Raw genomic sequence first — 144,179 nt, 5'->3', positions numbered from 1 at the left:
GTGGGGATATTTAATGTGTCAATCACGTTCGCCTTACCGTAGCGATTCATTACTGCAGCAGGAGGAGATAGTGCAAGAAAACTCCCAGCAAAAGTGACGGCGCTGGAGGTGGGGTTTGGAAATATTTGCTGTGGAGTTAGGGAGGTTGGATTGTTCCTGTAGCATGTTCTTAATTTCGCCTGCTCGGGGAGGATGGAATCCAAACTGGTTGGGCATGTTTGATGCAAAGATGGAGTGCACTACTACTACTACTACTACTACTACTACTACTACTACTTATAGACCGCTTTTCAACAAACGTTCGCAAACCAGTTTACATAGAAAAATAAATAAATAATAAACAAGAGGATCCCCTGTCCCCGAAGGCTTGCAATCTGAAAAGAAACACAAGGTAGACACCAACAACAGCCACTGGAGGGATGCTGTGCTGGGATTGGAGAGGGCCAATTGCTCTCCCCCTGCTAAATATAAGAGCATCACCACGTTGAAAGGTGCCTCTTTGCTCAGTTAGCAGGAGTAGCAAGTAGCAAGTCCCCATCATACAATCTGTGTTGCCAAATCTTGACCACTGACTGATTCAGACACCACCAGTAGGAACATAGGAAGCGGCCTTATACTGAGTCAGACCTGTGGTCCATCTAGTTCAGTATTATCAGCTCTGATTGGCAGCAGCTCTTCTAGGTTTTAGGCGGGAGTCTTTCTCAGCCCTACCTGGAGATGCCAGGGGTTAAATCTGGGGCCTTCTGTATGCAAGGCAGATTCTCTAGCACTCTATGGCAGGTAGTTACAGGTGCTGGTAACTATCAGGTCTGTTTACAACTCAGGTCATTTACAACTCCCTGGCAGGGGTCTAAATGCAAGCCTGAAGCAGGGTTTCTCATAGTCCAAAGAAAGAGGGCAAACTTAATTAACTAACCCCTGCTAACTTGGCAAAGAGGTACCTTTTAATATGGCGATTCTCTTTATTTAGCAGGGGGAGAATAACTGGCCCTATCCACCCCCAGCACAGTACTTCCAGTGACTGTTGCTGGTGTCTGTCTTATGTTTCTTTTGGATTGTGAGCCCTTTGGGGACAGTGAGCCATGTTATTTCTTTCTTTCTCTGTGTAAACTGTCCTGAGCCATTTTTGGAAGGGCGGTATAGAAATCAAATTAATAAATAAATATAACTGAATCCGAATACAAAAATATAAGCAGAATCAGATTCATATATATTTGGGGCCTGTGCAAAATAACAAGTCCTCCAGTTCTATAAGCAGTAGGGCCAAGTAAGATTTCATTATACCCTTAAAGCAGTAACACTAGACTGCAGAATCCAGAAAATATGAAGATTTATGGCCTCCTCTCTCTGAAAATGTGCTCTGTAGGTAATAATCCGAAGTGTGCCCGCTCCGTGCTAACAAGCTCACCATTCTGATCCTATGAAATCCAAATTCTGCACTAAGAAAAGCTGAATTCTGTGGCCTGTCTCAGTGATGCATAATGCATTGGCATAAGTTATTCTGATGTTGCGTATTTTTATTCTGTTTCTGCAAGTCATTCATGGGGCATTGTGTCAGTAATGGGGAGCTGTGCAGGGCATGGATGTCGCAGCCCCTGCTCCTGCGAATCATATCCAGTCAGCTTATTGGCCTCTGAGTTGAACATCAGCACGCAGCCCTGCTCCAGTGTAAAGTGGCTCAAATGCAGTTGCTCTATACACGAAGCTGCAAGACTGGGTAGAGCAAGATAATTTTCTGGCAGAAGAGCAGGCTGGTTTTAGAGCTGGCCACTCCATCATGGACCATGGGCTAGTTTTACAGCACATGGCGGAGAAGTATATTAGCAAGTCCCAAACCTCCTTATATTCAGCCTTTGTAGATTTTAAATTCGCATCTGACTTCATTTCCAGAGATATCCAATGGAGGAAGATAGAGGCTTTCTCAATCGATAGGCGATTGCTTCTCCTTATCAGGAAGTTATATGATCATGCAGTTGCTCAGCGAGCTGCCCCCTGGAAATAATGGGTGCCCCATTGCTCAACGGTGTTTGTGCAACGTAATCCCAGAGCGGAGCTGCCCTGTGCACAACCCCAGCAAGGGTATTTACATGCATGCAACCGTGCGGGCAGTGCTGCAATCACAGAGGCATTCTGGGCTGCAGTCCCAGGCCTAAGAGACAGCAAGGGAGAAAGAGTACAGTCATTTGAGGGAACAGATGTTTAGGCAGGACAAGAAGTTTGTGCAGGACTCAGGACTGGACAGGAAGCCAATGTAAGGATTTGAGGAGGAGCGTCATGTGATCGGAGTGATGAGAAAGGTGAATAATTTGGGCAATAGTGCTGTATAGAGATGAGGGGCCAAAGTGAGGCAATGGAAGACCAGCGAGGAGAAGTGAGGGGTTTTAAGGTGAAAAAACAACAAGGCCTTGCCATGCCCTGTGTGAGCTGGGTGTGTACTCTAAATCCCCTGCCAGAGCCCTGCTAACAGAGCAAAGAGGTACTCTTTAAAAGTGGTGATTCTCTTTATTGTGCAGGGGGAGAGCAACTAGTCCTATCCGTCCGTAGCACAGCATCCCTCCAGTGGCTGTTGCTGGTGTCTATCTTTGATGTTTCTTTTTTATATTGTGAGTCCTTTGGGAACAGAGAGCCATCTTTACTGATTTTTATTTTTCTATATATGCCGTTTTGGGAACTTTTGTTGAAAAGTGGTATATAAATATTCATCGTATTCACAAATTACTCCCTGAAATCCTGTGTGGCATGAGGGGTTCTGTTCCAGATGGGCTGGCCCTTCCGTGAGGCGAGGTGAGGCTTTTGTCTCAGGCAGTAGACTGGAGCACCAGCAAGGTCGTGAGATGCTGTTCTCCCCTCTGCTTTTTTAAAAAAGGAAGAGAAGGAGGGGAGGAGGGTGCACATGGTGGGGGTGTTTGTGTGGTGCTCTGCCTCAGGTGCACAGCGGTCTTTAGTCACCACTTTAGGCAGGAGTTTGAAAAATACAGCTTTGAACAACAGGCGAAAAACTGGATTCCCCACGTGGCCACATTAAAGTTGGCTTTTTGTCCCCCTCTAGAGAACATCCCTGGCAAGTGCACCATGTGCAGAAAACCATCATTTACATGATGATAAGGTATCAATATATGACAGAGTTTTATCCAGATAAATACAGTTGAAAATGTTGCAGGAGGTACTCATTTAACTCACAGTCTCCTCTGGGATCTTAGTCAGCAGTATGTAAAGGTTCTTTACATTGTAAATCACCTTTAAAGCCTCCTTCAAGAGAGCAGGGAAATTTAAAAGGGCAGTTAGCTCCTGGCATGGAGATGTAGAACTTTATTTGGGTATTTAGTTTCCTCCTTCATTCATAAAATAAACATTTCTGATTTATTCGAATGAGGCTGTATACTCACTCTGTGTTTTCTTAAAGGACTCAATCGCGGCAGACCAGTGTAAAATGCTTTCGAGAACTTGACCCAGGAAAGGACAGCCTTTTAAATTATGCCCATTCAGGAAATGGTTGAATTCAACACTTTAGACGGAAAGGTTAAAATGTTTGTGTTGAATTGTATTAAATCTTTCTACAGTAAATCCTGGAGGAAGCCGGACGTTTGAAGGAGCCCACTTATTCTCGGTGTCTAGAAATGCCTCCTGTACTTTCAAAGGGGAAACGATCATTAATCAGGTGGGACAAGCACAAGCTAATAAGAGCCGCTCTTAAATTGGAACAAGTTTTCCATTTTTAGTTTTATTGTAAAGCCCTCTCTTTTAATATCAGGTAATAGTGGCTCTTTCTTAGCCTCTGTCTTGGAGCGATAGCCAAAGAAACGACTCTGGCTGCATTCACATTTATCCAGGATATTTATGATTCATGACATAACTCCGGGTGAGAAGCTGACAGACTGCACAACAGGCCCTTTGCCTTGTGACAGAATGTGCTCTTGTGCAAATGCAGGAAATTGCACTAATCCTGTTGTGAAGTTAATAGCCATTGGAAATTATGGCCAGCAAGCGCACAACGGTGTTTGCTCAATTTCTCATGCTTGCACGAGAGCACTCTTATGCAATTGTGCACACATTCTGTTTTAAGGCAGATGGAAGATTACCCCGTATGTCAGCCAAAGCATCTAAACTTTGCTGGATCATGCCAGGTCTCTCTTGTCCTGTACTGGATTCCAGCAATGGCCATTGAGCTGTCTAGGAGTGGCTCAAGATACTGTGATGCCTGGGTTGAAGTGCAAAATGTGATCTTGCCCCATGTCCTTGGTAGAGGCCAGCCCCCTTTCAAAACCAACCCTTGCAAACTTTGGAAGTGCATGGGGAGGTGGGGTAGAAGGGAAGATTTCCAGCAGCCTCCTCGTGTGAAACAAGCTGTACATAGGAACATAGGAAGCTTCCTTACACCAAGTCAGATTCTTGGTCCATCTAGCTCAGTACTGTCTACACTGACTGGCAGTGGCTCTCCAAAGATTCAGGCAGAACTCTTTCCCACTCCTACCTGGAGATGCCGGGGATTGAACCTGGGACCTTCTGCATGGAAAGAAGATGCTCTACCCCTGAGCTATGGTGCCATGCCATCTCCTACGGAGAATGTCTTGCAGCAGACAGTGCTCACATGTAGTCACTCATCCCAATGCAAACTAGGGCAGACACTGTTTAGCAAAGGGAACAAAGCATGCTCTCTACTGCAAGACCACCGTCTCTCAAGCTTTGCCAAGAGTGTGATCGGAGGCGCTCCTTACGAAGTTTGCAAGGGTCAGATTGGTCCCAAAGAGCTGCTCTGGGGGGAGGTGGGAGGCATCTTGCCGCCCTCCTTCATCTGCCAACTAAGGCAACTGCCTCAGCTTGCCTCAGGAAAGGGCTATCCCTGGAGTTGTCTCTGGGTGCTCACAAGCAGGGCATGAACATAGGATTTCAACTTGGAAAGTGCCCACAGACAAAAGGCAAGCACACACACACACCCCCGCTGCTACAACTAGTAGCTCCCTCCCATTGCTGGACTCCTGTGGTGACTTGAAGGAAAGGCCCTTTTTACACAGAGTGCTCTTTATAATACATATAAAGAGGAGTTCCCCATGAGTTCACTTCTGCTGTTGTTTGGGATGGGAGTGCTAATGAGGAATGTACTGCATTTACCCGAATCGAAGACGACTCTGAATTTAAGACCCACCCCTTAGAAGAAGACCTACCCCAAGTAGAAGCTGAATACAGGTTATACATGCATTTACTCAAAAGGAACAGGACTCTGAATTTAAGATGACCTCCTGATTTTAACACCACCCCCCAAAAAACCCTAATATGTGGAATAAAGCTTGCTCTGGTAGCAAGCATGAATTGTCCCCTTTGCTAAGCAGGGTCTGCCCTGGTTTCATTTGACTGGGAAAATAAATGTGAGCACTGTATGATATTCCCTTTAGGGGACGGGGCTGCTCTGGGAAGAGCAGAAGGTTCCATGTTCCCTTCCTGGCATCTCCAAGATAGGGCTGAGAGAGGTTCTCAAGTCCTATGAGGAAAGGAATGGTTGAAGGAGCTGAGTACATTTAGCTTGGAGAAGCGGCGTTAGGGAGGCTCTCCACACGAGCAGTGTAGAGAGCCGAAGAGAGTTTGGTGGGGCACACTGCACACGATCACTCCGCCCTCCCTGGGAAGCCAGCTCAGCCACCCACATGATTACCGGCTCCATCATGGAGCCGATAGGGGAGGTGGGGATCGGGGGCCACTTGCTCCCTGGAAGTCCCAGGATACCCCATGCGAGTGTGCAGGGCATTCTAGGGAGACCCCGACATCAGGAGGCTTGTTATTGCTTCCTGGTCAGGGGTCTCCTCATGAGTTGCTGCGGTGCGGAGCTGCGCTGTGGCAACTCACAATCAAGAAAATGGGGTTAGTAGAGTGCTCACTCCGAAAATCTCATTTTAGAGGAGGGGGAATTAAGTGGGCTAGCCTCGGGGCTCCCCGCAAGCCCAGTGGTTCTCACGACTGCTGGAAACAGTGGGGACAAAGATCTGAAGGGCTTTCTATGGGAGAGCCATAGAAGGAGGCGTGGACATTTTCTCTGTTGCTTTTAAGGCAGCACTGAAACTAATGGGTTGAAATTACAAGGAAGCAGGCTGGACATTAGCAGGAGGACTTCCTTAACTGTAAAAGCTGTTTGACAGTGGAACACTCTGGCTGATCTCCTTGGCTGGAAGTTTTCAAACAGAGGCTGGGCAGGCAGCAATAAGGGAGGCTGTAGTAGTTTCATGGAAGATCACTAAGGTCCCCTCTGAAATGCTATGATTCTGTATTACCCAGTTCCCGCCATCTTGTCAGTCTAAAGCACATGTGCCCAGTATTCTCTGTGGTCCAGGTTAGGGCTGCCATATGGAATAGAGGATGTGTCTCCTGTATCTTTCAGAGATGCAGAGAAGTGGGCAGGTGCAGCTTTTCTTCCCCCTGTATGACAGGCTGCACCTGCTGGAATTCCCTCTCATGTACAGGAGACTTGTCCTTAAAGGAACAGGAGACCTGTCCTCCTTTCCTGCCATGTGCTCTCCTCTCTCCCAAATCATGTTCTAGCTGATGCTGTTCCGTTCCCACTCCTTCCTTCACCCTATTGTCCTGCTGCTCCATTTCTAAAATGAGCGTTTCCCAAGCTCAAGCCCTCTTGCAACATACCAGCTGAACTGAAAACCCTCTTGCCCCCTCCAAATCCAGATGTATGGGGCCTGGTGTGGCTATTCAGTAGAGAGGTAAAGGCAGTCTGCATGTGGACGGAGACCCTTCTTTCTCCAGAGTGATCAGGTTTCCCCACCTCCAATCTCGCTACCATGCCATCCACAGAGATTCCTGAGTAACCCACATCTCTGCAGGAAATAGCATGGCTTTGGATTGTCAGTGTGTCATTTCTGCAACTTTCCAAAGGGCAAGTTGAAAGTGTTAAGGGCAAGTTTTTTAAAAAAGGGCAAGTTTAGAGTGTTAAAGTCAACAGCTGCAGGGCAAAGCCTTTGACCATCTCGAAACATTCTGATTAAAACTTGATGCACAGAAATAAATGAGTTATTAATATTGCATGGCCCAAAGTGGCTAAATCCTTTCTAATCATATTTTAATCCCAGGCAAAGTTATAGCATTGAAAAGTGAAGATCACGCTGCTGTCACTCACACCACGTTGAGGTCGGGGACAAAACTTGGAGAGAAGATATGGCGGTGATGGAGGCCGGGGCTAGAGGACGAATCAAGAAGGAAAGGGATCATATGTCAGTCAGTTTTTATTACAGCCGTTGGCCAGCCAAGGGATCATATGGAACACATCCGAGGTGACCAATTGTTTTAGCTTGGGAAGGGGCTGGGTCTTGCCTGGCCAATGTGACCGAAGGCTGGACACCACTGGCCATGATGCCAGGCACTTAGCTAGGGGAGAGTGGGCTCATTTTTGCCCCTCTCCCCAGAGCTCCCTTGTGTGTGCCAGCCTCACTCCAGCACCCAGAGGGCCAGCGTGGCCCTTCAGAGCTCAATTCCAACCTGGCTTTGATGTTGACTGGATACTTCCTTTGTTCTAGAGAACAAAGAAAATACCGAGACACTAATGAAGCTGTCAGGAATGAGGTCAGGCTAAAGCTCAGGGGAGGGGAAGGGGCGAGCCTGGCGGCTCTCAGGAGCTGGGCAGCTCAGGTTCTTTGAACCCAACTGCCCAATCATAGCTCCGCCCCTGCATGATGACTCTGCTGCCCTGTCATGCATCTTGGCCAGGGAGAGTTCTTAGGCTGAAGAACCCTCCCATCACAGAATAGGAGATCATCCCAGAGCCCTCTTCAATAAGGCAGTAAACTCTGGTGCAGCCACTCATTTAGCACTGGGAGGGGAGCTGGCCAGCTGTCAGGGATGTCTGCACTGCCTTGGGCCTGGCTAGCATTTCTCTCCCTCCTGGTAAGAATATTGAAGAAGCAGGAAGTTTTTCACATCTGGCTTTTAGTTCACATCTTCTGCAATGGAAATGTGCATTCACATATCGGCCAAATTTACCCCGAAGTCCCTGGGAGCACTTCACACGCAATTTGGGTTAGAGTGTAGCCCGATTTATATCTGGGGTAAAAATAATCCACTTTTTGCATTGTTTTTTGGGGCAACTTCAAACTCGCAGTAAGGCCCTGCAGAAAACCTGGAGTAAAGCCTGCTCTCTGGGAAAGCTCCTGGAGTTGCCAGAAGCTATTTATAGGAAGCTGCCTTATACTGAGTCAGACTATTGGTCCATCCAGCTCAGTATTGTCTCACTGACTGGCAGTGGCTCTCCAGGTTTCCAGGCAGGAGTCTCTCCCAGCCCTACCCAGAGATGCCAGGGTTTGAACCTGGGGTCTTCGGCATCCAAAACAGATGCTCCTTACCACCACCCAGGGGCATTGCTTGGTGCAATATTAAAAGATCTGGGGGCAGGGCCCACAGCCCCCCTTTTGAAAATTAAACTCAATCATGCCCCTGCCTGCAAGAAAAATTTTCTGACTCCTCCCCAAAGAAAAACTGGAGGAGACAAGTGCTGTGTTGGGTGCTAAAGTGTCTCTTTTGCCTCCAGCACAACACCTTTTAGGGAGGAGACAGAGATGAGAAGCGATCATCGCTACTAGAGAAGCAGCAGGGGTGATCCCTCCATTTGAGAAGGAGGTGTTTGATTAGATTCAGGACTCTGGGCCATTTACTGGGGCCTGAGCCCCATGGACCACCCTGCTAATGATGCCCCTGCTTTCTCCCCAATATTACAGTGCTTAGGGAGAAGAAAGATGCCACCCAAAATGATGGGGCAGGACAAATTCTATCGAAAGGAAGCCTTGCTCAGTGGCATGGCACATTCTTTGCATTTGTAAGGCCAAAGGCCATTGTAAATAGGGGTGATGGAAGTTGTAGCCCCACAATATCTGGGGACGCAAGGCTGGGAATCCCCAGTATATTGTATGGACAAAGAGTCCTGGAGGCTGGAGTGCATTTCTGGGATCCCTGGCTAACATCCAATGCAGAGCACTGCCCATGAGGGAGTGGGGCATGCTCCCTGACTCCGTGTGATTCCAAACTGCGTCCCCGCTGCTATGGAGCTTGTGGGTCTTAAGAATTGCACCACTGCTATAGCAATGCTGCTCCAATCATTCCCAGCATCCAATCATTCAATAACTCCAGTCATTCTCTGTAGCATTGCTACAGAGGTCACACAGTTCTTAGGAGCCACAGAGGCTTTGCAAGCTCTGCAGCAGTCCGGATGTGGTCTGGAATCACATGGAGACAGTGTGAATGCACTGCTCTTCCATGGGTGGTACACTGCAATGTATGTAAGCCTCTGTGCACAAGGACACATAGCATCCTCCGAGGGGCCCTTGTAAGTGAGGCCTGAGCACTCAGGCTCTAGAATGGTGGCTGGGCAGATGTTCCCCTCACTTATCAGTTTTTCCAAGAGCAGTGCTTTCTTTTTCTCCACAGGAATGAATGGGAGCCATTCACTTATGTGGGAGAAAGTAAAGGAATGACCAGCTACTCTAGTGGAGTGAAGGTTTATTTATTTATTTATTTATTTTCACATTTTATATCCCGCTCTTCCTCCAAGGAGCCCAGAGCGGTGTTCTACATACTTGTTTCTCCTCACAACAACCCTGTGAGGTAGGCTAGGCTGTTCCTGGTGACCTCTGCCACTGAGAATCAAGACTCCACCACTTGGTCTCTTTATCCAAATAGTCTCATCTCGCATGAAGTAACATACTACTTTACAATTTAGCCTATCCTCAGAATTATTTCTCTGTTAAGATTTTATGTCCAAAGGCTCCAATTCAGCAGGGCATTCAAGCACATATATAATTTAACCATGATCTTCTAGCCCACTAGCAGGCTGTGTGTACTTAATGCTTCTCACCAAACAAGGGTCTAAGAGGTCAATTGGATCCACCTTAGTACATATGACTATCATCACACTTACAGAAAAAGGAGGGCACACATTTTGGGTGCTCAAGAAAACTTGTCAACAGACTGAGTAAGTAACTTGGAGCTGGAGATTGCCACCCCCAGCCTCAGAAGCAGGATGCCTCTGAGTACCAGTTGCAGGAGAGTAACAGCAGGAGAGAGGGCATGCCCTCAACTCCTGCCTGTAGGCTTCCCAGAGGCATCAGGTGGGCCACTGTGTGAAACAGGATGGTGGGGAGAGCTGGTCTTGTGATAGCAAGCATGACTTGTCCCCTTAGCTAAGCTGAGTCTGCCCTGGTTGCATATGAATCGGAGACTACAAATGTGAGCACTGAAAGATATTCCCCTCAGGGGATGAAGCCGCTCTGGGAAGAGCATCTAGGTTCCAGGTTCTCTCCCTGGCAGCATCTCCAAGATAGGGCTGAGAGAGATTCCTGCCTGCAGCCCTGGAGAAGCCGCAGCCAGTCTGTGAAGACAATACTGAGCTAGATAGACCAATAGTCTGACTCAGTATATGGCAGCTTCCTATGTTCATATGACTAGATGGGCCTTGGGCCTGATCCAGTAGGGCTGTTCTTATGTTCTTATGATGCTTTCTGGTTACACTACCCAGGCCTGCTCAATTTCAGTCATCCTGCAGATGTTGGCCTACAACTCCCCTAATCCCTGGCTATTGGCTACTGTGGTTGGAGATTATGGGAGTTGTAGGGGAAATAACTTGCCTAGCGAGTAAGTAGTTGCTGGTTTGAATCCCTGCTGGTATGTTTCCCAGACTACGGGAAACACCTGTATCAGGCAGCAGCAATATAGGAAGATGCTGAAAGGCATAATCTCATACTGCACAGGAGGCGGCAACGGTAAACCCCTCCTGTATTCTGCCAAAGAAAACCACATTGCTCTGTGGTTGCCAGGAGTCAATACCGCCTCGATGTATATCTTTATCTTTAGTCCAAAAACAGCTGGAGTGCAAAAGTTGAGCAGGCCTGCACCCTTGTGATGAGGGTGTGGTGGAGCTTTGGGAACAAGAGAGAGAGAGAGTGGGGGAGCCTGAGATGAATTATATAACAATGAATTATATTTTGGAGCACCTTTGGTGCTCTCGTGTCAACTGCAGGGGAATTTTCAGCAGGAAGAGGCATAGAGGTAAAGATAGACCCATGAAAATAGGCAAGTGTCCAATTTGGTATTTGGATTCAATATTCAGAGTATGCACCATTTGAATTGGTACAGTTGTTCCTTGCCAACCGTGAGGGTTCCATTCCTGGAAAACCTCGCGGTTGGCGAATTTGTGGTTGGCAGTGCATAGGATTACATTGTAAACAGAGAGTTAGGGGAATCGTGAGTGCTGAAGTGCCTAAAATCCACCAAAAAGAGTTTTAAAAAATCCCCTGATCCCCAGAAAATGTCCCCTGACCCCTGGAAATGACCCAGTGACCCCAAAATGATCCCAAACCCCCCAAATCACCCACCCCCAATCACCCCCAACCCCCCAACCACCTCTGACCCCCCTTAATGACCCTAACCCTTGGATTGACCCAATGACCCCGGAAATGGGCCCCCAAAAGGCTGAAATTTTTTTAAATGGTGCCAACTGCAAATACTCTAGTTGCAGTTGGCAAGGGGAGTGAAAGTTTGCCAGTCATGGATACTCAAATCCATGATTGGCAAACCCACGGTTGGCGAGGGACAACTGTACTTAGGATGTTCTTTAGATACTTCCTGATTCAGATTCAATGTTGTAGTCCCATCTGGATCTCTGCCACTTCAGAGTAAAAATAAGGTTCATACAAGATGATTACTTTTAATTTCCCCTCCCATTTTGCCCAGAGTGACTGGCCTGAAAAGTTTAAAAATCAGGCTTCCAAATTGTCCCATCAGCAGGAAGACTTCAAGTAGCTTTGTGGTCCAAACTGACTCACAATGTATAGCTAATACTCTTTAATCTGGAATGATATAACACATTTTAAATGCTTTCTGACAGCCCCAAAACAAACTTACAGCCTTCTTAGTAAATTCCCATGTAAACTGTCAGGCTAAGAGAAACACTATCATTTATTTTTAAATGTCTAAAAGTATTAACAACAGTCTACCATGGAAATTCTCCCCCTTGTGTTTGTGGTAGGAGAGTTATTAATCAAAAAAGCAAAGATGACAAGGTCAAATATGGACATCTCATTCACATGGTAACCTTGGCATATAAAGAATCACAATTCATATGGATCAAGCAAGAGCAAGATTAGCATGTGTTTTTGTTTTGTTTTGTTTTAAAGAAAATTTTAAGTCAATAGCAAATTAGCAGTCAAAGATGCCCCTGGGGGCATTGGCAGGGAAGAAATTAAGGAAGGAAAAGTGCTCAAAGCTCCTCTCCCTTCCCACACAGAAGCTCAGACTACACATCACATGGAGATCTGCTATTCTTTCCTCTGCATTTTTGATCTAAAGCAATCCAGGGCAGGCTGCATCTGAGTAAAAGAAGGGTGGTGGGAAAAGGCAGCCGGATTCTTCTCCCTTCACCCCCTTTTCCGCTTTGAAGTTTTCTAATTTTTTACCTGCAGGGGGAACGCTACGGGGCTCATGCACCTTTCCTATAGTTTTCTCCTGCATGTGAAAAAGCAGCTTGGAGAGGATAATTTGGAGCTCAAACATGACAAGAAAAGAAAGATTTAAGCATCCTTTCCCCACCTACCTTTCTTCTGCTGATGTAGTCTGCCCCAGGTCACCTTAGCTGGGGATGATGGGAATTGTAATCTAACAACATCTGGGGACCCAGTGTTGAGAACCCTTGGCTTAGGCAATCATTGGTCTCGTTCGGTATAAGTCAGTTCCTTATAGAAAAACTGCAGAAGGCATTTACTGCAGACAGCACTAGAGGGGGCGAGGAGGGCAAGTGCCCCCTTTTCAAGTAGTCCCCACCCACTGCTGAACTTGAAGGAAGGACACTTTTTACATACTCCGAACGCAACCAGTATAGAAACCATCAATATCTGTATCTGTATCCATATCCGTATCCGTATCTGTATCTATATCCGTATCTATCAACAGTAGTTCCTTATGGACTCACTTTCATTTAAGTTTACGATAGGAGTGCTAATGGGAAATATCTGGCTGACGTGCACTGCATTGAGACTGCTGGAGTTGTAAGACAGCCCCGATGCTGTAGAGAATGGGTGGTTGTTCAAGCAACTCTACCACAATTTCTCCCATTCACAACAATGGGGAAAACTGTGGAAGCTCTGCTTCTGCATCCATCCATCCAGTATCAGAACTGCCTTACAGGCCCACTGCAGCCCCGATGTGGTGCACAGCAGTTCCGTACCACTGTGCGTCATATCCACACTGGAACATGGAGCATATTACTTATGTATTTATTTATCATATTTCTATACCAGTGGTGCACCAGCGGGTAACCTCCAGGCTTGACTACTGTAATGCGCTCTACGTGGGGCTGCCTTTGTACGTTGTTCGGAAACTTCAGTTAGTTTAATGCGGCAGCAAGGCTGGTCTCCGGGGCAACCCAGAGAGACCATATTATGCCTGTTTTGAAACACCTGCACTGGCTGCCTATATGTTTCCGAGCAAAATACAAAGTGCTGGTTATTACCTTTAAAGCCCTGAACGGCTTAGGTCCAGCTTACCTTAGAGAGTGCCTTCTTTGGTCTGATCCCCACCGCATGCTAAGATCATCTGAGGAGGTCCGGCTCCAGTTGCCACCAGCTTGTCTGGTGGCGACCCAGAGGCGGGCCTTCTCTGTAGCTGCTCCCAGACTGTGGAATGCGCTCCCTGTAGACATCCATGAAATATTTATTGGAATTTAGGAGAGTCCTAAAGACCTACCTGTTCGGCCTGGACTTCCAGTGCTCTTAAATTGTTTTAAAGGGTCTTTGATGCTTGTGAACCGCCCTGAGCTATTTTGTAAGGGCGGTCTAAAAATCAAATAAATAAATAAATAAATATACCAACTGATATGTACCTTTCTAGGCGCTGTACAAAATTTAAACTATTTAAAGGTTACAGATGAAAATACATGTCAATAAAAACAATATAGTAAAATAGTTATTAAAACAGGATTTTTATAACTGGCCCTATCCACCCCCAGCACAGTACCTCCAGTGACTGTTGCTGGTGTCTATCTTATGTTTCTTTTAGATTGTGAGCCCTTTGGGGACAGGGATCCATCTTATTTATTTTTTATTTCTCTGTGTAAACCACCCTGAGCCATTTTTGGAAGGGAGGCAAAGAAATCGAATAAATAATAAAATAAAATAATAAATAATGAATTTTAGATTATTAAAATATAAAGCTGCCTTATACCGAGTCAGGCCATTGGTCCATCTAGCTCAGGAACATAGGAACATAGGCAGCTGCCACTTACTGAGTCAGACTATTGGTCTATCTAGCTCAGTATTGTCTTCACAGACTGGCAGCGGCTTCTCCAAGGTTGCAGGCAGGAATCTCTCTCAGCCCTATCTTGGAGATGCTGCCAGGGAGGGAACTTGGAACCTTCTGCTTTTCCCAGAGCAGCTCCATCCCCTAAGGGGAATATCTTACAGCGTTCACACTTCCAGTCTCCCATTCATATGCAACCAGAGTGAACCCTGCTTAGCTAAGGGGACAAGTCATGCTTGCTACCACAAGTCATGCTTGCTACCACATCTAGCTCAGTATTGTCTTCACAGACTGGCAGCAGCTTCTCCAAGGTTGCAGGCAGGAATCTCTCTCAGCCCTATCTTGGAGATGCTGCCAGGGAGGGAACTTGGAACCTTCTGCTTTTCCCAGAGCAGCTCCATCCCCTAAGGGGAATATCTTACAGCGTTCACACTTCCAGTCTCCCATTCATATGCAACCAGAGTGAACCCTGCTTAGCTAAGGGGACAAGTCATGCTTGCTACCACAAGTCATGCTTGCTACCACATCTAGCTCAGTATTGTCTCCACTGACTGGCAGCAATTTTCCAAAGTTTCAGACAGGAGACTTTCCCAATCCTACCTGGATATGATGCCAGGGATCCTTCTTCATGCAAAGCAGATGATCCCTTATGGGATGGGCCATAGCTCCTCAGTGGAAGAAGCGATCTGCACGTGTGCATGCTGAAGGTCACAGGTTCAGTCCCTGGCATCTCCAGGTAAGGCTGGAAGAGACTCCTGCCTGTAGTCTTGGAGAGCCGTTACCAGTCAGTGTGCAGTCAATACTGGAACCTTCTTCATGCAAAGCAGACAATCTGCCACTGAGCAATGGCCCAATCCCCACTGTTACTTTTCTTTCAGCCACTGTTATTTTTCTTTCAGAAAGTGAATGCGAGGGACCACCTAGCATTAGCAAGGGGAAAGGGGCCCCGTGTTTGCCCCTCTTCCCGGTGGCCCCTTAGTGAGGGAGATGATGAAGAAAATAGGGAGAGGTGGAGCTGGGGGGTCCTCAGGAGCTGGGGGCCCAGGTTCTTTCAACCCATCTGTCCAATTATAGCTACGACCCTGCGTGGGACAACATTTTTGCCCCTAGAAATGCACTTTGCCCCTTCTCTGCCCTCCCAATATTTTTTCTGGTGCCACTGGCATCTGTTGAAACGTCAGAGAGACAATATTTTCCAAAGTACCAGATGGACCAATGGTCTGAATCAGTGTAAGCCTACTCCTTATGAATTCCAGACCGTTTAGTTGCTGGTTCATTAAGTCTGCACCCATGGCAACCCTATCAGAAAGAAATGTGTATGTGTACATCACAAGTATCCTATGCGTAGTATGCAACCGAGCTTGGAAAAACCAGAACAGTACTTCTGAGGGGAAGCCACCAGAAAGTTCTCCTGTGCAAGATGATCTGCAATGAAAGGCATGCAGCAACTGATCTAGTGCAGCCTTTGTTCATTTCGAAAGCCTATATGCAGAAGAATTTACTTCGGGTTCCACAATTGTGCTGCTCAGTGGCTTGTGCTGCAGCCTTCTGAGTAAGAGCTGCACAGATGACCCTGAAGGTGCAAAGGTACTTGGTGGAACTGAAGCCTGCAACTTTCATTTTTCCAAGTAGAGACATTTTGTTTTTGAAAAATCAGCCTCCCAGGTTAGTGCAAGATTTATTGGACCATTAATGTGACCATAAACAAGAACAACCTGTGTTGATATAGATGCGAGGGCTTCATTACTTTACTTGCTGACTTGGTAAAAAATCCAGAGGCTTCGGTGTAAAGGGCATGGCCGATGGATCACTGCCGTTCTGTTGTGAAGCCATCTGGGCAGGTGGCCGTTGGACAGCAGTAATCGATAGCCCCAAAGTGGGTGTGCAACAACAGCAAAGATAATAATCCACTCATGCAGGTCAATGGGCACAGAGATCTGAAGTGGCACGTGTCGCTCTCACAGAAATATAAGAACACTGGAAGCTGCCTTATACCGAGTCAGACCACTGGTCCATCTAGCTCAGTATTGTCTATACCAGGGATTCTCAATGTTGGGTCCCCAGATGTTATTGGACTTCAACTCCCATAATTCCCAACCAAAGGCCACTGGGGCAGGGGATTATGGGAGCTGAAGTACAATAACATCTGGAGACCCAACATTGAGAACCCCTGGTCTACACTATCTGGCAGCAGCACCCCAAGACTGCAGGCAGGAGTGTTTCCCAGCCCTACCAAGAGATGCTTCCAGGGACTGAACCTGGGACCTTCTGCATGGAAGCATGCAGATGCTTTCCCACTGACCTAAGGCTCCCATCCCCTAAGGGGACTCCTATACAGCACTCACATATAGTCAACCATTGAAATGCAAACCAAGGTGGCCCCTGCTTAGTAAAGGGGTCAATTCATGCTCATGTTTTGATGTTGTGTTGTAAGCTGCCAAGAGAACAATTTGTTGTGGGGCGGCTAACAAATAAAGATGATGAAGATGAAGATGATGATGATGCTTGCTACCCAGAAGACCAGCTCTCCTCCATACATGATGTGGGTGGTAGCTGTTATGGAGATATGGTGGCAGCACAGTTCTGAATGCATCGAGGCAGAACAGGACTGCAGGTGACAGGAACAGAAGGAAGGGTGGTTACAGGCATCAAGGCTCTGGCTAGTCAAACAGATTATTATGCATTAAATGTGTTATTGGACTGCTGAAAAATCACATGTTGGAATGTTCTCTAATATGAAATACTCTGTCATCTTCTCCCAGAAAACTAGATATCAGAGATGAGAGTATCTTGGTTGCCTTGAAAATTTGTTTTCTTAAGTAACTGAGGTTTTTATTCATTCATTCATTTGATTTCTATACCGCTCTTCCAAAAATGGCTCAGGGTGGTTTACACAGAGAAATAACAAATAAATAAGATGGATCCCTGCCCCCAAAGGGCTCACCATCTAAGTTTTAGATTCTTAGAAAGCTCGGCTTTGCACGCAGCTGCCTAACTGCACCGTCTTGCTCTCAAAAGAGTGTGTGCTTCAGTACTTATTACACATCCAAATGTCTGTGCTGGTGTGACTAGAGCTGAATCAGGGTTTATGCCATTTGTTTAATTTTATTACTTTTATTGTATACTGTATCTATTTTATTGTTGCGAGCTGCCTTGAGCAGTAGTGTACTGGTGGGGTGGGATATAAATATTTTAAATAACAACAACCACCACAACAACATGAAAACGGAGTTTGCCGAACCCGCAGTTAATTTTTGTAGCTGTGAATCGCATTGCAGATGTCCGTCCTACTGCAGCCTGGCAACCTCCAGTTTCAGGGCAGGGTATCCACTCCCTGTTCCTTGTCCACAGAGTCTGCCTCCCAGCAAGCTCCGTAGCGCTAGTGTCGCCAGACTATGGACAAGATGTCAGAATGTCAGCAGGGCAGCGACCACTGGCCACGATCCTCAAGGGGGCGCGCCAAGTGTGATCATGCCTTTGCAGAATGAATGGACCGCTCACCCTCTACAGGGAAGGGGCATTTAAATCCCTTTAAATGGCATGCAAGCCTTGCTTCTGACAGCAGTTGCACTGCTGTGTTCACAAGAGCCCTGCACTGAAACAGTCTCGCACAAGCACAATTGTTGGCAATGGGGGGATACCGAGGGGCACTATTATGCCCACTTCCTAAGAGGGAATTGATTGATTGATTGATTGTTAAATTTATATACTGCCTTTCATTAAAGACAATCCCAAGGCGGTTTACAAAAGTTAAAAAACATATAATAAAAATGACATTTAAAAGTATTAAGCTAAAATATGAAAACAAATCTGATTTAAAATATATAATATACAAACACAAAACCCGTACATGGATATATATATATGAGGAAGGGCAAAGGATCCTGGGGTCTGGTCCACTGTGACCAAGGATGCTCTTGTGATGGCCGACCCCGCCTAAGCAGTCCAGAGACACCAAACCTCACTTGGGCCCCCATGCTGGCTTGCTGCCCAGGAATTAGCCCTCTCATGAAAGGAGGCTAGTCCACTGGGGAGGGCCAGAGGCTCAGTGAGCTTTGGACCTCCATCAGACTGTGCTCTCATGAGGTAGGCCAACAAAATAAAGCCCCCCCCCCGCTTGTGTGGGCTCCCATTCTCTCTGTCTAATAATAGAACTTTTACACAGTAACTCCCTCCTCTACAGGCAACCTTTTCATGCATCCAAAGGGAAATTTGCCGTTCCATGTTTCTGGGCGGTCCCAAGTGGGCAGACTAGGGAAACACCAGGACAGGGACTAGATTCTCACTCTCTTTCAAATTTCCTGGGTTCAGACCCACGTTGCGGTGTACGCAGACTGTCCACTGTGGGGAATCGTGGGACGGGGGAGCCCCAGTTATAAGTGATCCCCGGAGAGTAGGGTCACTGTTCTGGGCAAAATTAAAGATATGCTCCAATGGGCGGCCGGACTGGCAGAGGGACTGCATGGGCTGCTTCTTTGCAGTAGTTGCCAAGACAGGGAAAGGTGTTGCTGGGGTATCCAATCCATCGCTGTGGCTTGCTTGTGCCGAACAACCAGGTTGGGTTAGGGTTAGGGTTAGTGCCTGTGTCTCCAAGGCTTAACATTCTCGTGAGAGAGCAGTCCATGGGGAAAGGGCTTTTGTTGCACATTGTTAGCAATTCTGCCCAATCTCCCTGTCCTGCACCCCACCGAGACAGACCTTCTCATGAGTTGTGAATGGGTATCCCTTTGGTCTTCCACTCTCACGAGAGAGTGGTCCACTCCAGAGCAGCATCCATCATAACCACAGAAGAGGAATCTCCCCTGTCACTTGAGGCAATGCTGCTCCTGCTGGATAGTTCTTCTCATGAGTAAGCCTAGGGATCACACACATTAACCCAAGGGGAAGTGGCTGCTCCCCCCTTCCCCAACTTGATTGTACAAAACGTAGAGTTGAGCCATTCAATAATTCCTGGGTAGGACTGCCTTTTAATTCCAACCTTGGTATTGCTGCCTTGCTATCTAATCTATCTATCTATCTATCTATCTATCTATCTATCTATCTATCTATAATTTTTTATTTAACATATTTGTATACCACCCAAAATGCAAGTCCGCAGGCAGTTCACAACAACAAAAAACAAATAAGAAGGCCAAAACACCACAACAATTCAAAATCCAAAATGTTAAAACTATTTAAAAGCATGAAACCATCAAAAACAAAGTAAGCGGGATGCCCAGTTTATGGTGCCATCACAACTCCATGTCCTTGTGAACATACTTCTATATCGATTCATTTTCAGAGAGCAAAGCACATAGTGCCCGTCTTGCCATCTTGTCTGCTTTCTCTCCTGATTGCCAGGAGGAGGGAACAAGGGACACAGTGGGAAGAGGGCATTCCCCCCATGTCAGTTTTCTGTTTGATAGACTTAAAAGCTTGGGATAGGATGTGGCAGCATCCCTGTTGCTGGGCAATGGCTTGAGTAGCTCAGAGACAGGGGGTGGGGCAAGTGCTTGGAGAGGCACCACTGAGTGGGTGGCATCAAGCAGGTGACCATCAAGAGTGGCAGGTGTGGAGTGAGCACATTCCTGGGCAGGTCTGGGCCACCCTCTATATTATTTCGGTTCCAGAAACAGCACAAAACCTTTTGCAGCAAAACTGTGGTTTCATGCATTCAGGTGTACAGGAATTCCAACCTCTGCCCCATTTAATTGCAGTTTCGCATTGCATGCGAATTGGGCCTTTGTCTTCCCTCACTGATGTCACCACGCAGCCGAGTCGGATAGGGGTCTGTAACATAATCACATCCACAGTGTGATCCCTGATTGGTTGGGATCATGGAGTGAAAAAGGATAACTGAGTGAAACTGCCACTCTATCAAGATTTTAAAATGGATGGTTCTCAAACTTGGGTTCCTGGATGTTGTTGGACTACAACTCCCATCTGGGATGATGGGAGTTGTTGCCCAACAACATCTGAGGACCTATGTTTGAGAACCGTGTTTTAGAACATTGACATTGAAGCAGCAGCAGATCCAAGGGACGATGACTGCAGTCAGACATGCAAAAGAAAGTAAGGCAGGTGTTTCACACATCTTTATCCTGAAAATCTTTTAGTAGACAAAAATTTGCTACAGGTCTAGTCTTAACCATTGCATGAGTTGAAACAGCTCCTAATGGAAGAACAACAGACATCCCTCAGAACTTAAGCAAGGGATAGAGTAACTGAAATTTGGTAGAGACAAAACTTAAATTTTGCAGTGCGTGAATGGTGTCATCAAACCAATGAAAGTATGTAAAGGTAATTCAGTTTTGGACACCCTTGTTCGAACAGATTGATTAAAAAATTAGAGCCCTATAGTGTTGGGCCTGCAGATCTCACTACAGCAATTCAGTTTTTGTGGTTGCGGGTGATGGGAGTTGTAGTCCAGTCTGAAGACCCAAACATGAGAACCTCTACACTATAGAGATACATGAAGACCGTGAGGCTATTCACACGCACATGCAAAACCAGGCTAAGGGAGCCCAGCCCGGTTTTGCATGCAGGTGTGAACATCCAGAATTGGGCCCGATTCTGGTGGCTCCACAGCGGCAAACCTGCCTATTTTACTCCCCTGTAAAATGAGGTTAAGGGAGTGAGCACTCCCTTATCTTTGTTTATTTGCTTGTATGTCAGCTGTGGCTTACACACTCGGGGAGGGGAGGGGGGATCTCCATAATACACCACGCACACATGCAGTGCATTATTGGAGCTCCAGGAGGCAGGGCGATATGTAGTGGTGCATCCCAGCACCCCAACCCTTGGAGCTGCTAGGAGCAGCCGCTGGTTGTCTGGGTGGGTGATCCGTCCACCCAGGGAAGGGGAGCCAATCACCTGTGGGAAAGGTAGGTTCAATCCACGTTCCCTGCAGCCCGCCTGCAAGCCCTTCTCACTGCTCATGAGAAGAGGCTCTACATGTATATGAAATTCACTTTTGAGAGCAAAAACTGCTACCCTATACCTCAGGTTTAGAAAATGAACCTTGCGACGAGCAACAAGCTTGCAGCTCATTCAGCAACAGGTCAATTTTGTGTCCCCTCTATATATTTTATCAGTAGATATTTTAGGTTTCTTATATTTGAATATGATGGGTTATAATTCTAGTGCATTTACTGGTATCTGATCATCTTCGAACCTTTGACATTAATTTGGTTTGAATCACCAGATTTTTATGTTTAAGGTATGTGGATATTTTAATAATGGGATTGTCCTTTGATCTCTCTCTCTCTCTCTCTCTCTCTCTCTCTCTCTCTCTCTCTCACACACACACACACACACACACTCTGTATCATGATATATGTGCTTTCTAATATGTATACAGACAGATATTTTTTAATGTTTTCTTATTCATAGATATTCCTTGAAAACGATAATAATAGAAATGGCTTGGAATAAATCCTTCATTCTGCAGCTGCTATTTGTTTCGTTTTTGGAGCAAAAAAATGCTATCCTGTACCTCAGTTGTGGAAAACGAACCTTGCAACCAGAAGTGCACTTGGGTAATTTTGGAGCCTGGACCTAAAGACCTTTGGAGGGCCCCTCCCCCTGCACATTAAGCATCATCATGCTTGCCCAGGTGACCACACCACCCGGGATAGACTAATGAGGATTTGGGGGCCCCCAGGGGCTGTGGAGACTCTGGACTTGGGCCTGGAAGTCTAGGGCTAAGAGCGCCTCTGCTTGCAACCAGCTCTTTTGCAGCTCATTCAGCAACAGGTCAGACTTGCAGAGCAACTGTTTCGTCTCTTTGCATGTTGTCATCGGTTGATGTCCTGTGTATGCTTACAGCCCACACTCACCGCCAGTCCATAAATAACCCTACTGGAGCCATCAGTGTCAGGCTCTTGGCGGAGTTTGGGGCCTCTTTGCCTGCCTTGGAAAATGACTCATGCCATCAGCATCACACACGACGACAAGAAAACGTGGTTATTGAGCACAATTTTGCTGCCATCCCAGCTTGGTAATCGGGTTTAAATGGCTCTCAGAGCACTGTGTATTTAGCCCTTCTCTTTTCAGAGCCTTGCTTTTGCTAGGGTTGGCACTGCAGCATGTACCACGGAGCATCAGCCATCTTCATCACACACACCTCGTGTTTACAGAGATGCACCGTCCTTTCCTATTTGTCATACCTTCTGCCATGTTCTTGTCCCTTATCTTCCGAAACTCACTTAATGTAACTCTTTGCCTACCCTGGGCAGCCCCAGTGAGGATGGAGGGGGACAGAAATAGGAGGCGATAGAAAACAAAGCATATTCCAAGCAACCAGGAAATACACAGGCTGACATGATGCACAGCTTGCGGCCTCTGTAATGCTCTGCCCCAGGACTCAAGCAGATTTTAAAGACATCCCTGATGCTGTTTGGAAGCTGCAGTTGCAGAAGCTGCATTTCTGGAGGTTTCCCTGTTCTCAGTTATGGGGAAACCTGCAGAAATGCAGCTTCCTCAATTGCTGCTTCAAAAGAGTGGCCACCTTAGGTCATAACGGAGAACCTGAGGTTCACTGCATGGTCTGAATGATTGGAACAGCAGTTCCCGGACCCCCCCCCCCTGCAAATTAAACATCATCATGCTTGCCCAGGTGACCACACCAACCGGGATAGGATTTGGGGGCCCCCAAAGCTGATCCTGCCCCCAAAGCTCAGAATGAACCCTTGGTCTGTAGTGAATTTCACTCACCAAACCAACGGTCCGTTGCCACTGCCGTGCCGTCTGAATTGGAACTGAACTCCCAATCTTATTTTATTTTATTTTTTATTTTATTTTTACATTTATATCCTGCTCTTCTTCCAAGGAGTCCAGAGCGGTGTACTACATACTTGAGTTTCTCCTCACAACAACCCTGTGAAGTAGGTTAGGCTGAGAGAGAAGGGACTGGCCCAGAGTCACCCAGCAAGTCTCATGGCTGAATGGGGATTTGAACTCGGGTCTCCCCGGTCCTAGTCCAGCACTCTAACCACTACACCTGCAGGCTACAATGCTATTGGCTGGTGTGGGCTGTCCTTCCAGGGTTGGAGGAAACCCATGCAGCCAGTCCCACCCACTGTGGCTGGCTCCCAGACTGGGATTGTGATCTTCTGGGAGCATGGGAGGTGGGGTGGGGGAGGCAAACTGTGAGTCCATTGGACTCACAGTTTGCTGTTATGTGAGAAGGGGCCCACAACTGTTGGGGCTGCCTTTGAAGTCCACAGCTGCACTGAGGTGGACCATAATGGTCTGCATGTCATGTCAGCCCTTGTGGCAAAAAAGCAGGAGAAACAAGTCCAGGATAGGAATAAGCCTCAGAGAGGAGACAGGTATACAGCATCCCTTTAACCTCCTCTAACATCCACCGCTTCTAGTACAGAAGTGCCTTGGGATGGTTTTTAATGAAAGGCGGTATATAAATTTAACAAAAAATAAATACAGCAGCAGTTGGTCCTACCCTGATCCTTGGTCCGTCCTGCAATGCAGATTCATTGCTCCACCACAGCCCAAAGCACTGGTTTGGACAGAGCAATGGCACTGCCCAAAGCAATGCCTAGACACCATCCATCACCAAGCATGCCCCCAGATGCCACCACCCACGCCTCCGATGCCAGCCATGCTCCTCAAGCTGAGCCAAGCATCAGGGTGGGGTCAGCCCTCCTCCTCCCCCACCTGACACCAGCATGTCTTTTGCACTGCCCCTTCCTCAGCTTCTCCTGACTTGCAGTGTGGGGCAGTGCACCGTGGGGGCAGTGAGAAGCTGGGGAGTGCTGGCATACAATGACACCCGTGAGCAATGCAACCCGCTGCCCCAGGGCGCAGATGCCGCCTAAGGCTCTTGTCTAACCCTGCCTCATGGACGAACTGCCCTGCTCCTGCCGCAGCCACCAGCGCAGCTTTTGGGGGCCAATCTGAACTTTGCAGGCTTTGCAAGGAGCACCTCTCCTTACACTCAGTAATGCTTGCAAGACGTCCGCGGAGAGGAGAAGAGGCCACTGACAACCTTCCATCCTCCATCCTCCTCCTCCTCCCCCCCTCCTCTGGTGTTACTTTCAAAGCTTGTAAAGGTCAGTTTGGAAAGGAGGCTGGCCAACTCCAGGGTTACAGGGCAAGGCAGCATTTGGCACCTTGCCTGAGGCCCCCACCACCATGCCTTGGGCGGCCTGCCCGCCTGCCCACCCTCACTCAGCATCAGTCATGAGCTACCTCGTGCCGCTCGCTAAATGGCACCTTCACGTCACACGCTCTACAATATTCTGTGTGACACCTGCACCTGCTGGGTAAAGTGCAGCTTGGGTCTTAATTTAACCCTGCCTCGATGACTGTTATCAAACCCCACCCACTTCCCGGCTTCATTCAGCCCATGGCTTGTATATGGCTTCCCATAGTGGACTTCAACCCTGCCAGCATGACTCATGGCTTCATAATTCACAAAAGGCATCAGTCTCCTTTCCATAACCCCCTCCACTACCGTGGGACATTTTGCGCATCCTCCATTACAAAAGACATGGCATCATATTTCTCTTTGACAAGGGAAACAACTAGTGCAGGAAGCTCGGTACCAGTTTGTTTCCATATTAATAGGCGATTGCTAGACAACTTCCGGCTTATAAATAGCTAGTGCTATATTGGAGCAAAGTGACCGGACAATTTGTCAAGATGAATTTATGGCAGTCCACCTCTCTCTCTCTCTCTCTCTCTCTCTCTCTCTCCTTTTTAAAAAAGAGGGTTTCAACAATAGTTAACAGTAAACTACGGTGTCTGCATGAACATTGCTGTCAGCCTCTTTTTAATGACCTTGGAAACCCTTGCTGTTTACAGCAGCTGGTGTGGAAAGGAAGTAAAGGTCCATTTATAGTAATACATTTATCCTATGTTTGTGGAAAGCACAGGAGTTTCCATCCTTGGGTTCCCAGATTTTGTTGGACTACAATTCCCATCATCCCCAGCCACAATGCCTTTTGTGGCTGTACATGGTGGGAGTTTTAGCCCGAAAACATCTGGAAACCCCTGAACTAGCAGATTTTAAATTTGCTAGAATTCAGGGAGATAATTTCAGACTGAAGGAATAGGCAAGGCTGAATCAGCAAGCTTTAGACACCTGCCCTTGAATGCATAGATATTAAACTGCAAAATAATACTAATTACAGTAGGTTTGGATGTTATCTACTGTGAGTGGACTTTTTCTTCAGAATGGGACTTTACTGCCTACCCCTTCCTACTGTACCCCAAAAGCCATTCCTGAAAGTTGGGGGACCACTCAGAATGCTGTGGGGGCTGCAACAGGGAAGGGAAATATGGAGAAACCATCACCTCCCTTGAATGAGTTGGAAGTGCTTTCATTCATGCAAGGGCACTGTGGGATCCAAAGCAAGTGTATTTTAAGCACATTTGTTGCCATTTTTTAAAACCTTATGATCACCATAAATATTGCTGCTTCTGGGGAATAATTTGTACTCTGAAGTGCAGAAGGTAATATGACAAGAATCCAAATTTTGTGCACAGAATCAAGTTGTCTCTACCCATCCAGCAGAATGAGATGGCAAAATGTGAGATGGTAGAATGGACCGACTGTATCACTTTCGGCCATGGTCTGGGGGCCATGCTCCTTTATTCCCTAAAGATTCCCTATCTTTCAAAAAACCCCAACAAACAAACAAAAAAACAGCACACCAGAAAGAAAAGTTCTAGACCAGCTGCTCAGAGACGTGCGTTTTGGGCGGTATAAAAATATGTCAAATAAATTTGCCTACTCACTCTGCTGCTTTTCTATTTGCCGGGAGTTTTATTGGGCTAGTCACCTACCTGTATATTGAGCAGCAGCAATCTAGGAAGGTGCTGGAGACAGATGCTCACTTCAGTGACAATGGCAAAGGCATCATCTTATATTGCGTGGGAGGAAGACAATGGGAAACCACTTCTGTATTCTACTAAGAAAACCACATAGCTCTGTGGTCGCCAGGAGCTGACACCAACTCAACGGCACAATCTTTAGTTTATTGGGCCTAGCAAATACAGCTAGGTACACTCCTTAGGTATATTAGAATGGACTGTACTATTTTGGACTTTAGGTGGGGGAATGCCACGTGCATGTATTCCACATGCAAAAACCCAAAACCAAACAAACCAAAAAGAGAGATTCTAGCCTCACATGCTCCAGCTATGGCAGTTTTCTACTGGGAGAGAAGATTTAAAGGTGGGGAAGAGATAGGGGAGCATTCCAAAACAACACCCCCCATCTGCAGTGGTACAGCCCATTCTACCATCTTAGGTCTCTGCTATCTCATTACACCTACATTTGACTGAATAGGTTAGCCAGGTCTTAAGTTACATTGAATATATTTTTTTATGACTGTTTGCTTAATCACATCTGAATGCAAAGGGTTAGGGTGCATGGGCAGAGAGCAGAAATACATGCGTACTATTACTAACACTTCTCTTACAGAGGTTTATATTTAATTCCTCATTATTTTGATTTATTTTCATTGAAAATAACTACCACGGACAGTCTATTATATTGCTCACCATAGATTTTTAAAAAATGATTTCTTTCCACACCATTTTTAAAAACCATTATGTTTATCAACTCTAGATTGACTGTACATTTTCAACACAAAGAAAGGTAAATACAACTTTTCTTCAAAATTAGAATTTTATTGAAAACTGAAACAACAGCAAAAAATATTAAAAATGGCCACCAAACAAAAATGAGGATTATTAATAGTGGGCAACATTAGGTAGAGACACAGAAGACTTTGGTTCAAATGTTCAACTTGGCCATTAAATTCTGAAAAACCACCTCAAAAACATGTTGATCATATAGAGTTAAGGATCATAAAGCTTTTGTACACTGAAGGTGCTACTTTGGGATTTTTCATGGTTTCTATAATAGCATTGTTCAGAATACCGTCATTCAAACATTTGTAATAATATTCATTTCATCCACAAAGGAGGATGAACAAAATAACTGTCTCTGAACAAAATAACTGTCTCTTGTGTTCTGTGTTAGCAAATGTTCCCCGTGAAATGAGGAGCACCTTTTGCAGACACAGATCTGTGCACACAAATATGAGCCTCTTTATTGCACTGGAACTGTTGAACCACAGCACTCATTTATAGAAAGTTCTCCATTGTCACCTGTAAGGTGCTCCTCCACCAACAGGGCTTACCCATAGAGCTATGACTAGAGAGACACACAGAGCTGAACCTTCCAGTACAAATGGAAACCCATCACTGGCCACTGTTTTCTACGGCTTCAGCATATGTATACTCTGTCCCTTGGCATCTCTATGGTGAAAACCATATCTACTTTGCATTAATTGAAAAATCAAGTTTTTGTGCAGAGTGCTTTGCAGAGGAGAGCTAATCTTGTGGTAGCAAGCATGACTTGTCCCCTTAGCTAAGCAGGGTCTGCCCTGGTTGCATAGAATGGGAGATCAGTGTGAGCACTATAAGTGTGAGCCCTTAGGGGATGGAGCCGCTTTGGGAAGAACAGATGGTTTCAAGTTCCCTCCCTGCCAGTATCTCCAAGATAGGGCTGAGAGAGATTCCTGCCTGCAACCTTGGAGAAGCCGCTGCCAGTCTGTGAAGACAATATTGAGCTAGATAGACCAATGGTCTGACTCAGTATATGGCAGCTTCCTATGTTCCTATGCCTGCAAGGACTGAGATGGTGCATGAGCATCAAGTCTGTCTTGCTTGGAGGTTTGCCTGGAGTCAGGGCATAGCTATAGATGAACAAGGGAGGACAAATGCCCATGGGTTCTTGTGGGAAGGGGTCCCACCAGCTGGGTGACAGCTCACCCTTCACGGTTGATGTTATATCAATATATGCGTTGATTTTAGTAGGTATATGTTAAAAATGGTTTCTGAGCCAGGGGGGAGAGAGAGAGAGAGTTGTATTCTAACAATACTTTATGTTTTGTTAATTAGACGTTTGTCCCAGTAGGGATCTTGTGGAGTGTATGGTGGGCGGAGTCAAAAAGCAAGAGAGAGGAAGAGGGAGGTGCCTGCATGAGTGGGGCGTGTGTGCTATTGTTTGCATAGAAGCCAGAGAAAGGTCATGCCTTCAGTGTTTTGTTTTACAATGCCCTTACAGTCCTTCTGCAGCAAAGACATGGGCAGGAGGGAGAATGCAACCGCAGGAGCCCATCTTTGCTTCTTGTCCCAGGGCCCACTCCAACCTTGCTGTGCCCCTGCCTGGAGTCATTTCCCTGCCCTGAATAGCTGCATCACATGACCTGAGATGTGCATTCTTGAAGCCCCATGCCAAGCCATTGCCTTGGGTGGAGAGGGCCAGCTGGAGCCCCCAAAGCAGTTTGTCTGGCCTCTGCTTGCCCAGCCCAAGACGGCTTTCCAATGGCAACATGTTTTAAAGGCAGCAGCAACTTTCTTCCGGGTTCTGTATTTAGTATGTAACAACATACACTGTGGTGGCAAGAGGGGCCTTAGAAGGTCTACACCGGCGATACCACCGGCACCTGGAAGACGTGGGGAGCAGCAGTGCCCTGCCTGGCATCCTGCATGGTGGAGGGTTAGGTCCCTGCTTATGCGCGGCAGCATTTGCGCATTGGCTGGTGCATATGTGCAGAGGCCCGGTGAGTACTGTCGGCAGAGCCGCCACCGTGCAGGATGCCAGACAGGGTGCCGTTGCTCCCCACTTCTTCCCGGTGCTGGTGGTATTGCTGGTAACGACTTTTAAAGGTACCTCCCACCACCCCCACCTCCCCGTGCTGCTCTCACCGGCTGCCACTGGGATGTAAACACACACACTCACTGCATTACTGTGCAGGAGCCAGGAAGTGAGTCTATTGTCAAGGTGGAAGGCAGAGTTGGTCCTCGGCCCCTAACACAGGTCCCAAGTGCAGAGCTTTAGGGGCGAATAGCAACCGCTTCCTTTTATGGAAGCAAAGGGCTGCACTTGTGGGTGGGGCCCCATCACTGCCTCCTGCTCCTGGTAACTTATCCAGCTCATTCCTATCCACACAATCCTGTCCAACCCTGTGGTCTGCATCACCCCATCCTGAGCTTGTGTTTCTTGGTCAGGCACAGGCGGCCAGTTCACTTTATCGTCAACACTCATACCAGTATACAGTACGGGTGTGCAAACAGATTCAAAACTGAACCGGTTCAATGTCAAACTGGTTTGGTTCGAAGGTTTGGGGTCGAGTCTACCCCCCCACCCCCCGGTTTGGCTAGACCTCAAACTGAAATCCCACCACCCCTGTTTGGGAGTTTGACAAACAATTTTTTTTAAAAAAAAATTATTATTATTTTAATTAAACTTACCCCCTCCGGAGGCTTCTCCAAGGTGTGTGTGTGTGTGTGTGTGTGTGTGTCCATGAAGGTTCCCTCTCCCTCCGCTGGCCTCCTGGGTCGTTAAAACTTGCCCAGTTTGGGCATCTTCGGCCCTTTCCAGGTCTATTCCCTGGCTTGGTGGCCATTTTGGAGGCGGCCATGCCTGCGCCATGCCTGCAAATTGTGCATGGCCGGGTCATGCCCCTGCTACCTTGGAGCAGCCCCTGGAGGGGGTGAGTTTAATAATAAATATTATAATAATTCTTTTTTAAAAAATTGATCAGCGAATCCCCTCCCCGGACTGGACTGGTTGGGGGTGGGGGGTTCAAAGGGGGCCAAAACCAAACTGGCCTGGTTTGGTTCAAGTTTGGTTCGAACTCAAACCAACCAAACTGGGCCAGCTGGTTTTGTGCACATCCCTAGTGTACAGTGCACAGAGTTACACAGATCTGTAGGCACAGACATTCTCATGTTATTCTGAACACAGGTACAGAAGTGCACTTCCTATCTGTACCATGGATTTGAAGGGGCTGTATCCAGATTCACTTTTAAAATCTACACAGGTATAGTCATTCACACAAACGCATGTACAAGTGTACAGACATCTTGTACAGCATAGTGTCTGAACTGGGCTAGAGTGTGTGACAGAATGCTGGAGGTGGGCAACAAGACTGTCAGAAGGTGGGGGCGGGGACTAGTAGGGCAGCTACCCAGGACCCGGGACTTATGGCCCCCTCCCCTGTGCTGCAGCAAAGCAACAAAGGCTTTTCTAGATCCAGCAGTGCCGGAAAAATATCAATTCCTCATGGGGAACCCTGCAAACAATTTTTGCCCTGAGCCTCACCCATGCTAGAGACAGCTCTGATTGGCCATGTAATATGCATATGGGAACAAGAGACCTTTTTCCCCAGCAGAGCAGAGGAGAGCAAGAAAAAGTTTTCATGTGTGACTTATTTAATGGTGATAAATTAGACACTCCATAAGCTAACACACTATTAGGAGGATTGTTTTTAATATAAAGCAGCAAATGTTTTTTTTAAACAGGAAGGCTTGCCACCACCAATAAACATTAGGAAGGCAACACTGTTTACATTTTAATAAAATTAAGTTACTTGGTGCCACATTCTATCATAGTCTTTATTGGGAAGTGGAGTAAGATTGCACACAGGGGAGTCATACAAGGAAAAAAAATCATTGTGAATAAAACATAGATTCTGGGATTTATTTCTTTAGGATGGATTGCAGGGAAGAGAGACCTTCTCCCAAGAAAAGAGGTCCCTGTTTCTCTTGCTTTCGATTGGTGCAGATAAGAGTAAAAGCTTTGAGAGAACCAAGTACCAGAAGAGCTGGATACACCAAGAAGAATGTACGTTGCCATTCTCAGTTGACGTTCCAATGATGCACCCTCCATGGAAGAAGAAATCTGCCTTTACAAACATATAACTGTGTTGATTACAGGAAACCTTTCAGACCCAAAGTACTAAGGCAGGGAGTTCCTTTCGCCTGTTCTGTCCACTAACACCAGTGAAACCGAGTTTGTTCTGCTGAGTGTCCCGTTTCAAAATGGAAGACTGCTTTCTAGGCGAGTGCCAATGCACACCACGAGTCTTGACGAAGGGGAACATTCAGTCCTGACTGCTGGGGCATGGTGGTTGAAGAGAAGGTGTAATCCTCCGGTTCATACTTGAACTGGGTGTGTCCGTCAGCCAGTGCATCTTCAGATTGGCTTGGACCCTACAAGAAAGGACAGGGGAAAAACAATTATTATTAAAAGGTAACGTTTTCTGGGGCACTAATTATTCAGTTCATGCACATAGTAGCCATAGCTCTGCAACTATTTGGCTGATTGATTCAAAGCTTCCCAGAGAGAAGGCGACCTTGGACTAAATCCTGAGTGGTGCCCAGGACCTGGTGTGAGATGTCAGAGTTGCAGAACCATCAGGGAATAGTGACCACAGTGTGACCCAATTCAGCTAATATTTTAGCATTGCCAAGGAAGTCCAACTTGGATGCAATGGATTTCAGAAGAGGAAACTTATAAAAAATGAGGGGACTGGTAAAATGGAAGTTGAAAGGGAAAGTCAAGAGGGTCAAAGCACTCCAGAAAGCATAGAACGTATTTAAAACCACAATAATAGAAGCTCAGTTTGAATGTATACCAAGAAGGAGGAAGGGTACCACCAAGTTCAGGAAGACGCCAGAGTTGCTAAAAAGTAGAGTCAGGGAAGCTATAAAAGGGAAGAAGACTTCCTTCAAAAATGGAAGTCTTGCCGAAATGAAGAGAACAGTACGGAACATAAACTCTGGAAAAAGAAATGCAAGGATACAATAAAGGATGCAAAAGAGAGTTTGAAGAGCATATAGCTAGAAATGTCAAGGGGAATAACAAAAACTTCATTTAAAATATCAGAAGCAGAAAACCTGCCAGGGAGGCCTGTTGGCCCCTTAGATGATGAGGGCATGAAAGGTATTATTAAGGAGGATAAGGAGATTGCAGAGAAGAAGAATGAATTCTGTGCATCTGTCTTCATGGTGGAGAATACTGAACATATACCCACTCTGCAATTGAGCTTCGCAGGCTTGGAGGCTGAGGAACTGGGCCAATTTGAGGTGACAAGAGAGGATGTTCTAAACTGTCCTGAAAAACTAAACATTAACAAATTATCAGGGCCTGATAGCTTCACCCAAGAGTTCTGAAAGAACTCAAATGTGAAATTGCTGAGCAAAAACATATAACTTGTCGCTACAATCAGGCTTTGTACCAGGGGACTGGAAAGTAGCTAAAGTAACTTTGATTTTAATAAAGGGATCCAGGGGGGATCTGGGAAATTACAGGCTGGTTAGCTTAACTTCTGTGCTGGGTAAATTAAGGACAAAATTGTTAACCATATAGAAGAACAGGCCTTGCTGAAGGAGAACCAGCTTGGCTTCTGAAAGGGCAAATCTTGCCTCACTAACCTTTTGGAGTTCTTTGAGAGTGTCAACAGGTATGTGGATAAAGGTGATCCAGTTGACACAGTATACTTGGACTTCCAAAAATGTTTGACAAAGTTCCCCACCAAAGGCTCTTGAGTAAACTTAGCAGTCATGGGATAAGGGGACAGGTTCATGTGTGGATTGGTAACTGGTTGAAGGACAGGAAACAGAAGGTAGGGATAAATGGATAGTTATCACAATAGAGGGAAGTAAGAAGTGGGATCCCACAAGGATCTGTACTACCAGTGCTCTTTAACTTCTTCATTAATGATCTAGAAGTTGGGGGAAACAGTGAAGTGGCCAAATTTGTAGATGAGACTAAACTATATAGGGTAGTGAAGTCCACAACAGATTATGAGGAGCTCCAAAAGGATATCTCCAAACTGGGAGAGTGGGCAACAAAATGACAAAAGCAGTTCAATGTAAGCAAGTGTAAAAGTGATGCATATTGGGGCAAAACCCCACAACCACATATACATTGATGGGGTCTGAGCTATTAGTGACAGGAGAGAGTTTTTGGGGTCATGGTGGACAGCTCGTTGAAATTTCGACTCAGTGCACAGAAGCTGTGAAAAAGGCCAGTTCCATGCTAGGGATCATTAGGAAAGGGATTGAAAATAAAAATGCTAATATTGTAATGCCCTTATACAAATCTATGGTGTGGCCACATTTGGGTAGTGTGTACAGTTCTGGTCACCATATCTTAAGAAGGACATTGTAGAACTGGAAAAGGGGCAGAAGAGGGCAACCAAGATGATCAGGGGCCTGGAGCACCTTCCTTATGAGGTTAGGCTACAGCATCTGGGGCTCTTTACCTTGGAAAAGAGGCGACTAAGGGGAGACATGATAAAAGTGTATAAAATTATGCATGGAATAGAGAGAGTGGACACAGAGAAATTTTCCTCCCTCTCTCACAGCACAAGAACCAGGGCAGGGTCATCCCATGAAACTGAAAACCAGGAAATTTAGGACCAACAAGAGAAAGTACTTTTTCACACAGCGCATAATTGTTCTATGAAATTCTTTTCATGGGATGTGGTGATGGCCACTAGCTTGGATGGCTGCAAAAGGGGCGTAGACAAATTCATGGTGGATGGGTCTATCAATGGCTACTATTCTGGCTGTTATAGGCCACCTGCAGCTTCAGAGACAAGATGCCTCTTAATACCAGTTGTAGGGGAGCAACAGCAAGAGAAAGGGCATGCCCTCACTCTTGCCTGTGGGCTTCTCAGAGGCATCTGGTGGGCCACTGTATGGAACAGGATGCAGGACTAGATACGCCTTGGGCCTGATCCAGCAGGGCTGTTCTCATGTCACACATCCTTTAATCCTCATTGCTGACGCTCCTGTCCATGTGCACTCCGCGTTCTCTGTCTACTGTCCTCCCCCTAGTTTTCCTTCAATTCTTGACTTCTTTCCTTTCCTTAAGTCCTCTTTTTTCTTCCCTTCTTCCAACTCCATATGCCCCTTGGCCCACTGCAAAGATCATGCCAGTGCTGTCTCCTTTCACAGGCAACATAGTTTTGCTTACTCTTCCTTCCATAAAGTCCTCGTACCTGTCCTGTCTCTAGGACATAAATAACTGAGCCAATGGAAACTAGAAAATCTATCTGCCCTGGTCCTCTGTAAAATTAAACACCTCGGCCTATAATGACTGGAGGCCCTATTAGTATATTATAATATAAGGTGAAGACAGACATACGTTAAGCGATGCAGAATTAGAACACAGATTTTCTTCCCTGAAAACAAATGCCTTGGAATGTAATGAATATGGATCTAGGGTCAGTCCTTTCATGAGGTGAATGAGTGAATGAACAGTGAATTCACAATCACAATCATCTTTATTTGGTCCATTGACCAGTAAACAGTGAATTCATTAATGTAAGAGGATCTCTATGGTTTACATCGCCAGAGCCATTGAACAGGACCTCATGGGATAGGACCTTTTCCTATAGTGGCCCCCCATTTAGTGGAATTCCCTCCCAAGGGAGAGCCGTTAAATCCCTTCCACTACCTTCTTAAAAGGGCCAAAATATGCATTTTCTTTTTTTGTCTGGCCTTTGTGTTATGATATGTTTGTTATGAACTAGTAAGTATATGTAATCTGTAATCTAATTTAAAAGGTCTTTGATTTGATGGTGCTATGGTTTCAATTTGGCATCCAACATTGCCATTAATACATCGGGGACCTGGAGATTTAAAAGTAGGACAGAAATTAAATAAAATATGTCATACCTTATAGCACCAACACATTTAAGTGTTCTTGTTATACCTTACCTGGGAATCTGGCACTATAGATTGTCCTGGATATTGCGATGTCACTGTTGGTTCTGTTTTTAAAGTGATGGTGCTTTCAGAGTTCGTTATGGAGGATGGGGAATTGGTGGTTGAAGTTGTGGACCCTGAAAGATGAATGTTTAAAGAATTTAGACATTATTGAAAGCACAAAGCAGATCACAAAGCAGATCACATCACTACCCCTACCTTTGCAAAAAGCACCACTATGATTAATGACTTGAAGGCAGATTGCACTTGCCTCTCTTTATATAATATCTATTTCATTAAACTGCTAATATTCCCGATTCCACTCCACTGCCTTGTCCTTGCATACAACTCTTTCCCCTGGATTCTACACCAGTGGGCTGTTTTGCAAGACTGAATAGGAAGGGAAGATAAAACCATTTTTTGATGGCCTAGCAATCCGGTCATACTCCTGGTCAGCAGAGACAACCGGAAGTATAAAGCTGAGTCATCATGAAGTGGGGAGGATCTGTGTTGAGAGGGAATGAGTAGAGTAAGATCTAAGCTTCCATCAGAACTGGCTGAGTCAGTGACTTGGGCTGAAAGCTTCAGCTCAGATGGAGATTTTGGTATGCAGTTTATGGCTGACAAAACATTAGTGATTTTTTGTCTAAAATAGGCCACAATTCTTCCTTTTGTGGCAGCAAGATGGTAGCAAGTAGGTGTGAACTGAATCCAGCTTTCCTAGTAAGAGGCTACCAACTTGATCTAGGGTGATACAATCTTATTTGCCCTCAGAAATTATGTGCAAACCTTAAGCCCATTAGGGATGTGCACAAGCCTGTTCAGTGTTCTATTCTTAGAACAGATTCTGAGCTGCCGTGTTCGAACTGGTTCTAACGCATGGCGGGGGTTGCTTTAAGGATGGGGGAAGGTGCACTTACCCCCCTCCCAGCAGCACTTCCTCCTCTGGTGCTCTGTGGATAAATAGTCCGGCAGGAGAGCAGCGCACCTCCTTGTCACCCCGTTGTTTCCCTGACTGGAAGTAATCGGAAGTGCTGTGCACACGAGTGTGCGTCGCAGGTGTGCAGGTGCATGTTGCAGACATGCACGATGTGTGCCCGCCCACAACATGTGCACGCATTGCATTTCCAGTCACTTTGAGTCAGGGAAACAACAAGGCATCAAGGAGGTATCCTGCCACCCCACCGGATTATTTATCCACAGAGTACCGGAGGAGGAAGCGTGGTGGTGGTGGGCCGTAAGTGCACCCTCCCCTGTTCTTAAAGCCACTCAGCCCCACCGTTGGCTTGAAGGGAGAGGGTTCTGTGCACATCCCTAATGCCTACCCAGTGCCCAGGGGTGCAGTGACCAGTGAGTGGGGTGTGTGTGTGTGATTGTTCCAAGGCCCAAGGGTCTGCCCCTCCCCCAAGGCTCGCCTTTGTCTTGGGCACCCACTTGCCACCTCCTGCACCCAGCTGGTGAGCAAAGTGCTCACTTTGAGGCATGCCCCTCTCCTCTCATTTCACACTGGCTGGGGAGGGGTGGATTGCCTCTGACATCAGACCCAAGGGGGTGGGGCCAGTGCCGAGAACAGGGCTGTGACAGCCCTGGCAGAGTTCCCTTTCAGAGATTCCACCAATTGCTGAGAGGGGGAATGAAACTCTGCCAGGGTTGTCACAGCCCCATTCTCAGCACAGACCCCGCCCCCTTGCATCTGACATCAGATGCAAGGGGTGTGGCTTGGGGCACACACTTACTTTGCATGCACAAAGGAACACTCAGGGGGTGGCAGAACCACTGTTTGGACTTTGTCCCCTGGCCCCCTCCAAGCTCCCTACGTCCCTGCCAGTACCATTTTAGAAAGGAGCTTTCCCTGCCTAGGAAGGAGGCTAACCAGGTGCAGGAGGAGAGAAGAAGTGATGGCCAAGTAGAAAATGGGGATGAAAGACTAAGGCCTGTCCTGGGCTGTATACACGAAACTTGGCCTCAGTCGACTCTTTTGCCACCTTAGCTGGTGCTATAGTTGTATAAACACAGCAGCTCTTGGTTTCTGTAGAAAGGGGCACAAACATATAAATGAAAATTTATACCTGTCGAGGATTTGCCTTTGGTAATATTTTTTGGTTTCCTCTTTCTCGTCTGGATGCTTTCCTTTTTCATTGCCAGAGGTCTTGGTACCTTGACATCAAGAAGGATGAGAATTGTTGATACTAGTTTCATTTTGCATCTCTACAAGCACACACACACACACACACACACACACACACACACACACACACACAATGTTTTTCTTTCTTTTGATAGAAAGCATTTACGCAATATGCATGCTGGCCTTGTCCTTCACAAGGGGACATTTTTCTCTGCAGTCCTTCACTAGCAGATGCAGGAAGCACAGTGCCATGAATATTATCTGTGTGGTTGAATATTTCCTACTATGAGCACAAGTATTGCACATCAGAAGATTTTTGTTGTCGTTATCAACACTGGTTATTGTATTAGATAGATGACCTGCTGGAAGCAGTCAATATTCACTGTATCTGATGTCTTAGAATTTAGTGGCCAACATACTAACACAGCAGCACACCGAGTAGACAAGTCCACTCTGTGGAGAGCTCCAGGGTACCACAGAATTGGGCACACAGGGTAGGGTGGGGATAAATTTCACTGCTTTGCTTCCCCTGGAAATGCCCTGCTCCACCCAAAAGAGTGGAGAGTACTCAGAGAGTTGCACAGCCTTCAGGGACATATCATCAGATGGCACAGGCATTTCTGGGGGAAGCAAGCAGTGAAATTCACCGCTCTGCACACCTAATTCTGCACCGCTAAGACGGCTCTCCACAGCATGGACATGTTTTCCGGGTGTGCTGCTGCTGTTAGTTAGGATGTAAGCCAGTAAACAGTCTTATTTTTATTGTCAAAGTATGAGAGGTAGGGCCCCTTTCCGTATGGGCTTACAACTCAGGAACTGACTTGAGGGTGACTACAGAAGAATGGAGGCAAGGATAAGGAGGAAAACAATATGCAATTATTTGAGTGGCACATACTTAGTAGAGATGTGCACAGAACAATTTTTTCAATTTGTTTCATATTTGAATCAAATTCCAAAAATCTGTTTCGAATTTGAATCAAATTTGAATCTGGCCTGAAAATTCAATTTGAATCCAAATCGAATTTGAATAAATTTCAACCCTGTTTTGGCACCTTTTTAAAACTAGGGGGCCTGAATAGTTTTAAAGTGCCAAACAGCTCTCAAATCAAATTTGAATCAAATTTTGAAAATTCATTTTGAATAAAATCAAATTCCCCTTTCAATAGGTGATTCGATTCAAATTCGAATCACTCAAATCACCCAGATCAGAGTCAAATTGATTCAAATTCCAATAAGTTTGCACATCCCTAATACTTAGGCAGAGTTGCATCACGCATTGGCCATTTCCTGGCTGCAGTTTTCCCCATTTTTGCAAATGGGGGCAACTGTGAAAGCTCTGCTGGTACAAGCACTCATTCTTAACAGCACTGAGGCTGCCTGTACTGAGGCTCCAGCCAAACTGCTCCAAGCAGCAGCACGCCACCCAGCACTCCCTATGGCGGGGGATTGGCTCTGCCACTCACCTGGCTTCCGGTGGGGGATTGGCTCCACGGAAGCCGGTTGAGTGGTGGAGCCGATCCCCTGCTGCAGGGTCGGCAGCTTAAAGGTGCCTCTCGCCACCCTGCCAGCGGTTCCTGCGCCAGCTGCTACTGCTTGGGGCATATAACAGCGCTACATCTCCATAATGCTACCCATCACGTTAGCCAGTGTAGACAGTCATGCTTTGAGCCAGCATCTTACCCCATGGAGCTTCATATATAATCCACATGCATTACAGACTGGCTCCCCTTCTGCATTCCGTCTCCAGAGCGTGGTGTTGGTCGTGTGACAGTTAGTACAGCAGAGACCAGCACGTCTAGATGAAGACTAAAACATGAAAAAGAAAAAAGAAAAAATGCTAGGACATTGCCTGTTGTAAGAATATGAGAGCAGTATACCTGGACCCAACCAACGGTCCATCAGTTGCAACATCCTGCTTCCTAGAGTGGCTTCTAGGCAAGCCCACAAGCAGGGATTGGGCAGTGAGTCTCTCCCACGGATGCTTCCAGCAACAAGCATTCAGTCACTGGCATCCTGCTGCTGAACCTGCAGAGCAGACTCCATGTAACCATCATGATGAACAGCCATTGATAGACTTAACCAATGAATTTGTCTAATCTGCTTTTCAAGGTGTGTAAGCTAGTGGCCTCTCCACATCTTGTGGCAGTGAATTCCATAAGTTATGTGGGAAAGTACTTTCTTGTGCCTCTCCTGAATCTGCTGCCCAATTTCTTTGGGTGACCCTTTAGTCCCAGTATTCTGAAAGCGGGAGAAGAGCTCATAGTCACTTTCTCCAGACCATGCAAAACTGTATAAGCCTTTATGATGTTGGTTGCCTTTTTTTTCCTATAAGAAAAAAGGGTGGAGGGGAGAAAACTCATCTGGTAGGCTTGAAGTAGAAGATGATGAGATCTCAGAGTTAAGCCCATTTCTTGGAAAAGGAAAAAAAAATGTTGATTCATCGTAAAATATTACAAAATGCATTTTAAAGAAACAACATTCTGCTGAGATAATTTCCATTTGCAATTTTTGAAAACTGAACATGACAAATCTTTAATCCCTTCCACTGAAGTCAAATGGATTTTTGCCAGAAAAGATAATTTCAGAATATAGGTCAAAAAGAGCCACAGAATCTGAAAGCAAAAACTTAACATTAGAGAGCTGTAGAGAGGGCAAAATATCTCACTAAAAATAAGCTAGACACAATGTTTGATTACATTCCATTTCCAAAAACTGATAGAGGCAAATTAGTTTTTGGAATGGCTGAAGCTAATCAGGTTCCATCCATGATGGAGCTTTAGAATAATAAAACTAAACAACACTTAATTTGTTGCTGCTCCCATTTTATTTTATTAGTGCTGGGCTTACCAGACAGAGTTTTTCACAAACACAGCAGTAATAGCTTGCCTGGTGAATAACCCCAAATCCAATTAATATTTAGATTATAAATTCATTAAGTCCCACTGAAGGGAATGGACGAAAGCTGGATTTTGTACATCCATGGCTTTTCCTTAATAACTGCCCTTATACCAAGTGTCCTCAGATGTTGTTGAGCTACAACTCCCATCATGGCCATTGGCCATTGTGGAGGGGGATGATGGGAGCTGTAGTCCAACAACATTGGAGAACCCAAGGTTGGGAACCCTTGCCTTACAAATTGCCTGAGCTTTTGCAGTTTCCATCAGATGTTAACTCTGCCCAGGATGGTGTTTTCAACATGCACAAAGCAACACACTTTATTGGGTGTGTGTGGGGGGGCAAGTTGAGCAAATGTGGCTTGTTGGACTTAGATCTTTGACATTCATTAAATAATGCAATTGCACCCAAGGTTTCTTGTGCTTACATGTTACTGCTACTGTTTACCTAAGGCAGGGCTGCACAACATATGGCCTACAGACTGGCTCTGGCCCACAGACTCATTTTTGCTGGCCCACTGATGCTGCCACCCACCTCCTGGGCAGGCGGCAGGAGCAGTGGCAAAGCGGAGTGCTGCTGAGGGGGAACCACTTGCCCGCCCCCGTTCACCTTCTCCTGGCTTCTGAGGCCCTCTGCTCTTCTGTCCGGGCCGGGAGCTTCCAAGGAATGAGGACGCAGATGCACCCTGATAGAGACAAAGGGGTGTATGTGCACCCTCATTCCCAGGAGGCTCCCAGCCCCGATGGAGGCAGAGGGCCTGGGAACCCAGGGGGGCAGGCGACAGGAGCAATGCTGAGGCAGTATGTTACTTGCCTCTCCCTGCCACCTCCTGACCCCCTTTGCCCGAGGATAGAGGAAGGTGTCTCTGTCAGGCACACACGTGCCCTCATTCCCTGGAAATTCCCAGCCCCGATAGAATGTCAAAGGGGCTTAGGAGCCAGGGGACGATGAATGCAGCGGGGGGAGGCCCCCTTGAAGCAGTGTAGCACTTCCCGAGGGAAGCAGAGGCACTCGGGAGCTAGGGTGAGTGGCAGCAAGAGCAGAGGTGAGGTACCTAGCCCCCACTCCTGCCACCTGCTGCTTGCCAGGGCTCCCAGCCCCAGGGGTGGGGGGAAGCAGAGGGCTGAGTCCAAATTATTCACTTTAAATGTATTTAAAGTCATTGTTTTGAATTTCATTTTAATTTGATTTAATTCATTATTTTTTTTATTTTAAGTATCCATTGCACAATACTGGAAGCATAAAACCATGTCTCGGACATCTTGGTATCAGTCTATGTGGCATATTGCCATATCTGAAAAATTGACCCATATTATTCGTCTTCGAGCGGGTCAAGCTAATTTGGATGATTTTTTTAATGATATGGTCAGATTTTATTCTGTTCACAAATCAAGATCATTTTAGTCATTCTCCTCCATCTAATTATTTATATATCTGGAAGGATGGTTAATGAATGTCATGATGTATCAGTTTTACTATTCATGTTTATGTATTGTCTTATTAAATAAATTTTAAAAATTCAATTAATTATTAAAAAAATATTAAATTAATATTAACCAAGGCCCTAAATTTAGGGCCTAAAGATTTACCTCGGCCCCCACACACCAAACCACGGTTGGTTTCGGCCCACTGGGCCATTTGAGTTGTTCACCCGTGACCTAAGGGTGAAACCACATGTTACTTTTAAGCACCTGCTTTGCAGGCACAGATTTTTTACATTTTAAAAGATAGCAGCTGAACTCCAACATGCATCAAGCGAGACCCCCTCCCAGAAATCATGGTTCCCCTCCCTACTGTCTGATAGGTGCATAGGGGGAGCCATTTGCCAATGGAAAAAAACCAAAACATTTTTTCTCTGTTCTTTTCTAGGGGGGGAAAAGCTAGAAAAATACCCATTTGCCAAAGGAAAAAAGTTCCCACTGGCAGTAGTTTTCGCCCCTCTTGGCAAATAGCAGCTGAGGGGCGTGGACTCCGAGTCAGATTGAGATCATTGGGCAGTGTGTATGGAACCCTTCTGAAATGCTAAAAAAGGCTGAAATCCCAGCAAATCAACTCCAGGTGAGCTGGATTTAGTCTCCCCTGCTTCTCCTTGTCTGCCAACATTTATTGGCAAAATAAAAATGAAAAAGTAGCTTTAAGGAGGAGCATGCAGTTGTTGCCTTGCATATTTTTGATTGCACCTGTAATAAATGTTGTGTTTGTTTTTTTAATTTGCAAAGCTTTATTGATTTCATCATCCCAACAAACCTGTGCATGTCTAGGGCAGAGATGGGACTCTGTCTCGGGAGACTGCCCAGGCCTAGTCCAATGCTGTAGTCCATGGATCTCCTTGCTTTGAATGACTTTGTAAAGAATGATGAGATCCCTATTGAAAGGATCATGCACATGAAAGGGAGACTAGAAGTGTGAGCACTGTCAGATATCCCCCATAGGGGATGGAGCTGCTCTGGGAAGAGCAGAAGGTTCCAAGTTCCCTCCCTGGCAGCATCTCCAAGATAGGGCTGAGAGAGATTCCTGCCTGCAATCTTGGAGAAGCTGCTGCCAGTCTGGGAAGACAATACTGAGCTAGATAGACCATTGGTCTGACTCAGTATATGGTAGCTTCCTATGTTCCTATGTTGATTAAGCCCTGCTTCTCTTTCCTAAAGAGAAACTTCTCGTGATTGTATCCAGCAATCCCCACACAATGCTTATGTTGCTGGTCTTTACTGTAGGACAATCAGATAGTTAAATGTTTTGTTAACAGGAATGAAAATTCTCTTTATGTTTCAGTCCAACATACCAAGGAGAAGGTTGTCTTCTCCTCAGCATGCTAGGTGTGTGGAGTTTCTTTAAAAAATAGTGCAGAGAGTACTCGTTTGCAGGAGCATGGATTCTATTCATAGATACCCATCACCAGGAGCCTGGAATGGTGGGAGGAGAGCTGGTCTTGTGGTAGCAAGCATGAATTGTCCCCTTTGCTAAGCAGGGTCTTCCCTGGTTTGCATTTGAATGGGAGACTACATGAGAGCACTGCAAGATATTCCCATTGGGGGATGGGGCTTCTCTGAGAAGAACATCTACATGTTGGAATGCAGAAGTTTCCAAATTGCCTCCCTGGCATCTCCAGATAGGACTGAGAGAGACTCCTGCCTATTACCTTGGAGATGCCACAGTTAGTCTGTGTGTAGACAATAAGGACCAAGATGAACCAATGGCCTCACTCAGTATATGGCAGCTTCCTATGTTCCTGTGGTACAGTCCAGCAGCCGATGCATGATGCCAGCTGACTGCATGTTCCAACCAGGGGTGTAGCTATAATTGAGCAGATAAGGGTTTCTTAACCTTGGGCCCCCAGATGTTGTTGGCCTACTACTCCCATCATCCCCAGACATGGCCTTTGTGGCTGAGGATGATGGGAGTTGTAGGCCAACAACATCTGGGGGCCCAAGGTTAAGAAACCCTGGAGCAGATGGGTTCGAAGAACCCAGGGCCCCCAGCTCCACCCCTCCCTATTTTCTTCATTATCTCCCTCACTCTGAGGGGCCACCGGGGAGAGGGGCAAAGGCAGGCTCCCTCTCCACAAGCTACATCCCTGGTTCCAACTTGAGTGCTTTGGTAAAAGATCAGCCCAAAAGAGGGTTATAATAAATATATCTGTCCATCATAATCACCATCTGACAGCCTTAGAAGTTAGGTATTCTATAAAGAATTCCATGTCAGTTTATGTTGCTATTAAAAACCTGGTACCATGGCAAAGCATAAATGACGAATTGAGTGACTGGAGTAGCAACCAACATGCCAAGCCCCACAAAGATCACAGTCAGGGTTAGCATTTGAGGAAGACAGATGGGGTGACGCAGCAGGGCAGCCGCCCAAATGTTCTAGCTGCAAGGACTCTCGCCAAAATAAAAGTGTTGCCCACGTTCCAGGCCAACCGGCTTCTCTTTGGCATGGTGGGTTCAAGCTGGCTTTCAGCAGATTTGTATCTAACCATCTACTACTTCTTTTATACTCAAGGCGACAGAGTCCTGGGGCCCTGTAAAGCCTCATTGGTTTATTATGGTGAATGTTTTCACCATAATAGAGAGGAGAGGAGAGCTGGTCTTGTGGTAGCAAGCATGACTTGTCCCCATAGCTAAGCAGGGTCGGCTCTGGTTGCATATGAATGGGAGACTTGATGTGTGAGCACTGCAAGATATTCCCCTCAGGGGATGAAGCTGCTCTGGGAAGAGCAGAAGGTTTCAAGTTCCCTCCCTGGCTTCTTCAAGATAGAGCTGAGAGAGATTCCTGCCTGCAACCTTGGAGAAGCCGCTGCCAGTCTGTGAAGACAATACTGAGCTAGATAGACCAATGGTCTGACTCAGTATATGGCAGCTTCCTATGTTCTTTTGTTTTGTGGACTATCAGATGCATGGAGTGTTCATCTCAGTCGGCAGAGACCACTGCCAGTCAGTGTACACAATACTGAGCTTGACTCTGTATACGGCAGCTTCGTAAGTCCCTCTGTCCTTGCAACAGAAGAGGAGCCTGCATTTCCATGCACTGGGGGATACTGTAGGACAGAGGGGCTTTTCCTTGTGATGCATCTGTGGACAGAACTATGCCTTGTAGCCGACATGTTGCTCTGCTCCTCCCACTGCATTTAGTAAAGCAAGAAGTGGAACCCCTCTCCTGTGTTAAGAACCACCACTCTCCTGTGTTAAGAACCACCAACATTATGGAGGAAGTGGAAGTCAGCCAATGATGGAGTGGAGGGCCCAGGGCCCTCCAAAGAGCCCACGGCTGGTCTCAGAGACCAGTTTGTTACGCAAAGTTTTTGTATGGGGGCGGCAGGTGCCCAGCCGCGACTCCATTTGGAGCTCTGGGGGAAGGGGGGAGGAGAGTGCCATTGTGCAGGGATCTGGACCCCCAAACCCCAGGAAGGTACCATGCGAGTGCGTGGTGCCCTCCTGGGGTCCCCTCTTCCCCCCACCCCGAGTGTGTCAGCCGCGGCTGCAGGTGGGTTAAGGGAAGTTAACGTTAATGAGGTTAACGGATGAGGTTAACGGAGTGCTCACTCCGTTAACCTCATTTAGGGGTAGGGTTTTTCAGGCGGGCTCGCCGTCAGAGAACCACCGGGCTCGCCCGTGAGCCCAGTGGTTCTCACAATTGCTCAAAACCCAGTTTTGAGCAATTGTGTGAATAGCTTCATTGGGATCAAAGCAATGAGGAAGCATTATCAGAAGAATTAACATGTGCACAGACTTCAGAGCAAGTCACAAACGGTATCTCAGTAATCCTTCCTTTATGGGAGCCCTGTAAGGTAGGTCTGTAGTATTATCCCCATTTTGCCAATTGGGAAGCTGAGGTATGGCGTCTTTCTTGAGGCCACCAAGCAAATTAGTGGCAGAGGCCAAATCTTATCCAAGGATTTCCTGGTTCACAGCTCAGTCTTCATCACTATGCGACATTAGCCTTCAAGGAAGAGGGCTACCCTTCCGGAAGCAAAATAGATTCCTTCTCTCCAACATTTGGTACTGGACATAAAAAGAAGAGATGCAGCAAATTCTATTTTGTTTGTCTGAGAGGCTCACCACTTTACTGCTAACATTCCAGCCATTTTCTTAACAGAAAGCAAAATCCAGGCCCTTCCTATTCCCCGAGTCTGCCTTTGTAGAGTTTTGACCTTGTCTAGGAAGTTGTTGACTTCAACATTGCGCCCTGCCGTGTTTGTTTATACAAAACTGGGCTGAGTCCTTACACAGAAAGTCCATCACGGAGTGCATTGGACAGCCAAATGCAGCCGATAAGCTTTCGGCATCGTGAAACCTCCTTGCATGTTTTGAATAAATGTCCATGTATTTATTCAAAACATGCAAGGAGGTTTCATGCAGAGGCTTGGCTCCAAAAGAACCATGCCGAGATCACTTGGGCTTGAACAATGTATGATGTTCAGTTGTGTGATTCTTACCTATTTCCCTGGTTTTGTTTTTTAATTCAAAAACAGCCTCGGAGCCTGCTTGAGGAAGGAAGAGTTGGGGAGGGGTGCAAGAATCTCATTAACCCTTTCCCTTTCTGCTAAAAAAAAATCTCCCTCTCCTAACCTGTTGTCCTGGGAAAATATACCTTTTTGTGACAGCAGCAGGTTTATACATTTAACACCAGATCTGCCCCAAGAAGGGATGCATGGGATGGGATGCAGACCAATACACCTGATCCAGGAATTGCGTGGAGCCAAAAAACATGCAGCCATTACCCAAAGCTACTCAGAGCTGGCATTCTGTTAGGCACTCAAGAGCCTCTTTCAGAGAGTTCTGAAAGGAGAGCACACATGGATGCCATTCTGGATGCAAGATTTTCTTCCTGGGCAGCAAATCCCTGATCAAAAGCATGCAGCACAACAGAACAACAAATGCACACAGACTCCGTAGGGCCAGTTCCCCCTAGGCCATGCTGTCTGGAAGCCAGAGCACCCCCTAGCTAGGGCAAAGGGGGAGGCGTTAAAAAAACCAAAGAACACACCCATTTGTAGCTCCTCCCTTCACATGCATTGACAGGATATCCAAGTGACAGAAATGCTGCTTTGGGTCAAGCCTCAGAGTCTAGATCATTTCCATTCTGGCACTCACCTGGCCATGTGCAGAAGCAGAGGACAGCCTCCTATATTGCACAGAGCATAAATATAAGAAATGCCCTGTTGAATCAGAGGAAGGAGTCGTCTAATCTAGCATCCCATTTCCAAACATGGCCAGTCAAATGCTTTCAGGGGACCCACAACAAGCAGGAGAGGAGGGCAAGCGCTCTCCCTAGCTTGCCTCCCAACAACTGGTAATTTCAGAAACAGACTGCCCCTAAACGTAGAGGTTCCATTTAATCCATGTCAAAGGGCACGGTAACTAGGGGATTATGGGAGTTGTAGTCCAACATCAGGAGACCCAAGGTTGTCTACTGGAAGCGGGAAAGAGGCAGAGTCTGCATGAAAATCAGCCTGCCACCTCATCCCAAAAATCATCCCAGCATTAAGCAATCTGATCCACAGCATACTGCAAGCACAGAGCACAGAACAAGCAGCAATAGACTCCAGCAGCAGAGCCAAGCCACCTAACCCAGACGGAGGGGAACAACCCCCTAGTGAAAAGCAAAAGCCATCTCTGAGCCAGCCAGCCTTACCAGTCGTTTCTGTGGCTTGATGAGTGGCCGGTTAATGCCGTTCATTTTGTGATAGAGCCCGCAGGCATTGCAGAGATAGTGCCCGGTGCCGTCTTTCCTCCAGAGTGGGGTAGACATAGCCCCACAGTTGACACATTCTCTGCTGTCTCCGGGAAATTCCTCTAAGAACTCTGAAGTGGGGAAAAATAAATAAGAGGAGACAGATTTTATTAGGTGGTCAAGTGGGGACCAGTCCTTCTGGGGTATCAAGACAGAGCAGAGCAATTATTTTAAGCAAAGGCTGACAACTAACTGTGTCCCATTTTGGTGCAAAGATTACTACACCAGAAAGTTCATGAGCCAAGTTTTGAAAAATTTATCAATGACTCCCATTTCAGCTCAATATTAGCAAATCAGGGTTACTAAGCAGATCAACGTTTCCTAAAATTTTGGTAAGGGCAGAGTTTTGAGGAGAATGGAATTAAAACTGGAAGGAACACTTCATTCTCTTACACACCAAACAATACATATTTACATTTTCTATATTAGCTCCTAAAGCAGGTAGCAGGAATCCTTCTTTCAATGGTTCTTGAATGTTTTTATCTGTTTTAAAATAGTTTTAAACTGTTTTTAACTTGTTTTAAGTTGATTGTTAGTTTTTTGTTTTGTTGTTGGGCACCACCCAGAGCCTTTGGATAGGGCGGTATTAAAATGTAATAAAATGAATGAATGAATGAATGAATGAATAAATAAATAATTGCAAGATGGCACAACTAAGATTGCTTCCAGTGTACCAACCTCCCCTTTACCCAGTCTTCAACCATAGCCTGCAATTATGATCCCAATAGTGATGTCTTAGGGATTCCCCATGCCTGTCAGCTTGATAATTAAGTTTATTATGTTTTTATCGCACTTGCTACATTTTATCTCAACAACCGTGCGAGGTAGAATAGGCTGAGTGCACAAGATTGGCTCAAAGTCACTCAGTGAGCTTCATGGTCCAATGAGAATTGAAACCCAGCTCTCCCTAGTCCAAGACTCCAACCACTATACCACTTGGCAGAGACTGCTTCTATATTATCATGATGTCAGTACCCATATGCTAGCAGGAATATGGAGGAATCAGTGGAGCACAGGGCCTCCCACTCCAAGTAGCACAGAGTGATAGATGCATCCAAAATTGCCTTAAATAAGCCACATTTAAGCACTTTACTGTATGGTTGTGGGGTGACTGACTCTTCCAAGATCTTGGGATTTAGTCATTAGGGGAAAACAATCAGATTTTTCTTGCAAAGCACAGACTGAAAGATTCAATAGCTTGCTTGCCCTTCACCAGATAGACAGGGCGGTGATACTATTATTTGTGGTCTTGCTAGTATTAGTATTATGTGCACTTGTTAGTATATTCAGAGCAGTTGGCCCCAGCACAGAATAACCTCAGGAACTTACTTTTTATCCTGCATCCTTTGCACTGACAGATCTGGATATTCTCAGCCACTCTTACGCATTTTTGTAGCTGATATTATCTTGTTAATTTATTTGTGGAAAAACAGAGAATGAGGGTGTGTGTTTTTTGTAGCATTTGAAAGACGCACTTCAATACAGAGACCACAAGCCAGAGATCAGTTCCCGCATGTAGAGCAACTATTTTCATTGCTTAAGACGTTTGCTTGAGGAAAGCAAGACTTGCATCAGAGAACGTCTGCCCCCCCAGATAAGAAACCTACTGTGGTACAAAGCTAGGTGTCTCTCTAGCTTCCATGGATGGCTTGTGCATCCCTGCACAGAAGTGCATGAGCAGCATTTTGCTTTCCTTGGCCAAGGTCACTAGGGACAGTGCAGACTGCTCAGAGGTTATGAGCATGCATGCTCATCCCGGAAGCTTCCCCTTGGTCAAAGAACATTACACTCTGAATCAGTGACTGGTTGGCTCAAAAGACATTTTGGATTCTGTAGGGTCAATCAAGTTTCCTATGCTTTACGGTAGCACACCTCCTCAAATCAATTCGACTTCTTTGAATCGATTCGACTTCTTTGTAAATAGCAGCTGGACTGAGGCCCACTCTGGATTGGAACTGCATGATGGAGAAATTCAAGAAAGTGGGGCGCTTCTCATGAGCAACAAAAATTGGGCTAGCAGAGCCGAGCCCGGTGGTTCTTGAGCGGGAAATCCGCTCGAGAACCCCTGGTAAAAAGCAGGTTTGCGGAGCGAGTGCTCCAGCAAACCTGCTTTTTATGACCGTGAGTAGCCACGGCGCGCCTTCGTGGTGTGCCTACTCACAAGTAGACCCCTGGCTGGGAGGTGAAAAGCCGCCTCCCGGCTCCAGGGGTCTCCCCAGTATGCCCTGAGCACTTGCGCAGGGCATACTGGGGCTTGCGGGGGCCATGCGGCCCCCGCTCCCCCCACCCCCACCGGCTGCATCACGGAGCCGGCCATCGTGTGGGCAGCCAATCCAGCCGCCCAGGGCTCCCTGCCCGCTCGTGAGCAGGGAGAGTGGGCTTAGCCCACTCTTCCCGCTCACCCATAGAAACCGGGTCTCACTGATCGTGAGACCCGGTCCAGTGTTTTCTGTGGTAGGAGTTAAGTCAGGGCTTTTCAAACTTGGATTCCCAGATGCTGTTGGATTACAGATCCCATCATCCCCAGCCACAAGTCTGACAACCCCCAAGTTAAGTGATAATTTATGGTTATTCTAGTAGTTCCCAATATCTGTTACTCATTCTCCCTCATGGTAGGGCCAACCCAGATAGTCCGAACTGGGCATTCTTACTGACCAGCATGACCATCCAGGTGCCCAGGGGCCACAGTAAGTAAAAACAATTGGGCTAGAAGGCTGGCACCTGGGTATCTGGGCGGTCTTCTAGAAAATGGCTTCTAAGCTGTACAAGGAGTGCCACAGCCCTGATTGTTGACAGGTGCCCAACCCTTCCTCTAAGGATCTTAGGGTGACATAGAGGAGGATTATGCCATTTTATGAGGTAGGTTGGGCCGAGAGATGGGGATTGGTCACTCAGCATCTTTCATGGCTGAGAAGGGACTTGAATCCAGCTCTTCCCAGCTAGTATGACCAAGATCAGAGTACTTGTGCGAATCAGCTTCAATAAGTGGAAGAGAGTCAGATACTGAGGCTCTTCTCACGAATAGTGAGATGAGCCTGGAATGGGTTAGCAAGGAGTCTGCTCTGGGTGGCCGAAGCGGCTGCCCACACAACTGCCAGCTCCGTTAGGGAGCCAGCGGGGGATGGGAGGATCGGGGGCTGTGTGGCCCCCAGAAGCACACAGGGCAGGCTGGAGAGACCCCCAAGCTGGGAGGCTGCTTTTAAGCCTCCGGTTGGGGGTCTACTCATGAGTTGCTACGGCAACATACAATTAAAAAAAACCAGGTTTGTGGAGTGCTTGCTCTGCAAACCTGGTTTTAGGGCAGGATTACTTTAGTGGGTTAACCGCTTGGAGGCCACCAGGCTTGCCTGCGAGCCCGGTGGTTCTCATGGTCAGGTGAAATCGGGCTAGGCTCCCCTGGCCGATTTTGCCTGATTGTGGGAATAGCCTCAGGATCTATCCTCACACATGATTAACTTTAAAATGGTTTTAAAAATGCAGCTTTGGCCTAGAATGCAGACAAGAAAGGCAGGGGAACTAGGCTTGAGTGAGAAATGGTAGATTCAGACTGATATGGGATTCGCTTTAGGAAACCTTATTGCTGCTTCATTGTATGTGTGGGAGGAACAGGATGCAATGGAGTGAGAAAGGCACTCCCCTTGATACATGTTTATGGCTACATGACCATTTTATAAAGAAGGATCAGAGATTCAGAAGTTGGCGGGGAGGAGGATCTTGGAAGCTACAGACCAGTTCGTGACTTTGATACTAGGAATAGATACTAGAACAGATTATAAAGCAGTCAGTCTGTAAGTATCTTGATAATGATGCAGTAGTTAATAGAAGCTATCGGGAATTTGTCAAGAATAAATCCTGCCAGATGAAGTTTATCTCTCTTTTAAACATCAGGTTTATAGGTTAGTAGATTGTGGGAATGTTGTGGATGTAATTTATCCTGATTTCAGCAAAGCATTTGGCAAAATTCCCCATAATATTGTGGTTGACAAACTGGTCAAGTGTGGCACAGATAACCAGGTGAATTCAGAAGTGGCTGGAAGTAAAAAAGCACTCATCAATGCTTCCTCATCAAACTGGAAATGGGCTTCAAGTGGGGAGCCATAGGACTCACCACTATTTTTATCAATGACTTAAGTTAAAGGATTGAGGAAATCCCCAACAAATTTGCAGAGGACACAATAATGGGAGGGACAGGTAACATATCAACAGAAAGCAATAACATTCAAAATGATCTTAACTAAATGGAAGCTGGACTGAAATTCAAGAGACAAATGCAATGTTTTGCACTTTGCCAAAAAAAAAAACCATAGGTAGAGGATAAGGATATCTAGCTTGGAAGTAGTACATATGAAAATAATCACAAGATGGTCCTTGATCATAAGCTGAACGTGAATCAGCAATGCAGTGCTGCAGCAAAAAAGGCCAATGTAATTGCAGACCGTATTAGAGCTATAGTTTCCAAGTCACAAGAAGTAATTGTTTCACATTATCCTGCACTTGTCAGACCTTGTTCTGACTTGTTCTGTAGGAACTGGGTGTATTGAGCCTGGAGATGGAGTCATGAAAGCACCCTTCAATTGCCTGAAAATTGTCACACTGAAGAGGGCAAAGACTTGTCCTCTACTGCACCAGAGTGCAGAACTACATCTAGTGGGCTTAAGTTACAAGACAGTAGAGTTGGAACATTAGGATAAACTTAATTGTAAGAGCAGCTTGACAGTGAAGCCAACTACCTGAGGGTAGGCGGGCTGGCTGTCCTTTGCTGGAAGTCTTCAAGCAAAGACTGGACAGCCCTCTGTTGGGGATGGTCTAGTTTTGGATTCCCTGCATCAAGCAGTAGGTTAGACTTACCAGACTCCCAATTATGATTTTAGATCCCATCTTTCCTCCAAGGAGCTCAGGGGGTTACATGGTTCTCTCCCTTTTTATCCTAACAACCCTGTGAGACAGACTGGAGGTTCTGTTCCCAAACTTGGGTCCCCAATTGTTGGACTGCAATTCTCATCATCCCCAGATACAGTGGCCATGAGCTGGGATGATGGGAGGAGTTGTCCAACAACAACAGCTGGAGATCCAAGACTGGGACCCCCCCAGGGTTCAGAGATGCTGGCCTGGCCATCCAGTGAACTTCATGGCCAAGTGGGAATTCGAGCATGAGTGGTCCTTGTCCAGTCTTATACCACACTTGCTTGATGAAAGGAAATAGGGAGTGCAACATGAAGGTTCCAGGGTTGCCCTAAATGTGTCAAGAGGAAGCAGGACATCTGATGGGGAGGTAATGCACTCTTCTTTATATAAGCATCTATACATGAAATTTAACTTGAGGGTGGATTGGTCAAATGGACATTAAGGCTGCAATCCTATAAATGCACATCCTAGGGAGCAGGTCTCATTTAACTCAGCAGGACATCTGAACAAGCATGTTTAGGATTATTTATGAAGGATATGCCAATTGATTCAAACTTGAATTAATTCAACTCAAATCTTTGTGATTCCAGTGGTTTGCATTCAAATCAAATCACCCCTTAAAAGGGCAAGTTGATTCAAATTCAAAACAGATTTTTAAAATTTGATCCAAGAACCAAAATTTGATTCGAGAACTATTTCTAAACCATTCAGGCCCCCTGACTGGTTTTAAAAAGGTGCCAAAACAAGGTTGAATCAATTCAAATTTGATTCAAATTCAAATTGAATTTTCAGGTTGAATTCGAATCTGATTCTTATTCAAAATGAATTTTCAGGATTTGATTCAAATCTGAAACAAATTTATTTTTTCCCCCATGCACATCTCTATGTTTTATTTATTTATTCAATTTCTGTACTGTTCGAGAACCCCTGAGCTACAGCATCCCCCTCCCAGCAGTGGTACAGGTTGGGTCCATCCAACCTAGCACGAGGCCTTGAAAAAATTTCCACAGAACTTTCCATATTGGTTTCGGGCCTGTTTTAGTTGGTACTTGACTTCCAGTCACCACTTAGCTGGATTGGAACAAATTCAGATCAACTGTGTCTACAGCTGGGCTAAATTATTATTATTTATTATTTATTTATCAAATTTGTATACCGCCCCGAACTTTCATCTCTGGGCGGTTTGAGCAGGCCAGGTCTACAGGTAGCTGGAGCCAACACAAATCTGCACTGATATTCTCTGATTTACAGTGGTCAACAATTAATGTGCAGTGGCATTCTTTATTGACAGCATACTGTAGTTCTCAGCTTATGACATTTGATCCAATACCCAGCATGAATACCAATCAAGAGGCTGCTTAATATGTATAAAGTTCAAACGGAAATTGGAAAAACTGACAACATGAAGCCTTCTTACATTTTCTTTTGGCTTAAATGCAATTAAGGTTTGTTCAGGACTTAAAGTATATGGGCACCTTATACTGAATTATATTCTAGTGTTACTTGTGCCTGTTCTTTTGTCTTCCTGCATTTTTTCTACTGTGATGCTTTATAGTAGAACTAGTATTTTCAAGCCCGTTATGATAACGGGCGCTAGCTTTCTATCCCGTCTTTTCTGTCTCTCTCTCTCTCTTTCTGTCTCTTTTTTCCCCCCTTGTCCCCCCTCTCTTTTTGTTTTTTGTTTTGTTGTTGTCTCTGTTTTTGTTCTTCCTTATTTTGCTTTTACTTTTTTGGGGGGGGGGGGTGGATGAATAACGGCCAAAATGGCCCATGAGAAGGTGGCCGCCCCCGCCTATCGCCCTCCCGCGCACCCAGCTGCCGGAGCCCACCTTACCCGCTCCAGCCCGAAGGAGAAGAGAGGAACTCGGGAACAGAGCTACTCTCTGTGTTAAGCTGCTGCCCATACTGTCGCAATGGACGCAATAGGCATCCTTTGCGTCCATAGCGGCAGTTTGAGCAGTGACTTAGCACAGAGAGGAGCTCTGCTCGTGAGCTCCTCTCTTTTCCCTCGGGCTGGAGCGGGTAAGGTGGTCTTCGGCAGCTGGGAGGGCGATAGGCGGGGGCGGCGACCTTCTCATGGCCCATTTTGGCCCTTAATCTTTTTGGGGGGGGGAGCGAGGAAGGTGATTTTGGGCAGCTGGGAGGGCGGGTGAGCAGGCGGCGGCGGCTGTGAGCGGGCGGGGGCCTCGTTGGCGGCTTCGCCGCCACCTCGCCCAGCTTCATTTTGGGCAGCTGGGAGGCCGGGTGAGCAGGCGGGGGCGACGGCTGTGAGCGGGCGGGGGCCTCGTTGGCGGCTTTGCCGCCACCTCGCCCAGCTTCCCTGTCCCCCGTCTTGGTCTTCCCCCGTCGCCATTGCCCTCGCCTTTTTCAGGGCGGCCGCTTCTGGTTGCCTCGGCCTCCTCTTGCCGTGCCTCAGCTCATGGCCGAGGCGGCGGCTCTGCCGCCGCCTTGGCCACTTTCCCCCGCCGCCACACACCGGCTAATGGCCGCCCGTGGCTGTGGGACACTGGTGTCTGAGGTCCTGTGTCCCTTGGGCTCTTCTGGGCCTGCGCTTCGCGCAGGCCCAGAACAGCCCAGGGAGGCAGGGACGCAGATCCCCAACGTTCCAAAGCCACGGCCACTCACTTAGCCTTTTATTATATAGGATGCTTCACAGAAGCACTACTGAGTTCAAGTAGTTTTGCAGCACTTACAGCAAATAAAGAGTTACTTTTAAGCAGTTGCATTGCTACATCATTGTCACCACCTCGATAACACAGTGAATAATCTAAGCCAAAATACAAGCTTAAAGTATTCTGACTGAACCAACCTCTGGAAGATCGAGGGAAAGTTTTATTACAAAATGTTGCTAGTGAAGTACTGAAGAGTTTGGGATTGTTTCTGCTGTTCTTAGAACGTGAGGTCTGCAACCCATAAAATAATCCCCTTTACTGGCATATCTATGTAGTACCAGGACTGGTGGGAAGCAGGCTTCTTACCACCCAGCTGGGCTGTCACACCATTAAACACACTCATGTGCAGAGAGCACATCTATCCAGCTCCTGCTTATTTTTATTTATTTATGGCATTTATATATTGCTTTTCAGGTGAACCTCCCAAAGCAGTTTGCATGAGAACATAAGTAAAGAACCATACAAGCAACATGTTTATATCTTTACATGCTGTGCTCTTTAGGCTTTGATCTCTCCTCCCCTCAGATCAAGATGGTTGCTGGTCACTCTGTGGTGGCAGTTAGGGGAGGGGAGGGTCACCTCCAATGAAACAGGGGAGATGGGCAGCTCCCAGCCTGTGTCTGACTCTCCTCTCTTCCCCTCAGAACAAGACGGTCTCTGGGCACTTTCACAGTTACAGTTTTTAAGATTGTGAATTCTTGGCACAGAATCTCTTTCATGACTCAACTGGAATAAGGGAGATGGATGGTGACAGCTCCACAGTCTGTAGTCTCTCTCTCCTCTCCTCCTCTCAGAGCAAGATGGTCCCTGGTCAAACTGTTGCTCTTAATATTTTAGATTTCCCTTCAACATGCAACTCTGAACCCTGGAGCTGGGGTGATGTTGGCAATAGTAGTCCGAACCCACATACACAAGGCACATTCCCCTGGTGGCGCAGTGGTAAAACTGCCGCCCTGTAACCAGAAGGTTACAAGTTCGATCCTGACCAGGGGCTCAAGGTTGACTCAGCCTTCCATCCTTCCGAGGTCGGTAAAATGAGTACCCAGAATGTTGGGGGGCAATATGCTAAATCATTGTAAACCGCTTAGAGAGCTTCCAGCTATAGAGCGGTATATAAATGTAAGTGCTATTGCTATTGCTATTGCTATTCCACCCATAAACAAACTATAAGGTTGTTCACATGACTGTTTGTCCCAGGGCCAGGGAGGGAGAAGTCAGGATCGGTCTTACCTTTCCACACATGACTGCTCACTGCTGCTCACCGCACTGCTCACCTCACCCCTACACAATTGCCACTGCAGAGAGCTATGTGGTAAGAGAAGGGCTGGAGAGAAGGATGCCCAGCCTCCAGATAGCCCACAACGCACTGTGCTGCTCATTGCAATTATTCTAGAGCAGGGCTGCTCAATTTTGGCCCTCCAGATGTTTTTAGACTACAGTTCCCATAATTCCCAGCCACAGTGACCAATAGCCAGGGATGGTGGGAGTTGTAGGCCAACATCTGCAGGAGGGCCAAAGTTGGGCAGCCCTGTTTTAGAGTTTGGGATGCTCTTTTGCCCTGACCTCTATGGTAGTACAGGCTTCTGGCAGCCCAAATGGGGGGTCCTGCCACACGATTGGTGGTGAGTAGAAGAGGTGCACATGTGCCTTCCTACCTCACTTTTAGCCTGGGTAGAAAATCTGGCCTACTGGGCAGGGCAGGGCAGGGCTGGGATTTCAACATATCTCAGTACTCCACACAACCAGCCCTACCCAGGTAGGGCTGGTCGTGTGAACAAGCCCTATGTGTGTGCTCAGTGCAGGACCAAACATAACTGACCACACCAAATATGTCTTAGATCAGAGGTTTCAACCATGGATCCCCAGGTGTTGTTGGACTACATCATCCCCAGCCACAATGGTTGGGAACTCTTGCATTATATTGCTCAAGCAAACAAGCTTTATCATGGTTTCTCAACCTTGGGTCCCCAGATGTTGTTGGACTTCAACTCCCATAATCCCCAATCAAAGGCCATTGGGGCTGGGATTATGGGATCTGAAGTCCAGTAACATCTGGAGACCCAAGGCTGAGAATCCCTGAGTGATATCTTAGGCAATGTTTTCCAGACTTTCTGCACTGACTCCACTGCCAACTCCTTGGCTTTCTAACAAGCTAGGAAGCAGGAGAGAACCTGCATCAAGGTTCAAAGGCCTACCTGTGTGCATATCGAAGACTAAATTCCTGTTCTCACAACGGCGCCAGCGTAGTGTAGTGGTTAGAGTGCTGGACTAGGACCGGGGAGACCCAAGTTCAAATCCCCATTCAGCCATGATACCAGCTGGGTGACTCTGGGCCAGTCACTTCTCTCTCAGCCTAACCTACTTCACAGGGTTGTTGTGAGGAGAAACTTAAGTATGTAGTACACCGCTCTGGGCTCCTTGGAGGAAGAGCGGGATATAAATGCAAAATAATAATAACAACAACATATCCATGGCAAGTGAATGCATGTACAAGGGGTCAAATTAGCTGCCTGGGTTCTTTTTGTGAAGGTGTAGGATATAACTTTTAAATACTTAAATTAGGATCTTGATAACCATCGGCAACCTACATTCATTCAGCTGAATGTCTCCTTGGTGCATGTATAATGGTAGGCATGTATGGCCTTCTCCCCACAAAACTTGGAAAATAAGGCTTCCTAATCACAGGGAGAGAGATCCACATATCAACATTTGGAAATGTATACACACCCTATACATTCAACTGAATGCATGTAGGTCTTCTTACACTTGACAGGCTGTGAGAACAGGGCCTGGCTCCTCATTAAGAAAGCAATGTAGTTTAGGAACATGGAGTGTGGCTACTTGTTGTTCCTCAGCACAGCCCGAGATATGGGTTTTCCTGAGAAAATAAGATGTGTGGTCTGGAAACTGGAGAGAGAAGAGGAGTGGAGAAGAGCGAGGACTCCAGAACTGTAGCCGGGGAAGGTCTGTCAACTAGGGACTTTTATAGAAAGCTTGTGATCATTTGGGGGACCAAACAATTTTTTTGTTTTGTGTTTTGCATGTGTTGTGGTGTCTGAAGTTCTGGGGAGCAGCTGGAACATTTTGCTTGCTCAGAACACTTTGCCCTCAAGAGCAGCTTCTCTTCTTCCATCTTCCCTCCCTTCCTACAGACTATCCATCCAACAGGGAAGACAGAGTGGAGGTTCTTCTTCAGTGGCAGCTTGCAGAGACACATGATGCAGAAGCACAGACAGGTGGGCCTGGCAGGTATAGCCTGCTTCCTTCATGTGGTAGTGGTGGCGGCGGCGGTGGTGGTGGGGAGAAGTTAGCAGTTAGCTAACTAACTTTGCTCCGTTAGAAGTTACCCCTGCTACCTGAGTAAAAAGGCACCTTTTAAAGTGGGGAGTCTCTTCTGTTTATCGCAGGAAGAGCAACTGGCCCTCTCCAACCTCAGCACAGCACCCCTTCAGTGGTTGATGCTGGTGTTACCTTGCATTCCCTTTTAGATTATAAGCCGTTTGGGGACAGGGGAGTGTCTTATTATTTATTTTTCTTTGAAAACCCCTGTGAAACCTTCTGTTGAAAAGCCTTATATACCTGTTTGTAGTCATAGAGAACAGCAAGCGAGTGGGAGACCATGCATGCACCACTGCACCAACATGCAAAGAGGCTGGCTCCGTAGCTAGCTGGCTGCCCTGCCTCAAGCCAAGAGGTGAAGCTGCTGGCCTGGCTGGGGAGAGCAGGCTGGGTGACCCATGGAGGTGGAGGACAGAGGACTATGTGTTTGGTCAACCTACCCAGGAGATGCATTTACAGTTAAGGAGCCAGGGCCTTGAGAATTCTGCACCTAGACAGCAGACTGAGCAGACATACAGCTCACCTGGTCATCAGCTTCACAGTGGTGAGCTGTATTTATTCTCAAATGATCCCATTTTTAAAATTCAAAATATGCATATACCACTAAACACACTCAACGTGGAGTCATTTTTAGTGAAAAGCATTCTCTATTTCCACTTTTTTGGTGATGGATATCAACTTTTTTTCACCATCTGGACCTGGCAACCCTAGACAGGGGGCAGAGACTAGATTTCTCTCTACCTCTCCATTTTTTAAAAACATACAAATAATTTATATATAAAGGGAATGATGCTTGCTCTTTGGCTTGATGGGAGCTAAGATAAGCTCCCCCCCCCCACTTTTTTTGCACCTCCCAAAGTCTTTTAGGCTGGCTACAGGCCTGTGTCCATTGTCAATGGCATCCAGGTCTAGCACAGAACTCCTGTGCACTGCATAGGTTTTAGAGGCTTTTCCTAGGGCATTCAGACAGGGCGTAGGCCTGTTTGATTTGCATGAAGCAATGGTAAAGCCACACCCAACTGCCCCTATTTGCAAGGAACTGGTTACATTTTCTTGTACCTGTCCCTAGCAAAACATTCCAAGCTCTCAATGTTCCTTTCTCTCTAAAAAGTCACCAGCCACCCTTATACAAATCTATGGTGCGGCCACATTTGGGGTAAAGCGTACAGTTCTGGTCACCATATCTTAAGAAAGACGTTGTAGAACTGGAAAACATGCAGAAGAAGGCAAGCAAGATGATCAGGGGTCTGGAGCAGTTTCCTTATGAGGCATGACTATGGCATCTGAGGCTTTTTAGTTTGGAAAAGAGGAGACTATGGGGAGATATGATAGAGGTGTATAAAGTTATGCATAGAGTAGAGAGAGTGGACCGAGAGAAATTCTCCTCCCTCTCTCACAACACTAGAACTAGAGGTCTTCCCATGAAACAGAAGGTTGGGAAATTCAGGACCGACTCAAGGAAGTAAGTTTTTCACACAGCACATAATTAAGCTATGGAATTCTCTGCTATGGGATGTGGGGATGGCCACTAACTTGGATGGCTTTAAAAGGGGCATAGACAAATTCATGGAGGACACAAGTCTATCTCAGGGGCTTGGACAAGTTCTTGGAGGACAGGTCTCTCAATGACTATTAGACTGGTGGCTATAGGCCGCCTCCAGCATCAGAGGCAAGATGCCTCTGAATACCAGTTGCAGGGCAGCAACAGCAGGCGAGAGGGCACACTTTCCTGTGGGCCTCTTGCCTGTGGGCTTCCCAGAGGCATCTGGTGGGCTCCTGTGTGAAACAGGATGTTGAACCGAATGGGCCTTGGGCCTGATCCAGCAGGGCTGTTCTTATGGATCAGGGCCATGGTGCGGGGAGAGAGGAGAGCTTTATCCCTTTCCCATCTCCTTGACCCCGACCCACTTCCAAGATACTATTAGTTGCAGAGGGGGAAACATTTTTCCTCTGCATGATAAATACAACTTCAAGGTAAGCAATTTAAGTCCACAAACTGGTGCTGGGACAAGGGTTAAGTCAAGGATATCAAACTACAGTCCTCCATCTGTTGCTGGCCTACAACTCCCATTACCCCCAGTCACTGTGGGATGATAGGAGCCAGGGATGATGGGAGTTGTAGGCCAACATCTGCATAAGGGCTGCAGTTTGACACCCCACTCTGTGATCAAAGACAAGCCTCCCGCCAGCTCTTTGCAAAAGGAAGACACCAGGAGCTCCCAAAAAAATGGGGGGGGGGAGTTCTCACATCACACTCACTTTAGCCATAGCTTCTTCTTTCAACGGCACTGTTTCAATCTGAGTGCATGTGGAATGGTGCAGGGGAGAGACAGCTCGAATCTAGCATACCCACATGTAAATGCATTCATAGACATAAAATGCATCACTTTCCTTCCATCCCACCCCAGAAAGTATTGAATATATTCGAGATGAACCTACTCCAAGAACTACAACCATATCCATTGAGGAAATACACATTTTGTTAAATCTTAACATTAAAAAACAGCAAAGGTCACTTTCTTTTTTTACACTTGGTTTAGAAGCCAGTGCAGGATGGAGTTCTGAAAAGGAAATTAATATGCATAGAAAAGCATTCAGAAGGATATCATGATCTATGTGGGGCTGGGGAGCAGGGGCTGTGCTAGAAGTACCGTGTCCCTATTTTCATCTGAGAAATGTTGGAGGGCTTGGCCTTGCAAGAGATGATCAGCTGGGATGGACAGGCAAACTTTCCACAGAAGCTTATCAGTCATTTCTGAAGTACCCCGATAAGCTTCTGAGAAATTCAAGGATTGCGCAGCGCACAGTTCTGAAACAACTGCCACACAGGAAGAAAATACTTTCATCCTTACTCACCCCCATCAGGCCAGGGGGCAAGAGAAAACCTCCTCTCACTTCAGGATGAGCTAGCCGGCAAGATACTCTGCACAAAGCTAAACTCAACTGCAAAGTTACCCCAAAAGGAACGGCATTGTAGGGCCTCATGTCATTCATTCATTCATTCATTCGATTTCTAGACTGCCCTTTCAAAAATGGCTCAGAGTGGTTCAACACTGAGCAACATCCAGACCAAGTCTCATAATATTTAATCTCACTGAATTCATGACAAAGCAACATTGACTGACTAGCCGGGATGCTCCCCACATAAGGGATGGTCCTGCCATGAGGCAAGGTGGTCACCTCAGGCAGCAGATTACTGAGGCACCAGCTAAACACTCAAATGCCCCCTGCTGCCCTCAGTACAGGTCTTTGGGGCTGAGCTGACCCTTGCAAGGAGCACCTCACTTCACACTCCATGAAAAGCTTGCGAGAGGCATGTGGAAAGTAGGGATGTGCATGAAACGTTTTGTGCTGCCACCCCCGCAGAGCAGCACTGTCAGTATTAAGCAGCTGGGCTCTCTGTTTGCCGGCTGCAGTTGCTTAGGAACAGGAAGTTCCCTGTTCCCAGCAGGAAATGGTGTCTGGGTGTGTGCAGACACCATCTTGAGTGCTCAGTTACTGAGCCCCCAAGATGGCATCCACACACACACTCAAACGCCATTTCCTGCTGGGAATAGGGAACTTCCTGTTCCTAAGCAAATGCAGCTGGCAAACAGAGAGCCCGTTGGCTTAATACTTACAGTGCCACTCTGGGGCAGTGAGGGGTGATGGAGACCTGCCTTCCTCCTCTTAAAGCGCCCACTCTCCACTGCCCAAGATGTGCACAAAAAGCTTTGTGCACATGCCTAATAAAGATACAGTTTCCCCTTTTCTAAAGTTACACACACACACACACACACACACACACACACACACACACACACACACCTTGTTAGATTGCGAGCCCTTTGGGGACAGGGACCCCTCTTTATTTTTATTTCTCTATGCAAACCACTTTGGGAACTTTTGTTGAAAAGTGGTACATAAATTTTTGTCATTGTCATGTGGTGGGGAGGTTGGGATTTCAAAAGGAGAGAAGTATGGTGTGCAGAGACAACTGTACAACATATGTAACGCAGCTTACATAAATGGCTTCGGCAAAACACAGATACAAAGCAGACCACCACTTCGGTATGTCCTAGTAAGTACTCATCAGTATTCAGTTTCTACCCCTAAACAAGTCAATAGGAGAGAGTGTAAGAAGCTGCAGCTGGTGACCAAGGACTCAATTAAATCATCCTCATCCTCATAATCATTATTCCATTTCTATACCGCCCTTCCAAAAATGGCTCAGGGTGGTTTACACAGAGAAATAATAAATAAATAAGATGGATCCCTGTCCCCAAAGGGCTCGCAATCTAAACGAAACATAAGATAGACACCAGCAACAGTCACTGGAGGTACTGTGCTGGGGGTGGATAGGGCCAGTTACTCTCCCCTTGCTCAATAAAGAGAACCACCACATTAAAAAGGTCTCTCTTTGCCAAATTAGCACTCAAATGCAAGAAAATTCCAGGAACATTGAGTTTCAGTGTTCAAAATGAATTTCAAGCCAGTTCAAAAGGAGGCAATTTGGAGTTGTGCGCACGCACATGCACACACACACACACATGCTTAATCCTTTCCCTATCTACCATTTCTCTGCTTCCCCCACCCTCCAGTTCCAAATATATATTGGGCAAACATGTTTGAAAACCCTGCATGGGGGGAAAGGGGTGGGGGATGGCAGCAAGAGACATGATTTGGAGAGAAGGGGCTAAGGTTTAAGCAGCCTTTTCCTCACCACCTCCACACTCCAAAGTGCCTTTCCAAACCAGAATGTTCCTTTCTCAGTCTCAAAAAAGAATCCATCAGTCCACTGAGATTTGGTTTACACACACTATCACACATCGGTGTGAATCATTTAATTAGGTCCTTGGTCCTGGTTCCTGTGTTTTTAAACCCTTACATGATTCCAGGAAAGAACATGTGAACTAGGGCATTCATGCCAACTCCCTGTCCCGGATGCCTTGCTCATGCAGTTTCTCTCTCCTTGCCCTGCCATTTGAGGCAGAGATGTTACAAGAACATGAGGACTAGTTACACATTACATTCAGTGCACACACAATCTGTTACATGGTGTGCATCGGGCTGCTTCAGATGATACCATGTTGGCCTAGTCAATTAGAAAAGGGACGTGCAGAGAGCATGCCCATCCTGGGTACAGGTCCCCTTAGATGCAGGGTACAGATAAGAGCATAGGAAGCTGCCATCTACTGAGCCAGATTATTGGTCTACTGCCCACACTGGCTGGCAGCATACATGTGTCTAACATAATGAGCTGGTTTGGATGATAACTTATTGCACACAATTGGAAGGGGGGCACATTAAGAGCATGCACATTGGAACATCTTCCACAGACCTCCTGGAATCCTCCTAGCCCATAACTGTTCATCTGAATGGCTGCAGAGCATAAGGGCATCTAGGATAGCCATGGAAAAGAGGACAGGGGAGGTGAAACCACTTCATTCAGCGAAGAGAGAGAGTCTCTCAACTCTTGTCTTGAGCAATTCTCATGCTGCAGTTCAGCACTTCTGAGCAGCAGCAAGACAATAGCCCCGTGGAAACCCCACTGTCATCCATGGTCCTGTGCCACTATATAATTGGGTTCATTGTAAAACTGCCACTGGGTCTTTTTATTGCACTAGGGCTTGGTTTTGGTGCAGCAGCTCCAGCTGCAGAAGAGACAAGTCACTTTTTAACTAAGTAGTGGCTTGTTTCTTCAGCGATGAAAATAAGTAGAGCCTCACTTTGTGTGGTTTGCCCACCCATTGTGTCTTTGTATCTCAGCCACTAAGTTGAATGCATGTCATTGGAACTCGCTTCCTCCTGAGGGGTGCTAGCCAGAGAAAGACAGAAGCACTTAGGCCTATTAAGGCTGACTTGCACATACAGATCTTTTAAAAATCCTTGCAGGCAAATCCCATCAATTCTAACTGGACCTGGATTTCACCCAATGGATTGACTATTGTAGCACAGACGAGAGGAATTCCAATATCACTCCTGCCTCATTTGTTTAAAAGTAGCCATTTCTCTCCTTCCTGAATTAGACAAAGAGGAAAACGTTCTCCCATTCCCTTGTTTTCTTTTAAAAGTTAATTTCTTCAGACTTTAACTGATTGATACCTGGAGCTTAAAAAGAGACATTAGTCATAAATATCTTGTCAGGGAAGTGGCAGTAACTAATGGTCATCGATTCCTCTGGAGGCTTGGAGACTGCATTGCTGAATTTCCCCTCCGAAATCTCCTTCTTGAGCAGCCCAAACGGACTGGGTGAACTGCAGCCCAGCCTGGTTGTAAAAATAAATGATCGGGGATGATGTTTTTGTAAGATGATAAAAGGGGAGGTGGGGGAGGATCAGGAGACTTCCCTGATTTCAATCAAACGGTGTTGCTTGTTGACTGGTGGCGACAGGCAGGCTGGACAGGGCCCGGTGGAATGTCTTTGACTGATGGAGAAGGTTGGGGGATTCAGAGCTCCGGGTATCAATCACGCCGACAGCTCAGAGCTGACAAATGACAGACTCGCAGCAGAGTAAGAGGGTCACCTCTTGAGTCAATTTTACAGCTCTACTCAGGCCAAATCCTGACCTCAATGTAGGTAAGGAACATGAACACCAAGTTCTGATGGTCTATATGTGTTTGTATTAGGGTGCAAGCTTTGAATTGTTAACCCAATCAAGTAATGCTTTATTTGACTGATCAACTCAAGCCCATTTTACTCAGTGAAAATGGAGAGTTAAGGGCACACTTGTTTCTTTTTCATTCCCTACACACCAGACCCAAAGCAGACACAGAAAATATTCATAAAGATGGCCTTTTGTACTAAGAATGTGCAATACATTTTTGAATCAATTGCAAGTTCTTACACTTCTCAACACCGTACCAGCTAATTACACCTTCATTAATACACAAATTATTTAAATTTGAATGAACAGTCAAAAATATAAACATGAAATTGATTGACTGCTGTATTAAAACGTACCTAACATTTTGGCTCTACTGGCCATCCTCCAGAAAACTCTTTCAGGTATTCCCCTGGCTTCATGCAAGGTATTTCAGGGCATTTTTGATTGAGCAGCAGCTTCCCACATCCATAACACAAACATGCAGAAACATCTGGGAATTTCCAAGGAAGCTTGCCAGGCTGTACCAGGAGGAAGAGCTGACTTAACTGTACTTTCCATTTGGTGCTCTGAATTGGGGCAACTCTGCAGCTTACAATTTCACTACCCAAGTCACACTGGTATTTCCTCACAGACATGCAACACATAGATGAATCATTTGTGGGCTGGTTCAAACAATCATTTGAATCTAGGTTTAAAGTCAGTAACCGACATTATTAGAGTGACTGTGTGAACCTATGCCAAGATTATAGTCAGTTTGTGTTCCAAGATGAATCTGAGATTCCTGTTGTGGTGTGGATTCACATGATCATGCTAACGTTGGCTACAGACCAGGAACATGGCTATAATAGAGCACAAGGGGATGCATATTGCACCCCACAAGCACTTCCAGGGGCTGCCAGAGGCTCACCTCCCACACCTTTAGGAGCCACCAGATGCTCATCCCCCATCAGTGGTGTAGTTGCCAATTGAGAAGTGCAGGCACTCTCCATGATAGCCCCAATGGCCATGCCCACCCTGGCAGCCAAAGAAGCAGAGAAGCACCAGCATTCCTGCACATTTCCCCTCCACTACACCCCTTCCCCAACTCTCCATGGCCACTATCATCAAGATACGCCATGTGGTCCCTCTGCTGCTCCCAGCTGACACTTTGTTCAAGTGCTGACTGGGAGATGCTTTCTCTGCCTCACTCTGGGCAGAGAAAGAAAGCACCCAAACAGTGCTTGAACGAAGTGCTGACTGGGAGAGGCAGAAGGGCAGTGCAACCTATCTTGCCAAGATTGGCCACACCTCCTGTATATGATGCTATAGGCAGGAGCGTGGCTGGTGCACACTTATGCTTGTGCACAAATTAATACAGAGAGGGAGCCACTGGCAAAAGCTTGCCCCATAGCCGCTGGTAAGTTCCCTACATCCCTGTTACCAACTTTAAACTTTGATTCAAAGGATTGTGTGAACCAAGCAATTGTCTGTGTACAGGCCACTTGGAAGCTTAGTCCAGGCATGTTTCCCCAGCTGTATATAGTATACGATCTCCACACATTATGCATCTGCTGTAGGATACACTGGTGATAACACGTGGAGCTCCCCTTTGTAGCATGGGTCTCTTGTATTTTTATTTTACACTGGCATTTTTCCCATGGGAATGGATAGCAGAAGGTGGTGCCCAGTTTTATAATATGAATACCCAGACTTGGAAATAAGTGCATGTATGTAGAGACGAATATGCACTCAAAAAGAGATGCAAATACTCAGATTCCTGCGGGCAGGTGGGATTTTACTAAATTGAATGAAATGCTGTCTTGATGGCCATTTACATGAATTGATAACCTGATTTATTCTGAAGGCCAGGGACAGGCAACAGCACACAAAATGAATAGAATACCTCCTCCCATGGAGGCATTTCGGACAGTCAACTAAATCTATCCTGTACTATTTTCATCCTAGTCTCAACAAAGATCTTGTATACTTGAGGACATCTTGGGTAGCATCTCTAGAGGAAAATAAAGACTTCTCTAGTTCTGTGGCACTGCTTTAGAACACCTGTCTGCAAATGTGGATACCTGGAACACAAAGGGTAAAATTAAGAAAGTGCTCTTGGGCTTGTGATGAATCGCCTCGGAGAGAGAAGATTCAGATTCCCATTGAAAGCAAAGGTCTTGGTAGGGTTTAAGTTAGTTACAACTTGCTATATTGTTTATCATAAAACTTGGTAATAACTAATCTAAACTAACTAATAAACTACTTGGTAAATTTGGTAATAACTACTTACAAATTTGATTCTAGGTTTTAGTTGCTTTTGAGCTGAAGCAGCTTTGAAAGGAACTTTTTTTTTTAAAGGATTCATCTGATATTAACAGGAGTTCATTATTCTTCACTAGTCTTCAGTGAAGAATACATTACCCACACAGGGATATGGGAAATATTTTATACAAGAGCAGCTATACAGTGAGTATAATCACAGGTTTTCTGTATTTGAGTATAATTACACCCAATCCTCAATATATTAGCTGTAGTATATATTTGGGGGCAAGATGTACTATGCTGCATAAATTCCGGTTGGCGGGGACTAGAGACAGGGCCTTTTCAGTTGTGGCCCCTTGGCTTCGGAACACCCTCCCTGAAGAGCTTCACCATGTTCTCTCCCTCACTGATTTTAAAAAACAACTAAAAACACATTTTTAAAGAGGCTTTTTAATGTCCCTACTGTGGTTATATCTGGTAGGTTCTTAGTTTTTATAATTCTCAATTTTTAGCTGTAAAAAGTCTTTTAATCTGCAATTTAAGACTGATTGTGGTTTTTAACCCGACTGAACTTGTTCACTTGATTTGGTTAATTGTATTGCTTTTATTGTATATTGTATCTGTTTTATTGTTGTGCACCGCCCTGAGCAGTAGTGTACTGGAGGGCGGAGTATAAATATTTCAAATAAATAAATAAATAAATAAATTCCTAGAGAAGCACACATATTTATACCTGTCCATATATGGATGTAGACATCTACCTGCAGACTGCTGTGGCTCTCTCGCCCACTCACTGCTAAGGTCCAGATTCTATATGCAGCCAGGTGTCATCCAGTTAGAGGAGTCTTAATTTTTATAGAATATTTGATGAATAAAAATTATAAGGAACACACACCTTTAAAATGATGCCCGTGTCTCAGACACTTTTCGAAGAGGCATTCTTTAGGTTCCTGTAGGAAAAATGCCTCAGCCTCACCACCACCCATGACTTGGTAAGCCCTATTTTTAATAGACTACATTCGCTGGATAAGACCAGTAGATCAAAGTTTGTGGTGTAATTTTTTTTTAGTTCATCACTTATCTAGAAAGGATAGTGCAAGAGTTTACTTTTAAAGTGAATTGAAGTTACACGTCCAGGCAGCAGAGAAGGAAAAAAATAAAACTTGCAATTTAATAAATGGTATTGTGGTTAGTGGAGAGCCAGCTAGGCCAAGATACTAGGACGTAAGCTAGTTTAGGTGATCAGAATGCAGTAATCCGAAAGCAGAGTTCCACTGAATCAACTAGGTTCACTTAAGAGTAAGTGTGTTTAGGAGTCAAGGGGGAAGGATTGCCGAAAGGTTTAGGACCCTAAAGACAGCAGTCTTCTGCACACCAAATTTGGGGAGTAGCCCTGTTGAGCACCACAAGATTTACTTCTGAGTAAACATGTATTGGGCCTTGCTATCCAGGCATAACGCTCTGGACTGTAAATCAAGTGTGTGTGTGTGTGTGTGTGTGTGTGTGTGTATATATATATATATCCATATCCTGCTAGGACTCAGATTCTTTGCAAATAAATGTTTAATCAAAAGCCATCCTGCTCTCAGTTTACTAGAGATGCTAAGAACTTCTCGTGAACTTGAATTTCTTTTGGCAATGAAGGTGAAATATATACTGCTAGAAGCGACTGACCAGGCGGGACAGCTAACAGAACATGAAAAGCACCATTTGAAGGAGTTAGCTGCAAGAGGCTGTTATCAGCAGTTTACAAAACGGAGTTGCCTCTCCAACACTAATGTACTTCAGTGAGACACAAACACAGCCCGGCCTACAGACATTCACTCCAGTGGAAATGCGACTGATGTTTTCAACCCAGCCACATCCCAGTGGGTGTGTTTAAGATCACAGACCAATAGCCCAAGTTTCTGTACAGTTTTAGTTCTGAATTCAGTTTGTTTCCTAGACTAGTTAAGTTTGCCTAGAATTGCAATCTAGTCTCAGCTGAACTATTAGGGTGTGTCTCGTGTGTGTGTGTGTGTGTGTGTGTGTGACAAAGTTTCTTTATTATGCTAGTAAAGTTTACTACAAGAATAAACACACTTAGTCCAATTGACAGCCCCACTCAAAATTTAAATTTAATTGACCGCCTATATTTTAAGTTGATTATTTACATAATTATTTTCATAGCAAAAAATTACAGGTACTATATTGATACTGAAAGGAATGTGTCCTTTTAAAAAAAGCCTCTCATTCTTAGCTGGGAAGGCCAGCTTTTCTATTCTCACTCCAGAATGAGACTAGCTTTAAGCAAGATGGAAGTGTGTGTAGTAGAATTAAAATGCTATTTGAAAGTAATTCCCATAGAATTCAGTGACAACATGTGAAGCCTGCACCTATGTTTACTCAAAGTAAATCCCAATGAGTTCTGGGACTTACTTCCAAAGAATTGGATATAGGATTCCAGCTTTCCTGCCAAACCCGAATTGCATCAGGCAATATAATTTTAAGCTATAGCCCTAAAAATACATTCTTCCAAACAAAACACAGTAAAGATCAGGCAGTTCAGGCAGCAGCAAAGTGATCCATCCTACTTGTGAGTAAACCCCAGTGAATTCAATGGGGGTTGAATGTTCGATATATTTAGGATTGCTACAATTTTAATAACCTGGGAGTAAGTCCCATTGCTGAACACAGTGGAGCTTACTTTAGTAGAGATATTAATAGGGTTGGATGCCGCACTTAACAGTGCGTTAAAGTTTTTAGAGCCACTTTTGGAATTAATGCTTATTGAAATCAAAGGGATTTGCTGCCACACGAGAATGTGGAAACTCAAGTCGGTTTGGGAATAAATTTGTTTGAGGACCTGGTTGTTTCAAGGCGACAGAAGCAAATCTGTATTGGAGAGTCGGGAAATCTGCATTTCCAGGATTAAACATTGGGAACTCCCTTGAAGCGGCAAAGCTTGGAACCCCTTAAACCAGTCATTTCTGACGCTTTCCATTCTTTTCAATAGGTCTACTTTGGAGTAAGTGCTGAAAGGAGGGATTTGAGGGCCTCTGCTTTGGATTTGCAAGATGTGCGGGAACGGAGATGGGTTTTTCATTATCAAGATAAGGGAGATCCCTGAAGCGGTGGTGACGGCGAAAGAGAAAGAGCCAGCCACTAAGATGACCGAAGCAGAGATGCTGAAGACGATTTTTAAAAGAAGTCGGAGGACTTCAGAGCACGACATCCACCTAGGCTGTTCTGCAGACCAGATCAAGATAAAAGTTTATTATCCATGCGCCATCCTAGAAGAAAGTTCGTCTGGGTAAATTCGGATTCATACACACAGAGGAGTGAAAGCGAAGCGGCTTTGATTGTTCCACGCCTGGGCGCGTTTGAGTGTCGATGTTGATGGATGCCGGGCAGAGGGAGAGAAGAGTGGAGTTGTTTGGGCGAAGAAGGCGAATTAGGAGCCCTGAAGTCTGTTCAAACCTAAACTCGCTGACCACCATAAATTACTTTTAAAGGCGAAGCGCCTATAAATCTGCTTGCCTAATTTAAACACCCACCAATGTCACTTTTGATACCCGCAACGTGGATATTGTCGAGAGGCGGGGCAGGTAAGGCCGTGGGGAGGGAGCGACAAGATTCAGGAGGGCAAGCGCCGTTCTTTGCCCCCTACCCCCGCCGTGGAAAAATGCGACTCGCTTTTTTACGCCACACACACTCGGAATACAGACAGGCTCTTCGCTCCCACTGCCTTGAGAATGCAAGCAACAGACATTGCAAAACAAAAACAGAATTTCAAAAATCCTGTCTTAACTTTGCAAAAGAACCCCCCTCCTCTGCCCGAATTGTCTTGCCAAATTCAGGATTTTTAGAGTTGGAACACACACAATCTCTCAAAGATTGAAGCAAGCAACTACTCACATAAAAGCGACTAGAAAGCCCAGGCCATCATAGGCTCCAATCCCATGTCCACTTCCTTGTGTATAAGCCCCACTGAATTCCTGGGGGTTTACTTTTGAGAAAATGCATCGGATTAGGCTGCATGATACATTTCACAGTATTGTGAAGGGTAGCATTTTTGCATGCAGTTCAGTGCAATGCTACAGGGGGTCAGCCCCATACTGTAGGAACAGGGGTGCAAATCTCCCCCTCAAGCATCTGAGCTCCACTTTTTACTGAACTCCCCTCAAAAAACTTCTCCCACAAAATTGTTTTTTCCTCCCCCCCCTCAAAAATTTGAGTAAGGAGTCACTTTTCAAAAAATTTCCTCTGTCTGGACTTGAGTGTGAACACTTCTGTCTTTTCAAAGATTTGAATTAATCTACCAGCTCAAAAATTAGCACTCAGAACAATGCACCAAAATAAATTTTACAAGACACAAGCAAAAACCAGTAGGAAGGAAAGTCACCAGCCAAATTAATCCTGGAATTTGATTTTTTAAATATTATTTTTGTTTAAAAGAAGTGAATAGAATATCATCATCCTTTTTCTAAACAGTGTCTGCAGAATAGGAGGCTATTCCATTTTACTCTGCATTCTGGACATTTCACTTGCTTTATAAAGAGTGGCACAAGTCCCATTTGTGTGTTATCATGGTTTTATGTATATTTGACAGTGACTGGTAACAGATTATCTGGAAGCCAAAATCCTCTTCCAGAATTATGTTTCCAGTTACCCTTCTAAACATATCCACATTTTCAGTAAGTAAAGTTGCCACCCAGTCCCAGCCTAATTTGCAGCTTGGGTTAATCCTTAGTATTTTGGCCTAAAATGATTGATTTTGCTTAAAGACCTACAACAATGGCATGTAAACATTTAGACTACATGTTAGTATCAGATTCCAGAAGTACTGAGCATTTTATAGTGCTGTTTGAATGTACAGAGTGCTTCACGTATATAATCTTGATATAATCCTTACAACCACCCTGCAAGGTAAATATCAGTATCTCCTGTTGGATACTTTGAAACATTCTCCAAAACAAAAATTAGAGCCTCCCCATCTCTGGTTGCTTTTAAGGAACACCTGAAGACTATACCTGTTTAATCAAGTTTTTAGTTCATAAGTTTTAATGTTTGCCGAGAGTTATTTTAAAACTGTTTTAATTGATTTAATGTTTTAATTGCTGCTGTGTTTTAAAGTTTGTAAACTCCCCAGAGATCTGTATATGGGATGGTATTAAAATGTGCAAAAATAAATAAATTAAATATTGCGGTTGGGGTGCTGGCTAAGAGGGATAGGCTTGTCTTGTCTAATGCCACCTAATGAATAAACCTAGTAGGCTAGAATTGAAAGGGAAGTCCTACAGCTCTCTTTTACCATATTTACCCGAATACAAGACAACTCCAAATCAGTGTTCCCTTCTAACAGGGATTCCCAGATGTTGCTGACTACAACTCCCAGAATCCCCAGCTGAAATGGATTTCGCTTGGGGATTCTGGGAGTTGTAGTCAACAACATCTGGGAATCCTTGTTAGAGGGAACACTGCTCCAAATTTAAGACAAGCCCCTTGAAAAATTGAGGTTAAATACAAGTTATACCAAGAAAGAAGGGGACTTGAATTTAAGATCCCCCTCTCCCGGATTTCTAACATCAGAGAACTTTGGGGGCGAACTTAGTCTTGGATTCAGGTAAATACGGTAGCTAGCTACTAACCTAAGGCTCTATATAGCTCTTGGACTATAACATCCTTCACCCCCAGATTCAGTGGTCAGTAGCCAGGAATTATGTGAGTTCCAATCCAACAACAGCTAGGGAGCCACAGGTTGCTCAGCCCTGCATTGCACCACACCAGCTCTGGTCTACTTCGATTCCAGAAAAGCATTTAGAAGTTTTGTTTTAGACAGGTGGAAGTTCATGCGTAGTTGTTCATTCAATAAAGCAGGGGTGGACAAAAGATAGATTGGGGTCTATGGGTGATTTATAGGAGATCAGCTAGGATTTCCAACTCCCAGTTAACAACAAGGTCTTCCTTTCCCCTAAAGAATTTAGGCCACTGAAATGAAGAAGCTAATATGCATCCTGGGAGTGTCTAGTCTGCTGAGCCACTATTTTACTCCCTCCTGCTGGCTTCAGCTAGCAATCCTCAGGGTTCTAGCACAAAACCTTCGTAGACCCCCTCTAGCCTGAAATCTCCCGATCTCGTGGGGGTGAAGGAGAGTGTGCACGCCCCCCTGCCCTCATGCACAAAGGCCAGAGTTTGACATTGATCAACATTTATCCCAAATAATCCCTTCCTGTTTGTGCATTTTTGTCCACTTTGAAGTTCGTTGATATGTACAAGGGAGTCTGGTCTCCCCAGTTCAAAATCTCAAGAGGCAAACACACTCCTAAGCACACTAACCTACAAAGCAGATTCATGGACAGCAGTTTGTGTGTAAATACATGTGTGGCCTCATACAAGACCCTGTTCTCCTAACCCCATATTGCCATTAGGACTAACTAAGGCTAATACTGACCAAGGGTGTTTCCAGCATTGAAACAGTAAAATCCAAGGGTGGTTTTACTCTCTCTCTCCACACACCAGCATGTTTCCATTGTCTGAGCCAGCACCAATCAACACTTTGTCCAGATGGACAGCAGGGCCCCAGCACAATTTTCTCAGCGCCACCTGCTGGCCAACTCTTGCATTTTGTTAAGAACCACAATTTGCCAAAGAGTTGGCCAGCAGGTGGTGCTGAGAAAATCGCTCTAGGGCCCTGCTATCTATATGAACAACGTGTCAATTCATGTTGGCTCGGACAACGGGAAACCTGCTGGAAAGCAAGCTGGTGTGTGTGTGTGTGTGTGTGTGTGTGTGTGTGTGTGTGTGTGTGTGAAATACACTTGTAAAAGTGCTGTTGCAGTGCTTTTTGTTGCTGGCCGGAAACACCCCCGGCTAGTGTACTTGAAGTGTTTTTAACATGTGCTTTATAGCAGTGGTTCCCAATCTGGGTTCCTCCAGATGTTGTTGAACTACAACTCCCATCACCCCCAGCCACAATAATTTGTAGCTGGGAATGATGGGAGTTGTAGTTCAGCAACATCTAGCACAGGGATTCTCAATGTTGGGTCTCCAGATGTTATTGGACTTCAACTCCCATGAGCCCCAGCCCCAGTGGCCTTTGTTGGGAATTATGGGAGTTGATGTCCAGTAACATCTGGGGGCCCAACTTTGAGAATCCCTGATCTAGAAGAACCCAGGTTGGGAACCACTGCTCTATTAGAATACTAAGCCTTTTTATAGACAACCTCTTCTTCCTCTCAGAGGGACTGTCCATCTGCAGCCTAAAGATCCTGGGTCCCACAGAACCAAAGGAGACTGGAATAATTGGAGAGCGAGGCGGGTACCTACCAAATGTGGATCTCCTGCCAGGCAAGGTCCCCTGCCGTGTCTGGAGGCTGTGCAGGACACTGCTCTCAAAATGCCCGGCAGTCCAAGATGGTGGCATGTCTGCAGGGCTAACGTAGGCACTGGCATAAGGGCTGGAATAGGATCCGTTGACTGAACGCACTAGGGCGTTGCCATATTGGTCACGTCCTCCGGTGCCCAGTAACAGTGGGCTCTGGTAGCCTCCATCACGTCCGGCACCACTACCACCTGGGGGACTGTGGGAGTAGGAGAAGCCCGATGGTGGATGTGGGCTGCTAGCATTGAAGGGTGAGGCTTCGGCACCAGCTGTTTGTGCCCAGCCTGGGTGGCTGCTTAGATGGTGACTCTGGTGGGCAGGTTCACAACTCTGCAGGTAAGGCAGGCTCTGGAGCATGGAGGGCACCCGGCTAGTAGGCACGTACACTGCTGGACTTGCTGGCGAATGCAGAAAATTGCTGGAATCATGAGAGTATGCCGATTGGCCAGGGTTGGGGGCAAGAGCTAAGCTCTGGTACATTTTATATCCTTCAAAAGAGGGACCAAGAGGACACAGCAGCAGCTGCTGGAGCACAATCAAGGCACGCTAAGAGGTTGGTCAGAAAGGGCTGGAGGCAGGACATGAAGAGTCAGTCTCCTCCAGCAGTTGCAAATGCAGATGCCTTCAAACACCTGAAACAGGAGAGGAGAAAAGTAAGGAGAGAGCTTCTGGCCAGCATCTACCCCACAAGCAACATTCCTTCACCTCTTTCAGCCTACACATCCCTTTTTAACACCTGAAGGGAGTTTTTGAACTGTGGTAATGAGGAGAAAGACTGGGATTCACAAATGTTCTTAATGTTAAGAGTGCTAACTTTTTTTTTTTTAAACCCACCTTGCTCTGCTCTTGTGCTTTTTCGCTCAGCCTGACATACAAGTCAGTAGGTGAAGCTTTTCCCCACACTGAGCGAAAAGGATGTATAAACCTCCACAAGCTCACTTTTTTGGTGTTAAGATGCTGTTTAAAACATAGGAATGGGGTAAGAGTAGTTGCAACCCCAATGTATTTGCACAAATATAACATTTGTATCTGACCTGCTAGGAGCTCAGGGCAGTGTACATGGATTTGCCCCATTTGAGCCTCACAACAACCCTGTGAGGTAGCTTAGGCTGAGGTAGTGAATGGCCCAGCTAAAACAAGGAGCTTCACAACGGGGTGGCTTTGAACCCAGGTATCTGGGAGTTTAAGCGCATGAACAGCATTGTGTTCAATACACTCGTGAGTTGAGTTCTTTATAGTATAGATATCCAAGTAGCCCTAGATCCACTTTCACATCTGTGGCTGCACGCCTAAAGCAAGCTTGCTTAGAAGTAGCTCCACAGAAATCAACGGAACCGGCTCACTCATTCATGTAACATAACTGGAAGCCAGACTGGACCAGGTTCAAGGGGCCTAGCTGCCCAAGGATCCAGATCCCAGCCTGCTCAATTATTTACATTCACCTATGAGTGTAATTCACAAGCCACTGAAGTCAACTGGATAAACTCATAGTGGTGCCAGTCAGTGGTCCTAGATTGCACTCAATATTCAGCTTCCATGGAAGTTTGTTTATTTTTTAATTTATATCCCACTCTTCTTCCAGAAATGGTGTACATGTTTTATCCTCAGAACGACCCTGTGAGGTAGGTTAGGCTGAGAGATACTTGACTGGCACAGAGTCACCCAGTGTGTTTCATGGTTGAATGGCAATTTGGATTCGTGTCTCCCCAGTCCTGGTTCAACATTATAAACATTAGACCACACACCCATCTCAGACTATAATCTACCTAGTTCTTAATGTGACGAAACAGTCCAATTGAGAATAATAGGATGACCTTCTAGTAAATGGGTTGTGGATGGCAGTCACCATTTATAAGTTACTAAATGGCAGTACAGGTAGAAGGTGAAGAAAGCAGTTTGGACCCCCTTTAAAACAAAGCACACACCTTTCCAATCAACTTCAGTTGGACCTGCATTGTTTCCACCCCAACAATAAGTCTCATGCAGGGTTACTCAGAATTAAGATCCACTAAATTCAGTAACATTTACTCCCTAGTAAGCATGTGGAGGATCCCATTAAAGAATGAGAATGTATTCCAAGAAAGTTTCCCTAAGACCTGGCCAGGCTGAAATGCACTCAAATTCATGTACTTTGAAGTAGTCCTATTGCCTTTCATTTAATTACTCTGAGGAAAGCAGCTGAGAGATGCTGCCTACCTGCCCTTAGTAATGCAGCCCCATACCACAATCCTGAACTCCATGAAGTCCCACAAAAACTTGCTGCATTCAGCAGTTATTTATTGAAATGGAGCTGTGTTTCAGGACAAGTTATGGGAGTGGGCAAAATCCGTATTGTGGGGGGATGGGTTGACCTTGGACAGAAACACAATGGCTGGTATCAAGAAGCAGCAAGTTGCTTACAATACTGATAACCATTTGAAACCTTTTCTTACAGACGAGATCTCCAACTAAACTGCAATTTAACTCTGCAAGGGAAACGACTCATCAGTTGTGCCAGCTGATAAGGACCAACATCAGCTTCATAATTTATTTCTTCAGTTAATATTATCTCAATAAATCTGGAGAATAATGAGAACATATTCTGTTCTTGTCTCTTATAAGTTACTATATTCCATTTATAAAGGTGCTTAGGACCTATTTAGGGCAAATATATGCTTAATCCACCCCACACCCCAACCTACTCCAAGTCTCCAGGTTAGAGCCAATTACAAGTCAATTAAAAAAATCCATCCATTCACCCACACATAGATCAAGTTTGTAGCTTTAGGAGTGTCAATAGGAAATACTTCACACAATGCATTCTTCATTTATGGTTTTCACACCCACAAGATGTGGGAATGAGGCCACTTTCTGTGAAAAAGGATGAGATACATTTGTGGAGAATGTTACCCCACCAAAGACAATGGCTATTAAATAAAACCTTGGTCTTCAGAGGCAGTTTCTATGAAGATCAAATGCTGGGGATGAAGAACAGGGAAAGGTGTGGCCCAGAGGATCCTCTGCTAGCCACATAATACAGGATGACCTTGTTTTGAACAAAAAAGCAATACTTGTGGTTTCTGACTACACTGTACAGTTAGTCAACTGTCATGTGAACAAGGAAAACGGGTTTAAGGTTAGATTGAGGCCCCTGAAGCTCATTGGCACACTCAGGTGGGTCCTTGACAAGTCACCCAGTTATAAAGTTGCAATGGTATTAAAAGAGCAGTACGCCATATTTGGAATCCAACTACCAGGTTGCGGCACACTGATGCAATACCAGTATCGTGTTCGATACCTATCGTTATGCATCCAGACAGACCTAACACAAATATACTGGATGCAATAAGATTAGGTACTAGCACTTAGAGCTGTGCTTGCCTTTTCCTTTCCTGGATTGGATCACATTTCCAGTCATGTTCACCTGGAAGCAAGTTGCGTTTATTTGAAAGGACTTCACTTTCCTGTGAGTACGTGTAGGATTGTGGCCTGAAGAGGAGCCGTTGGAAATGAAGCTTGATTTATTTGTTTTATTATTTATTATTTTATTCTTCTGATTTGTATACCGCCCCAAACTTCCATCTCTGGGAGGTTTACAACAGAAGACAGATTTAAAGCCACATTTAACACAATTTAAAACCACAGTCCAGTTAAAAAGCGTGGGTGAAAAGTGTCTTTAGAGACTTTTTAAAAATTGTCAAAGATGGGGAGGCTCTTATTTCAGTAGGGAGAGTATTCCAGTTCCAGAGTCTCAGGGCAGCAATGGAGAAGGCCTGTCCCTGAGTAGCCACCAGACCAGCCGGTGGCAAGAAGCTGTCCAGATGGTCTCAATGGGTGGTGGTGAGGCTCATAGCAGAAGAAGACGCCCTCTTTAAAAGATGTGGCTAAGAATGGGTATTTAAAGCCAATCTCGATAACATTCACACCCTGATCCTCTGCATGTCTACTCACAAACAAGGGCCAGTTTCAGTGAGATTTATCCCCAAATATTGCCTAGGTAGGGCTACAATCCCAGGTGCTTACTGCGAAGGCTGAAGCCGGCAGCAGGCCATTTTTGAGCAGGATCTACACCAAAATGTTTAACACACACACACACACACACACACACACACACACACACACACACGACCAACTCACAAGCCATGGGTTCATGGTTTCCTCCTTCTCTTGGAAACATTATTGGATCCTCAGCCCTCCCTAGGTCGTTTAGACAATTCAAATCAGTATTTCCCTCGCTGGCAATTGGTAGTTGGTTTTATTATTTATTAAAACATTAAGGCAATAAACTTCAAACAGAAACACAAATTGACAGCATTTTAAAAATAAAACTAGTCTTCCAAACCTCTAGCTGCATATTAAAGTCTGGCCCCTTCAAAAAAAGAAAAAAGAAAAAAGAAAAAAAAGGGGGGGGGGAAGAAAAAAGAAAAAAGAAAGAAAAAGGCTAGAACTTATGCTCTAGCCAACATAAACTTATGTTTTTGTTGTTTTGGCCCTGGAGGTGGAAATGGAGAGACTCGGGTTCAAATCCTCCTCAGCCAGGAAGCTGAGTGGGTGACCTTGGACTACTCACCCTTTCCTAGCTCAAACATCACTTTTTTTTAAAAAAAGCTGGATGATAAAATGGAAGTAGGAGGGAGGCAAAGCCCCGACCTCCTTGAAGGAAAAGCGAGATAATATAAACTTATATTAACTTTGCCAGCAAAAACCGACAGAAGCTAAAGGCAGCAATGGTTTTGAACGCCGTTGTGCGGATTTCAAGGTATTCAGCAAGATATTACTCAGTGACTTTATAAATCAATTTTACAGCTGTAAGAAAGCTGGACGTTAAACCAGATTTTATTTTAGAGTTTCTAAAAAGGACACTTATCCAATTAATATTATTTCTTGTTTACACAGTCAGACAGGTGTTATTGACTGGTTTGTTTTATCCAGACATCGAGTCCTTCCCAAGGACCTGGGATGCCAGAATTTTATTGTCAATGGTTATAGATATCATTGCATAATATAGGCTGTTCCCAGTAAAGCTGCTTTTTGTAACTGGCTGATGGTGATTTCTGTGGCCCCTATGGTGTTGAGGTGCTCTTCAAGGTCTTTTGGAACTGCACCCAGGGCGCCAATTACCACTGGGATTATTTTGGTCTTTTTCTGCCACAGCCTTTCAATTTCAATTTGTAGATCTTTGTATTTGGTGATTTTTTCTATTTCTTTTTCTTCTATTCTGCTATCCCCTGGTATTGCTATGTCGATTATTTTGACTTGTTTTTATTCCTTCTCAACTACAGTTATATCTGGTGTATTGTGTGGCAGATGTTTTCATATATTTTTTTCGGTTAAGCGACGTTTCTTCCAGTAACTTTGCTGTCTTCAGCCCTGGTTGCTCAACAGAAGATCCTGAGTCCTGTTGCCCACTTGCCACCAGATGTCCAGGGACTCCAGCACTTGGCACGGTCCTTGTTAACCCGGGCGATGACCGATCCGGTATAGATTTATTAAAGTTACTTCTCACCATATTGTTGATGGGAGAGGCACTCTTTGTCTGGCTCCTCTGGTGAGACCTGTCCAGTATGCTTGGACCTCTGGCATAGCTCTCACCTATTTTATTATTATTATTATTATTATTTTGTCTGAAGATTTTTTTTTTAAGTCCCAGAACAATGCGTTGCTACTCAAAAGCAAAATACTGGCACAGTATTTAAATGCCTTTATTCGAAAGGAAACTTATCTGCATTTGAATTTGTCCTTAGTTGTGAATGCTGAAGCGTGCGATTGTGATGATCCTGTGTATTTATGGTAGGTTTACTCGGATTTAGATTCTGCTGGCTGGCTTCAAGGGGCTTTCGCGTGAAAGCAGAATTATGTTGTTACTTGGCTAAAAAGTGTTCTATAGTGAAATCTATTGCTGGTTTGCAAGCAGACATTGCGATCTAGCCCTATACGTTGCGTCCCTATCGGTTGACGACTAAGCCCCACTGACATTAGGGTGGCATTTTACTTCCGCGGACACTTGCACAGTCCTCGGGGCTGCATGTTTACTGGGAATCTCTCCTTGGAAGCAGCGAAAACAAACTGACTAACCCGCCCCCGCCCCGTTTTTTAAAACGTTGAGATCCTGTGCACGTTTACTTGGAAGTAACAGTCCTCTTGCAGTCACTGAGACAAGGTGGGAATAGTTCATACGCAGGGGATTGGGTTGCGATTCTAAGGCGCTGTCTTAGAAATAAAATCCATTTAGTCCCATTCAATGGGACTTGAGCCCGTTCCTTTTTTCCAGAGTCTGGTATTTAAACTTCTAAAGGAAAGGAGGTTAAAGTTCCTTGCAAGGTTTCTTGCTACGGAGCGGGCAAAGCGTATTTTCTTAAGCCACACAAGATAAAAAATTCTTGATGGGGGTGGGGGGAGAGAAGAGCCCTGCCGGCTCTTCTACAGGAAGACACCATTAGAAGGGTTTTTTGTTTTGTTTTGTTTTAAGGGAGGGGGATTTAATCAACAGGCCAGTAAATCACAGAAACGCTTATCAATAGCTGGTCTTTGCAAAGCTAATAGAACGCCCCCCGCTTTCCAGGCTCCTCCGAGCAGGACACTATCTGGTAGATAAGCCCAGCTGGGGAAGAGATAAGTTCACAACTCGGGGAGAGAGAGATAGAGATAGAGAGAGAGAGTACTTACGTTACAACACCGGGGAAGTCGGAGAAACGTGCATGATGAGAAATATCACTTCCAAAAAACAAAACGAAAAATACACCCCAAAAGGCAAATCCCAGGAAAGAGGATTGGAAGTGGGGGAGATAGAGCTAATTCCCAGCTCCCCACCCCCGCCGGGCCTTGGATTGCAACCCTGTTATCTCTGATCCTCTGATAGCTACTTTTGACCCAGCTCGCCTATCGCGCCTCGACTAGCTCCTCTCTCGCCTAATCTCGGCCTTAAAGTGATTCCCTTCATCTATGGCTCTGCCCCTTTACGGCAGGAACTGGGGCTGCGTCACGTGGCAACCCCCCCCCCTTAGGCAAGCTGTACTGTGTATTGCAAGACTGGGTGGCTACTTCAAAGCGCCGGGCGGGGGGGGGGGCGATCCAGCCCCAGAGTCACTAACTGCCCGCTTGCTTTAGTTTCGTTTGGGGAATTTTTTCTCTCTTTTTAAACATCTCTGTGAGCAGAGCCAAGAAAGTGAAGGGGAACCCAATCCTCTCGGAAACCATGCAGAGGGTTAATTATTAGTCTTTGTTATCCATCTATCAGAAGTATTCCCCCGACTTCCCAAATTATGATCACTTTAATGGATTTTCTAAGGTTTGTTCAGGAAGTTAAGCCTTCAGTTTGAAGTGATTCTTTGTAAAACGGCATTGGAGGCATTGTTACTCTGTTACGTAGGAGTAAGGGCTATAGAACTCGGGTTTACTTTCGAATAAAGATACAATTGGACTACAGCCTAGTTTCTTGGAAATCCGTTTAAAGCCAATATGATGCTTAAAGACAATGATTCTATTTTCCCCCTTTCTGATTGTTCCTATATTTTTACATTTTTCTTCCTTTTAAAAAAATCCTTCTCTAATCGTTTCCCCTCCTCCTTTAGGATTTGTTTTTTAACACAATTTCTTCTTATTCCTCCCTCTCTCCCCTCCATTCCATGGGTTATTTTTTGTATCCATCTTTCCAGACATTGCGCATTCTCTTTTGCCCCCCCTTTTAAAATGTGAAATGGCTTAAGGTGTATTCGTGTAAACTGTTGTTTGTCATTCCGCCGCCTCTCAGGCGGAACGACTCATCATCGGTTTTCCTTTGCGAATTGAAGTTTAAATTTATTTCTTTTTGCGTTCTGAGTGATGTCTTGTACTTGCCAGTTGAATCCTTAAAAAATAATCTACCTAAAAGATGGCCGACTTTTACCTCTAAAAAAATATTCAGTGCTCAACTACGAGAATTTATTTTAACGTTTTCAGACCTTTGGTTTTCACCCAACCGGTTAAAAATTCTATCTTCCTATTAAATATTCAGATTCAATATGTGGCTAAGGGGAAAAACTTTCTTCCGCCTGCAATCATCTTTGCTCGAGTGTGTTGATTGTTTTCAAGGAACCACAATTAAAGTTGCAATCCTACAGAGACTGATATGACAGCAAATCCCACTGAACTCAAGGGGATTTACTTCTGAGTAGACATGCATATGCTCCCACCGTAGGCTGGGGGGGCGGCGGCGGAATCTAGCAGCAGAGAGTTTACACATAACTGAGAGACCACGCGCTTCCTTCTTTTCACTTCATCAGAATGTTTAAACCACTTATAGATGAACTTGAAATTCTCGGATTATTGAAACTGACCGAATCTAAAAACTAAACCGTCTCCCTTGGGAGAGGTCTGGTTTCTTCTTTTTCTTTCTCAGAAATGGAATGGCAGGTGTGTGTGTTTGTGTATACACGTTACACACACACTTTAAAGTTATAAACGAAGTAATAAGCCACAATCAGTACAATGGTTTCAATGCCAGCCCCCTCCCAATTGGCCGTTCCAGACAGTGTCAGGTAAAGCAGGATTTCAGGAGGATTTACTCCCATTGCCTTCAATACTGGGGGGACCTAGGACTTCTCGTTGATCACCTGGCCGAAGCTTTGAGGAAGAAATTGCTTGAAAGGGGCGAATCTAATTTATATGCCTGATGAGGAAACGGTCCGATTCGGCCACCTAATACCTTTCTTATTATTATTTTAAATCCCATAGCCTACAATACCGTGTTAATTTATTTTAGTTAAGTTATATTTTCCATCATAATTAAAACACACCGAATAGTCAGAATGAATTCGATCCTTACAGAATCGTTACAGCTGGATCCTGTGTATGTTTACGTGGACGTAAGTCTCATGGGGTCTTAGCACTGACTGCCAAGTAAAAATACATAGAAATGCGGCATTAAACCAACCCAACCTACATCGGAAGGAAGTCGATTTCAGTGGGGTTTACTATTCACAAGTACCTTTGCATGACTACTATTCACACTTAATTGGAAATAAGCCTCATTAGATTCCATACACAGGCTTCTGAATAAACAATGCACAGATTGTCTGATCTTATCTGTCTAAATCCGGAATTAATATGGAGAAAAAGATGAGGTTCGGCAACCATTTAATCCGGAATAGTCGAATGATTAGATCGCGCCCTATTTCTAGACCACGAGATTAATGACACTTGCGCGCAATTATGCCAGGTGCTGGGGAAGTATTCCTGCCTTGTTGATTTCAGCCCTACCTGTGTCTTGAAATCCATGAGAACTAGCCCCTTGAACTCTCCTGTAAATTAGTTGCCGATTGCAGCTTGGATAGGCCCTTCCGCCTAGGGCTTTTGCTAGACGTGTGCACCTGTTACTGTATAGCAACTTTTCTCAACAGGAAGAAACATGAAAATAAACAGCCAAGTGCAACAGGGCAATTGGTCTGTCACAGGACGCAGAAATCTTCCTAGTTTAGACTCGAACTTCTCCCACCTGAGCTGCTGAAAGGGCGAGATGCGTCGGGCAGTGGACTTCAAAGGAGGCCAGAGAAATCAATATCTCGCTCGCTCCGGAGCGGCCCTCACCTTCCGCTCAGAGGATCTAAATTAACACCCAGAAGTTCGCCGTTTGCGGATTTCCGCTTTATGTAACCAACCTCGTCGTTTCAATGGGCTTGGAAGCCCAAAGAAACTTGATTTGGCCTAGCTGCGATCTACCACAGCCCTGCGAGCCCAGATGGCCCCGTCGTCACCCGAGGTTAAACACCCCCACCCCCACCCCCAAACAAACCTGGCTGAACTAGTCTGTGGATCGGGCTGTGTGTTGCTCTTTCTAAAATAACTTTGCTTCTCCTAAGAGGTTGCGGGTCTCACCCTAGTCATATTGAACATCCAACACTATCCGGGCTTTTAAGGGTTTGTCCTAATCGGAAAGATGCTCCGACGCGTCCCTCCTAAAACGACCCGGGAGATGCCCTTGACCGCCTAGCGAAGGAGGAGGACACACGGAAAGCGACTCTGAAGGGTTCCAGGCCAATGGGGCCGAAGTCGCCAGCAGCCTTAAGGAGGGAGCGCATCGCAGCCCAAAGGTGGCCCATCTTATCCCCTATAGCCACTCAGTCAGTGCCTCTACAAGCTGGGCAGCGCCAGAGGAAGGCAATCACCCCCACCCCTCAAAGTAGTTCGCCCGCTATTCCTGGATTCCTGCGGCAATCCGACGAAAAAGCATCTTTCACTTACGCGGAATGTCATAGCAATAATAGTGAAATCAGTATAAAGGCCCGGTCCCCAATCCCCACTGCTTTATGTAGATGGGTGCACTAATGTGAAACACATCGGGGTTTTGTCTTTACAAAAACACCACCACTTGTGGAATAAAGTTCGCCTCCCCCACGAAATGTCCTTCCCCCGCCCTCCCCGCTCCCGCTGCCACTGCAAGGCAGAAAGATGCCACGAGTGGCGGTTCTCTGGAGGACACAAGTACAGGAGTCCGGGTCACACACTGTGGCTAGAAAGCCGTGCTTTCGAAGCTGTGCTGGGCGAGCGGAAAGGTGAAGTGGGCCAGGCCGCCCCAACGCCCCCGCCGTCCCAATCGCCGGGGTTGTGCCCACTCAGATCCACGTGGGTGTCTCGCACACAGCAACTGTCGCTCGGGGCTGTTGTCAGTGGGTGCTATTTTATTCGGCGGTTGTATTATATTTGAAGGTAGGCGAGGTCGTGCTTTTTAAAAAGGCAAGTTCCGCTTAAACTGGCCCATGTTGAAAAGGCGCATGCAGGGGTGTAATTGAGGGGAAGGGTTCAAAACCCCGCCACCCCCCCGGCTCCTGAGGGCCTGTTTTCTTCATTATCTCCCTGACTCTGAGGGGCCTCCGTGGGGAAGGGGTGAATACGGCCCCCCCTCTTCCCTAACTACGCCCCTGTCTGGACACACACATGAGGAGGGCAGCCAATGCCGGTTGTTTTGTTTTTAAATCAATCGTCTAGCAGAATAATCAATAAATTAAGTACATCATGCATACCGATATAATATAAGTGTTAAATACGCCAATACACAAATTAAATGGATACATTCATAAATCGAAAATGACTTCCTGAGACTGAATGGTAGCAAGCTCAGAGGTCTGATCTTATGTTCTCTAATTAATTAATTTATTATTATTATTATTATTATTATTATTATTATTAACCCACGGATAGGTCGACTCACCCGGAAGGAATTGCAACAGATGCTCATTCCTCTATGCCGCAGAGCCAGCACCGAGAACACATTCAGAAACAGAACATCACCCCGAATTACATTCGCCTCGTATCATCTAGTCCAAGGTGTTTCTAATTCCCCTCACATTCCTAATTTCTCTCCCCCACCCCATTATATATATTTCCCGCAATACTAATTACAGCTAAAAGCATCCAACAAGAAGCACTCTAAAGAACAGAAGCAAACGCGGGGCAACACCCGGACTCACGGAATCATTACGAAGTGCCATCGGAATTAATGGGACTTCAATTAGTCCTGCCGAGCTTGTCTAATTGATTTCAATTGAGCTTAATCATGACTAACTAGTCTGGATGATGCCCACTACCCAGAGTTTCTCTCCTTTCCTCAAGGCTGCACTCCTATGTACATTTACTTGGGAGCAAGCCCCATGGTGAGTCTAACCTGAGTAGGATTCGCTTACAGGGCAGCAGTTCTTATTTACTTGGGAGTAAACCCCATTCAATCAAGCAGGACTTATTTTCAGGTAAGTTGGCATATGACAGAGGTACACATCGTATGTCCAAGCATTTTATTATTTTTATTTTATTTTATTTACGTTGTACTGTTCGTAGTTGTTCTATTATAGACATTATCTTTACGAGATCTAAGGCACCACTTGCTGTTTTTACGTTTATAATCTGTCTTTCAGGCCCTTACACACTCCTTTACCCCGGCAAGGCGGCTGACATTAAAGTTATTGTAACATACACCACAGTTTAGAATAATTGAAACCAATCAACAGCCTAAAATAAGGCCGTAATAAAATCATTTAAATGGTCACAGCCCCCAAGAGTTGCTGATCCTTCTGTAATGCTTAGGAGAAATGCTTGCACAGAGACTGAAAACGGTTGACGAATCTTCATTTCTTGTTTTCCTGTCAGTTTTTCCTGAAAAATTGAAGGACAGCAAGACCTTCGTCACTCAGTCTCCAGCTTTTAATGCGTTTTACTCCTAGACTAGTCCTAGACTGGTCGACATTGACTCGGAAGAAATGACCACTGGCTTCCCTGGGATTTACTCCCAGGTAAATACGCATAAGATTGCAGTATGTGAGGGCAACATCAGGCCTCAGTTTTCATGATAAAGAAAGTATAATGTATAATTGAAGTATAATGTATACATTATAAGAAAGTATAATGTATGATTTAAAAGTATTTTTCACTATACAGAGAGCCTCTGAGTATATACAGAGTGTCTTGCTCTCCCCATTGAACAGCTTTCCCTCTTCCCCATTGTCGAATTTGACAGTCTCTGAGTTAGAGGCTGCTCTCCTATGCTCCTGACTTGGGAATCAACTCCGTGGAACTTCGGAGGAAACATGCTTAGATTCAGGGTGGAAACGAGAGGAACGCATGGTGCATCAACACCCGTACAGCTCGGAAAGCAATTCCTACCAAATTCAAATGGGATTTACTGTCAAATAAATGTTCAGAGGGTCACCCCCAAAGTAATGCCGGATGCTTGTCAGTAACAGTCAGTTAGTGCACCCCCTCACTTTCCTCCAAAGACAGGATTTTAACATAATTGCAGCACTATCCAAAGACAACATGAAACATGAAGGATATCGTTTTCCTCCCCGCACCCCCAATTAAACTTAGCAATATTGTCCCACGTCCTCAGTAGGGAGGAGAGGTCTCCAGGAAACAACATGCAACCCACCCAAGAATTCATCAATTCAGGGGTTTTCAACCTTGGCCCCACAAGGAGTTGTTAGACCCCTGGTCAAGCAGGCGTACAGCATGGTGTAGTGGTTAGAGTGCTGGGCTAGGACCGGGAAGACCTGAGTTCAAATCCCCATTCAGCCATAAAAAAACTAGCTGGGTGACTCTGGGCCAGTCACTTCTCTCTCAGCCTAACCTACTTCACAGGGTTGTTGTGAGGAGAAAACTTAAGTATGTAGTATACCGCTCTGGGCTCCTTGGAAGAAAAGCAGGATATAAAATGTAAATACTACTAATAATAGACCCATATTAAGACACTTCTTTGCTTCGAAGATGGTTGGCTTCTACATCCACATTTTCTTTGAAAATCAAATTAAAGTCTATAGGACAGTGATCTTCACTATTTTTCAGGCAGGGGCCACTTCTGCAACAACAACAACAACAACAACAACAACAACACAATCCTTGAGTATGAGAGAGCCATTCCCACTGTACTGTACTGTACTCTGTACACTCTGGCACTTTCCTCAGGGCTGGGAGGGCCCTTTAAGAGAGAGGAAGGGAGCCCTCTTTTAAGTGCGCTAGGAGGAAAACACTGGGATGAGGTACCCCACACCCTGTGCATGCTTTCCAGGATGGTAGAGGGGCTCAAGTAGGCTCCAGTTCCCTTAAAGGAGGCGCACCAGTACTGGGCAAAGCACAGCTCTGTATCGTGAGAATGATCTCCTCTCCTCATAAGGGGTCGGGCGGCTGTGCAAGGTATTCCGTTTTGACCAAATCTTCACACTAGGGTTGCCAACATTCCTTTGTCGGAACCAGGGGCATAGAGGGAAAATATATGGGGGTAATCAGGTGCCTGTGCTGTCTGTGTTTTAACCACTTTCAATTTAAACTAGTTACAACTTAGATCGCTTCTCCTCTGCTTATGGATATAACCATGGTTGACTGAGTTGTTGTTAGCCAGCAAGGATAAGTTTCACACACGAGCACTACCTAGTAATCATCACTTGCATGATTTCCATGATCCTGATACCTGGAGAATGGTACACTAGCCAGTCATTGATGGCTGTTAATGCCCCCAATATGGGATTGTTGGCAACCCTAGCAGCGCACCAGAACCACAGAGTGCTCTGGTAGGGAGGGAGAAGAGAAAGGAATTGAAGCTCATGAACATCGCCTTTCTTTCGTTATTAGATAACATAAGTGCTTTGATCTAAGCCGTAGGTTCTTCCCATTAGCTGAAAATAAGGGACAAATGGGGTGTGTGTGTGTGTGTATGGGGGACAAATAAGGGACAAATGTAAGGGACAGATGATTTTGGACTGAAGTAAGGGAAGCCCCTGCTAATAAGTCCCTTATTAGCAGGGACTGTTAATAACTGTTGGCACAGCCCTACTTCACACAGACCCAATGAAAAATTAATCAGAAAGCAGCAGCACTTAGGGTTGAAGGGGGCCACACTGCCCCCACCCCTTTGCCTTACAATGAAAACACAGTTATAGGACATTCTGGTAACCATTGCTAGTGCATCTCTCACTTTCCTTAAGTTTAAAAAGCTTCTTTCACACCTGTACCTACAGCAGGGGTTCAAATGGTGTTCAAGGACAGCGCCCAACATCCCAGCCACAATGGCCAGCTGTGTCCATAAAATATCTGGGTACCCACATTTGAGAACCCTTGTCCTACACCATTTTAAGGAATGCCTCATAGGCTGCTATCCTATGCACATTAACCCGAGGAAAGTCCCATTGAAAGGGTGGAAATTCCTTCCTGATCAGTGTGCAAAGGTTCTTCTATTAGCCACCAAGAGGTTTAATTCCTCACTCAGAGCAGGATCTTGAGCCACTCTCTATATCACGACCCAGCCTGCCTCATGGGGTTGTAAATGTGAACAAAATGGGGAAAGAGAACTGTCCAGGCTGCCCTCAGCTTTTGGAGGAAGAGTAGGGTAACATGAATAATGGAAACCACTGATTTCCAAAGTTCATCTACGAATGAGTGTGTTTTGAAACTGGCATGGAGCAACAGAAAGCGAGGGGAGGAAAGAACATAAGAACAGCCCTGCTGGATCAGGCCCAAGGCCCATCTAGTCTAGCATCCTGTTTCACACAGTGGCCCACCACCAGATGCCTCTGAGGAGCCCTCTCTCTTGCTGTTGCTCCCCTGCAACTGGTATCGAGAGAGTGGCTAATTCTGGGATGTTCCCTGAATACCATTCCACACTAAAGATCTTGTATATATACCTTGTCATGCCACCTTAAGCATAGCGATAGCCTCAAAATTAATTACATATTTACTGCCCCAAATATGGTTGAAATTCTTCCGATATATTTACTTTACTTGGAGGAAACCCAACTTAAATCTATGGGACAAGCTCTTTTTTTTTTTTTAATGGATTGAACTGAGAATGTGGTTAGGACAGGTGGATAAGAAAATAACAGAATTAAATAGAGGGACCCATTTCTAAACTTAGTGCCTCCATTCGGATTTTCAGAATTCATAAAAGCACATGCACCAGAACCTAAACATATTGCGAGTCAGATCCTTTGCATCTTTACTTCAGAATAGTTCTACTGATTCAAAATGCATTGATTTTGGACAAGGGTTTTACCTGTAATTGCTTGGATTCCCTTTCAAATGACAGTGAAACAAAGGGACCTCTTGCAATCAAGCTAGGAACTGCAGATGTCTGCTTTTATTTTATACATGCAAAAGGAAGAAAGGAAGAAAGAAAAAGAAAGAAAGAAAGTGCAACCTTCTATGTAGGTTTAGTTGAGAGCCAGCGTGGTATAGTGGTTAAAGTGCTGGACTAGGACCAGGAGATCCGAGTTCAAATCCCCATTCACCCATAATACTTGCTGGGTGACTCTGGGCCAGTCACTCCCCTTTCAGCCTAACTACTTCACAGGGTTGTTGTGAGGCGAAAGTTAAGTATGTAGTACACCCCTCTGGGCTCCTTGGAGGAAGAGCAGGATATAAAATGTAAGTAATAATAATAATCTCTGGATGATGTTTCTATATCTTTGTATTCAACCTAGCTTTTAATTTTAATTCGGAAATGACTTGACCTATTTCGAAAAGAGCTTTTAAAAAACCAGGACAGGAACCTCAGTTCTAGTCCTTCAACTCATGTAGGGGTTTCCCAACCTTGTGCCCCAGATCTTGTTGGAGTACAATTAAGCAAGCATGAACTGTCCCCTTTGCTAAGCAGGGTCCACTCTGGTTTGCATTTGAATAGGAGACTACCTGTGAGCACCATAAGTTACTTCCTTTAGGGGATGGGGCTGCTTTGAGAAGAGCACCACCAGCATGCTTGCCTGCAGAAGGCCCCAAGTTCCCTCCCTGGCATCTCCAAGAAAGGGCTGGAAGAGACTCCTGCCTGTAACCTTGAAGAAGCCGCTGCCAATCTGTGTAGAAACTGAGCTAGATGGACCATATACTGACTCAGTATATGGCAGCTTCCTGTTCCTAACTCCCATCGTCCCCAGCCACAGTAGCTAAGGGGACGTGATGTGAGTTGTAGTCAAACAATATCTGGGGGCTATTGGCCCAAAGATGGGAACCCTTGTGCTTGACAATCCGATGCTGTTTTGGTGTGTTCACAGGCAAGGCATGAAGGCAGCTCCTTCTCTGTCCTCAGGATCTGGCATTCATCTGCATAGCTCAGTGTTGTGGCCAATGTTTGATAGGCCTATTCTCCATGAATATATTTAAACTCTTTTTAAAGGGACCTTTCTCAACCTGTGGCCACCATTACATCTTGGAGCGACAAGTTCCAATAAATTGAACCTGAAAGCCAGCTCTTTCTAGGGAATTACTGGCACTGAACACAACTGAACAAGGGGGTTGGTTCATGTGCCCATGTTTCAATGAATGTAGCCACAAGTGAAGGCCTGAATTTGTGGATGGGCCATCGCAGAGCTGACACCACAGAAAGAACCTTCATCACTCTGCATGTCACGTCAGTGTTTTTCAGTAGAGTCCCTTCACATTTTCTGCTGTCAGTCACCACATGTATGGTAGTAATGTGTGAACCAGCCCTAAGCCTGCAATTATCTTGTGCCTCGATGGCTTGAAGCAGGATTCTGGTCTGGACTATTTTTTTAGATGGCAATGCATAATTTCCACATTGTCAAGGAGTGTCACTGGCTTTCTTCAGAGCAAATGGACTGTAGCCCACTGTTATAACACTACTGTTGTTACTACTTGCTACTCCTTGCATTTTATAGTGTTTCAGTCCTATTATTTATATTCCTCCCTCCCTCCCTCTGTATAATATATATGCCAACTCAGGATAACATGTCATGCATCTGATAGTCCTCGAAAGCTTGTACCAGAAGAAATCTTTTAGTGTTTTTTTTTAAGGTGCCACAAGACTCTGACATTTTTTATTCATAACTGAGTCATTTATCATCCCGGGTCTCTTCTAACCCATATTTTGAATAATATCCCCATCTCCCTTCAGAGCCACCTATGCAAGAGCATGTCCTTGAAGTCCATTTTAATTAATCTGGAATACTTAATCACTCACCCTTGATTCTACTGAGGGCTGCACAACTTTGGCCCTCCAGCAGAGGTTGGGTGACAACTCCCATAATTCCTCACTATCAGCCAATGTGGCTGGGGATGATGGGAGTTGTAGTCCAAAAACAGCTGGAGGGCCAATGTTGTTCAGCCCTCTATATGGATGCGTAAAGTTGTGTTTTAGCCCTACTCGTACATCATGTACAATCTTCTAGCCCTATTCAGATATTATTTTATTTATTTATCTATCTATTTATTTATTTATTTGATTGATTTCTATACCGCCCTTCCAAAAAGGGCTCAGGGTGGTTTACACAGAGAAATAACAAATAAATAAGATAATGTTGTATACGTATGGGAGGAGAGCTGGTCTTGTGGTAGAAGCAAAATATGACAACGAGTATTTATATACCGCTTTTCAACAAAAGTTTCCAAAGCAGTTTACATAGATATAAATAAATAAATAAAATGGCTCCCTGTCCCCAAAGAGCTCACAATCTTTAAAAGAACAACAACATAAGAAAAGAACAACAACACCAGCAACAGCCACTGGAGGGATGCTGTGCTGGGGATGGACAGGGCCATTTGTTCTCCCCCTGCTAAATAAAGAGAACCACCACTTTAAAATGGTGCCCCTTTGCTCAGTTAGCAGGGGAAGCACAAGTTGCCTCATTTGATAAGAAGGGTCTGCCCTGGTTTGCAACTGAATGGGAGACTACATGCATGAGCACTGTAAGACATTTCCCTTAGGGGATGGGGCCACTCTGGGAAGAGCACCTGCATGCTTGCATGCAGAAAGTTCTAAGTTCCTTCCCTAGTATCTCCAAGATAGGGCTGAGAAAGAGACTCCTGCCTGCAACCCTAGAGAAGCCGCTGCCAGTCTGTGTAGACAATACTGAGCTAGATGGACCAATGGTCAGACTCAGTAGTAGGCAGCTTCTTATGCTGAACATGATTTTGTGTTAATGACTATACCTATATTCATTTATAAAGTGAACCTGGGTACAGAATCCTCAAATGCATGGTCCAGATAAGAAATGTACTTCTGTACCTGCGCTCAACATAACATATTCATGACTGTACCTGTGTACAAATCAGTAACTGTGAACAGGTACAGCACAGCAGTACACTTCCTCTCTGTAGTACGCATCTGAGGGACCTGTATCCAGGTTCTCTTTTAAAATGAACACAGGGGCAGTTATTCACACAAACACATGTAGGAGTCTACAGATATTTGAATGCAAATGCAATGCAACATAAAGTCTGAAAGGGCAACTGATTCAAACCATTGGTCCATTTAGCCCAGGAGTTTCTAACCTTGGGTTCCCAGATGATGTTGGACTACAACTCCCATCATCCCCAGCCATAATGGTCAAGGGGAGTTGTAGTCCAACTGGGAACCCAAGTTTTGGAACTCCTGGGCTAGTCCAGTACTGAGTAAGGGTGGCTCTATCGGGTCTCGGCCAGGGATCTTTTGCAGCCTTTGCCTACATTAGTATTTTGCCTCTGTGTTATGGCAACCTTTTTGCTAGTAACTCATCAACACCCTACAGCGTGATTTTTTTTGCGGGGTGGGGGCACTTCTGGTTCTCATTAAGGAAGTGTGTCTGGGTTGTAATTCCTCAGAATGCAGGTGAGGGCTCCTGACTGAATGCTCTGTCATACATGAAAGAATCCCTGCACATAGAAAATTAGCTTGTTAAAGAGGAAGCTAGGCTGGAATTTTTCTCCTTGACATGCTAGTTTTCTGTGTGAAAGGTGTGTGTGAGAGAGGGAGGGAGGGAGGGGAGGATTCAGTCATGTGAGCCACAACCTGCAGTCTGATATGGTATAGTCTAGAGAAACTGGTTTATCAGCTCAGAGGGATAGGTCCATGTTCACTGGGAGCACATTATTGGGTTTACTGTAGAAGCTTCAACCAATGTGGTGGACACTTCTTGTCCTAAACACATGGAAGAAAAGTGTTTATTGAGTAGCATTTCTCCATATACTCTGATAGCCAGGTTATATCTGACTCAATATGGCTTGAGACAGTTGCCCTTTCAGGAGAGAAGAGCTGGTCTTGTGGTAGCAAGCATGACTTGTCTCCTTAGCTAAGCAGGGTCCACCCTGGTTACATATGAATGGGAGACTGGAAGTGTGAGCACTGTAAGATATGCCCCTCAGGTGATGGAGCCACTCTGGGAAGAGCAGAAGGTTCTAAGTTCCCTGCTTGGCAGCATCTCCAAGATAGGGCTGAGAGAGATTCCTGCCTGCAACCTTGGGGAAGTCATTGCCAGTCTGTGAAGACAATTCTGAGCTAGATAGACCAATGGTCTGACTCAGTACATGGCAGCTTCCTATGTTCCTATATGGATGCACTCCACTGGAAAAATCTCCATCTTAAGCCTAATTGAAATAAGAGTTCTCAGCTGGGCTTTCTCTACTGTTCTGTCCATTTCAAGTGGGCTTACTTTGACTGACAGTGACTGCTACATCCCTAATGCTCTAGTTCAGGAATGCCCAACTCAGATGCTCTGGTGGGCCTAAACCAACAGTGACTTGACATGTGGAGGCAGAGGTCAATCTTTAGGGTGCTGTTTATTATATTAACACCTAATTTAATTTAATCAGAGGGTGGGGGTGGGAAGCAAATGAGGAGAGTGTGAGCCATATGGAGGGCTCAGGAGCCAGGGGGAGGTGACTGGTGCCACCACTCTACTGCCACCACTGCAGCACACCACTGCTCCTGTTGCCAGCCCATGGGAGTTCTGGTCACCACATCTAAAAAAGGACATTGTAGAACTGGAAAAGGTGCAGAAGAGGGCATCCAAGATGATCAGGGGCTTAGAGCACCTTCCTTATGAGGCAGGCTACAACACCCGGGGCTTTTTAGTTTAGAAAAAAGACAACTGTGGGGAGACATGATAGAGGTCTATAAAATCATGCATGGTGTGGAGAAAGTGGAGAGAGAGCATTTCTTCTCCTTCTCACATAACACTAGAGCCAGGAAATCTAGGACCAACAAACGGAAATCACACAATGACTTTTTCACACAATGCATAATCCACTTGTGGAATTCTCTGCCACAAGATTTGGTGACAACTAACAATCTGGATGGCTTTAAGAGGGGTTTGGATGACTTCATGGAGGAGAGGTCTATCAACGGCTACTAGTCGGAGGGCTATAGCCTAGCCTCAAAGGCAGGATGCCTCTGAGTACCAGTTGCAGGGGAGTAATGGCAGGAGGGAGGGCACGCCCTCAACTTGTGCCTGTAGACTTACAGAGGCATCTGGTGGGCCACTGTGCGAAACAGGATGCTGGGTTAGATGTGTCATGGGCCTAATCCACCAGGGCTGTTCTTATGTTCTTATGCCCCTTGCCCCAGCCACCAACCACTGAGTGGTTATTCAGAGAGGGGTGGTGGTGCCCACACCCAGCCTGCAAAGAACTGCTGCCCTTGGCAACTGCCTAGATCTGCCTAGTGGGCGGGGCGATCCTGCTGGTCAGAGCAGACAAATCTGAGCTAGATGGACCAATGGTCTGATTTGGCATAATGCAGCTTCCTATTTTTTTGTGTTTTGGAAATAAAACCTTGGAAATTATTTCACACACACACACACACACACACACACACACACACTGCAGCACATATTCTGTTAATATTACTTAAGATGTTCAAGTGATTAAGTCTGAGTGCTGATTTATAAGTTACTATAGCTAGATGTTTAGTAATAATATGTGATGTATATTTTAATGTATTTGATGTATAACTAATGTGATGTGTATTTAATGCTCTTTGTTGACCATAATGAATGGAATAATAGAATGGAATTGAATTGAGCACCTTGAAAATAAGTCGGGACTCTGAGATGTCAGGCTAGAGCAGTGGAGATCCCTGTAGAGGCCAGCCTCTGCAACACCCTGTCTGCTTGCTACTAAATCAATTGTGGGGATCTACTCCCCAACCACATTTTATTTCATGGGAGCCAGTTATATTTGGCTCCTTGAACTGGGTGACTCCCAAGGATGACTAGACCATAGCTTTGTTCAGTGTTGTTTACAGTATTGTATGGGCCCCCAAGGAGGGCGTTGGCCCTGTGGACCATGGCTTTCCCAGATCTTTCCCATTATCTCAGAACCTCCGGGTGAATCAGCCCAGTCATTTCATCATTTTCCAGTTAAAAAGGTTGTTCTGATTTCCTGCTCCATGCAGCCACAATAGCAACTGTAAAGTCTTTGCGTGCAAATGCATAGAAAAACAAAATTCTTCATGCAAGATTTTCATAATGGTTTGCCATAAGAAGAGCCCGACTGGATCAGGCCAAAGGCCTTTCTAGTCCAGTATCCTGCTTCTCACAGTGACCCACAGGATGCGTCGGGGAAGCCTACAAGCAGGAGATGAAGGCATCCTCTCCTCAACAGCCCACATTCAGTGGTATACTGCCTCTGAATATGGAGGTTCCACATAGTCATTATAGCTAATAGACTCTCATCCATGATTTCATCTAAGCCCCTTTTAAAACCCTCTAAGCCAGTGGTCATCACCATAAAGGTGGATTCCAAGTGAGTAAATTTAAAAGGGAATTCCAAAAGTTATTTAGGTGTGGAGTGAAGAACAGCTTTCTGTTGCCTGTTCTGAATCTACTGCCACATGGTTTCACTGGATTACCTTGACTTCTAAGCTTTATTTTGACATTACCTTGTACCTGCATATTCAGATCTCTGTACAGACACGTATGTTTTTGTGTGAATGAATGACTGTACCGGCACTAATTTAAAAAGTGAACTTGGGCACAGGAGCCTTAAACGCTGGAGCTAGAAGATGATAAATGTAGGACTGTACCTGTGTTCAGCATAATGTGAATAATTGTACCTGAGCAGACGGTGCACAGATTGATTGCAGAACATAACGTGAGAATAGGACTCTAATATTATGTATGAGAAGGGAGATTTTGATCCTCTTTAGTAAGCAACTCGTTATTAAGCCATTCCTCCAGACAAACCTTCTTTCTGGGCTCAGATTTCAACGAAGAGTGCCCAAAAGTAGAATGACCGGCTATCAAAAGTTCTTACTAGTTCAGAAAGGCACCGAACAGGCCCTCTCCGCTGTGGCATTGTGATGCTGGCCTCTTCCTTTCGCGAGGGCCGGATCGCCTCTGAGAGTCACCGAAGCGACGATGTTCCAAAATGTCACTCTCAGGTTCCCTAATGGCGAGAGAAGGGGCCGTAATTACCCTAATTATTTTTTCCAGCGCACTGTCAGAAGTCCTCTTAGCGCCGCAGGTATTAATAGTTCGCAGCTGGGCTGGATGGCAAGGCGAGCGGGAGGGGGAGATTTAAGAGGATTGAGCTGTCCAGGTGAGTTTTCTTCCAGGACCCTGGGACAGACAGAGCGGCGCCCTTTAGACGCCCCACTCCTAATGTAGGCCCCCTTCCTCTCTCTCTTTTTGATTTGTGGACCTTTTGCCCCACCGAGACACGTGACGTCCTTAGGAATGGGGGGCTTTCTAGGAAAGCCAAGAGCAGCCGGGGGTGGCTCTGAGGGCTTCGGGATGGCGAGGAAGGCAAATGTTCAAGGGGGAAGAGATCGCTTGCGCGGGGGCGGGGGACTGCTTGGAGACCGCACCGGAAGGCTGGGCGAAGAGGAAGCCTTGGGTTCAAATCCTGCCTTTGGCTTGCAACTGCTCTTGCTCAGGTTTATCTCTCTATCAGAAAAATAGCGGCCTCCCTCATAGGCAGGCTGGTGCAAAGCAGACAGAGGGAAAGTTTGAGGAGCAACTATTATTTATTTATTTATTTATTTATTTGGGTGGCGGGGGTTCAGAAGGGGAGGCGGCTTCATAAATGGTTAGGGAGAGATCTGCACCGTCCTCGGATGCTTAAGAGAATTTCTGTCCCCAGACAGGTTTGAGAGTGGGTAGGAAAAGAGAGCCTCTGAGCATGTTTTTGAAGACTATGCTCAGTTACTGTCAGGCGATCTGTGGACTGGCGGCAGCGGCACAGAGCTTTGGGTCAACGCAACAGCCACTAACGTTCTGAGCGTTCTCAGTTGGAGACATAAGATTCTCTCTCAACCCCGTCCCCCAAATCATACTGGCCTACCTTACAGGGTTGTACTAAGGATTGAGGAGAAAATACATGCCAAGAGTTCTACGGGCTGAAATCCTAAACACGCTTACTGGGGCTTAAGTCTTAATGGGGCTTACTTCCGAGTAAAGATATTTAGGATCGCGCCGTTCAGATGTGGTTAACTTTTCCTTTGCAACCAATGGGACTTCCACGCGCGCCACTGTTTTGGTTGAATTGTGCCTTCAGGGTTAGGGTTAGTCCCAATTCCTGACTCCTCGCTAAGTAGGACTAAGGCTCCTCAGAGGACTGCCCTAAATTGTGCTCTTGGATCTTCTCCGAGGAAATCAAATAGTATTCCCAAGGATGTCGCCAGGACGGGCGAAAATAATAATAATTATTAATAATAATAATTAATGTCTTTCAAGACTGTGTATATATTTGCGTATTCAAGGCACTCGGTTAATAAGGCATAAACAGCACAGCAACCTTTGGCATCCCACACGTGCGTCTCTCACGGAAAAGCTCGCGTAGTCACGAGAGAGGCCGACTCAGAACCATCAGAAGTTCTTCAAGCAGCAAAAACGCAATTTGGAGATTGGAAGTTAAAGACCTGTTCGACAAACGTGCCATTTGTGGATTTGTAAGAAATGCCGACTGTTTACAACAGAACTTTCCCCGACATTAAATAAAAGATCTGCAGATCTAGACAGACTGACAGAAACTCAGTTAAGTTTGCAGGATCCTCAGTCTGGTTATAACTAAGGACCGTTATTGGGTCTCTCTGCGCTCTGCCTTTTGTTTGACACATTTTCTACGTGCATCCCTCAGCCCAAGCGTGGTCATTGAAGCTAAATGAGCAGGACCCAGCTCATAGTGAACACATTTACTCGGAGTCCCATTGATTTCAATGGGATTTTCCTGTAAATTTATGATCTCACGATTATGGGGCTGTTGGGTAAAGAAGATTCAGATGGGGAGGGGGCTAGACCGGTGTATACAACGAAGATTTAATGCTGCTTATAAACCCATTAAATGCAGTGGGTTTTATTTCAGAGGGAGCTTGCATAGTCTGGAACTGCCTGCACAAAAACACGCAATACTCGCCGCAGGGAAATTTCCTGCGCAAACTTTTGCGCAAAAAGGATTCTGCTCTTTTAAGCTACATTTGCGCAGAACTTCTCAGTGGATTATGGCCACATAAACAAGACAGGTTTGTACACACACACGGTTCCACTGCAGAAAACACCTAGGTAGTACATATTTTTGTGCAAAATGTGATTCAATCTACAACTCTGTAAAGAAGTCCTTCTATCCCCATCTCTTAATCCTAAATATACAGACTAACGTACCCTGTAAAAGGCGGGTGTTTCTGTGTTTATTTTTGTGTGTGTTGATATTAATTTTTGTGTATTGATATTGTGTTATTTTAAATGTTTATTCATGATTAGGGGCCGCCTGGAATACTCTGTAGAACTATACATTATACTCTGTGAGAGATACATTAATACATGGCATGTGTATTCCAACCAAAGGGTTCAGAGTCCCCTCTCCATTTCCCTTCACAAACTCTCTGGGAGGTGGGTTCAGCTGAAAGAACGGAATTGGCCCACGGAATCTGGGATTAGTCCAAGCAGGGATTTAAACGCTAACCTAACCTCCACGCTAACCATTGGACCACAATGCCTCTCACTAAGATGACTGCACAGCCATCATTCCCACCTTGCAGTCTTTTAGCTTCGAGGTGTTGAATTCGGGTTCAACACGATTCGGGTCCAGCACGCGCAGATCGTGCCCCTTCGTAGCCAGCTGGCGGCTCTCAACACAAGGAGCAACAGACCAGAAAGTCGCTTTCCCCCCTCCCCGGAGTTGTTTCCCCTCTGCTACCGACTCACTTGGTGGCCCTTAGGCCACCCTCTTAACTTCCAACAATCTGCAATATGGCCTACTTTGGGGGCTGCTGTAAGGGTCGCAACTACAAAATACGCGGGACGCTTGAACGTCTTCAAAGAAGCGCTGTATTATACAGCCTGTATGTAAATCCCAAGGAGGTAAGCTGGTGAACGAATTCTCCAGCAGGAGCATCCAATACATTTCCCGCTCCGCAGCTGCGTGGATGCCGAAACCCAAGGAGAGTGACCTCTTGAGTTTTCCTCCCGAGAAGCTCGGGAGAAATCGCGTGCCAGCATGTCGAGTCTGAATAGGAACTGAAGCCCTGTAAGGACTGGTGGTATACAGAGAGGAGAGCGTTTGAACTACCTCTGGTCAACATCACCTGAAATCCAGCAGATGTATATGTACGATGCATACTCCCAGGAATTCCTACGAAGGCTGCAATTCTAACTACACTTATTAGTGCATAAGCCCCAATGAACGCCAGGTGATTAGGCCTGAGTAAATACGAATAAGCTTGCACTGTAGTTTTCACTTCCGAAGACTCGCCTGGGCGCACGCCTCAAATCGTATTTCTGGGTATCCGATCCCTTTGCCCCGTGAACATTCACAAGACCTTATTTCTACAAGGTCCAGAAACCGCACATCTCCTTCTCCCTAGTGAAGCACGGGTACCTTAATTGGAAGGCTGCTAGAAGAACCATCTGCAAGGGAATTGATGATACATTCAAAATCAGCTCTTGCTTGGAAGCTTCCCAAAGGCATTAGGCAGGCAGCCCATTGCTAGAAACAGGATACTGGGGTAGATTGGCCCTTGGTCTGAGCAGAGTCCGATTCTCTCAGACTGCACATATCTCACATGTCACCGGGGAGGGTCCCACTCAGTGGTCGAGCATCTTCTTTGCATGCAGAAGGTCCCAGGTTGGTGCTCTGGCATCTCCAGGTAGGGCTGGGAAAGGCCCCTGTCTAAAACCTTGAAGAGCTGCTGCCAGCCAGTGTAGACAATACTGAGCTAGATGGGTTCCTATGTTCCATTTCACGGGGGTTAATCCCACTAAACATAGTGGGACTGACTCCGACGTTAACATGTATATGATTGCATGGCTAATGTGGCATCTTGAGGATTTTTCTAAAAATGCCTCCCTACTTCAAACTGAAGAAAACCATTGTTGCCTCCTCGCCCATTATCAGACAAAAATTTGGTGTGCAACAACAGGGAAAGTTGACACCTGCATTTCTAAAACGACACACGTATATGAGAAGCAAGTATTGGGCGGTATATAAACAAACAAACAAACAAACACCTCGCACCCTTTTAAACTTCCCAAACAGCTTAAAACAAACACAAATTTAAGCCCCTTTAAATTCTATTTCACATGGAAAAGATGTGCACAGTGCAATCATATCCCTGTTTACTTGGAAGGAAGGCCCCCTACGCTCAATGTGGATCGTTGTGTTTAAAATTGCCGCCTTAGGCATGCTTTCTGACACACACGTCAGTAAGGAGGCCAGCTGGTGTAGTGGTTAGAGTGCTGGACTAGGACCGGGGAGACCCGAGTTCAAACCCCCATTCAGCCATGAAACTAGCTGGGTGACTCTGGGTCAGTCACTTCTCTTTCAGCCTAACCTACTTCATAGGGTTGTTGTGAGGAGAAAACTTGGAGGAAGAGCGGGATATAAATGTAATAATAATAATAATAATCATCATCATCATCGTCATCACCCCCCCAATAAACAGGCGTGCAACCTTGCCACAATTGGAGTGTTGACACAAGCTATCCAAAAGCTGAAATTCCTCCTTAACAGAGGGACATTGATGCCTGATGTCAAAGAAGATCTTCAACATGCAAATGTTTGATGGGATGTAATGATTTTTCTGATGGTGCTCAGCTAGGTGTTCTCAGACTTGGGTCCCCAGATGTGGTTGGACTAAAACTCCCATCGTCCCCAAACACAATGGCTTTCTCCCAGTACCCAAGTTTGCAAACCCCTTGCTTTAAGCAGTTTTGGACTGGGAGTACTGGAGGGAGAATCTGCCCCGCCCCTACTTCCTGCCCTGGTAGAATGATCTGTGTTTAGGCAGTGCAGTTTACCTTGCAGGTGATCTGTGAATTATGAATCACATCACATTTCCTCACATATAAGACTACTGAGTAACTCCTTTCAGCAACTGCTCTCTTGGTATAATTTGTTGTACTGGACTGACTGAAGAGTAGTGGAAACAACAACTCCTACTCCTCCTCTTCTACTATTTATATACCACTAAGATGCTGAAAGGCATCATCTCATACTGTGAGGGAGGAGGCAATGGTAAACCCCTCCTGTATTCTACCAAAGACAACCACAGGGCCCTGTGGTCGCCAGGAGTTGACACCAACTGGATGACACACTTTACCTTTTTCAACAAAAGTTCCCAAAGCAGTTTACATAGAGAAATAAAAAAAAAAAAGATGGATCCCTGTCCCCAAAGGGCTCACAAACTAAATAGAAATATAAGATAAACACCAGCAACAGTCACTGGAGAGATACTGTGCTGGGGTTGGATAGGGCTCTCCCCTGGCTCAATAAAGAAAAGCACTACTTTAAAAGGTGCCTATTCGCTCAGAACAATTTTCTGTATTGCATGCCTATGTGTGGTTGCTAGTACATGCATCCTGTGCAAGAGAAATCACAGCAATTCAGTTCATTCATATCAGTTTGCTACAGCTGCGACTTTCCATGAAGTGTGTGCCTGTCTTTGGCAAACGTTCCTTAAGTAAAATGTCACGGAATGTGAAATGTAACATCCATTTTTATAAACAATGCTTTCCTGTTGATATCTTTTCATATGCATTTCATATCATCGGAGTATGTATGATTTACTAACCATTCCCAGAGGGGAAATGCATCTGTTAAGTATTCAAGTTTCTGTTCTTTAACCTATGGAATTCTCTGCCACAAGATGTGGTGACAGCCAGCAGCCTGCATGGCTTTAAGAGGGGTTTAGATAGATTCACAGAGGAGAGGTCTATCAATGGTTACTAGTCTTATAGGCCACCTCCAGCCTTCGAGGCAAGAAGTCTCTAAATACCAGTTGCAGGGGAGTAACAGCAGGCATGCCCTCACCTCTTGCCTGTGGGCTGCTCAGAGGCACCTGGTGGGCCATTGCGGGAAATAGGATGCTAGACTAGATGGGCTTTGGGCCTGATCCTGCAGGACTGTTCATATGTTTGTAAGGTGCTACTTTGCCTCTCCCTCCCTTTTAATGCCTACTGATACAGTGCAATGCTGATCATGTTTACTCAGAATTAGTCCAGTGGCTTAGTGCTGTAGGTTGCACTCCTATGCACCCTTACCTGAGAGCAAATCCTACTGAATTCATTGGGACTTCTTTCAAAGTAAACATGCTCAGCAGGACGACGCTATGCTATTACTATCCTGTCTGGATATGTAACTACACATTCCAGACTCGCCTGTCTGGAATATGTAAGAAATGGATGCCTAACATTTGTAAGTCCCTATTGATAAGTCAAGGAGATTGAGTATTCTATATATTAATCACTCAAACCGCTTCAGATCAAAGCAGCCATTATTTCCGGTTTTACATACACACAGAGACACATCATTGCAACATGGCTGGCAACTATGGGACATTCTTCAGCATTGAGGAAAGCGAGCTACACAGACTCCGCTCCCCTGACATGAAATGACCACACCAGCTCCTAAATCCGTTTAAATGTGGCTGTTTAGCCTCCTTGATTTTAGTAGGATTTATTCACTACTGGAAGGGTGTCGCTCTATTTTATAGAGCTGTAATCAGCTATTTGTAGGTATCAGATATGAATAGATAAAGCCGTAATTTGTCTATCAGTCGCCCGATTTGTTAAAGAGATCTATTGATTCTCTAGGCATTTCCCATAACATCTGTACGCAAGGCAAACCAGCTCCAAAACCAGATGAGATCTAGAGTAATCCATCACCCTTGAAGAAGAAGAAGAAGAAGAAGAAGAAGAAGAAGAAGAAGAAGAAGAAGAAGAAGAAGAAGAAGAGGCAACAGCAGCTTCAGATTAGTTCTTTTGTGTGTGTGTGTCTGAGACACACAATTAAAATCAAATAGATGGGGTTGGGTGTTTTAGCAGTGTGGACACAGATGTCCTTGTTCAAAGTCTGTGGCTGCAATCTTCTTGACCAGAGTGGGATTTACTTGCGAGCAAACATGCATGGGGTTGGGTGTTTTGATTCTCTCTTGATTTACTGTCTCCAACGCAAAAGAAGATCGCCTTTTCTAGGACAATCGCCTGCTCGTCATGGGAGAGTCCTGGGTGGGAAGATCTTGGAGAAGAAACAGCCCCGACCCCCAGGAAAGTATGCATAGGCCTATAGCGATGCCTCAAGTACAGCCTTAAAACAATGCCGTAAATACCTTTGCTTCCAGGTAGAGCTAAGCACCGAGCAAGTAATTTCGAGGAGATCCCGAAGAAACCCTCCCATCCCATCCTGACCAACAGCCCGAGCCACAACTCGGTTAAGGGGAAGGCGCTTGCACTGAAAGCGGGTGAAAGCACAGCCTAATCCGCAGAGCAGTTAAACTCTGGGATCCTTGCCATCATTTGTATTAAACCAGCCAGTCTCTGCATACCGAGCAGTGTGAGCCGGGCTACATAAAAACCGAGTTGGTTTCTTTTAGCGGTTCTTGTTGCCAAATGAAATGGACAAGATCGCAGCCTGCTGAAGCCATGAAAGTGACAACCTGGCAGCCTCCAGGACTCGCGACATGGACTCCAGACTCTTGCCTTGAGGCGGAAACCCAAACCTTCCGGCTTAATCGGCTGGACCACCCTCCCGTCCCCCAAAGCTGAGCGGGAACGTTACCTTTTAAAAATACCTTTTTCTTGGGTTTGGGGGGCTCATGAGGTCCTGATTTCAGGTGCGCCTTGAAATCGACCCGAGAGGAAGAAAATTCCGCCCGTCACACCGCAGGGACTCAAGCGCAGAATGCCCGCAAAAGAGATTTTCTGGGAGTTGGGGGAGAAGAGTAAGAGAGAAAAGCTCGGAGGAGAAACAAAGGGGGAAGGAAGGGAGTGAAGGAGGGAAACGGCCTTCTGGGCTGGAAGGGGAGATAACAGGGACGGTCGGGAGGAGGGCGAAGAGGCGCCCTGGCCAGCCCGAGCCATCTCTCCCGGGAAAGGGTTAAACAAACAGATCGCCCTGCAGGGAAATATTGGCCTTGCGTGGGAAGCGCCTGGAGCAGCAGGAGGGGGTCCTCGTTGGTGGGGAGGGGGGCAGGTCTCAGGCCGGGCTGAGTCCTCCAAGCGGGATTCCTCGCCCTCTCTTCCCCAGATAGCAGGGAGCAGGCAGAGGGGAAGGGGGGGGGGGGAAGCAGCAACTCCCCTCGCTTAAGTTTGTTGGGGGGAGAGGGAAGCCATTTGTTGGGCGAACAAAAATGTGTTGTAGGGATTGAAGGTGTGGGTTATTAGGCTTAGTGGGGGAAAGTTCAGTAAAATCAAGGTTGCGGAGTCTTTAAATGTTTAGCAGGGCTTCTGCACCCTGGAAAGGCAGAGGGAGTAATAATTTATATTTATTATTATAATTATTATTAAAAGAATATTTATATACCGCTTTTAAACAAAAGCTCTCAAAGCCATTTACATAGATATAGATCGATCGATAGATAAAAGGACTCCCTGTCCCCAAAGGGCTCACAATCTAAAAAGAAATATAAGATAGACACCAGCAACAGTCACTGGAGGGATGCTGTGCTGGGGATGGATAGGGCCAGTTGCTCTCCCCCTGCGAAATAAAGAGAATCACCACTTTAAAAAGGTGCCTCTTTGCTCAGTTAGCAGGGTGAATGGATAGGTTGCTTCTCTCACTCGATAAAAATAAATAAATGAAACAATACATGTAAGTAAAAACAAATTCATCATCATCATCATCATCATCATCATCATCATCATCATCATCTGCCCCAATCCAGAGGAAGTTCGTTCATGGCTGCTATTCTATGCACACTTCCTTGGGAAGAAGCCCCCCACCACTGGGGCTTCATTACAAGTAAACCTTTATAGTTGCTTCTCTCACAAACACACAGTGATCTTCGTGTTATATAGATGAAACTAAGAGTTTATTCTGCAACAACTCTTCCTCCTCCTCCTTATTGATGCGATTTCTATACCGCTCTTCCAAAAATGGCTCAGGGTGGTTTACACAGAGAAATAATATATAAATAAGATGAATCCCTGTCCCCAAAGGGCTCACAATCTAAAAAGAAACATAAGATAGACACCAGCAGCAACAGTCATTGGAAGTACTGTGCTGAGGGTGGATAGGGCCAGTTACTCTCCCCCTGCTAAATAAAGAGACCTTCTCCTCCTTCCCCTCCCCTCCCTTTCTCTTTCTGACTGGGACAAAGTTCTCTACAACAATACCTAAAATGGACCGGGTAGAATAAAGCACACACTTTCCTAGGATCCGGCTACCACAGGACCCATTCATTCACGGGATGTTAAATCCCGGTAAGACGCAGTGCGATCCCAGGCATGGGCAGGCAACAAGGCAGAATTTGCGCGCCTGCGGATTGCAGCCTCAGCGACGCCACGCAACCCTGTGCTGGGTTTACTCGGAAAGTGTGTTCGCTGCCACTCACTCCCAGGTAGAGCTGCAGACAGAGCCTTTCCACCCCCCCCCCCGCGCCCCCAGTCCCGTTTAGGGGGTTTAAGCGTGACGAACGTTCGCTGCATGAAGTCCAATTTGTACGGGACATCGGGAGGCGCCCTTGCCAAGAGACGTTTCCTGCGATTGGCAGGGGGTGGTGGTATCTTTGGGGGAGAAACGAGCTGTCGTTTTTAAATGCGGGGAGAGGGCTGGCGGGGGAGAGGGGGAAGAGCCGTATCCATCTTCAGGGAGTGAAACGCGCAATCGGAGGTGCTCCTCGGTAATTTTGGAGCCTGAACCCTTTGGAGCCCGCCCCCGCTTTGGAGCCCGCCCCAGCCCCAGTTAAGCATCATTTTTTTTTTTAACGCGCAAGTTCTTGAGGGCCTAAAGCACACCACTCAGGACCGACTGAAGAGGATTTGGGGGGCCCCAGGGGGTGTGGAGGCCCTGGCCGAAGTCCCAGGGGTAAAAGCACCTTGCACGCAGGCCGGATCGACAACTTTGTTCAGCCAAAATATTTACACGTGAACTGATGGGATGGGAACCGCTTTCATCGGAGTCGGACCATGCTACCCGAGAATGTGACCGGGGACTCGAGTAGAACGTGGCTGCGGCAGTCTGTTCAGGATTGGGGCCGGCCAACTTAAGAGCCCCGGCTGACTGCTGGAGGAAGTTTCTCAACAGTACTACTCAGGAGTTATTCTAACTAACGACTTAATTTCAAAAGGAATATGAAGGAGTAATTCAGTCTGTAATTCAGTCTGGATGTCAGCCGCTTATTATAGAGGCGAAACACCTTTTTTTTTTTTTTTGCTGGGGGGGGGGCAGACGAATATTTATATCCCACCTTCCAACAAAAGTCCCCAAAGCGGTTTACATAGATATACATAAATAAATAAAGTGGCTCCCTGTCTCCCAAAGGGAGAAATATTTTCGCCATAACTTAGAATACTTTTAACAAAAGCTGATATGCCAAAATCAAAATGGGGTCTAACTTAATATCTAAAAAAGAAACACACGATAGACCCCAGCAACACCCACTGGAAGGATGTTGTGCTGAGGATGGATAGGGCCGGTTGCTCTCCCCCTGTTCAGTAAAGAGAACCACCACGTTTAAAAGGTGCCTCTCACTTAGCAGGGGACTTTATTTATTATTAGCATTATATTATTTTATTTATATATTGCCTTTCAACACAAAACTTCACAAAGTGAAGAGACATAGACAAATCAATTAGAATGAGGAGATTCTGTGTCCTCAAAGGGCTCACAGTCTACAGAGACTTGTGCGTGCATGCATAAGAACATAGGAAGCTGCCATATACTGAGTCAGACCATTGGTCCATCTAGCTCAGTATTGTTTACACAGATTGGCAGCGACTTCTCCAAGGTTGCAGGCAGGAATCTCTCTCAGCCCTATCTTGGAGATGCCAGGGAGGGAACTTGGAACCTTCTGCTCTTCCCAGAGCGGCTCCATCCCTTAAGGGGCATATCTTCCAGTGCTCACACTTCTAGTCTCCCATTCAGATGCAACCAGGGAAGACCCTGCTTAGCTAGGGAGACAAGTCATGCTTGCTACCACTAGACCAGCTCTCCTCTCATGGTAGGCACCAGTAATAATTATTGGAGAAACACTGTGCTGGGGCTGTTTGGGGACAGTTATACCCCCATATATATTCATCATCATCATCATCATCATCATCATCATCATCATCATCATCATTTATTTGATTTCTATACTTTACACAGAGATAAGAGAGTCATCACTTTAAGAGGTGACTCTTTGCTCAGGAGGTATTGGGGGGGGCAGTTTCTGCTAACCCCAATTCATTCATTCATTCATTCATTCATTCATTCATTCATTCATTCATTCATTCATTCATTTATCGTATTTCTATACCACCTGATATGTACATCACAATCTGCTTGCAGATATGGTTTTCAAATCTGAATTCTTTTTAATCTGAATTTTCACTATTCATTTTGTATTTAGGAGTTGTAAGTGGGGGACAATGACAAGCCAGAGTGAAGTTCAATTGCTGTCAGTGGGAGAGCTAAGCATGTACTTATCTCTCATTTAGCTGAATGGACTTTACAGTACTTGTCTGAATTTTGTCCAAGATGTAATCTTTTGGCCATTAGCTACTACTATTATTGCTAAAGAATTGATTGGCATGACCTACAATTTAGGATGCTTAAATAAATAAAAAAATCTAAATTTGCATTTTGTAAACAAAACCCAACATTTTTTGAAGCTTCAAAATGTGAATCAGATTTCTGAAAGTTTGACTAATGTTGAATGGGCATGAATTCAGCTTCAGTATGCTTGGATATAAGTTTCATGGAAAGCAACGGGGTTTATTTTCATGTAAATGTGTTAATACATTCACTTTCATATAAATGTGTTAATAGAGTATTATTACAAATGTGTATTAATAACCTTAAATACTGTACAAGCCTTTCAGTTTAACAGGATCGTATATAAAGGTCATTTGGAATACAACTGAATAAGGAGTCACCGGTTACATAACAGCAAATATGAGAGTAAACAGCAGGAGCCAATTGCTCTCAATGAAAGCTCCATATTTGCTTCTGCTTCATGTGAAGCTGGCTGAACAGACGCTGGGGACAGATTTTCACAGTTCTGGTCTGCTCCATATCAGAATCTCATATAGCCTGCCAATAATCTGACATGTAGCCTATGCCATATCTATATTTTTATGTTACTGATATTCTAGATACACGTATTGACTCTTAATAATTGAACTAATATGTTTTATTAATAATATCTTACTGAGCAGAGAACATAACTTTACAGCTGGGTTTTTGATGTCAAGCCTGCTAGTAAGGTGGAACTGTAGAAATTACCTCTCTTGTGATTACAAGAGTTATTACAACCCACAACCCAATTTCTGGGCACTTCTAATCTTGGAACAACCCAAAATGGGTTGTGATATACTCCAAGTTTTACTTCCTCCCCCCACTTTTAAAGGGGTATATTGGAAATTCTTATTGGACCTCATTCAGTTAAAGTTATGCATGCTATGTATGTATCCAGGTGGGTTAAATATATGCTTACATCTCTCCCAACAAAATCAGTGGCAGGATTGGGACCATATTTTTTTAAAAAAGCAAAGCTGTGGCCAGTGTTATAAGTAAATAGAGGCATTGCCACATGCCTGGATAGCTGACCAAGACTTGTCCAACACAAGCATCTTTCCAGAAAAAGTGAAGGATCTTGCGGCATCTTAAAGAGTAAGCCATTTATTGTAGCATAAGCTCTTGTGAACTACAGTCCTTTTGATCAGATGAAGTATTAACCTCAGTTGGCAAGTGTATTTGTGTGTGCGTGCATGCGTCTGTGCGTATGTGCACACATGCACAAACTCACCTGACTGTCTGGCTATACACATGGCACAGAAAAAAAATATAAACAGTGGGGACACATGGCAATGAAATGCAAGAGATATAAGCCCTATTCAGTGGTTATTCACCTCTGGTTATGGTTCATGGTTACAGAGTTAAAAGTGGGTAGGAAGTCTTGGCCCAGTGCTGTCACTCACAGTTACAGTGGCGTTTGTATGAAAAGAGACACATTGTGGCCGTGATGGCTACCGCGCCTGTGATCGGCAGCCTCATGCTCTAACCATGACTGAGCGCTGCTTGGATGAGAAATGTCTTGTGTGTGGTAATTCTGTGTCAATGTGTTTAAGATACATACAGTGACAAGCCACATCAGCAATAATGGGTGCTAACAAAATCTTCCCAGATTTTCTAACTTAAAACCCTGCAATTTTACAGGAAACCATGATGAGTGGGGTTTGTGCAGGGAGAGTGGGCTTAGCCCGCTCTCCCCGTACACGAGCAGTTGCTCATTGCTGGGCGGCCGCATGGACTCCATTTGGAGCTCTGGGGGAAGGTGGAAGGGGAGTGCCACCGTGCATGCCCCGGTCCCCCAAACCCCACGAAGGTACTGCACAAGTGCGCGGTGCCTTCCTGGGATCCCCCCTCCCCCCACCCCGAGTATGTCAGCCACAGCTGCCGTCAGCCGTGGCTGACACACGATCAAAAGAACGAGGTTAACAGAGCGCTCGCTCTGCTAACCTCGTTTAGGTGCAGGGTTTCTTAGGCAGGCTAGCCACCAGAGAACCATCAGGCTCGCCCGCGAGCCTGGATCAGGGCCGGATTAAGCTAGTGCGGGGCCTGTAGCATATGTTATAAAGGGGCCCTAATTTTTTTTTAAAATGCACATAAATATTAAAACATAAATTATTTACTTGCATAGTAAAGTGATTCAATTTTTTTCATTTGCTATATTTTGGAGTATGAGAGACCAAGCCACAAACTCACACTTACTACAACAACAGTGAACATTTATATACCGTTTTCCAATCAAAATTCTCAAAGTGGTTTACATAGAAAAATAAAGAGTGGATAGATGCTTCTCTGTCTCCAAAGGGCTCACACTCTAAAAAGAAAAATGTGGTAGGCACCAGCAACAGCCACTGGACAAATGCTGTGCTGGGCCTTCTCTTAAAAGGCACATTTAGCAAAAAGGAGATCTTTTATCTAACATGAACCAAATAAAACTGGTAAAGTTTTAACTTTAATTCCCAGTTGGAAGCTGGGCGTGTGGGTCACTCAAAAACGCAGGGCCCGTAGCAAATTTGCTACTATATTAATCCGCCTCTCAGCCTGGTGCTTCTCACGATTGCTCAAAACTGGGCTGGGCTCCCGTAGCCTGGTTTTGAGCAATCATGTGAATAGCTTCACTGTCTTGATTCAAGCCCGAATGAACAGAATCAGAGCTCTTTTATTTAGCAGGGGGAGAGAAACTGGCCCAATTCACCCCCAGCACAGCATTCCAGTAGCGGCTGTTGCCGGTTCTACTGTGTATGTGTGTGTTTAGCCTGTGAGCCCTTTTGGGACAGGGAACCATCTTATTTACTTATTTTTTGATGTAAATTGTGTTGTGTGTGTAAGTGGTATATAAATTTTGTAGTAGTCACAGAAACAGAAGCATTGGGGGTTGGACTAGAAGATCTCCAAGGTCCATTCCAACTCTAAAATTCTATTATTCTAAATCCAGCAAGGCAGTTCTTACCTTTTGATGACTCTGTGATTAGTTGTAACTCCATATTAACTGAATGGGGGAGAGGAGAGTCTGAATACTCGCCCAGCCTACTGCTGCTGGTGTACCTGCTAGCTGCACCATCAGTGGCTCTACGTTTGGGCCACAACTCAGTGGCAGAATACAAGCTTTGCTTGCAGAAGGTTCCTACAGGAGGAGCATTACTCACAGTACGGATGAAGAAGACCTTCTGTTTGAAACCCCGAAGAGCCATTGCTAGTCAAGGTAGACAACACTGAGCTGGATAAAGTGCTGACTTAAGTGCTGGCCCTGCCTGGGATTAGGGATGTGCAAGCAGGTTTGGAACTGAATTGGTTCGAAGTTGAAGCAGTTTGATTCGAAGGCTCAGAGTCGAGCCAAACCACCCCCAGTTCGGCTCGACCCCAGACTGAACCCCTACCCCCTGGCCCATTTGGGGGGTTCGTGAACCTTTTACTAAAAAAGATTTTTTTAAAAAAAAACCTACCCCGTCTGGGGGTTTCTCCGAGGTGGCTGGGGGGTGGGTGGTCCATGGAGGTTCCTCCTCACCCTGCCAGCCTTCCTTCTCTCAAAAACTGCCCCATATGGGCATTCTTTGGCCTGTTCGGGCCTTTCCCCCCAGTGTGGCTGCCACTTTGGAGGCTGCCGTGCCTGTGCAATGGGCCTCTGCATGGCCTAGGCATGAATCCACCCCCCCTCAAAAAACCCACACAAAATATGTGAACCACCGCAAATCAAACCGACCTGGGGGGCGGTTATGGGGGGGGGGACTAAACTGGCCCGGTCTAGTTTGGGTCCAGTTCAGATTCGAACTGAACTGGGCCAGTCGGTTTCATGTACACCCCTACTTACCTGTGCACTTCCGCTGCAGCTGGGGTAGATAAAGAAATTTCCCCTCCAAGTTCCCTAACACTTTCTTCGCAGCAGCAGCCCTCACTGACGCTCGATTCATGCCACCCTCTTGCACGACTGGTCTGATTAAGAAAGGAGAATCTTCTATTCGAGTCAACCCCTGCTAACTTGGCCAAGAGGCACCTTTTAATGTGGTGATTCTCTTTTATTTAGCAGGGGGAGAGTAACTGGCCCCATCCACCCCCAGTACAGTACCTCCAGTGACTGTTGCTGGTGTCTATCTTATGTTTCTTTTTAGATTGTGAGCCCTTTGGGGACAGGGAGCCATCTTATTTATTTATTATTTCTCTGTGTAAACCTCCCTGAGCCATTTTTGGAAGGGCGGTATAGAAATTGAATGAATGAATGAATGAATGAATGAATAAATAAATAAATAAATAAAAATGGTATGAAGCTGCCCATATCTAGTAAAGATAGGATGGAGGTATTTTACCAAGAATATGCCTCACTGAAATTGCTAGATGATTTCAAAGTGCTCTTACTGTTCACCAGGTAAACCTAAAAAGGTTGTCATGATTTGATCGTCAGCTTGTTTTAAGATAACAGGATATTTGGTCCATTACCATAACACTCCATAACTTAATAAACCATTGTTTGATGGACAAGTGACCAGACTTCTTCCAGTTAGCACTGGTATACATCTTTTGAATGAATGAGTGAAGAGAGAGAGAGAGAGAGAGAGAGAGCGAGCAAATGAATAAAACAACAGTACTGCCCCAGAGTGAACTCGTTCACCCAGGGTAGCTTGACCATTAGTATCATTACTACACATCATGTGGATGTGTGGGAAAGTATGTAGTGGAAAGCATGGTGGAAATTTTCTGGATTTTCTGGTATGTTGAGTTTTTCAGTGCCTCAGGGGCAGATATATCACAGACATTTGTAGAGGTCTTCAAGCATTTTGTAACAAATGAACAGCTGAAACAAATGGGGACCATTCATTTGATGCTTTACTGTTGATGAAATGAACTGCCAAAGAGCTTCACATGAGCTCTGAACGCCCTATATTTGCTCATTTTGATTGTGGCACTCCTTCACTCCTCTTGGGCTGCTGTTTGGCCTCCACCAGGCAAGTCTGGGCATGCAGAGTCTTTAGCAGGGGTGGCCCTTTCATGAGGCAAGGTGAGGCAGTCACCTCAGGCAGCGGATTATTGGGGCACCAGCTGGATGGCCAGAGGCTTCCTGCCTCTGCCATCGGAGCAGCTCTTTGGGACTGATCTGACCCTCGCAAGCTTTGCAAGGAGTGCCTCTCCACACCCTCTGTGCAAAGCTTGCAAGAAACACAAGGAGAACATAGGAACATAGGAAGCTGCCATTTACTGAGTCAGGCCATTGGTCTATCTAGCTCAGTATTTGTCTTTGCAGACTGGCAGTGCCTTCTCCAAGGTTGCAGGCAACAATCTCTCTCAGCCCTATTTTGAAGAAGCCAGAGAAGGAACTTGGAACCTAGATGCTCTTCCCAGAATGGCTCCACCCCCTGAGGGGAATATCTTACAGTGCTCACACTTCTAGTCTCCTATTCATATGCAACCAGGGTGGACCCTGCTTAGCCAAGGGGACAAGTTCTTGCTACCACAAGACTGAGGAGATTGCTGGCAACCTTCCCTTCTCCCCAGCCCCTTGTGCCATATTGACAGCCTGCAAGGATCCCTTTTGAAGAGGGGCTGGCCCCACCAGGACTGTGGGACAAGGTGGCTTTTGGTGCTTTGCCTCATGCACAGCAGTACCTCAAGCCAATCATGTTCTTAAGCACACATTAGTTTCAAGGGAGTGAAATTGCCCCATTGGAGTTAATGGGAGACAGAAAGTTCCTGCATGCCTGGAAATGTCATGCCAATTGGATGGGAAACCTGGAAGATACAGAGGCGGTTCCCACGGTCAGTGGGAACCGCCAGATGGAGTTAAGCGAGGAGAGCGGGCTTAGCCCGCTCTCCCCGCAGACGAGTGCCCGTAGAGACCTTGGTGGCTGGATCAGCTACCCACATGACTGCCGGCTCTATCACGGAGCTGGTGGGGGCTGCGGGGATCGGGGGCCGCGCGGTCCCTGGAAGTTGCAGCATGCCCTGCGCAAGCACGCAAGGCATGCTGGGGAGACCCCCGAGCCGGGAGGCTGCATTTTATCCTCCTGGTCGGGGGTCTTCTTGTGAGTTGCCGTGGCGTGGAACTGCGCCATGGCAACACATGATCTGAAAGCCTGGGTTAGCGGAGTGTTTGCTCTGCTAACCTGGGCTTAGGGGAGGGTAACTGGAGCGGGTTACCCGCTTTGGTGAGACTGGGCTTGGCTGCGAGCCCAGTGGTTCTCACGTGCAGGTGAAATCGGGCTAGGCTCCCTTAGCCCAATTTCGCCCGATTGTGAGAATTGCCTCACAGACTGCAAAAGGTCCGTCAGATGGATCTCCCACTGAAGGCAATGAAAAATGGAAATGAATGAACAAAATAATGAAACAGAAAGATTGAAACAATGAGCCCTTTCTCACGAAAGAAGAGAAGGTACACCCAGGTACAGCAGTGGGGAGGGCCAGGGGCCTGAATGAGTCATCCCGCCCCCACCCCCCAGAAATACCAGAATGCACCGTGAGGAAATGTCATAATGCACTGTGCAAGCAGCCATGGCTGCCCGACGTCTAAAAAAAATGGGGCCAGGAGGGCACTCATTCTCCTAACCTCCATTTGATGGGAGGCTACTTAGGTGGGTTTGCCACTGTGGTGCTGCTGGGTTCGGCTCGATCCTGGTGGTTCACACGCGTATGCAGAACCAGACTGTGGTCCCTTAGCTCGTTTTTGCACGCATGTGTGAATAACCTAAATGAAACATGATTTTAATAAATGTGTAACTAAACAAATGGAAGCTAAATAATAACATCTAATGGAATAACCAGACAATTGTTTCCCCTTAAACACCCCAAGTTATTTGTTTGATCCTTTGTGGCGGGGGGGGGGTAAAGCGGTCATCCAGTTCTATCCTGGGTGAGCACAGAAAGCACCAGGAATTCAAAGAGGTCACCCAAACGAGGCAAACAAACCATCAGGGGCAGAAGTTCTGCAAGTGTATTCATTGAACCCATCATCCATATGGGGCTGCTCCTCTGAGCACCATGCTGAATGGAAGCTGGGCATTCCTGCTGCTGCTTGAATCCATCTAACCTTTCAAGAGGCTGTTTGAGCCACTTTGGGATTCTTGTTTTCATACAACAACAGTTTCCAGAAATGCTCCATTTCCACCCTGCATGGCTTGATCCCCCAGCCCAAAGGCAATAAAGCCCGGTGGTGGCGTTGTGGGCGGGGGGGGGGGGAAGAGCCTATTTGGGTTTATTAACCTCCTTGTGGCCAGGTGAAAGGTTAAATTCACATGATTCATTGGAGGCTGGGAGACAGCACTTTGTTGCTAGGAGTTTGGGGAATGCGAAGGGCTCGGGCAAAGGAGTCTGACTAATCTTTAAGGGAGAGAGCCAGGCTCCTGTCTGACGGCTGCAGCCCCAGCAGTTCTGTGTTTCATTTCAGACTGTCATTCTCCTATCTCTCAGCTCACTCCCAGCTCTAGCCTTCTGCCAGATCCTGGGAACTGTTCGCTCAGACAAATTTATAGATGGAGAGGGGGAAAGGCAGGGGGAAAAAAAGCACAGCTAGCTATTGTTCCGCTGGGCCAAAAGGAAAGTTGCAGCTACTTAAGCCCTGTAACCTTGCTGTTTTGAAGCCCAAGGAGTGAATGCATTGCTAATTACAAGGGCGTCATCTGTCCGTGATGGTGATTATTCTTCTGCAGCATAACTGCCAGCTGCTTGCTATTCAGAACCTGGAAGGTTCAAACGCACAAACAGGGAAGAGGGCTGGGGGAGACAATTGGTCTATTAGCTGCTGATGTCATAATAGCCCTTAACATGGCACTGAGGCAGCCATTTCTCCAAGGGGAAATGGGCCACTTGGGGGTCTTCCGCCCCAGTTACCAGTTCTCCAAAGGCCGTCTGTTGACTTCCTCCGCCATCTCAGCTTTCAGGCGGCACTGGCTTTGCATGGACTGATGAAGTGGTTCAGAAGGAGGGAGACAGCCTCGCTCACGTACAAACATTGCGGACATTACAAGATACGTTACAACTGGAACATAGGAACATAGGAAGCTGCCTTCTAGCTCCATATCATGTGCAGCTTCTCCAAGGTTACAGGCTGGCAGGAGTCTCTCTCAGCCCTATCTGGAGATGCTGCCAGGGAGGCAACTTGGAACCTTTTGCACCAAGCATGCATGTGCTCTTCCCAGAGTGGCCCCATCCCCTAAGGGGATTATCTCACGGGACTCACATGCAGTCTCCCATTCAAATGCAAACCCAGACAGACCCTGCTTAGCAAAGGGGACTATTCATGCTTGCTACCACAAGACCAATTCTCGTCCTCTCCTCCTCCTGCTAGAGCTGTTCTATACATTAAGCAGAGGGGTGTGCCACATCAGACAGCATGTGGGGTGCCATAATTTTGAACATTCCCCTCCAGCGAAATAAGCACCAGCAGGTGTCAGTATAGAGAGAGCAGAGCCTTCCCAGCCATTCTAGGCAGGGGGATAGATCAGCTGGGAGCAGGCAGTCCTTAAGGTCCCTGTGGCCCACGTGGTTCAGGCATTAAAGGTAATAACCAGCACCTTGAATTGCACCTTGAGTAGTACGCTACGAAACTATGTAGTAAACTAGTGGATCAGGTGAAATCAGGGAAGAAAGCTGACCTTGTGGTAGCAAACATGAATGGGCCCATTTGCTAAGCAGCATCTGCCTTGGTTTGAATTTGGATGGGAGACTGTTTCTGAGTGCTATAGATTTTCGCCTTCAGGAATGGGGCCATCGTTCAGCGGAAGAGCATCTGCATGCTTGCATGCAGAAGGTCCCAGATTCACTCCCTGATATCTCCAGGCAAAACTGAGAAAGACTCCTGCCTGTAACCTTGGAGAGTCATTGCCAGTCAGTATAGACAATACTGAGCTTGATGGACCAATGGTCTGAGATGGGACAAGAGGGCAGCTACTTATGTTCCTACACGAACAGGGGAACCACATTGTAAAGGACACGGGGCTTCTGATGATGATGATTACATTTATATCCCGCTCTTCCTCCAAGGAGCCCAGAGCGGTGTACTACATACTTAAGTTTCTCTTTCACAACAACCCTGTGAAGTAGGCTAGGCTGAGAGAGAAGTGACTGGCCCAGAGTCACCCAGCTAGTTTCATGGCTGAATGGGGATTTGAACTCGGGTCTCCCCGGTCCTAGTCCAGCACTCTAACCACTACACCATACTGGCTCTCTTAAAATGGCAGTCCCATGTTGGGTTCCTCCCTCTCCCTGCATAATATCCAGTTTAACATGTTCCATGATGTGCAGTGAAATGTGCATTGTAATGACATCATTCCAACTAGAACCAGGGATTCTCAATGTTGGGTCCCCAGATGTTATTGGACTTCAACTCCCATAATCGCCGACCAAATGCCACTGGGGCTGGGGATTATGGGAGTTGAAGTCCAATAACATCTCGGGACCCAACGTTGAGAATTCCTGAACTAGACCTTACAGAGTGGAGAAATTTAGCATGGAACTGCCATTTCCAGTGGTAGCCTTACATAGGAACATAGGAAGCTGCCATATACTGAGTCAGACCATTGGTCTATCTAGCTCAGTATTGTCTTCACAGACTGGCAGCGGCTTCTCCAAGGTTGCAGGCAGGAATCTCTCTCCTTTGGTAGTTTGTTGGTTCAGTAAAAAAATATTGTCCTATTAAAAAAATGTTGTCCTATCTTGGAGAAGCCAGGGAGGGAACTTGGAGTCTAGATGCTCTTGCCATAGTGGCTCCATCCTCTGAGGGGAATATCTTACAGTGCTCACACTTCTAGTCTCAAATGCAACCAGGGCAGACCCTGCTTAGCTAAGGGGACAGGTTATGCTTGCTACCACAAGACCAGCTCTCTTCTCCTAAAGAGCCTTGTGTTCTTTGTAATATACACTTCCACGCATAGTGTAGTGCTGGTTTACAACACACAGGGTATGTTTATTCACTGATGAAACACATTTCCATGCTGGTAAATTAAGGTAATATGGCTTTGCAGACCCTAAAGAAGAAGCTAAAGTGCAGCTCCCAAAATGTCGTTCAGCTATCCAGCTTTTATCCCCCTGGTCATATTTTACCCATGCATTTCTGAATAGCCATGTTTTCCAAGTGCTGTAGAACTCTGAATTGGAGCTAGACTCATTCATTATTTACAGCACTCCTTCCGTCTGTTCCCATGAGTGCCTCTTTCTCCTTTTCCTTCCAGACCCTGTGCAGAATTATTTCACAAAAACTTTGATGTGATTGCTTCTAAATATTCAGTGAGTTAAAATGTGCACATCAACCATGGGTGCCAAGCTGCAGAAGCTGTAGATAAATTCAGACATCTCAAAACCTTTGGTTTAAGATGAGAGCTAAGCTGCTTTTAATTTTAATTTTAAGTGTGGAAATCACCCATCTTAACTTCTGCACCATAAGCTGTAAAGACTTAGCACAGTCACATGTGCTATGCTGCTTTTGAAATGAGGCTCCATGAGCCCACCCTCTGCATTGGTCTTTCTGCTCCAAATTTTACTGGGAAGGGATAATATATCCAGTCAGACTTTCAATAGGTGCAAATTTTTCTCAATGACTTGCTAGAGATGCCCCGATGAATTTCTGCCTGATGCATCTCTACAAGGCAAGTGCTTCCTCAAAATGCCATGTGTATAGTAAGTGTCCTGACAGAAATTTAGTGGGTACTCAATCCAGCCACAATAACTTCTTACAGATACACCTTATCTAGTGGTTTTCTTTCTGATGGATCACTACAAGTCAAAGTTCTTTCCCCCACCAAGTGGCAGGAGCAATAGTGTGTGTGTGTGTGCATGCACATGTACACTCACTCACTCACTCTGGTCCCCTCCCAATAAAATGCTTTCCATCAAGGCATTTTATTTATGTGTAATGAAATCTCACATATCCTCCAAAGCAGAGGTTCTCAAACTTGGGTCCTCAGATGTTGTTGGACTACAAATCCCATCATTGCCAGTCGCAATGGCATTTGGATTATGGGAGTTGTAGTCCAACAGCATCTGGGAACCCAAGGTTTTGGGAATCCCTGATCTAAGTTGTGCCTGCACAACTGGTGCTGCACCAGGCCAAAGACTATCGTGGCTGGGGATGATAGGGTTTGTAGTCCAACAGCATCTGGGGAACCAAGGCTGAGAACCCCTGGTCTAAGTTAGGCTTGCATAAATGATGATCCACCAAGCTGAAGGCCATTGTGGCTGGGGTTGATGGGATCTGAGTAGCAACTACGCCTGGGGACCCAGCTTTGAGACCCTTGCTCCAAGGAGTTCAGGGGTTCTTTTCCTCCTACAGATCCCTTTGAGGTCTGTGGCTGAGCAGGGATCTGAACCTGCCCCTCCCTAGTCTTTGCCCATCCCACTAACCACTACACCACACTGCCTCTCAGTGTGCACGCTTCCTCCCCGCCACCGCCAGGTTCTTTCACACTTCCTTCTGCAAGTGACTGCTAAACACCCCACAGATAGCTTTAAATTCTTCCCGATTTGTCTTGGGCCCCCGTCTCATCCTTCACTGTCTTCATTATTCATCCACATTTCTCAGTCCTTCACTTTCATTCCTCAGCTTATATTTCTCCCACTTATTTTTTTGCACCTCGATGCAGCTCAGCATAGTTTGGCTGCCCATAGAAGGAGTGTGAGTCTGTGTTGGAGGACAACCACTGCTTTGGTGTGAGTGCCTCCAACGTCTTCAGCTCTCCAGAGGAACTTTTCAGCTGGAGTGGGACTTCTCCACTGATACATGATCCATTAAATTTGTTTCTCACATCATAACTCCTGCTAACTGGGCAAAGGGAGACCTTTCCAAATGGTGCCGCTCTTTATATTTGGCAGGGGAAAAACAACTCTCCCTTTTCAGCTCCAGCACAGCATCTCTCCCGTGGCTGTGGCTGGTGTCTATTTTGTGTTTCTTTTTAGGCTCTGAATCCTTTATGACGGGGAATGATTATCTCCCTCCCTCTACTCCTGTAAACCACTTTGAGAACTTTTAAAATTGAAACACAACATATAAATGCTAATAATATTTGCATCTAATTATAGACCTGAGTTCTGCAGTCTAGGATTAATCTGTGGCATTCACTGCCTCAAGATGTGGTGATGGCAAAACGGTTTTGATGGCTTTTCAAGGGCATTAGACAAATCCATGGAGGAAAGGTTTATCAATGGCTATGTGGAGCCTCCATGTTCAGAAGCAGTATGCCACGGTATTCCAATTGCTGGGGAACATCAGTGGGAGATGGCTATTGTTTTCAAGACCTGCTTGAGAGTTTCCCAAGATGTTTGGCTATTGGCTACTGGGGGAAGCGGGATGATGGAGTAGATAAGGGATTCTCAAAATTGGTTCCCAGGATGTTGTTGGGCTACAACTCCCATAATCCCCAGCCACAATAGTCTTATGGCTGGGGATGATGGGAGTTGTAGTACAGCAACCCATTGAGACCAAAGTTGAGACCCCTGGGCTAGATGGACCTTTGGTACGATCTAACAGGTCTCTTGGGTTTTTCAATAGATCTCATTATTTGTCCGGTGCAGGGTTTGAACAGAGAGCCCTAAGGATCAGTCTCTATTTCCTGTGACACTCAAGCTGCTGGGTACAAGAGTGAAATGTGAGCAGTTCAGCTGCGAAGTTCTTACAATGTCCCAGAATCCTCTTGGGCAAGGGAGTCAGGTGATATCAGAGAGCAGTCCTTTGGCTCTTTCCCAGACTGGCTGCATTCCTTCACATATCCCTTAGGGAGTTGCCAGATCCTCTCTCAGTGTTTTTAAGAAACAACTGAAGACACAACTTTTTAGGGAGGCTTTAAAATATTTTATCTACCACTTATATCTGGTAGGTTTCTTAGTGTTTAGATTTTACTGATAACTTTTGCTTTCAATTTTTTTTAAAATTGTAATTTTAATTGTGATTTTAACCTGGTACTTTGATTTTCAATCAATCAATCAATCATTCTACTGCCCAAAACTTATGTCTCTGGGCAGTTTACAATAAAACAGTTCAAACTGAAACAAAATTAAAACGTTAATGTATTAAAATAATTTAAAATTTAACACAGTGTCAAATACCTGTAACTGTAAATCTAATTAAAAGCCTGAGTGAACAGATGTGACTTAACTGCCCTTTGAAATGTTGTCAGAGATGGGGAGGATTTTATTTCAGCAGGGAGCACATTCTAAAGCTACAGAGCAGCAATGAAGAAGGCTTGTCCCTGAGTAGCCACCAGACGAGTCGGTGGCAATGGCAGACGAACCTCTCTAGATAATCTCAATGGGTGGTGGGGCTCATGGCGGAGAAGACGTCCTCTTATTATTAAGATTAATACTTAGAGATTAATCATCATCATCATCATCATCATAAATAGGTTGTTTATTCTATATTGTATCCATTTTATTAATGTTGTAAGCCGCTCTGAGCAGTAGCGTACTGGAGGAGCGGGTTCTAAATATTTTAAATAAACAAATGTCTCTGTGCTATCATCCAGCAAGCCAACCAGTTGCAGGGGAGTAACAGCAGGAGAGATGGCATGGCCTCAACTCCTGCCTGTGGCTTCCGGCGGCATCTGGTGGGCCACTGTGCAAAACAGGATGCTGGACTAGATGGGCCTTGGGCGTGATCCAGCAGGGCTGTTCTTATGTAACCGGCCACCTATATTTTGACCTACCTAGCCACTAATCTGACCACTTTGCTTGCCATCTGGCCTCTTTGCTCCAGGTTACTTGCCTGACCTTGCAATCGAACTTCATGTGAGTAAATAGCCTCATAGGATTTATTATGAATCCAATTTGACCAGTAAGTTCCCACATTGCTTGGCCAGTCCTGCTCATTTTAAAGGCAGCTGTGAGGTCAGCCCATACTGAGGTCTCCATTGATCTGTGTCCAGGGCTTCTTCTTGAGTTGAAGTTGAGGTCAGCACTGAATAGCCTGCCTTGGAGAGCTTGTTGACCAAACAGAATTTGCCAACCAAGACAGATATTGACAGGTCCGATGTTATGTTTGACATGGCAAATGTTGCAATGATTTACAGTCCAGGTGTGTTGAAAAAGCAAGATATTTACCAGAGATTCCAAGGAAAGTTAAATTTTAATCCTTAAAGTGATTTGCTACTGGGGCTCTTTGGACATGTCTTTTTTTTGACTCCCACTGCCATATTTTTTCCCTTTAGCCATCCATGAGAATGGAGGTTTTTTTCTTTAAAAAGAAAAGAATAAAATGAGGATCTAGACAGGTGAAACAAGAGTGGTATGGTAGCAAAAATATGTTCTCAAACTTAAAATACTGTGAGGTTGTGATAATCTCATCTGTTAAAGGATATGGTAGAGCTGGAGAAGGCTCAAGAAAGGACCATAAAAGTGATCAGGAGAATCTTCTCCATGAAAGATGGATTAGGGTAGGGGTCCCCAGATGTTGTTGGACTATAACTCCCATCATCCCCTGGCACAATGGTCAATGGAAGAAGAAGGTTTCCATCTTATTCCCCAGTAGATCTCCTACTACTATGAGGAGGAGAACTGGTCTTGTGGTAGTGAGCATGGATTATCCCCTTTGCTAAGCAGGGTCCATGCAGAAGGAGCCAGGTTCACTCTGTGACATCCCTTTCCCATTCCTACCTGAAACCATTGAGAGTTGCTACCAGTCAGTGCCAATACTGAGCTAGATGGACCAATGGTCTGATTCACTATAAGGCAGCTTCCTATGTTCCTGTGTTTCTGTGTTCCTGCTGAAATGTAGCTTAACAATGCCTCTGTCATCCTGCTTTGTCTCTCCCTCTGTCAAAACTTAAGTGATGAGCTCTTCTGGGTAGGGCTGTGTGAATCAATTTGGGTATTGTACCCAAATAGACCTGTTTGGGGCGATTTGTGGACAAAACAGATCACCCCTGTGCTAGCTGGCCAGATTCGGATAAAAAACAAATCACCCAGATTTCAGACCTGAAAAATTTGTAGATTCAGACCTCCATTTTGTGGTGATCTCTCTTGCTGTCTCTATTTTGTGTTAAGAAATTTTTGAAAATTCCACCCTCCCAAGCTTCAGATTGGTAACTTAGTGTGTGCAATGATTGGCTGGTGATTTCGCCTTGGTTCCAGATTGGCTCATTTCCATTCAACTCTTGTGTTGCCAGGGGTAACTGACTCCATATTGGCTAGGGGAAGGGTCAAAGAAGGGACAAGGGTGGGGGGAGTTCAAAGGAGGGATTTTCAAATTTACTTAAGGAGGCAGCCAGCCACCATTCTGCCTTATAGGAGAAAAGAGAAAGAGAGCCAGAGGAGCTTTGCTTTACCTTGCCTGCCTGCTGCCTGGAGTGGTCTCTCTGCTTTTTGTTCCGGCTTTCCTGATTGAGGAAAAGAGAAGAGAATTCTTTTTCACCCCCTTCCTGCTGCTGAGAGAATCACTGCCTACGCCTGCTGTCTGTGCGAATCGATTTGGGTACATAATCTACCTGTTTCAGGAGACTTGTGGACGAAACTAATCACCCCTGTGCTAGCTGGCCAGATTCAGACCTGAAACAAATGGAGGGTGATTCGGTTTGGGTACAAATCGAATCGAAAAAATCAGTTTGGGCACATCCCTACTTCAGGGCAGAGACCTATTTTCCGTGTCACTCTGTGAAGCACTATCAATATTAATGGCACTATATTAATAGTAATACTCTCCGAAACCACTCAAATTCCACACGTCAGGATTATTTCTGAGAGTCTCGCAGGCCTGCCATGCAGGACCTGGAGTTGTCAGCAAAGTTTTTCATTAGCAGATTTTGAAGTGGGAAATGCACTCTTCAAGGCACACAACCTTGCACCGGAGTTGACCCTAGGATAGTGTGGAATTGGCAGGAGGGGAAAAGGAGGGCGATGAAAGCAAACAATGTCTGTTGGTAACAGTCTCCATTCATCAAACGCCAATCAGGTTTCAAAGTCTGCTGCCATTTCCCTCTCCATTCAAAAATGGCACAACGGCTCTTACTTGCTTTGATAATCCAATCCACAGCACTCATTGTGTGCCAAGCATATCACAGCTAATGCATCCCGGGACCTAAATGTGATCAAACTTCATCATGAATTTTTATCTTTGCTCAACTGCAGGAGCTGGCTCTCTGACCCAAATGTTAACAAATTTCCCGTCACGCATGGCAGGATATTTATTGCTGTCTCTGCACCAGCTCAATAAATTTCAGACTCGCCAGTGGTGTCACATCATGCACTGAGAAAATAATGAATATGTAAAGAAGAATGCAAATACATATTTAGCTGTACACTGAAAGCACATTTTTTTGTTGGGTTTTGGGGCTGTCAACTAATTAAAGAGTTTAGTAGTTGAGTAATCCTTCAGCTTTTAAGCACGTAGCAGACCATATTTACCTAAGGGTACATATTGCCCAAACCTCAACTTGCAACTGAATGAAGGACATTGTGTCTCTGAAGTTCCGTATGATCTAAGAGACAAAAATGATCATTCTTCAAAGGAAAGACATCCTTAAATATTTTTCAATATAGAGAGTATCCAGGAAAGAGACCTTGGGGTCATGTGGTTGCTCAATGAAAATATCAACCTACTATGCAGCAGCAGTGAAAAAGGGGAAATCCATGGTAGTGATTAAAAGAAAGAAAAGTCCCACTATTTATTATAATGTCCTTATACAAATCTATCATGTAGGCTGCATTTAGAATACTATGTGTAGCTCTGGTTGCCACACCTCAAATAAGGATATTGTAGAGCTGGAAAAAGTCAGAAGAAGAGGGCAATCAAAATGATCAGGGAGCTGGAGCACCTTCCTACAGCATTTGGGGCTTTTTAGTTTAGAAGGAAGGTGACTAACGGGGGAATGATTGAGGTGTATAAAATGACTCATGGTGTGGAGAAAGTGGATAGTTAGCAGTTTTTCTTCCTCTCTCTTGCAACACTAGAACCAAAGGTCATACAGTGAAACTGACTGGCAGTGGATTTAGGATGGACAAAACAGAGTGCTTCTTCACACAGCGTATCATTAGCCTATGGAATTCATTGCCACAAGATATGGTGATAGCTTAGATGATTTTAAAACAGGATTGGACAAGTTCATAAAAAGCAAATCTATCAGCGACTACTAGTCTTGTGGTAACCGTAAGTAGATCTGGTCTTGTGGTAACAAGTATGAATACTTCCCCTTTGCTATGCAGGATCCACTCTGCCAGCCCAGCTAGTATTTCCTATTGAAGTTGACACTCTAGATCCAAATAGTTCCACACATTAACAAGTTCAAAGTCCATCAGTATTGTAACCAGTCCGGGTCTGAATGATGTGTTGACATCAATTTCAGCTAAACAGCTATAGGCTTGACAGTGCATTCTGATGCATCTTCATGCAGAAATACACCCCACTGTGTTCCATGGGACTTACTCCTAGGTAATTCTGCATTAGGGTCAAATGACACACCATGATGACTTTGTTATTAAGAGGTGTGTTTAAGACCAGAATCTTTTCTTCCTTAAGAAAAAGCAGCCACAAGGGGCAGAAAGCCAGATCAGGACCGCAGCATGTGGGGAGATGGGAGGATTAACCCTTTCCTTCAGTGCTATTTTTGTACTAATTATCACCCCCAAGGAGATATTTATCCCCCAAAGCAGTTACCCGTGGCTGTTATTGCCTGTAGAAAAGCTATAATGGTTTCACCCTGAAATACAAACTGTCGGGCATTGTTGGGTGCAAGTTGGAAGTAAAGTCTGTGTTCAGGTATCTTTCTTTGATACAAAGTTGGCTTCAGCAGGATAATTTCATGGTGAATTTAAGAGCCCCTGGTGGCGCAGTGGTAAAACTGCCGCCCTGTAACCAGAAGGTTACAAGTTCGATCCTGACCAGGGGCTCAAGGTTGACTCAGCCTTCCATCCTTCCGAGGTCGGTAAAATGAGTACCCAGAATGTTGGGGGCAATATGCTAAATCATTGTAAACCGCTTAGAGAGCTCCGGCTATTGAGCGGTATATAAATGTAAGTGCTATTGCTATTGCTATTGCTATGTCCCCTTAAACAGGAAATCCCACCTGTATGGTGGGAAAGGAATATAGGAAAACAGGAATCTGCCTTTCACCGAGTCAGACCATTGGTCGATCTGGCTCACTGTAATCTACACTGACAGGCAGTGGCTCTACAGACAAGAGTCTTTCCCAGCCCTGCCTGAAGTTGTCATGGATTGTATCTGGGACCATCTACATACAAAGCAGATGCTCTTTCACTGAGTAATGGACCCATCCGAGTATCCTCTGGAATTTAGAATGAGAGACATACTCCACAGATTCTAGGATACTTGTTTGAATGTTCTGAACTCTGGAAGGTTTTTACTGGAACTCATGATTTATAAAGGGAACCATAATTTTGAAATTTATTTATTTATTTGATTTAAATACCACCCTTCCAAAAATGGCTCAGGGTGCTTTCGCTGAAGGGTCTCTGAAGAAGACCTGCCTTGGGGTCAAAATGCGTTGGGCAGTTTGATATCAGCATCTGTGATTTTGGTCTTCAGTTCTACTTCTCTGGCCACTTACAAACCGGTCTCAAGAAAGGATCCTTCAGCTTTGTCCTTCCTTGCTGACAATCTACAGCTGATTCCGAGATTCTGATTTGCAATGTGACCTTTGTGGCAATCTGGAAATCACCTTTCAGTGATGGCCTTATCTATTCTAGGAATATAGGGGTTAATTTGGACCTGTACAAATCTGACTGCAAGCATGCCACAAATAGAAAATGAGTAATAAAGTACACACAGAACATGTTTTTCCAACTACCAAAGCTGATGAACAAGCCCATACCATCCAACATTCCACAGGTGAAAATGGGGATACACTTGTAACAATCAATTTTCAAACCAAGGATTACTGTCCAAGACCTCCTGTTTCTCTTACACATTGGTGAACACTGGATCCCACCTGCTATTTGATGTGAATGACATAGTGCCTTAGTGTTCAGCACCCATTTATATGCAGGTAAGCTAGAGAGATGATGTATCCACTCTCCCATGTAGCGCTGTACAGGTGAAACTCGGAAAATTAGAATATCGTGCAAAAGTCCATTAATTTCAGTAATGCAAATTAAAAGGTGAAACTGATATATGAGACAGACGCATTACATGCAAAGCGAGATAAGTCAAGCCTTAATTTGTTATAATTGTGATGATCATGGCGTACAGCTCATGAAAACCCCAAATCCCCAATCTCAGAAAATTAGAATATTACATGGAACCAAGAAGACAAGAATTGAAGAATAGAACAATATCGGACCTCTGAAAAGTATAAGCATGCATATGTATTCAGTACTTGGTTTGGGCCCCTTTTGCAGCAATTACTGCCTCAATGCGGCGTGGCATGGATGCTATCAGCCTGTGGCACTGATGAGGTATTATGGAAGACTAGGATGCTTCATTAGCGGCCTTCAGCTCTTCTGCATTGTTTGGTCTCATGTCTCTCATCCTTCTCTTGGCAATGCCCCATAGATTCTCTATGGGGTCAGGTCAGGCGAGTTTGCTGGCCAATCAAGCACAGTACACTGTATACTTTTCAGAGGTCCGATATTGTTCTATTCTTCAATCCTTGTCTTCTTGGTTCCATGTAATATTCTAATTTTCTGAGATTGTGGATTTGGGGTTTTCATGAGCTGTACACCATGATCATCACAATTATAACAAATTAGGGCTTGACTTATCTCGCTTTGCATGTAATGCGTCTGTCTCATATATCAGTTTCACCTTTTAATTTGCATTACTGAAATTAATGGACTTTTGCATGATATTCTAATTTTCCGAGTTTCACCTGTATCTTCTAGAGATTCTGGGGAGGGAGCTGGATCCTGACGAATGACAGCTCTAGCAACTCATCTGAAAAGAATTGGAACAGGTTAGGTGATACTACTATTCACTGTGCCTGTATTCCACACAGGGTAAAATTTATCAGCCTGAGTTCTCAATAAGTAAAATAAGACTATTCACAGTTGTTGTGAAAAAATAATTTAAAGACACTTGCATGTTGAAAGTGATTTATACATTAACAGCAGCAAGAGTAAAATAAAACCAACCCTGTGAAGCTGTAAAGCTCAACTTTTCCAATTCATCCCTCCTTGGCTAATATGTAGCTAATATATAGCTCTTGATATTCCTGGGTAATATATAAAAGCATTGTAATGGCTGAGCCTGTAGGACTTCGAGGAGGCTAGCCCTGTGATTCCTACCACCAATCTATTAGCTGTAAATTATTTTAACATGAGTGACATCACACTTGACTCTTGGTAAAACAGTGTTAAGTTAGTGGGTAATAAAACCGTTTGACACTAATGATGGGTTCTGCCTGATAAATTACTGTCAGGGATCAGATAAGGGTTCTTGAGAATAACCTTGAACCAAATCTGTTTTGTTGCTGTGTCTTGTGCTTTCAGAGTTCTCCCTCACTAGGAAAATACAGTGCCAAGGATCCAGTCCAACAAAATGCAATGTATGTGGCAAAAGACAGATTAAAAAGGTATCTATTCCTAGATACAAGAATGAATGAACTCTCCTTTTCTTTTCTTTTGCTGGTCTCTTCACTTTTGTGTCTCGAATAAGGAAATTGACCTAGTAATTGCATGCCTTCTCTGCCTATTCATAAAGAATCCATCACACGGTTGCCACTGCCCCCCCGCCCCCCGCCCGCTCTGCCCTGCCCCCTGAGCCTTTACAGCAGCCTAATGCACAGAAATTACTTAGATGAAGATTTTCCTGGCAAGTAAATGGCAGGAAAATCTCCCTATGTAAGTCTTGATTTAAGGCTGCTGTTAAAGGCATGGGAGCAGAATCAGTGAAAAAGGTGGCAACCCTCCATCACAGATAGGGTTGTGTACCTTCTGTGCTCTTCCCTTCAAACAACAAAACAAAACAAAAACTGCTTAGTCCCCTGAAACAAATGAATAAGCTCCATCCAAAGCCTGTTTCAAGGTAATCCAAATTTCTTTTTCTTAAGAGGAACATTTCTTTCTTCTTAAGTGGAGCAGTGTAAATACATTATGTAATTTTTTAAAAAGAAGTGCCTATATTCAAACATTTAATCTGCTTCTGCTAGTCATGAGGAAGAACTATGCTGGACATGGAAACCCTGCTCCTTTGAGTAGATCTTGTCAATGCTGAAGACTAGAAGATTTTATTTATTCATTTATTTGGCGAAAGAAAGCCAAGATTCTGGGTCAGACTCAACATGCCTGCAAAGTGCATGCTCAATGGGTGTTATTTCCAACTAGTGGGGCCCCCTTCTTTCATCCAAAGCCGTCATGGAGCAGGTGTGTTTGTGTTTTGGGGCGGGAGGAGAAGGGCCTTGATGATAATAATGCACAGAGACCAGAGCTTCACTCTTTTCTTTTGTGCTCTTTCCCCACTGAAAATCACCTTCCGGCAGCTATTTGCTCCCAAAGCAAAGATTTCCTGCAAAGAGCCTCTTTGGGAGCAGGGTGGCTCATCTATGAGGCCAGGTGAGGCTATGGCCTCAGGCAGACTGTGCACTGCAGGGTGGCATGAGCACCCCACTTCCTGCATCACCCCCATCCCGCCTGCTGCTGCTCTCCCCCACTTCCCCTCCACTGCTGTTGCCCCATGCCCTGGCTTTTTTCAGTGACCCCAGCCCCTCACTGGCCCCATCCCCTCTTCTCTCTCTCTCTCTCTCTCTCCAGGCCTGCCCCTCCCTCACTGGCCCTGATGCCTCTTCTCTTCCCCCTCGTCAGCCTCCTGGGACATGCCACTGCTTGGTCCGTGAGGCAGCAGGGATAGAGCTTGTATGCAGGTCTGAGCTGCTGGTGGATGATGTCCCAGCACTCACGTGTATGCGCAAGCTTTCTTCTCCCTCCTCTAGCAACAATGTCACCCAGTGTGTCTGTTTCTGAAATGTAGATGGCAAAGTGGTCACATTTGTTGCTGGGGGCAGGGGTGGCGGGGGGTTAGTGCTATGCTGCTGGTCCTGAAAATGCTGCAGCGGCAAGGAGGGGAGGCCAGTGGGTGAAACTGCCACTGCTGCATGCCGTGTCCATCCACACTGCCACACTGGCCAAGCCACGGTACTTTTCAGAAGGAAACTGAGGCTGTCATGGGGGAAGAGGAGTGGCATTGGGGCCAGAGAGGCATTGGGCCCCTGTTCCAGTCGAGAGAGTGTGGGGCTGGCAAGGGGGCAGGTGGCTCTTTGCCATTTACCTCAAGCAGTGAAAGGCAATAGGCCAGCACTGTTCAGGAGCAAATTGCTACTTTTGTGGGAGGTGGGAGCAGGTTGAGGGAAGGTGTCATGCAGGGATAAGAGTTGACCCAGCTTTCCCTTTGTGCTAGGATCTTGATCAGGATCAGGCCCTTGTGGCTGTTTTGGGTTAGAGCAGGGGCTCCCAACCCGTGGTACTCCAGACGATGCTGAACGACAACTCCCATCATGCCCAGCTACAATTTACTGGGCAGCAACATCGGGTGTCTCACCGGTTGGAAACCCCTGGGTTAAAGTGGAGGCACTTCCAGGCAGAAATACGCTTCTTTGTGTGCATGTCCAGCTTGACCCTTAGGTCAAGGTAAGTGGGTCCATTCATCAGATTCTGCACTGGAATGGTGCTTGCCCCGAAGGCATAACTCAGCTGTTTGTACCTGCAGTCAGGAGCTTGATGAAGGAGCTGCAGAACCAGCAGAGCCTGGCTTCAAATAGTGGTGGTTTTTTTTTTTGGTTTAACACAGAAGCCTGGAGTTCTGCCTCTTTCTGGTGCTCAGGCTGACCCTGATCCAAAGCCAGCACTTGAACTGATGCCTCCCCCTGCCCCTGCACTTCTCCCAGGAAGGCCTAATGGGATGGAGGTCTTCTCAAGCACATTTTTGGAAGGCACAGAGCACTTCCAGAGGCAGGAGGAATAAAGGGAAAATCATTTCCCTCCAATGCACATGCACTGTGTAAGCGAGGAAGCCTCTTACTCAGGACTGGCCCAAGGGTTGGTGGAGGAAGGAAGCCCCAATTGCCCACCCACCTTTTAGCTCTTCTCGCCGTGGCAGGCTGATGTGCTTATAGCAGGGTTTCTTAACCTTGGGCCCCCAGGTGTTGTTGGACTACAACTCCCAGAATTCCCAGCCACAAAGGCCATGTCTAGGGATTCTGGGAGTTGTAGTCCAACAACATCTGGGGGCCCAAGGTTAAGAAACCATGGCGTATAGCATTCTGTGGTGGGCCGGCAGCAGGAGCAGCAGCCTTCCGGGCAAGGAGAGTGAGTGGGTGATGAGCAGGAGGAGTGCTCGCTTGCTTGTCCACCCACTCACTCCCCTTGCTCCCAGTCATGGGGGTGACCTGTGACCTGAGCCATCAGTGTCCATCCCCATTTGGCACCCCAGGTGACTGCCTAGTTTGTCGAGTGGGCTGGCTGGCCCTGCTGTCACTGCATCCCTGCTTCCTTAGTCAGGATGTCAGTCACTGTCTCTGAACATGTGCAGAATTTTTATATATATATCTCCACTATCTGTTTACCTTTTAAGGAGGGGAAAATCAGTGGCATCTATTAAAAATTGATAGATACATTTATTTCCATCTAGTGCAGCTGCTGATCATTTATGAAGTTGGCTACTGGGGAATCTGAAATAAATCCTTTTGGATCTATCACTATCTCTAATCAAAACCTATGGTGCTTGGGACAGTTTCTTGAAAAAGGCAGCAGCAGATGTGCTAGGAAGCTCCACTGCACATTATGTAAGAAGGTAAGAACTACATTGCTGCATCAGATGAGATCACGTCAATCCAGTCCAGGATTCTGCTTCCCAAAGCAGCCACAGAGATGCCTCTGGGTGCTCACAAACAGGACATAAAGACAGTGCCATTCCCTTGCTGTATGTCCCCAGCATCTGGCATTCAAAGGTATCCTACTTCCATACTGTATATGGATGTTCTGTTTCATGACCATGGATAATTGACATTGATAGACTGATTCTCCATTAATATAGCTAATTCTTTTCAAGAGCTTTCTAAACTAGTGGCCATCACAATAGCAGTGAATTCCAAGAGCAATTATGGATTTTGGAAATAATTGCTGGACATTCTGCCAACCAAGTTCATTAGGCAAATCTAAGTTATAGTGTTTTAGAATGAGGAAGAAAAATAGCTGTCTCTCTTTCTGAACAAACTATGGCCATGTAACATATATCCATCTTTGGGGACAATGAAAGCAATGTTCATATTCTTGACGGAACACATTTGTGAACTTTACCGTCATTAGAGATGTAAGCTGAAGGCAACAAGATAACCTCTTTCCGAAATGTTCTATTTATTTCTGTAAAGTAATTTGTATGATTTATCTTGGAGACAAAGGTTTATGGCTCACTTTGAACTCCAGGTTCTTAACTCTGTGACAGCCTGCTGGAGCTGCAAGCCAGTAAGTGATGGCATGACCTGAAGTGCGAGATGAAAGAGATGAGACAAAAGCAAGACAGGCTTCTGGGATTTTTGGACCTCATGTTTCTAGACTCCACTGACATCTCTGGGTTAAATATTTTCCTTTGGAGGACCTTCCAACGTCTTGCCCTGCATTGCACAGTTGTTAGTTAACTGCTCAGAGTTGAACATTCTGGCAGCCTTAATGGAAGGTGCCCTGAAAGATTACAACATAAACCTTGGAGGATTGATGAGACCCTAAAAAATAATTCTTGATTTCCTCATTCTCATAAGAGGCTCCCCATTTATGCTGTGATTTATAGCAATGGACAGGATTCATACGCTCCAACATCAATGATAAAATCAATCTCTCTTTCTTCCTTTATCCTCAGGCATATTGAGAATATAAGAACAGCCCTGCTGGATCAGGCCCAAGCCTATCTAGTCCAGCATCCTGTTTCACACAGTGGCCCACCACATGCCTCTGGGGAGCCCACAGGCAAGAGGTATGTGCATGCCCTCTCTCCTGCGGTTGCTCCCCTGCAACCGGTATGCCTTCCCCTTTCCCTGAATGGTAAAGTTGCAAGAGCTACTGTGGAAGATACACAATACATGGTACCCTACATATTACTTTACAGAAATAAATAGAACAATTCCTGCTTGGGGTGAACAGTAGCAGAGAGCTCCTGACAGACAGACAGACAGACACACACACACACACAGAGGAGCGATTCTCACAGTCGCCAAGAGCAGAGGGGGCGGGGCAGGGTGGTGGGAGTGTGCTCTGGGCTCCCACAAAAGCAGCGCTGCTCTGTGGAGCATGGAGCAGACCAGAAGGTTCTGGGCCTGGAACTTGTTGTTCTGGTCTCTGGGCACCCCACAATGCAATGCACACCATGTGTGTTGCATTGGCGGATTCCGCTGTCAGACAGGTACTCTCTGCTCCCATCTCTGTGTCCCCTCAGGCTGAGCTCAGCCCGAGGATACACACAACACATGGCAGCCACGTTAAGGGTGTGAGCGTAGTGCACCCTTAACCTCGGCTAACAGCTGGCTTGTTTAGGAGGGCTAGGCGGGCGGGAAGCGACAGGATCTGGGGGGGATCCCACCGCTTCTCACCAGCAGCCTACCCCAGGCTGGGCTGCCCTAGTTTGGCCTAGGCTGCTCATGAGAAAAGCCTCATCGTCTCTCTCATCTAAACCTACCTTACAGGGTTATTGTGCAAATAAATAGAGGGAAGATCATGTACGGCATGCTCCTTGGAGAAATGCTTACTGTTTATGATCACGGTGGGAGGGGTTGTCCCTTCTCTGGGTGCTGCTCCCATCTTCTGAGGTTAGGTGGGAGGTGATCAGAGAAAGGATCTTTTGGAGGAGGTACTTCATCTTTGGATTGCTTCCCCCCAAGATGCTTGCCTGGGGCCTACCTTGATGTATTTTCAGTACCAGGCAAAGACGTTTTTATTCTCCTAGGCCTTTTAAAAAGGCCTAAAACATCAGTCAGATTAGGCTTTTATTTTCCTCCTGTGATACTGGAGAGAATGTGCCTTTGCTGTTTTCTTCATCACTTAGCTTTTACTATGTGCTGTTTTCTTGTTTTAATTGTTTTTAAAGATTGGCAGGTGATCTAAAAGCCTTTTGCTGAAGGGCAGGTGGTATATGTTTAAACAAATAAACCAATAAATGCATAATAATAATAAATACATTCCTGGGGGGTTGGGGGACATTCCTAATATAAATAAGAACAACAACAACATCGTCCTAAGGAGAAGATTGTGGGGCACGGGGGTTCAGAGGGAAAAGAAAAGGGTGGGGGGAAAGCCAAAAAATAAATAAATCCACCCCTTTTCTCCTTGTATGAGAAAAAAGAGTTCCGGTGTGTCCTTTTCCACCTTTTCCTTCATCTCCTTTTCCTTCTGTAGTTTTTGTGAAAGTGTCTCTCAAGGATGAATTGCAAGTGTGAAAATGGCCAGGGTTCAAAAAGACAAAACTCTGAATTTGTGTGAAATTTCATTTCAGCTCTAGCTTATTTACAAGTGGAACCTTTAAAATGTTAATGTTTTATTGATGGTAATTTTAATCTGCTTGTATGATTTTTAGGTTTTGGTTGTTTGATTGGAATGTAAACTGCCATGAGATTAGGGCAGTATATAAATGCAACAGACAGACAGGCAAGACAGACAGACAGAAAGACAAACAAACCGGTGGCACAAGCATTTCATCAGATCTGTAATCCCATGTGTGAGGAAGCAGCAGAACAGGGCACAGATGTGTGCAGCAGGAAGAAGCAATGTAGACGTGAGAGGGTCTTGACAGAACAGTTTTATTTTTTTGTTGTTGCCCCCTCCCCTACTTTCAATTCCTCCCTTCACTCTTCTCCTTCAAAACTTCCAGTGTTGTTGGCTGTGCCCTCTTGATTGACAGGAGAAGTGTTTGTTTCCTTTCCAAAGCTTTCTTGGAGCACTCCATGGCTGCAGTGTATGGTCTCTCTGCTTCGTTGAGAGTGGTTTCTAGTTTTCCAGGGGAAGTCCAAGCCCCTCCACCCCCGCCAAAGTCACATTTTTTGGCATGCATTGTGGTCCTTCCCAACACCTCCAAATGCCTTCCATCTTTAATGGGAGCATGCAGAGGCTCTGTGCCTATGCACACGCTCTGTTAGCAGCCAGCAATATCTCAATAAATTATTATACTGGTGTAATAATGCCAGTATCGTTAAGCTGCAGAGTGTTTTCTATGTTTCACCATTATAAGCCCTGAATATTCTATTGCTACAAAATCAAAACCATTTGTCCAATCTGCCTGACCATCAGCACTCATTCACTAGGTGACAAAAGACACCTTCCCTGCAAATCTGGTGAAGATCCATTGGAAAATGGTTTAGATAGAGTAGTTTAAATTTTTTCTCTTTTGAGCAGAGTTTAAAGGGTTGGGCGACATTTTTTCGGACTGTGGAAGTACTATTTAAATGACTTTGCCTTGATCAGAGATGCATCAGGCAGAAATTAATCAGGGCGCTCTCTCTCTCTCTCTCTCTCTCTCTCTCTCTCTCTCTCTCTCTCTCTCTCTCTGTAAAACCACTTTGGGAACTTCTGTTGAAAAGTAGTGTATATTTGTCATATTTATATTTGTATCTCTAGGAAGTGGTTAGGGAAACTGCACCTGTTAAATGTCTGCCTGGATGCATCCCTCCCCAGCCCAATGTCCAGCTGAAAGACTAAGACAAAGTGTGGGTTCATGGAGCTTCATTTCTAAAGCCACCATCTTATACCAGACTGTACAAAGTCTTTACACCTGATATGGCACAGAAGTTAAGATGAGCACCTTAACTGGCAATTTCCATTCTTTTGAGCACGACTGAAAATGTAAAGCAGCTTAACTCTCATTTGAAATGGAAGGTTTTTGGACTACTGAATTTACATGGTGGATGGTGTGGATGGTGCTCTGCACACTATATAAAAGGACTGGTTCCTGCCCTGAGGTCTGAGGAGCATACAACTTGACATTCAACACAGGGAAGACAACAGAGGAAAGGGATGCAGATGGAGACAGCAGAAGACCAGGGAAGACCAGAGAAAACTAGGGATTTGAGAAATATCCTATGCTTGCTTTCCATTGAGCAAAGAATTAGATGCTCTGCTGCTGTTACTCTGTGTTTCTTGTCTCATTTCCTGGTAACATGTATAACAACACAACTCTTCTATGAAAAGCTCAGAACAAACATGAGGATTTCCCACTAGGCATTCCCCTGAAAGCCAGAATGGAATGAGGGATTTGCACATTGAACTCCTTGGGTATACCAGAGCAGCTGGATCATGGCCAATAGTCACACTTTTTCATTTGTACAGTGCTCACTGTGACGAGAGCAGGGAGGAGATCCAGCAATCCACCCTATCACTACTTCATGTTATCAGGGAGGAAGAGATCTCTTGATCCCCCAAGAAAAACCTTCAGGGAGCGTCTTCCCAATTCTCACTCTGCAAAGCCAATCTCCTTTCATGGAAAGGTGCTAGTTGGTCATATTAGGGTATCCCCTTCCAGTTGGGAATGACCGGATTGGCCATGCTGAGCAGCGTTTGTTGTGTGGCCTGCCAAAGGGTCAAGCAAAGGTTAGTTCTGTAGCAGAGGTCAGAGATTGCCTTTGTGCTTATCTGTCGCATCCTTAGGTGTTGGGGTCAGAATGGCGAAGGTGGCTGACAAGGACAGGACTTGACAAGATAGTCACTGGTGGGTTACAAGCTTTTGGCAGCTGTGACAATGGGACTGCACCCAATGGTCAAATCTGGAATGTAAGATGGAATCAGAACAACTTGTGGATGATTTGGCATTGGCAAAGAATAGCTAACATTATAATTAATTCTCTTAGCCAGCGTGGGGATGTGGCAACGCTATGTGTGCCGGTGAAGGAGGCACCTGATTGGCTGAGCTCCGGTTGGCTGGTGGAGGCGCCTGATTGGCTGGGCTCTGGTTGGCCTGGCTGCTGTGAGTAGGTGGCGGCAGCAGTGGAAGCAGGCCTAGCCTGACCACAGCTGTGGCTGGGAGGAGGCGGGAGGCAATGGGATGGACTGGCCTGGGCAGCGCCGGTGGGGGTGAAGCCACCATGCCTGTTGCAGCCTGGGGAGGGAGGGAAATGGGCGGTAGGGTTTCCCTGTTCCCCGGCTGGGAGGAGGAGTGGTGGGGCCCTTTTTGGCTGCCCGCCACGCAGTGAGGCTCTGTGCAGGTGGTGGGGGAGGGAGGGAATGGAAGGGGGGAAGGCAAGAGAGCATGGGGCTGGAGGGAGGGAGGAGAGAGGAGAGACCGGGGCAGGAGGGAGAGGGAGGGGGCATCAGTCGGCTCCAAAGAGCACCCAGATGCTCTGTGCATGGTCAGCTAATTCTTATTCATTCCTACCTGTGTCTCAAGTCCTTCCCAGGACATAACTTGAAGGCTTATGCCATGGTGACCTTGCTGGAGCGAAATAGGACTGGGTCTGCTCAGTAACTGGATGGGAGAATGTGTGGGATTCTGCAGGACACTGCCTTAATTTCAAACATGGAATAAAGGCAGGAAATAAATGCAATCATACACAGCTTTAAAATATCTGTCTCTTATCCTCATAGATGAAGGATGACCAAAGCCTTTTTAATTACAGAATAAAAGTACTTATTTGCACAAGAAAGAAAAAAGATGGCCGACATAATGTGCAATGGTCTGATGCTTTAATGCTTCATGCTGGGGCTGCTGTGGAAGCAAAGGCGCTGTTCAGTTTAAGTGTAGACCAGGGTTTCTTAACCTTGGGCCCCCAGCTGTTGTTAACTGGTAGAGCATTTCAGAGTCTGTGGGCAGCAACAGAGAAGGCCTTTACTGCATGTACAACAACTGAGCAGAGTCCCCTCAGATGACCTCATCAAGCGGGCAGCAACCCTCAGGAGCAGTCGGTCCCTCAGGTATCCAGGGCCTAAACTGGTCAGGGCTTTAAAGGTCAACACCATTAAAGCTTTTGACCCAAGATGACAATTCTTTTCTTATATTTGGTGGCTCGCTGTCAGAACTACAACTCCCATCATCCCACAATAAATTGTAGTTCAGCAACAGCTGAAGAGCCAAGGTTGCCTACCCCTGTTTTAATGCAACTTAGGAGAACGACCACTGCAAATGGTTGTCTCACCATTCCTTTATAATGACAAATGACTGGGCAAGTTAAGGGGTGATTGTTTTTTCACTTGTACCTTAAAATGACTAAAGAGCAAAGCTACCCCTTCTCGGTGATCCAATCAGATGCCAAGTTTCCCTTTCCACACATCTGTGAAATGTCAGAAGCACACCCAGCTTAAATCAAGGTTTATTAATCGTACAGATACCTAGAGTTGGCGGTTGGCTTAGACTTCAAGGTTTACAAAGACACTTACTTTTTAATTCACCATAGGCTTAACGTTTAGCACTGGAGAATTCCTGGGATCCATGCCAGATTTCAGGATGGAGAGGGGGAAGAGGTGCCCATTTAAGACAAATCTCCGCAGCTCATTGGATGAGACAAGAAATGGCTTGGGAGGAAACCAAGCTCACTGCTCTGGGGCATGCAGACCATCCTTGGCTTAGGAACGTAGGAAACTGCCAAATACCGAGTCAGACCTTTGGTCCATCTAGCTCAGGATTGTCTACAAAGACTGGCAGAGGCTTATCCAAGGTTGCGAGCTGGAATCTCTCTTTGCCCTAACTTGGAGATGCCAAGGAGGGGACTTGGAACCCTTCTGCATGCTCTTCCCAAGGCAGCCCCATCGCCTAAGGGAGCACTAAAAGTGCTCACACATGTAGTCTTCCATTCAAATGCAGACCCTGCTTAGCCAAGGGGGCAATTCATGCTTGCTACCACAACACCAGCTCTCCCCCTTGAAGAGAGAAATGACTGGAAAACTGCCAATACAAATATATGGGAGTTTCCGAGGGGCGGAGCCACCATTGCGTGGATGGGTTCAAAGATCCCCGGGCTCAAAGAACCACAGAAGGGCCGTGTGAGCCCTCTGGAGTTCATTCCTAGCCCGTGTTTGCAGGCTGGGTGCATTTATTTCCCTTTCTCTCCCTTGCTGGAGGAAGGGAATCATGGCTGGCTGGGAACGAGCTCCGGAGGGCTAGCGTAGGCCCTCTGGAGATTAGGCTGTGCCCCTTTTGCACATGATATCCAGTGAGAGAGTGAAAGGGAAATAAAGGCACCCCGCCAGCAAATGCTGGCTGGGAATGTGCTGTGGAGGGCTCATGCAGGCTCAGCAGCAATCGGGCCATGGACACATGCACGTGATGTTACATGATCCAAGGGGCATCATTGGCGTGCACAGCATATGAATGATAGGGATGGGGCAAAACCTGGTCCTCTGTTCCTGGCTCCATCACTGGAGTTTTCACCAACACTGGACTCTGCACACAATGGAAGAAAGACTTTGCTTGCTGCAGCTTATTAAGACACATCAGTTTCATACCATGATAAATGTTATGTCTTCCCCAAAGGACTACTGGGAATTGAAGTTGTTTATTATTATTGTTTTTTGTTTAAACAGTCAGACAGGTGTTATTGACTGGTTTGTTTTATCCAGACATTGAGTCCTTCCCAAGGACCTGGGATGGCTGTATTTTATTGTCAATGTTGTTGCTGTTGTTATAGATATCGTTGCAGAATATAGGCTGTTCCCAGTAAAGTTGCTTTTTGTAATTGGCTGATGGTGATTTCTGTGGCCCCTATGGTGTTGAGGTGCTCTTCAAGGTCTTTTGGAACTGCACCCAGGGCGCCAATGACCACTGGGATTATTTGGGTCTTTTTCTGCCACAGCCTTTCAGTTTCAATTTGTAGATCTTTGTATTTGGTGATTTTTTCTATTTCTTTTTCTTCTCTTCTGCTATCCTCTGGTATTGCTATGTCGATTATTTTGACTTGTTTTTCTTTCTTCTCGACTACAGTGATATCTGGCGTATTGTGTGGCAGATGTTTGTCTGTTTGTAGTCGGAAGTCCCATAATATTTTTACATCTTCATTTTCTACCACTTTTTCAATTTGATGGTCCCACCAATTTTTGGCTACAGGTAGCTTGTATTTTTTGCAGATGTTCCAGTGTATCATCCCTGCTACCTTGTCATGCTTTTGTTTGTAGTCAGTCTGTGCGATCTTTTTACAACAGCTGATTAGGTGGTCCACTGTTTCATCTGCTTCTTTACAAAGCACTTGCTGTTTGTTGTTGACTTTTCTACTTTTGCTCTTATTGCATTTGTTCTTAGTGCCTGTTCTTGTGCAGCCAGTATTAAACCCTCTGTTTCTTTCTTCAAGTGGCCATTCTTAAACCATTGTCAGATCTTGGTGATGTCTGATTTTCCAGTTATATTGTGCAAATATTGACCATGCAGTGGTTTCTTTTTCCATTTTTCTGCTCGGTTCTTGACTTGTTCTTTCTTGTAGGCCTGCTTTCTTTCATTGGTGTTGAATAGTTTCACGTTATTGATCATTTTAAGTGCATCTTCTTCACTGTCCTTGATATATTCTTCAAGACCTCTTTTCTCCTACTCTACTGTTTGATGGACTTGCAGCATTCCTCTTCCACCTGAGCTGCGAGGGAGGTATAGCCTATCTACATCACTGTGGGGGTGCAGAGCATGATTGATGGTCATGATTTTCCTGGTCTTACGATCTAGTGTCCCTAGCTCTGCCAGGGTCCAGTCTATTATTCCTGCAGTGTATCTGATAACAGGTATAGCCCAGGTGTTTATGGCTTGTATGGTGTTTACACCATTGAGTTTGGGCTTTAGGATTTTTCTAACTCTGCAGATGTATTCACTTCCCATTTTTCTTTTAACTTCAGTGTGTGCAATGTTATCAGCCTGGAGAATGCCCAAGTATTTGTAATGTTCTTTCTCTTCCAGGTTCTTGATCTTGCTTCCATTGGGCAGTTCTATTCCTTCTGTTTTTCTTATTTTCCCTCTGTTCCTTATTAATGCAGCACACTTGTCTAGTCCAAACTCCATTGCTATATCGCTACTGAATATACGGACAGTGTTGATCAGTGATTCGATTTCTGACTGGGACGTTCCATACAACTTCAGATCGTCCATGTACAGCAGATGGTTTATTTTACTTGATGTTTTAGATGTTTGGTATCCGAGGCCTGTTTTGTTTAGTATTTGTGGATTATTATTAATATTATTGTTATTATTTACATTTTATATCTCGCTCTTCCTCCAAGGAGCCCAGAGTGGTGTACTACATACTTAAGTTTCTCCCCACAACAACCCTGTGAAGTAGGTTAGGCTGAGAGAGAAGTGACTGGCCCAGAGTCACCCAGCAAGTATCATGGCTGAATGGGGATTTGAACTCAGGTCTCCCTGGTTCTAGTCCAGCACTCTAACCACTACACCATGCTGGCTAGTCTAGTTTAGTCAGGTTCTATGCCGGGGTGGTGAACCTAAGGCTCTCTGTCTGTGACTGGACTAAAATTCCTGGGAGGACCCAAGTTCGAATCCCCATTCAGCCATGAAACTGGGTGACTGGGCCAGTCATGTATCTCTCAGCCTAACCTACCTCACAGGGTTGTTGTGAGGATAAATATAAGCATGAGCTCCTCGGAGGAAGAGCAGGATATAAGTGTAGAAAATAAATTAAATATAATTTATTAATTAATTAGCCCAAAGATGGCTGGAAAGTCTCAAGTTGGCCACCTCTGCTCTAGACAGCTGTGAAATGGTTTAACAGTCATCCTCTCTTCCCTGGGAAATCAAGGACTTATAGCAGTGCTGCCTGTGATGGGGTGGACTATATTATCTCAAAGAGATTTCTCAGCTTCTCACCAAAGTAAAGTTCACAAGATTCTTTGGGGAAGCCATGACAGCTAATGCAGCATAAAACCGAGACTAAACATCTAGTCTAGATATGCCCCCAGTTTAGTTTAGCTAGATGAAGCTCTTGGATGTAAAATTCCACAACTCCAGGATATCTTTTCAGGCCTTGTCCTACAAGAAGCTCTCCTAACTAATCCCTGGTGACATCCAAGGGTGTATGGTAAGGTGCTCAAACTTGGGTCCACAGATGTTGCAAGACTACAGCTCCTATCATCCCCAGTCACCTCAGCCTTTGGCCAACCGGGGATCCAAAACTGGGAAGCCCTTTGGCCAGGGTGGCTGGGGATGATGGAAGTTGTAGTCCCACAACATCTAAGGACCGATGTGTTAGAACCCCTGATGTATAGAGATGGACTTCACCAAGTATTGAGCTCTAAAGACCAATCATTTCCCCGGTCATTTAAAAAAAGAAAAGGAAAAAAGAAATGCTCACGGGCATCCTTCCATCCCCCCACCATCATTATCATTCTTGGCTTGCAGAGATTTCCCCTGGACTGTCCTTTTGTTTACAGTGAGCAATGAGCAGGAGTGAAGAGAGGTTCTTCAGGGAGAGGTCAACAGGCATAGTTCACGCAGACTTAGGAAGCCACTCTCCAGCCTTGCTTTGATCTTCTGAGGATTTATTCTGTCCATCAGCAGGCTCTCCAGGGCTGACTGTAGGGGAGGTGCAACATCCTCCAGATCCCCAACCTTCTTGGAGCCACCGCGGAGGGCCCACCCTTGTCCCTCCTGCCCTGGCCCTCAGCCGCTGTAATTCACGCCAGCCTGTGCAGCTTTATGACTGGAACAGGGATGAGTCAACAGCCCTTGTAACTGGCAGTACCAAGCAGAGCCTCGGAGCTGCATGGCTCTTCCTGAGCTCTTTGCAAGTGCTGAGTTAGGCTGTTTCCTCCTGCCACGTCTCACAGCAATAGAGGAGAGGCTGACAAAGGGCTGGAGTCGAACCAGGAGTTCTGCAAAACACACTTCTCAGGCTCCTCTGCCCCATAGTCCAAAGTCGGGTGTTTGTTTTTACAGACTGAGTTGTGTGTTTAGCTGAATTTGAATCATTTCTCCTAAGTTGCACTCATTTTTTTAAAAAATAACATTGACAATAACATGGAAAGGCAACAGAAAAGCAAAAGGAACTGCCCCCCCCCACCAAATCTACCCCCAAATGCATCACATTTATGTAGCACTTCAGAGAACATTCATATACATTGAGGTCATTCATACAATGAATGACCTCAGCCTGAGGTCCTCAGAGTATGACCTCAGAGTATCATCTGAACCATCCGATACAGGTCTATTTTGCAATAATCTAAAGTGTATCAAGATATTGAGGTCATTCATACAATCAAAAACTGTTCTACCCAGATTTGTGTGTGTGTGCGTGCGCTCCCAATTTTCAGTTGTGTAGAAGCAAGGTAAGAGGAAAACCTGGGTAGAAGTGATTGTGTGGAAGCAAGGTAGGAGGAAAACACAATCACTTCTACCCAGCTTTTCTTATTACCTTTGGTCTTTGGTTGCCTTTGCCATGATCTTCCACTTGCTCTTTCTCAGGCTTCTTTAGGCTTAGGCTCTTGTTAACTAACTTCAGGAACACTGGGCTGGAAAACCTTCTCTAGCACATGAAGCTTCTCCCTCCTGAAGGAGTTCCTGGCACTTAAGGTTTTTAGATGAGGCCCTCTCTGAATTTCACCATGTGAAGAGGCTAGATTAGCCTTCATTAGGAGCAGGGCCTTCTCTGTAGCAGCCCCAAAATTGTAAAATTCTTTACCAAGAGACATCCATACAGTCCCCTCCCTGCCAACTTTGTGAAAGCAGGCAAAGACTGCTTTTTTAATTTGGTTGGTTGCTGAAAAGGAGAGGCCTTTTATTTTATTTAATTATTTTGCCCCTTAATAGGTTTTGTTGCTGTGCCATTTCTTTTTTGTTTTCACTGTCAGTTAATTTAGATCACATTGTTTTATGGGCGGTTTACTGAGGTTTTTTTTTTTTTTTTTTTTTTAAGTTTGCAAATCACTTTTGAAATTAATATGAAAAAGCAATGCATTTTAAATGAATATGAGGTAGCAGTGGAATGAATGGGACAGCCTATATGAGCAGGAATTCTCGGTAGGGATCAAAGTGGGAGCTCTGAATGAAGTCAGTGGTATTATGAACAGAGATAAGCACTGGAAAAAAGTGTTCATGATCCATGGAGGGCATTGGCACTGAGCTAAACCAACAGAGAAAATGTGCCATGGCAGAATGGTCAATGCTT

The 144,179-nt window shown here is 45.6% G+C and overlaps 1 protein-coding gene across 4 annotated transcripts; it reads right to left on the bottom strand.

Moving 5' to 3' along the window:
- Positions 1-30,540: 30,540 nt before the first annotated feature.
- On the bottom strand, positions 30,541-85,432 carry GATA5 (GATA binding protein 5). 4 transcript variants are annotated; one of them, XR_008307394.1, is made up of 9 exons: positions 80,797-81,043; positions 74,097-74,783; positions 46,946-47,115; positions 41,404-41,472; positions 38,600-38,725; positions 36,861-36,948; positions 34,804-34,928; positions 32,509-32,674; positions 31,153-31,284 (listed from the first exon to the last, which is right to left on the bottom strand). XR_008307394.1 is itself a non-coding variant. In XM_053251032.1 (8 exons), the coding sequence occupies exons 2-8, from the start codon at positions 74,629-74,631 to the stop codon at positions 31,129-31,131; spliced, it is 1,269 nt and encodes a 422-aa protein (XP_053107007.1). In that variant the 5' UTR covers positions 74,632-74,783; positions 85,316-85,432; the 3' UTR covers positions 30,541-31,128. The 4 variants fall into 4 exon arrangements, 3 of the variants coding, with proteins under 3 accessions (XP_053107007.1, XP_053107006.1, XP_053107008.1); XM_053251032.1 differs by lacking the exons at positions 32,509-32,674; positions 80,797-81,043 and adding an exon at positions 85,316-85,432 and having other exon boundaries at positions 30,541-31,284; XM_053251031.1 differs by lacking the exon at positions 32,509-32,674 and having other exon boundaries at positions 30,541-31,284.
- Between the last annotated feature and the right edge of the window lie 58,747 nt (positions 85,433-144,179).

This window comes from Hemicordylus capensis, chromosome 4, assembly GCF_027244095.1.
Source record: "Hemicordylus capensis ecotype Gifberg chromosome 4, rHemCap1.1.pri, whole genome shotgun sequence".
Taxonomy (NCBI): domain Eukaryota; kingdom Metazoa; phylum Chordata; class Lepidosauria; order Squamata; family Cordylidae; genus Hemicordylus; species Hemicordylus capensis.
Note: the sequence above shows the minus strand (reverse complement) of the source record. Positions and strands in the feature narration are given on the sequence as shown.

Bases quoted from the DNA above. Each gene is read 5' to 3' on its own strand.
- GATA5 (XM_053251032.1), bottom strand. From the start codon at position 74,631: ATGTACCAGAGCTTAGCTCTTGCCCCCAACCCTGGCCAATCGGCATAC. The intron at 38,726-41,403 runs GTAAATCTTTAG...TTCATGTTTTAG, and splicing joins TTTGGTGTGTGGGGGCCGAG to TCTTCATCTAGACGTGCTGG. The intron at 31,285-34,803 runs GTAAGGTATAAC...CCTTTCTTGTAG, and splicing joins CTATAGTGCCAGATTCCCAG to GGTCCAAGCCAATCTGAAGA.